The sequence below is a fragment of the Balaenoptera musculus genome, chromosome X (assembly GCF_009873245.2).
Source record: "Balaenoptera musculus isolate JJ_BM4_2016_0621 chromosome X, mBalMus1.pri.v3, whole genome shotgun sequence".
In the NCBI taxonomy this organism is placed as follows: Eukaryota; Metazoa; Chordata; class Mammalia; order Artiodactyla; family Balaenopteridae; genus Balaenoptera; species Balaenoptera musculus.
This window is the reverse complement of record NC_045806.1, coordinates 108,258,888-108,377,074: the sequence shown is the minus strand read 5'-3', so window position 1 is coordinate 108,377,074 and position 118,187 is coordinate 108,258,888. Positions and strand designations below refer to the sequence as shown.

At 37.2% G+C, this 118,187-nt stretch overlaps 1 protein-coding gene across 5 annotated transcripts; it reads left to right on the top strand.

Annotated features, from left to right (window-relative positions):
- The first annotated feature begins 15,710 nt into the window (after positions 1 to 15,710).
- SMARCA1 (SWI/SNF related, matrix associated, actin dependent regulator of chromatin, subfamily a, member 1) lies at positions 15,711 to 84,255 on the top strand. Of its 5 annotated transcripts, none has more exons than XM_036840539.1 (25): positions 15,711 to 16,006; positions 20,537 to 20,623; positions 22,657 to 22,823; positions 23,167 to 23,267; positions 23,375 to 23,475; positions 26,054 to 26,233; positions 29,885 to 30,040; positions 31,187 to 31,318; positions 32,286 to 32,354; positions 35,980 to 36,089; positions 37,346 to 37,572; positions 38,698 to 38,819; positions 41,613 to 41,648; positions 42,568 to 42,720; positions 45,002 to 45,134; positions 46,038 to 46,186; positions 48,368 to 48,487; positions 55,588 to 55,698; positions 55,960 to 56,073; positions 64,638 to 64,760; positions 66,777 to 66,909; positions 69,513 to 69,631; positions 69,753 to 69,965; positions 82,292 to 82,402; positions 83,522 to 84,252. In XM_036840539.1, the coding sequence occupies exons 1-25, from the start codon at positions 15,833 to 15,835 to the stop codon at positions 83,591 to 83,593; spliced, it is 3,213 nt and encodes a 1,070-aa protein (XP_036696434.1). In that variant the 5' UTR covers positions 15,711 to 15,832; the 3' UTR covers positions 83,594 to 84,252. The 5 variants fall into 5 exon arrangements, with proteins under 5 accessions (XP_036696434.1, XP_036696437.1, XP_036696436.1 ...); XM_036840542.1 differs by having other exon boundaries at positions 83,453 to 84,252; XM_036840541.1 differs by having other exon boundaries at positions 82,292 to 82,433.
- Positions 84,256 to 118,187: the final 33,932 nt, after the last annotated feature.

Genomic DNA, 118,187 nt, shown 5'->3' with positions numbered 1-118,187 from the left:
GCAACCAAATACAGAGTCCCAAAACAGATCTACACATATATGGAAAGTTGTTATGCAGCATATTTGACATTTTAAATCAGTGAGGGAAAATGGATTATCCACTAAATGGTGCTGGAACTATTGACAATCGACATGGAAAATTATAAAATTAGATCCCTATCTCACACCATAGGGAAAAAAAAATCAATATCTGGTGGAATAAAGATCTAAATGTGAAAAGCAAATCTTTACAACTTTCAGAAGAAAATAGGAGAATATCATTATAACCTTGGAATAGGGAATGAGAATGATTACTAAAAAGCACAAACAATAAGGGAATTGATTGACACATTTAACTACATTAAATTTCAAAATGTACACACTTCGAGATAACATAAACAACTTAAAAGACAAGCCACAGACTGGGAAAATATGTTTTCAATGCATATAACTAACAAAGGATAATCTATGAGGTTCTACACTCTAGCTGTCATCACCTCTCTGACTTCCTCTCCCACCACTCTCTCCAACTCACTCTGCTTCATGAAACACTGCTCCATGCTATTCCTAGGACTTGCCAGGCACACTCTTGCCTCAGGGCCTTTGCACTTGCTGTTCACTCTGCCTGCACTCTTACCTTCTTCAGGTCTTTGCTCAAAGCTCACTTTCTCAGTGAGGTCTTCCTAGAGAACTTTACTTAAAATTGCAGTTCAACAATTTCCTTTCCCACTCCCATACACACATGCTCCCTATCCCTCTTCCCTATTAATTTTTTCTCCAGAGGATTTATCATTATCCATTATTCTATCTATTTTACTTATCAATTGTGTTTATTGTTTACCTTCCCCTACTAGAATGTAAGTTCCATGAGGGCAGGGATTTTTATCTGTTTGGATCATTCCTGCATTCCCAGTGCCTAGAACCATTCCTGGAACAAAGTAGATGCTAGAAAAATATTGATTAAATGTTTTGGCTTTTTGGCCACAAGGCATGTGGGATCCTAGTTCCCTGACCAGGGATCGAACCCGCACCCCCTGCATTGGAAGGTGAAGTCTTAACCACTGGACCACCAGGGAAGTCCCATGATTAAATGAATGAATGAATTCGTATCTAGAATGTATAAGAACCCCTACAAATCAGTGAGAAAAAAAGGAAAGAAACCTAGTAGAAAAACTGACAAGATATATGAATAAGCAATTCATAGTCAAGGAAACCCAAATGGGCCAAAAGGACATGAAAGGGTGCTTCACCTCATTACTACTCAGGGAAATTAAAAATTCAAGCCATTGCAGCAACACGGATGGACCTAGAGATTCTCCTACTGAGTGAAGTAAGTCACACAGAGAAAGACAAATATCATATGATATCGCTTATATGTGGAATCTAAAAAAAAGGCTACAAATGAACTTATCTACAAAACCGAAATAGAGTTACGGATGTAGAAAATAAACTTGTGGTTACCAGTGGGTAAAGAGAGGAGGGATAAATTGGAAGATAGGGATTGACACATACACACTACTATATATGAAAGAGATAACTAAAAAGGACCTACTGTATAGCACAGGGAACTCTACTCAATACCCTGTAATGGCCTATATGGGAAAAGAATCTAAAAAAGAGTGGATTTATGTATTTGTATAATAGATTCACTTTGCTATACACCTGAAACTAACACAACATTGTAAATCAATTATACCCCAGTAAAAATTTTTAAAAATTCAAGCCATGAGATACTATGAAACAATCATTGCTTTGACAAAAATGTAAAAATTCAGACAATACCAAGTGCTGTTGAGAATGTAGAACACATAGAACTCTGATCACTGCTATAAGGAGTATAGGTTGGTAGAACTGCTATGAAGAGCCATTTGACATTGTATAATAAAGTTGTATAGGCAATACCCTTCAACCCAGAAATTCCATTTCTAGCTACAGACCTGGGCAAAATTCTAACCTTTGTGCACAAGGAGACATGTAAAAGAATGCTCATTGCAGCATGATTGGTAATCTCAAAAAAAAAAAAAAAAAGGAAGCAAATTAAATGTCCATCAGTAGGTGAATGAATAAATAAATCATGGTATTCATGAAGTTGAATACTATTTGGAAATTAAAATGAATAGCTCAAGCTACATGTATGAACAGAGTAAAATCTCAAAAATATAATGTTGAGCATAAAGAGAAAATTACAAAACATGTACAGTATATAAAGTCTGAAAATATTACCTGTTGCTTATGGCTACATACATACAATAGTAATAATATATAAAACATGAAAGGTCAGGATCATCACCAAATTCAAGAGAGGGAGAGGATTGAAACTGGGGAGGGGCATACAAGAAATATCAACTATATCTGAAATATTTATTTCTTTAAACACAATCTGAAAGTGGATCTGGCCAGATTTGATAGAACTGGGTGGAGGGTACATACACTGGTTATGTTATTCCATGTACTTTCCTACATTTGAAAATGTTCGCAATCAATGAAAATGAAAAATAAAGAATTAATATGGAGGTGAGAGTTAGCAGTGTCAAATGCTGAAAACAGGACACGGAAAATGAAGATTGAGAGACTTTCTTTGGATGTGTCAAGGAGTTCACTAGAGACCACAAAATAAGTGGTTTTGATAAGTGGTCAGTAAGAGGGTAGCAACAAGGTTACAGGGAATTGAGGAGAGATGATATCCTGAGGAAACGGAGACGAGAGACCACGTATTGAAGAAGTTTGGAAATAAAAAGGAACAAAATACAATTTTAATTAAATTAGTTAGAAGGGTTGAACAGAAATTCTTGACAAAACATGAAGCCTCTTTAAAGCAAAGGAGAAGGAGCCAACGAAGAGGGGGACATTTAAGATACTAGAAGAGGGAGGCAGAAAGGTTGCAAGAAAAATCCCTTGGTGATTGGGAGGGACAAGGATCCAAGGTGCAGATAGAGGGATTGACCTTAGAGAAGAGAGATTTCTTCCTCCAAGGCTCCAGTATCCCAGCACCTAAAACAATGCCCAGCAGACAGTGGTGTACTCAAATATTTATTGTAAAGAATAAGAGGTTGTCAGGAATTCCCTGGTGGTCCATGGTTGGGACTCCCCACTTTCGCTGCCGAGGGCATGGGTTCAATCCCTGGTTGGGGAAATAGGATCCCACAAGCCTCTCGGCCAAAAAAAAAAAAGACTTCCCTGGTGGTGCAGTGGTTAAGAATCCACCTGCCAATTCAGGGGACACGGGTTCGAGCCCTGGGCCAGGAAGATCCCACATGCCGCGGAGCAACTACTGAGCCTGTGCTCTAGAGCCCGCGAGCCACAACTACTGAGCCCACGCACCTAGAGCCGGTGCTCCGCAACAAGAGAAGCCACCGCAATGAGAAGACCACGCACTGCAGCGAAGAGTAGCCCCCGCTCACTGCAACTAGAGAAAGCCCGCGCGCAGCAACGAAGACCCAACGCAGCCAATAAAAAAATAAATAAATTAAATAAATCTTAAAAAAAAAAAGAATAAGAAGTTGTGAAGAAATGGAAATATACCGAGGAGGTGAGGACATTAAAAACTGTGGTCTCTCACAAGGGAGATGACGATTTTCTCAAAAAAAAAGAAAAAAAAGAGTAATAAGTGGATGTATTAACAGTAATAACAGCAATAATAATCCTGGTGGCTTAACACTGTACTCATGTGACAGATACTCTTCTCATGGTTTCACATAAGTACTTTTACTTAATTATCACTAAATCCCTTTAAAGTAGTAATATTATTGTTTCCATTTTCAAGATAAGAAAACCAAGACTCAGAGAGGTTTAGCAACTTGCTCATTAGCTAGTAGATGGCAGTATCAGGATTCAAACTTAGGTTTGTCTGACTCCAAAGCCCGAGCTTTTAATCCAACACATTATGGCATTCATTCAATATTAACAGTCATAACAGTACGTGTTTTATTTAGAACCCTCTATGTGCCAGGCACTGTGGTAACTGCTCTACCTGAATGACCACATTTAATCTGATGAAATTTCCAATGAAATTGAAGTTGAGAGTAGCGGGTTTAGGAACTTGAACAAGGCAGAGGAGGAGGGAACAGTTACTGGTGGAGAGTGATAGCGAATCCAGAAAAGTTAATAAAGGTTTTAGAGCGACAGAGAGAGCCCAGTTGGAGGCAGATGGTGTGGATTTCCATAGTGGTCCAAATCAGCATGAATCTGTAACTGTCTCTGGCAATGCTTGCCAGATGGAAAGCAGGAGTAGGGAAAATATCCCAAGATGGTACATTAAGTTTGGGAATTAGTATAGCAGGCAGAGCAGAAGGTCATGGGGTGAGGGAGTCTGAAGTGGTGTTTAGGATATATTGAAATAGCTGACCCTGGAGTCAAAGTTGAGTAAAGATTTGTATCTACTCAGCCTAGGGCCAGCAGAGGGGGATGAAGGCAAGCTTGACTAATTTCATCATTTCCCTAGGCCTGCTCCTGCAGCAAATTGTTGTATAAACTTCAGGTTTATCTGGGAACCCTGCTTCTCCTTCATCTCTAACATCCAATAACTCAAGTTTTGTCAATTCTATAGTAAATTCCTTAAGGTATAGCTCTGATCATTCTCACTTATCGTCATCAAATGGCATTTTGCCTAACTGAATAAAGATCTTATGTCCTATACTTGTATTTACACACAAGAGGCATCCAATGCAAAGAGTTAAATGGTCATTGAACAAAATTCAAATAAATGAAACTCTACCTTCGAGAAAGCCCAAGTCTCACCACTCACCATCACCACAACCACCCCCTCGAAACACACAAATGAGTAAATGGGTGTTCGGTGCCTGTCTTTTATCCATTAAACAACTATAACTAAGTGCTTAGGACTTACAGACTTTCTGGAGACAAAATTAAAAAGTGAGATCTTAAAAACAGACTATAAAATACTAAAAAAAATGAAAAACTCAAAAATAACAATTCAATTAAATGGACACAAAATATAACATTTTATCAAGTTTATTAATTGTAAATTTATTAAAAAATCTATTGCCTTTGAAAATAATTTTTAGGTTGGATCTTCTCACTTCCAATTTCCAAGTATGCATAATGATTATGGAGAAATCACAGCCATTATAAATTAAATTAGTTATGCACGGACAAATAATTTCAAGAGCGAAATTACAAAAGCCCTTTCAAAAATTTATAGCAAAAATATAAATTTTTAATGCAGGACAGGGATGCATTTTAATATGATGTTGGCTGAAGCCTTCACCAGTAAGAGAGCGTAGGGCCTGCAAAGGTAAAAACAGGCCTGCCTAACACAGATGAGGCTGGGGAGGAAGATTCGAGTAGGTGAGTCAGCAGCCAGAGGCTGGAAGGCAGGCCGAGCCGAGGCATAAATGATTCATTGATTTTTAAATCCCCAGTAGTTGAAAAGCCTTCCTTTTCATATACACAAATCCAACATAGATATTGCTTTCCATGCAGAGCAGCATAACGAAGAGCTCATTTGTATTTATATATTTCCATTTATACTTTTCATTCCTTATGGAATTTGGGGTGAGAAAGACTCATGTGAAGGGGACAGGCACAGCAGGCGGAGGAGGCCCTGAAGACCCTCCTCCTCCCCTCTACATCTCACCTTCCCTTAGCTACTTTATTCCTGCCCTGGTTAGTTTCTTTTTTTTCTTCTTTCTTTTGGCCACGCATCTCAGTTCCCTGACCAGGGACTGAACCCGGGCCATGGCAGTGAAAGTGCGGAATCCTAACCACTAGGCCACCAGGGATCTCCCATGCCCTGGTTAGTTTCTTAATTCCCTTCACCCTCCTCCCCTATTTCATTCTGCTTGACCAGGATCTCCTTTCTGCTTCACAAATCCCATAGCCAGGTCTGGCAGCACCCAGGCCTACTTTCCCTCAGAAATTGGAATTAAAAATTATTAAAAAGGATTCTGTCCTGAACAAATCTTTCCAGATTTACCTCCCAAGTCTACTCTTCACAAATGTTATGCTCTACCCAGCACTTCCCTTAGGAACTGAACAAGTGCAGTGGCTAGTGGCAGTCAGATGGGTGTGCTCATGACTCAGGTACTCTTTTGATCATCCAGCTGAATACTTCTAACTTGCCATCTCAGTCTTGACCTTTATAGAGTGTTAAATTATTTTTTTACTGGTCATAAGCTGTTTGACATATATCCGCAAAGAATCAAAGGGATGCTGATGTTGAAATACAGACCGTAAAAATGATTAAAATTCTACAAATTCTCAAGATGATACTCATCAGGCCCATAAGCTGCATTTATCTGATCAAAATTCTTACATAGCACATAAAGATTTCTCTAGTAATTTGAAAACCCTAAAAGAGAAAATAGAGTTATGACTGAATTCAACTCAGTTTTTCGTTTATCAGGAATAAAAATTAAACAAAAATTTACCTCTGCAAAGTAAAACCATCTCTCTAATATCATCATTTGGAGGTTAAACACAAAAATTATTAAAGTAATAAGCAAGCTGATATTTTTTTTAAAGCACAAAATTCAAGGATTCCAACCAAGTCTTGAATGCAGTTTTTATCTATTTGCGGCATTTAATCTATACTCTGATGGATCCAAGGGGTGATCTATAAAGATTACCCAAGCTCTCTTCTAACCTCAACCCTGTGACCTTTTGAGGCAGGACGTGACACATGAGGCTGGTCTCAATTCCAATGCAGATGTCACAAAAGAAGGGCAGAACATACTCTTGGTTTTTAGGTTATTGTTTTATGTCTCGGTCCAGGGTGTAAGAGAGAAAGATTTGGGAAGAATACTTGCTGGGCAAGACGTGTTATGTTACTCACTCTATCCCTCCATCCTAAGAGCCTCAGAACTGAGAAGAAGGAGGCAAGTAGGAAAAGAAAACTTAGAAGCTGGAGTCTTGTGGTTATGACAAGGGGAAGCAGCGCTGGGCGGCAGTAGGAACCGGGGCGATTAGAGCCCTGAGGCAGAGTTGGCCACCTTCACAGATGGCAGCAGGAATGGATGACAGGGTGACTGTACATCTCAGGGAAGGCCAGTGCAGAATATATCAAGAGCCTAAGAAGTGGACACCTTCTCCCCACCACTGCTATTTCAGTCTTACATAAACTCTGGAGTTCAAAGTCAACGTGAGGGTCATGAAGGAGGGAGGGAGGGTACTCCTAAATCTGACCGAGTTTAAATATGAAATGACACACATACAAAAACAACATCGAATCGACTGAGTTTACATGGATGAGTCTAGATTGTTTTCTGCTCTCAGGAAGAATGGTGCCTGTAGAAAGAAATTAAGTCCCGATATAGTCGGTGTAAACTCCATGACGGTGTCTGTCTTGCTATGGCTGTATACCTAGCACCTAGCACAGTAGTTATTCAATATAGGTATCTCTTGCAGAAAATAATGTATGATTCAGAATTTCCTAAATTTTCTAACATCGAAGGACGCTAAGCAGCAAAGCAAGTTGGGAAATGCTGCTCTCATCAATTTGACTAATTTCTTCATCACGTGCGATTCATTCTTCCTTACGTCTCATTAAAGCTGTCTTTCCCCCAAACCTACTTTGCAGCTGTACCTGCTGGAATCGTCACTATTTTTCAATGCTCACCTCAAATAATCCTTCTTCTTTGAAGCTTTCCTCCTGTTACCTCTCAGCTGGAAAAGAATGCTCCTTCTGAACAACAGTGGTTCTCTCTCTGTACCTCTTACAGAATGTCTTGGAATTTCTCAAGGTCTGTTTTGTATCATATTGTTACAGAACAAATAAGCACACAGTGAGCTAGCACACGATGAGCTCTGATCATTCTTTCATTCTTTTTTTTTTAAAATTAATTAATTAATTAATTAAAAAAAAATTTTTGGCTGTGTTGGGTCTTCGTTTCTGTGCGAGGGCTTTCTCTAGTTGCGGCAAGCGGGGGCCACTCTTCATCGCGGTGCGCGGGCCTCTCACTATCGCGGCCTCTCCCGTTGCCGAGCACAGGCTCCAGACGCGCAGGCTCAGTAGTTGTGGCTCACGGGCCTAGTCGCTCCGCGGCACGTGGGATCTTCCCAGACCAGGGCTCGAACCCGTGTCCCCTGCACTAGCAGGCAGATTCTCAACCACTGCGCCACCAGGGAAGCCCCATTTTTCATTCTTATCTTCACTCCCCCACCATCTCCTCAGTGCCTTACAGTTATACTTTTTAAAGTAAATGTTTATAAAGCATTTATATTTTCCTATAGTATGTCTATTTTTTCCTGCTTTTAATGTGCATAAAATACGTATGTACAGTTTAACAAATTACTACCAAGTGAATGCCCATGTAACCTCTAGCCAGGTCAAGAAACCAAACATTGTTAGCATTTTGGAAGACACCTCCAAACCAGGTGCCTCTCTCTCTGACCACCCCTTCTTCCACCACCCAGAATTAAATCAGTGTTGGTGTTGAGCCAGCATACTCTCATGAGGTATGAAAGCTTCTATCCGATTGGATTTGAGTCATACCAGTTATTAAAATTTTTGAAGATCATACTGGACATTACTATCTTGACTTCTGTGGTAATCATTTATTTACTTTTCTTTATAGTTTTGTCAATTATGAATGCAGCCGTAAATACTTCCGCCTATTTTTGAACTTTTAATGGATGGCATCATATAGTAGGCACTCTTTTATATCTTGCTTATTTCTCTCAATATTGTGTCATGCATGTAGATATATATTGCTGCCATTTTCATTGATGTATAATATTTCATCATGTGAATACATCACATTCATTCCCCTGCTGATGGACATTTGGGTGGTTTCCAGCATTTGGCTATTATAAACAAAAGTTGCTATGAATATTCTTGTACATAGATTTTGGTGTACATAAGAATGATTTTTCTCTAGGGTATATTATCCTAGTGGAATTACTGGGTCAAAGGTGTCATAGGTTGGGCTCTCCAGAAGCAAAACCTGAGATGGGGTATTGAGTACAAGATGTTTATTAGGACCAACACCCATGAAAGAAAGGCAGAGGAAGGAGGGTTGGGCCGAGGGAGAAGGTGAACTGTGACACAAGTCTGACAAAGCTTGAGCCAACTTGGTGTGGAGCTTCAGAACAAGTAGTGCCCATCAGTGTGCTCTGTGTCAGGCCTGGCTCATTGACACTCCTGCCTTGCTCATTCATCTTAGGAAGAGCATGACCCTGGGCAAAGCAACTCTCTGCAGCTAAGGCAGACCTTCAAGGAGCTGGCAGCTGGAAGCTATCTGTTGATGGCATTCCCCATATCTGCACAGAATGTCCTTTCTTGAAGGAGAATCTGGGTGGCACATCTCCATTTCTCTACCATGATAGGGTACATGTGTGTTCAGCGCTGGTAAATAATGCCAAACTGGTTTCCAAAGTGGTTATACAATTTACACTCTCACCCGCACTACATGAGAGTCCCCATTGCTTCTCATCCCAACTCTTGGTATTGTTAATCTTTAAAAAATTTTAGCCATTGTAGTGGATGTGTAGCAGTATCTTATTGTGGTTTTAATTTGCATTTCCCTGATTACTATCAAGGTTAAACACCTACTCACATGTTTATTGCTTTGTTATGCCTCTTTTTTCCACTTGTGTTTGTTTTATCTTCCTTAGATAATGAGTTCTCTTTCTGGTAGGGTTCAGCAAACACAGCTTGATGCCCATTTTTGTATGACCTCGACCTAAGAATTGTTTTTATATTTTTTAATTGTTGAAAAAGTCAAAAAAGGAATAATATGTCATCACATGAAATTCAAATTTCAGTGTCCATAAATAAAGTTTTATTGGACCCCAGCCATGCTCACGATTTACCTATCGTCTATGGCTGCTTTCATGCTATAGCAGCAGAGTTTAATGATTATAACAAAGACCTTTTGGCCCACAAAGCCTGAAATATTCACTATCTGGTCCTTTACAGAAAAAGTTTGCTGAGCTCTGTTCTAGGTCACTGGTTCTAAAGTGTGGTCCCTGTACCAGCAGCATCAGCATCACCTGGGAACTTGTTAGAAAGGCAAATTCCTAGCCACACCCCAAACCTATCGATTCTGAAAGTCTGGGAGTGGGTCCAGCCATCTGTGTTCAACAAGCCCTCCAGGTGATGCTGGTGTGTTAATGTTTGAGACCACTGGTCTAGGCTCTAGACAAGCCTAATCCATTTTCTCTGCAAGTCATCATAGTCCTTGATGTACTGTTTAACACAGAGTGGGTAAGCTGTAAAAGAGCCTTGAAAAGTGTTCTATAAATATATTATTATGAATATGAAATCTGTCCAAAATGGACACCTAGGGCAAAATTAAAAGAGGAAAAGTGGGAGAAACCACAGAGGGCAGCATAACACCTGAAGGGTGTATGTGGAGGGTGGAAGACACAATGCCACTGGGGAGCCAGCCCCTGGACCCCCTTCCCTCCACCTCATTTCATGTAGCCTTTAAACAAAGATGAATCAGATATGGTCCCTGTCCTCAAGGAGGTCATATTCTAAGCAGGGAGGTGTCCTGACCCTCTTCTCCCTCACTTACTGCCTTTTTCATAACTTACCTTCGAGGAAGTGTAATTGCACCAAATTGCTGACCCTAATAAATGATAACGAACAGAGAAAATCACTTGGCAAACAAGAATTCTGCCTTATCCCCAATTTAGTTTAGGACTTTAGTTCTGGACTTTCTCGTATCCTGGCTTTTTCCTTGGCTCAGTCTGAAGCTCAAAGCATCACCCTGCTTTTCTTTTTGTTAACTACCATCCATTGAATGCATATTACATGCCAAGACCATACTAAATGTTTTACGTATACTTTTACATTAAGTCCTCATAAAGCCACTTTGAGTTAGGTATTATATCCATTTTACAGCTGCAAATCTGAGGCTTAGAGAGGTTAAATAATTTGGTAGAATTCGAACTCCAAGTCTTTCCGACTCTAGAGCCCAAGCTGGTAATAATTGGCTATTCTGCCTCTAATAATATTCACCATTTGGTTTTAGCAAATCCAATTCAGATTACTTAGCATGTGTTTCATGTTTTAGGGCTTGCATGGTGTGTGTAGAATTTCAGGGTGGGAAGTATTTTAAAAATCCGGCTATAACTTTTTCCTGAGCTAGGTTTTGTGTGATAACTTTTAGAAGTAAAAAAAATTCTTTTACACGCAACTTAAAATGATTATGTCAAAAAAACCCACCAAAAAACAGTTCCTTAACCAGGTAACATTAATGTAAACAGCACAGTAATTTATATTTCTTCTGTTACATTACACATGAAATAACTGCATTGTCTCTTCAGTATGAAATAGTTCCTTTTTTTGACTTACCCTGTCTACTAGCTCCTACTCCTTCTGTTAGGGATTATTTCAACCTGTCCAGTTTTGAGCAATATTTTTTGATTCACTTGTGAAAATGTTATTTTTATCTGTATTTTTAATTGAAGTATAATTGATTTACAATATTGTGTTAGTTTCAGGTGTACAGCAAAGTGATTCGGTTTTATATATATATATGTTATTTATTATATAAGCATGAATACCTTCATGGAGGAAAATTAGGATTAGAAAAGCAAAAATAAGAAAAAAGTCACACATAATCCCACCACCTTGCTGTAACTACTGTTAACATTTAGAGTGGAACCTTCCAGACTTTTCCTTTGTGGAAATCTACTTATGTAAATAATTTCTTTCTTTTTGCAAAAGTGGGATCACTCTGTTTTCTTGCTTGCCTTTTTTTTCACTGAGCAATATATTAGAAGCATATTTCCATGTCATCAAATATATATTACATAATTGTTCATAATGACCGCTTAGTATTCCATTTATGAATGTACTATACAATATTCTGCCAAACACTTCTTCTCGGACATCTAAGTTGTTAGGTTTTCCCCCTTCCCTGACCTCTAACTGTCCTGAGTCCATTCCCGTTCCAAGAATTTACTTTGGGTACATGCAAGAATCCCAAGTTATTCTCCAGCTTCCACTTTACAACAACTTTTACGTGGAGCTAAAGAAATTATCTGGCTGTATATAAAACCAGAGCCTTAAGAGTGACAGTTTCTTCTAATAAACCCAGAGTGAACACCATGGAGACAATCGGCAGAAATATTTTTCAGTCATTTTCTCAACATAATTTCTACTGTCAAGGAGGAAGCCTTGTGAAGAACAGAGTACTTAATAAAGGTGAGGTTTGGAGCCAGACAGTCTGGGATTTGAATCTGGCTTCTGTCATTCACCAGCTGTGGGACCTTAGATGAGTTGTTTAGCCTCTCTAAGCCTCTGTTTTCTGATCTGTAAAATAGGGATAATAATATTCATTTCATAAAATTACCAGGAGGATTAGCAATATCATATGTAAAGAACCTAGCACAGTGCCTGATACAATAGTGGGTACTCAAGAAATGGTAGACATATACTAGCTATTACCATCCCATCACCTTTTCCTTAACATACAGAGGATCGAGGAAACAGCACATTTTCAAAAATGTCACTATTGGGACTTCCCTGGTGGTGCAGTGGTTAAGAATCCGCCTGCCAATGCAGGGGACATGGATTCGAGCCCTGGTCCAGGAAGATCCCACATGTCATGGAGCAACTAAGCCCGTGAGCCACAACTACTGAAGCCCATGCGCCTAGAGCCGGTGCTCTGCAACAAGAGAAGCCACCGCAATGAGAAGTACGGGCACCACAACAAAGAGTAGCCCCCGCTTGCCGCAACTAGAGAAAGCCCGTGTGCAGCAACGAAGACCCAATGCAGCCAAAAATAAATAAATAAAATAAATTTGTTAAAAAAAATTCTAAAACCAAAGTGTGCATGCATCACAAAATTTGTTTAAAAAAATGCCACTATCATAAATGCCTTTGACAAGAATGGTGAAGAAGCTCACTGATATGAACAGAATGGTCACTAGAGTGGTAAGCAAGATACTGTCACCAGAATCCTTTGTACCAGCTTCTGAAGAACACTGATCAGTGGGATCACAATGTGGTTTTTTGTCGTACTGTGGTTTCAGTGATAAATTTCAGATACTGGATAGAGAAGGAACGCCCTTGACCTTGCCTTTATGAACGCCCTTGACCTTGCCTTTATGAACTTTATAAAAGTATTTAATACCACCACTGGACATGCATTCTGGTATCTACTAAACAAGTTTGGCTATGTGAAAATGACTATTGGATAACTTCTACAATATTCACAATCTGCCAAATGGACGTATTGTCCTGTCCTATAGACTAGGATTTGTTTTGAGGTTCCCAAATATGACCCCATGGTTCTCTATAAAAAAAAATTTGCTTTGTTCTCCAACCTCAACGTTGCAGAGCAATTCAAGACCATTTCAAATGAAGAGACATAATTCGGGAAAGTAGTAGCAGACAGGGCAAGGTGTTGAGTAGGATCAGAAATGAGGTGACTCTTGCAGAACAAAGTCTACAGATCATGAATTTTAGGCAGATTTGCAAATAAGGATAGCACATGCTCTGTAAATAGCAGTTGTTGCCACAAGCCAAAGGGCAATATTTACATGAATCCAGTGGCAAGGTCTATGGACCAAGCATTGACCTTTCCAGCCAAACTTATACTTGGTAGCACTTTCAGCCGCATCATCTTGAAAAGGAAGATATGTTATATACATACAAGAAAAATTGCCAATGTATCCCCCAAATTAATTTCTAAATTCTTTTTTTGGAACTTGGAACACATGTTCCCACAGAAAAGGTGTTATGAAAGGATGTGAGTTTCCCAGATTTCCTCACAAAAGTGCATTTAGCCCATGATGTAACTGAAATACCACACATTGGCAATGAGAAATACAATAGGATAAAGTACCCTTGCAGGCAGGAACACATCAATACACAACGAATATTTCTTGAGTCTTTCTCCTTTGAAGCCCCAGGCAACGAAAGGGGACTTCTATCCTCCCATAGCTGCAGTTTGGTAATAAAGAACTCTTCCACTGCCCTCATCTGGAAGGGTCCTTCTCAAGTCAGGTGAATGCATGCATTGCAGCATCCTTCTCTTTCAGCGCTTCTTGAACTTTCCCACCAGACAACTCTGAATGACTGAGGAGACTGAACAGTTAGTGGGGAAGGGGTAGGATATCCAACTGGAAGTCTCAAGCTTTTATTTGGAGATACTTCAAACTCTGCAGTTCATTCCTTAATACATCTACACATTTTAATTTAAAAAAAATCGTGTTTCAAATGACCTGTTAAGTGACTTAATTCCATTCCACTTTTGGACTAAAGTTGACGCTTCAGAAATATGAACTATTTTTAATACTGAGACTCCGTATACCTGTTGGATAGTACACATGTGTACTTCAGGGTGAGAAACGTGGGCACTGGGGGCAAAATCTAAAGTAAATGCGAAAAATATAATGAAAGTAAAATCAGAGCAAAGCTAGAACCACCAGCCTCTCCTTTCCTCTCAGTGGCACACTCCTTCAATCTCCTGTCTTGCTCTTTGCCTCTTTTTCTCTGTTCAAAACCAGTCCCTGGACAGGATCTCACACTCATTCACACTAAGGTGTAAATGATCAAAAACAGCTAAAATCTCACAAGGTTTTTGCACATTAAGGAGTCACAGCTTTAAAACAAAAGGGAATTTAGGGTATTATCCCCAGGAAAAAGGGATATATTTGGGGGGCAATTGTGTGCCTTCCTGCTCTTTGCAGAAACCACACTTGATTTCAGATTGGGAATTTAGGAAGCTGTGTTAAGGGAAATTAATCATGATTTCTTTCCACTTTGGAAAATACTTGCTTCATTTTGGAAATCGTAGGTTTTGTGATTGTTGTTTGGTATACTGTGTTTTATATGTTTTGCTATCTTTTGTCCCTATTGACTGAAGTTTTAAGACTAAGATGTAAATCTTCCCGTTATTGATCAAAATAACTGGTGGGAAGAAATAGAAACAATAATATTTAATAACTGACATTTGCATACCCTTTACAAAGTGCTTTTATATCCGTGATCATGCATATTATTGGTGTTGAATTACTACTAAATAACAACGGGGATACGAATAAAACACACAAAAAATCACAATAACTCAACCCAATTATTAGTATTAGGCACCTACCATGAGTTGCCCGAGGTTCTGTGGGGACCTTGACCTTGCCCCCCAAGACTTTTAAAATTCAGTGGTAAAGGCAAAAGAAGGGCTCCTGCACGTTGGCCATGTGAGAGGTATCAGACTTGAAAACAGAGCGAATATACGTAAAACCCGGGTCACGCTTTGCCTTGTAAGTGAATGTTTGCAGCTGCAATCTAGAGATTGAAGGAGTGCTTGTCCTTCTGCAGAATTCACGAAGGTGGGAAGAGCACCACCAGTCCCCCTTTGGGGACCTGGGAAAGGGAAGTCCCCAGAGGGGTTCTGGGCTTTACAAATGGTGAGACAGACCTTCTACAGTACAGTTATAAGCAGAGGAAAAGTTCTTTGTGCAAGAAGGGGAGAGCGCCCCGAGGTACAAAGAGCAGATTTAAGGGGAAGAGGATTCTTTCTGCACACATCTGCGAGGGGAGCTGAGGCTGACTGCTGGGGGCGTGTGGGGAAGGAGATTTTTAGGGGGCTGCGGGCTGTGGGTTCCCGCCTGCACCCCTGTCCGCGCCCCACGCTCAGGCAACAGTTGGTCGTGCGGTGCCGGCCCGGGCTCCGGGTGGGGAGGGGGAGTCTCGCGATCGTTGGGGGGGGGGTGGAGGAAGGGGGGAGGGTGACGGGGGGAGGCCATGACGTAGGGTGGGTGGACGGAAGTGGGGCAGGGTTGAGGGTTATTTAAAGAAGGGGGGCCCGAGTGAAGGGGTTGGAAGCCAGTGATTCCCCACCCTTGCTCCATCTAGCTCTTTCCAGTGCAGCCACTGCCGCCGCCCAGGAGCCCTCGTCCCCTTGCTCGTCCCCCTCCTCGTTCCCGCTCCAACGCCATGGAGCCGGACACCGCCGCAGTGGCAGCCACCGTGGCAGCCTCTGATGCGACCGCCACGATTGTGGTCATAGAGGACGAGCAGCCGGGGCCGTCCACCTCTAAGGAGGAGGGAGCGGCCGCCGCGGCCACCGAAGCCACCGTGGCCAAGGAGAAGGGCGAGAAGAAGAAGGAGGTAAATAGGAAGGGGGTGTGTGTGCGGTGGACAAATCCTGCGCCGGGCCCCTCCGAGGGGCCCAGACCCTGACCTTTGGGCGCCGACAGGTACCGCGGAGCTCGGCTGGGCTGGGGGCGGCGGGCGCGCGGGGTGGGGGCGGCGGAACAGTCTAGCATTCGCTCCCCTCCCCCTTCCCTTTACGCCTCCTGGAGGCCGGGGGCGGGGCGCGGGCGCGGCGCGGGGCGGCGGGTGCCCGTTATCCCGGGACTTGGGGGCTGGGGAGCCCCTCCACAGCCCCCGGCCCGCCTCGCGTTCCCGGAACTGGGGTAACGGGGTGGGGGATGGGGCCGTGCAGGAAAAAGCCTCCGCCTCTCCCTCTCCTCTCGCTCGCTCCCTCTCCCCCCCCTTCCCGTCGGCCTCTGCCTGGGAAATCTGGGCCCTTCAATCCCACACTGGCGCAAAAGGGGTTTTGCTGGGGGCTTATTTTTTGAAATTTGAATTTCCAGGTGCCGGTGGTTGGAAGGCGGAGGACGATAGGAGAGACTTTTATTTCTTTGATTGGCAATGTCGGCCCCTTGGGTGGCAGGGAAAAAAAAAAATCATCCCTTGTTCGTTTGGTCCCCGCCTGCTGAGTTAGGCGGGGGTGTCACCCCGAGAAAATGAGCTCTCAGCGTTGTACCCCCGCCACCTCCCAGTCCAAACCCCAAACTGAGGCACGGTGGACGCTGGCTTAGGAAAATTTCCAACGTGTGCACCCTCACCCTCTCCTGCCCCGCCCCCGACGGTATAGTGTTTCACTCCAGGGCCACCCAAACGGTCCCCCAATCCGGCCCCAAGCCTTCCAGGCTTCCGCCTCCCTTTCCTAGTGGGCGCTGCTGGCTCCTGGACACACGCAGGTTTTTTTTTAAAATTTTTTTTTTAACTCAGCGTCGCCAGGATGAACTGCTGCTAATGTACATAAGGGGACGGCCCTGACACCTATTAAAGCCAGATCCAGAAAAAATATGTATTATCTCCATAAGGCATATTTCATATGGGCCGAGACGTGCAAATAAAACTATGAAACTCGTTGAAAAAATTGAGATAAAAAAATAGGATGGGGCATAAGGATTTTTGATGTATAATAAAATTGTGGAACGGATCGTTTATGGCTGGATTTTTTTCCGTTTACGAGTAGACATATCGCAATTAAAAAAAACGGTAGGTAATTAAAATTATGCTTTAGAGATCTCCAGTGGCTTTGTCTGGATCATTATATGATACTATACGACCAAATGAAAAGCTATTGAGGGAAATTAACACCTTTCGCCGCGAATTAGAGTAACTTTAAATTCAGCAGTTGCTTCAGTGACATATTTTACTGTTACAAGGTTGACTAAACAGAAAGACAATTGTAGTGCTAAGTGAAAACCATAGAAAACATACGCATATTAGGATCTATGTGGCACTTGGATCGGTAAGACAATATCGATGATTAAAGCTGGGCCAAATACCAAGCATCAATATAAATCAATGTTGGGAAATTCAGGAGTGCGTCTAGGTGCCTTTTATTCCCTAGATTGGGTAAATGTAAGTGCTCCGCCGTCTTTTGTATGGCAGTAAAGGTTGTCGAATTTCCAGGGTGTATAAATTTTTTGAATTGTGAAGAGACTGGGAATCAATAAAAAACCTGTATAATCACTGAGAGTTGATGCATATATATTGCTACAACTCTGTGGCCTGATCAGAAATTGCACTAATAGTATCTCATTTGTCCGCTCAGCGTAGGGAAATGAGGTGCTGCCTGGAAGGAACTTTCTGGATATCTGAAGTTTACTAATTTAGTCACTACATCTTTTTAAATTTTTCCTTAAAAATCTGAATAGTACCAAAACGTCTACTTAAGTGCTTTCATTTGTACCATTGCTTCAAATAAAGTAAATCGGTACCTCCCCCCAATCTAAATATTTACACACTGCCTTGATGCCTTAAATGGTGTCCTAAAAGTGCAGATTAAATACCTTTTTCTCATGTCCGCCAGTTATTGTACTCTGACAGTGATACAAAGGCATTTGAGACCTAGGAGGTTGTTTCCCCTCAATTAAATAACCACCTCCCAGACACTTCGGTATTGTGTTGACTTTTTCATAATTTTTCAGTCTCCTTCATCAATTGTCAGGCTAACTATCACTTTTTAGACACTTCATCTACTTTCATCAGAAAGAATGGGTTTATGATAAAGGACATGGATGTAACAAAACCTTTCATTTAAAACAATTGTAAAATACAAAAAGACAAGGGATCCAGCGGAGAGAGGGAGATAACCTGGACACCAAGCAGAAGGGCTGTTACTGCAATGGAAATTAAGTTTTAGTCCTGGGCTTCTGCCATCCTTTCTTGCTGTTGACAGTGTGCCTTCTTCTAGTGGTCGTTCCCAAGTCATTTGCTGCTGCTTTTATTCTCTGTAGAATGGGAAGCCAGATTATCAAACTTGCTGGAACTGCGTATCAAATAAAAGAAAGTAGGCTGTGAATGAGAGCATTTTCGTGATGCATAAAGTAGATGAGAGTGGATTATCTTGTGACATTTAGCTACAGAAGGGTATTTTTGCTTACCTTCTGGTTCTTGAACTTCCTTGGTTTAAGTGACAGTTGGATAACCTAACGCTGTGAAAATTAGAGTTGGTATTTTTGGTAATGAAAATGTCAAGAAAAAGGTCATGGTCTTTAAGACAGGGCATCTTGGTGACCTTGTGCTGCATTCTCATGGCATCTAGACTACCAGATGATAAAATCCATAAGGAATTCATTAGAATATCTTAGTCACCTTTTACCTTTTCTTGTATGAGAGGGTTTATTTGTGAAAACATATACAGACACAAATGGAAAGGTTTAGAAGGTAGGTATTTTAAAATTTGTTGTGGAAGATAGTGCCAATTAAGTAATTACCTACAGCTTTTAATGGCAATGCTCAAGGTTAGGAATTTTAATTAGCATATAATTAACATTTTATGGTATTCTACCACAAGGTAAGCAAAAAAGTAAAATGTTCTTCTAATGTTAAAGCTTTAATTTTCTATAAGTGAAATTTGTATCCCACATTATTAGATATGTACTTGTGTATATGAGGGAAAGTAATTTTGAAACTTGAAAACTAGATTTCATTTAGCTTTTCAGGGAATGATAAAGGTGTGGATTTTGTTATCCAGTTTTCCTTGTTGCTTTGAAAATAAAATAGGGTTTCTAGTATATGTGACAGTTTGGAAGTGTGGTATTGAGGGCATTTTAGTAGCTTCTATTCTCATCCATCCAGAATTACATTCAAAACATCCCACATACATACATATGAGATGCTGTAAATCAAGATGGCTGTTATTTGGGCTAAGAATAACTGAACAATATCTGATCAGTGCTCCAAAGGAGAACCCTGACCAGGGTCAGATTCCATAATCTTAGTCTGGATTTCCTCAAAATAGAAATTTTAGTAAATGTTAGAAAACATTTATTAACTACTGGAGCCATGTTTTTCTTATGTTTAAGTTCACATTCTTCTGTTGATTTTATGACCTAAGTTTTCAGGAACAGGCTGTCAAAAGCCATGCTCAAATGGACATAATTTCTTTAGTTTTCACAAACAGATTTGTGTTTTGACTTTGCAGTCTGTGTTAAAACTGCAATACTCTCCACTTTGGTACTAATGGGTAGATTTGTGTTTTTATTATTTTATTTCTTGATTTCTTACAGGGAAGGAGGTGTATTCTACATATCTATTTATATTTACAAGTACTAGCTTTGTCTTTATAAAGGATAGGATGTATGAGATAACCCCCTAGATAATTTCAGTATTTTAAGGTAGCTGATTTATATTACTTTTCACTAAATTACAATTTTTTAAAATATCAAAGGTTAATAGTTAATAGCCCTGAGAAAATGCTTCTACAAAATATTCGTGTTTATAAATAGTTTTGAAAGGTTTTCTTTCCAGTAGGAGAAAATTAACATAAACCAAAAGTTTGAAACTGTACTATTTCATTATTTTAAATATAAATGATTGCACTGCAGTACATAAAACAGTTTAAATGTTCTAATTAGAATATAAAACAATATTAAAAAATCATATCTTTTCAGGAACAGAAACCACAGTCTTTTCTTCTGAAAGTTTGGCTTGTTACATAAAGAAGTGTTTCTGAGAATTAATATTTACTTTCCTTGAATTCTTTGGTTTGTGGTTGATAATAGTCTAGATTTTAAATCTCCTATTTGGTGGTTATACACTTTCTTACACTTTAAATTAGACAGTAGGTGAAAAGGCTCATTTTCCCACCTTTTGGTTTTTATTTTAATTAATGTTATTTCTCTGGCTTTCACAATTCGGATTTTTTTTTAATTGGACCTCAGGTGCACAGAACTGGATTAATCATAAGCCCTGTTCATGGCATGCTCTCATCATTGGTCCAGGCATGGCCCATGTTGATTTATTTATTTAGTATTTAATTACTTTTTACTTTCTTCAAATGAGAATGTTGACCTTGCTTTGCAATTTGATGATTTATTTTCTTTGAAATTCTAGAAAAACCTTTCTCCATTTCAACTCAAACTTGCTGCTAAAGCTTCTAAATCTGAAAAGGAAATGGATCCAGAATATGAAGAGAAAATGGTAAATATGTTCTTGGCTAGGATAGTGAATACAGTAGTTGATTTGTATAGAGGACATGTGAAAGATTAAAAAATATATGTGTTTATATAATGAATACAGAATCATAGGTTTTAGAATTGAAAAGTAATTTCATATATCATCCACCATAATAGATTTTTGTTGGATAAATGAATCTCCTCATTTTCGGATGAGGAAGTAGAGTATCAGAGAAATGATACGGAATAGTTGGGGCTGGAAGGCACATCTCTTCACTTTTGTTTCACACTCTTTACCCCATAATAGGGTGTTTTATGCTAGAAATATTTTATCCACGAAGTGAAAATGTAAGTGGCAATATCAATATGGCTGAGAGAAAGCAGGTCACAGAACCAGCCTGGTATTTTCTTCTCCCTCTCACCTTGCTCTGGATATGTGAATGAATGCTACACATTATGAAACATGTAATATGGTAATACATTTTCCTGAGGGAAGGCTATTTGCCCAATGTATGAAAATATTACATGCTTAAGCAGTATAACCGTAATTACACCCACCTACGGCTTTGCTCTACATTTAATTATTTAATTTTTAGTCACTAAAACCCATATTTTAGCTTTAATTTAAACTAGACTTTTATGCCCTGGGATCATTCAAAACCAGTGAACTTGGTTAACTGAAAAGAGAAATTAATAGGCAGTTAGAACTGATTTTGTTTTTTGTCAAGGGGTTGTTTTTGAAGTAATATTATAAAAATTAGTAGAGATGAAGTACATTTTTTGGTTGTTCATGGTGATTTTACAGAACTCCATGCCTTAATGTTTAAGGCCACATCTAACGTAGACAGTTAATGTTTTAACAACTCTAAAAACAACATTCCAGTGAGGATAACGTAAAATGGAAAGGTTTTGGCCTCCTTCCAGCTACTGGTCTGAATGTATTTGTCTAATTCTTACATTTATGTTAATGAATTCTTGTAAGATTCTGATGTTATTAATTATGCATCCTTCATTGGTAATCAAATGTTCTCTACCCTGTGGTCAGAAAGTGACTGGGAATTAAAAAATCACCTTCGTTTTTTTCTTTATCTTGATCTTTTAAGATTTTTTTAGTGGAAAAAATGTTTTATTGCATTTATTGGTATAAGCTATATGACCTTTTAAGATTTATTGGGAAACTATATATCGATTTTTCTTTCTTTCTTTCTTTCTTTTTTTAATATCTTTATTGGAGTGTAATTGCTTTACAATGGTGTGTTAGTTTCTGCTTTATAACAAAGTGAATCAGCTATACATATACATACATCCCCATATCTCCTCCCTCTTGCGTCTCCCTCCCACCCTCCCTATCCCACCCCTCTAGGTGGTCACAAAGCACCGAGCTGATCTCCCTGTGCTATGTGACTGCTTCCCACTAGCTCTCTATTTTACATTTGGTCGATTTTTAATTGTTAACATATATCAACTATTTCACTTATATATGTGTGCGTGTATATTTTTTCTCCAAATCCTCACTTTCGGGAGAAACTTTATATACTCTTAGCATAAAACACAATTTTCCAGATCACTATACTTGAAGAGAGAAATGTATTGTACCATGACATTGAAAGTATTTTGAGACAAGATGACACTGTATTCTAAGATTTAAATTGTTTCTAGGTGAAGCTTGAAAATTCTTGGTTGGCTTTCCAAACCATTCAGGATTTGCCTTTTGACCCCAATTCTTTAAGCAGAGTACTTCTTATTGAGGCATTTCTTAAGTCTGTCGGATCACTTGGCTTCTACTCAAACCATCTGAAAATACCATTTTCAAATTCTGCTACTTACTAGCTGTGGGAACTTGGGCAAGTTACTTACCCTCTCTGTGCCTCAGTTTTATCATCAGTAAAATGGGGATAATACTAGTACCTACCTCATAGGTTTATTAAGAGAATTAAATGGGTTAGTATGTTTAAAGTGCTTAGAACATAGTACAAATTAAGTGCAATATAAGTATTTGTTAAATTTTGAATGAACACAAAAGGAAATCATTACTTTTTCTTTTGTCTTGTAAATTAGAAAGCAGATCGAGCAAAGAGATTTGAATTTTTACTGAAGCAGACAGAACTTTTTGCACATTTCATTCAACCTTCAGCACAGAAATCTCCAACATCTCCTCTGAACATGAAATTGGGACGCCCTCGAATAAAGAAAGATGACAAGCAGAGCTTAATTTCTGTTGGAGAGTATGTTGGCATCTGTCTCTCTACTTTCTTCCCTCTCTCCTTCCCTCCCTTCCTCCTGCCCCACTTCTACCTCCCTTCATACTTCCCTTCCTTCTTCACTTATTCAGTGTGATTTTATATTCAAAAAATATGGTTATTGTCAGTTTAAGTATGTTTTGGAGGCAACAATATTTCTTATCTCAGTAGAAGTCAATAAGTAAAAATGTAGGCTGGTTCTACCAACTTCTAAGCAAGACTCTAGATAACCCTTCTTTTTTCATAAAAGATATTAACAGTGTATACTGACTTAATTGACACCTTAGCATTTGGGTTGGATATGAAGGTATTTCTTTTTTCATTTCAGCTACCGTCACAGGCGCACAGAACAAGAAGAAGATGAAGAGCTGCTCTCGGAGAGTCGGAAAACATCTAACGTGTGTGTTAGATTTGAAGTGTCACCTTCATGTAAGTACTTCATCATGTTGGTGTTTTTTGTTTTCAGTTTAGTTTTAGAAAATTTTACTTGGTTGTATTAATGAAATTATGAGAGCCTTGATTTTTTTTTTTTTCAGATGTGAAAGGAGGACCACTGAGAGATTATCAGATTCGAGGACTGAACTGGTTGATCTCTTTGTATGAAAATGGAGTCAATGGTATTTTGGCTGATGAAATGGTAAGGAGTTGGTAGCTAAAACACACATTCTCAGTTATCAGTAATTTTATGTAAATTTGAAATACCTGAGCTGAACTTCCCCCCTGGGGTTTGGAGGCTAATTGTTTTATTTAGTTATAACATAAAAGGCATTTGTGAAGTCTAGAATTGTTTCTTTAAGTAACCTCTAGAACATATACTTTCACAGGCCACAAAATTCTTTTTGAAATTTTCTCAGATGGTATAAAAAAAACCTCCTTGTACTTTTGTTGATGTTTGCACTTTGGCCTCCAGGAAGCTCAGAGCCATAGTGAATACCAAAATGGAGCATCTGTGTAACTTTTAATGGTCTGCCCATTGTGTCCTTTGTGCCTTTTCCTATTCTTTAGCTTTTAGTCTTACTTTCCTTGGCCCCTCTTTATTTCTTTTTGACCATTAATTTATGTTCCATGTTTTCATTGTAGGCTACCTGAAATCCTTTTGGGAATGAGGTGGGGATAGAAACCAAACGCTAAATGAATGAATGTATGCATGAGTGAATGTAAATGCCTCCATGTGTGATCAAACAAAGTGTAAGGAACAAAAAAGTGAAGAGCATTGTTGAGTCTTGACAGTAGAGTGCCAGCTGGGAGTCAGGAAATGAGCTAAGGAATGATGGACATACAGTTATCCCTCCATATCCGAGGGAGATTGGTTCTGTGACTCCCGGGGATACCAAAATCCATGGAAGCTCAAGTCCTTATATGAAATGGCATAGTACAGTTGGGTGCTCTGTATCCGCGGTTCGCCATCCGCGGATTTTGATCTGTGGTTGGTTGAATACCCGGATGTGAAACCTGTGGATTTTGAGGGCAGACTGTGTAAGAAAATGACCAAAGAGAAAAAGTAAGGCCATTTAAGATGCTAATTCATCAGGTCAGAGGAGTATATGAAGACCTGGTTTGGCATTTTAAGACCAAATGAATAAGGTGGGATTTAAGAGAGGGCAGTGATACTCATATATGTTACTCTGGAGCCATATTTGCAATCACATATCCATATTGGCCACATGATTATTGATGCTCTATAGCTTGTAGTGTAGTAGTCAGTCCCGTAGGTACTCATCCCTGGCTAAGCAACTGTTAGGTGTGTGGCAAGTCCTTTAAATCAAAGGTTCTTATATTTAGTATTCTGGGTTGGAAACTACAGTCAGCTCAGACAGGGAGGAGCTTAGTTAATTGGACAACAGAAAGATCAGGATATATCTCAAGCTCCTCTTGACTGCAGCCTGTCTAAAGATCCTTCATATTGAATTTATGCTGACACCAGCTATGTTTTAATTACTAAAAAGGGGAAAGATACTTTGAGTATAGAAAATTTGGAAAAAAATTGAGAAAAAATTAAAAGTAAGTTATAATTTTGTTACCTCGAAATAACCATAGTTAACATTTTGGCATATTTCTTTTTAGTCTTTTTCCTCTGGTTGTATTTATTTTGCATAGTTGAGGTCATATTATATATGATTTGGTATTCTCATTTCTTCACATTCATACATATTTTCCACATAATTAAAACATTTTGGTAAAAATAATTGTTAATTACTGCATAATAATTAATCCTAGGGAGGTTCCATAATTTTATTCATTTCCTCCCTTATTGCTGGTCATATGGATTGGTTGATAGTATATATTATATATATGTATATAGTATATGTTGATTGATATATATGTATATTTTTGATATATAATAATACTGTTATGAGAACCCTTGTAATTTAGTTTTTCTGCACCTCTCAAATTATTTCCATAGGATTTCTAGAAGTGGACTTACTTGGTTAAGGAGTATAAACATTTTAAGATTTTAATGCATAACATCCATAAAACTCATCTCATAAGTGAAATATCAGATAGGATAAATGCTATAAAAATAGCTTTAAGCTTAGGTTTATAAAAGAAATGTATACCTTGTATAGAGATAAAGCCAGAAACTGTTTTGAAAGGTCATACAGCATAGGACATAGTTCCCTTTCCCATAGGTTAGGTAGTGGATTCATGGGTGTTCAGTATATTATTTTTTAAAAAGTCCACTGGACTAGGTGATCTCTAGGGTCCTTTCTGGCTGCAAAGTTCATTTATATTCTGTTCTTTTATGATTCCTTAGGTCTTCAAGGGTGTGAGATGCAAGTATAGAGCTACATGCCCCTTGAAATGCATAGTCTGAATATTTCATGTCTGGGCTGTAATAATGTTGGGGTCAATGGGAAAGAAAGAGCTGTATCTAAGCAGGCTGATAAAGGAAATGTGTCTTTGTGAAATACATGAAATTCCTAATTTTGCAAACTAGTAGAAAAAATAATATAGGTTGCTAGCTCCTTTAGGAGTAAAAGTCTCCTAAATAGAAAATTGCTTTGTTGAGCAACTTTGTAACTGCAAGTTCTTAGCTTCTTTTTGTGCTCAGGGTAAGTATTGAATTGGAATGGTTATTCATTAAAAAACAAAAGTCTTTTAACTTTTCCCTATGTGAGATAGTTGGCAAATATCTTTTGTGAAGTTGCTACTAACAAATGTTTCATTAAATAAAAAATGTTTATGGATTTTTTTTCCTTGTGATGATAATGCAGGGTCTTGGTAAGACTCTACAGACAATTGCTTTGCTTGGTTACCTGAAACATTACCGAAACATTCCTGGACCTCACATGGTTTTAGTTCCAAAGTCGACTTTACACAACTGGATGAATGAATTTAAGCGATGGGTCCCATCTCTTCGTGTTATTTGTTTCGTTGGAGACAAGGATGCGAGAGTAAGTGAGAAACAGGTTTAAAAAGGCAATCAAGGATAACATCATTTCTGGGGTTAAGTTTTATTGCTATAAAAGACATTCGAGTTGACTGCTACTACTAGATATCACTTAAGTTGTGCTTACTCTTTGTTAGGCTCTTTTGTAAGTTCGTTTTATGTATTAATTAAGCTAATTCTCACAACACTCCTGTGAGGTAGATGTGTTACCTATTCATAACAGAAAATCCATTATTATGCTTATTGGCATTTACTTTTAACTAGCTCATTAACCTAAGCATTTTGAATTGCACTTTTAAGTGATTCTTTATTTAAAAAAATCTTACTTTATTGACAGTATATCTTATCAGCGATTCTATCGTTTGTGCTGTTTTGATGCCAAAAATGTATCAATTTGCATTTCAATTTTTTTGTTTAAATTTTTTACTTTTGACTTTGACTTGTTTACATGCACACATGCACACACACATGAATGGAACTTTTTCTCTTTGTACAGAGAGCCTTGTGTTTTGTGTTTATGCATAGACAGAGCTTTCAGTTTTGATCTTTGAATAGAAAAATACATGTGTGCATACATTCTTAGATAATATCAGAAATTCTGTGCTCTTCTTTAAAGTAGCTATTTGTCAATCTAGTAGGCTACAATTATTTTAGGACTGTTGAATTAATCTAAAAATAATGAATTATGCAAAAATACCAAAATGAATAATCAGCTTAGAAAGCATATTATTAAACTTGGTCTTTATTTTGCCTCCAGAGAACATAGTTTAGAGTAAAGATTTATTCTATTTTACATATTTAGATAGGTTATCAAAAGATATCCTCGGAAGAATGGTAGCATAATGAATTATGTGATTTTATTCTTATCATTTTGCTTGAAGAAAAATTACTTAAAGTTATTTAAATTTAACTTATAAATAATTTAAATATTGAAATACTGAGCTCATAAATATAGAATTACAGGCTTGATTCTTCCTTATGCCTAATATTTCGCAGTAGCAAATTAGTCACTTAGAAATCTTTCTGATTGCTGCTATTATATAATGTAATACCATTTCTTATAAAATTTTGTATTTCTAAAGTATTGATTTGTTTTGCTGAAGTTATTCGTTTTATTTATTTATTTATTTATTTATTTATGTATGTATTTATTTCTTTTTGGCTGCGTTGGGTCTTCGTTGCTGTGTGCAGGCTTCCTCTAGTTTCAGCGAGCAGGGCTGCTCTTTGTTGCAGTGCAGGGGCTTCTCATTGCGGTGGCTTCTCTTGCTGCGGAGCACGGGCTCTAGGCGCGCGGACTTCAGTAGCTGTGGCTCGCAGGCTCTAGAGCACAGGCTCAGTAGTTGTAGCGCATGGGCTTAGTTGCTCTGCGGCATGTGGGATCTTCCCAGACCAGGGCTCGAACCCATGCCCCCTGCACTGGCAGGCAGATTCTTAACCACTGCGCCACCAGGGAAGTCCCTGAAATTATTCTTGAAGGTCATAGATATTGAGAAATATCTAGGCTTGTGTTGTCATCATGTCTCAGTAAAAATGTATGTCAGTGGTTTTCGACTATATTAGTGGAATCCAAGGGTTTCATGAAGTGTCTCTGGGAGTTTTCAAGAAAGGGTGGATGTATTTAATTGGTGACTGCCCTATCTCTACCCCATGGGAGGTTGAAATTCTTCTAGACACTTCAAAAACTTCTTAATCATGAAAACTAACCTTCAAAGTCAATGTCTTGCAAATTTCCACTCATTAATGGGTTGGGGTTCAGTTTAGTGGGTGGTGACAACAAGTTTTTAAAACATTGAGATAGAACAGAGTAGAAAGTAGCATTGAGGATATGTATTGCTTCTTTCTATATACACGCCCTCAAACATGTATGTGCATACTGGATTGCGACCTAAAATAAAATTTTACTGTGGGCCATGGTCAAAGAGTTTGAGAACCAGTAATTGTTAATTACATAAATAATTAATGTGCCATATGCAACACTTAAAGATTGATGTCGTTATGTGTAGAGAAAATCCAGATCATTATTTATAGACAGATTTGAACCTTTGTACCACATAGGATAGATATATTGGATCTTTCTATTTTCCTGGCCTTCTGTAAACACTTTATGAGGTCAGTATTTTGGTAATAAAGTATTTGATGTAGGCTACAGTAGGTATTTAATTGAGGTAGGAAATTATTAGAGAAAATCCTGATCCTGTTTGAAGCTAATGTAGTCCTGAAGTATTTAGAGGTATGATTCCTAACCATAGTTTTTGACCCCTTCCTTTCACACTCCAGAGGCATCAAAGGTCATGGACATGGAAACAGGAGATCTGGTTTTAATTCTGTCTTTGCTACTGACTGTGATGTTGAATGAATCTCAAAGGGCCTTAATTTTTGTCACCTATAATATGAGAGCTTTTGGATTATGTGATCTTTAATATTCTGTCAAGGTATTTAACTCTGAAACTATCAAGTAGTTACACAAATTTCAAAGAAGAGCTAATTTAAATTAAAATATGTGTATGTTCTATGAAACTGTACGAGGAACCATTAAACTGAGTATTTCACAAAATCAAATAAGGGTAAGGTATATGCAGGACTAAATAGGGTCTGGCACCCTGGTTCTTTTTATTTTGCCTCTAACTCCCTAATGTCTTAATTAACTTTTTGAATACCACTTCCCAGGGAGCAGCTGAGATCTACAAAGGCCTTTTATCTGTCCTCTACTTCAGTCCAGGCAATTCTTTTATACATAGTGGGCACTCATTGAATATTTGTTGAAAGAGTCCCTGGCGTGTTTGATGCATAACTGAATTTATGAAATAATGACTTTGCAGTGAACAGTCAATTTTGTTTATGCACTGTACTTTCAGATTTACAGTACTAACCAGTCCCTTCTCAATGTAGATTTTGCTGCTCCCTGTTAACCTTTGTGGTTTTATTTTGACCCGTAATAAAAAATAATCTGGAATTCAGTTAATACAAGTTAAAAATGCTTTCAATCAACTTGGCTACCACATTGGCCACTGCCTATGAAGATTTAAAAATAGTTTTAAATAATCTCACTGTTTTAAATAGACTCATGTACTAGATAAAGCAAGTCCCCTTTATAAAATCACATTTGTAGCCTCATAACATCAGGAATTTCACAAAAACATTAGTGGGCTTTCATGACCCCTTAACAAAATTTATGACTCATCCCTGCTAGAAAGTGAAGGAGACATACAAGAGATCTCAAAAGTTTGGAATCACTCATGTATGTTGAGCTTTTTCCATTTATCGAAATGCTATCATGTTGGTAATGCTGGGATCTTGGTAAGAGTATGGTATTCAGAAAGTAGTTCCTTTGCCCATGTCCTTTTGATCCTTTGTGGTATGAAGAGAGAGCCTAGTAATTGTCATCTTCTGGTGATATGAACTTCTCCGGTTCATCGAATATGCTGTACTCGTTTAAATGGAAGCCTTTGCTTCTCTTTTGTTGATGAAAAATATTAGCATGTCATACAGATAATTGACTACAAAAGTATCTTTGGGCCTCAGATTTCCTATCTCTAAAATGGATAAGACCGAATGATTCCAAGGGTCTCTTAGAATTCTTAATAGTCTGTTGATGCTTTAATTCTGTGACATCTTGTCAACATATTCTAATATAAGGAACTTTATTTTGCATCAGGCTGCTTTTATTCGTGATGAAATGATGCCAGGAGAGTGGGATGTTTGTGTTACTTCTTATGAGATGGTAATTAAAGAAAAATCTGTATTCAAAAAGTTTCACTGGCGATACCTAGTCATCGATGAGGCTCACAGAATAAAGAATGAAAAATCTAAGGTAAGCTAGTTCTCAACATCTTTATTAAAGTTTTCTTTTAACTACCATTTCTGTTTGTTTACTTCTCTGTATTCAGAATTTAAAAAGTGATAGAAGATTGTGATTTTATTCACAGAATGTGAATGAAAATCAGTTTTTAAAATGATTTTGAAGTTTAAATGATTGAATATAAGACAAAGGAAAATTGAGCCCAGTTTTTATGTAAAGAAAATTAGGTGTTCATTTGCTATAACTGTTGCAGCCTAAGTAACTCTGTTATGCTACAGTATTTTAATATTTTGGCAATATTTGGTGTATAAATGTCATTTGCATTGGTTTATTTTTTGAGGAGCTACCTTACGTGTATTCATATGGATTAGAAAAAATCATTTCCTAGAATTATCTGACTTGTGTGAATTAGAGTGTGGTGTTAACATTGAAAAATACCAACATTTCTTGCCATTCAACTCCATCAACAGTAGGAAAAGCGTCAATTATTATGATGAACCTCTCTTTGGATCACTGGGCTGCTTTGGGAGAACCAGGGACACAACTGAAGCAAAATCACCAGGTGGTGCTTTTCAAATTAGAGTTAATACCCGATAAGAGGACGCATGTTAGAGAATAATTGTTAATTTAAGAGCACTATAAAAATGTGCATTTTATTGATAAGATTACTGTTCTTTTATACTTTTTGTGCTTTAGTTTTTGTGGTTTTATATTTAGAAAGTTAATATAAGATATTCGGGGAAAATGGGCTCAAGTGTGGTGCTTAAAAATTGTGACCAGGCCAAGTTAGAAGTTGGCTAGGCATGGTGGATGAACATGATTGGCAGGGAGAAGGCGATACTGTTGTATAAAGTGACTAGCCTGAATTCCATAGAGTTCTGACTGTTTCTGTGGACCCAAAGTGGAAAAAATACATTTTTTAAAGTGGGGGAACGGTCTCAGGTGTGACTGTGATCTGCATTCTTGTAAGTGTAGAAATGCCTAGAATATTTTGTTCAGTTGTGCTTCACTGTGGCAATGTCACCTGAACCAGGATATTTTGCCACAGAAAATTAATTTTCAAGTTTTATTTTATTCAAAAAATGTATTGGGTTGGATGAAGAACTGATGAACATTCTAATAAATAAAACAATGTTGACATAACTATTCTTTTTCTAGCTTTCAGAGATTGTTCGTGAGTTCAAGTCAACTAACCGCTTGCTCCTAACTGGAACACCTTTGCAGAATAACCTGCATGAACTCTGGGCACTACTCAACTTTTTATTGCCTGATGTCTTTAATTCTGCAGATGTAAGTTTGTCATATGTTTTAAGTGTAATTTTCTTGTGTTCACAGACATCTGTTTTCAAAGCATAGAATGTAGATTGAAATTGATAGTTCTTTTTCACTTGTAATTCTTTATTTGTGTTTTGATTTTCTCAGAAAGGTGCTCTTAACTAGAAATTTTTTCAAACAGGGATATTTAGAGAAATAATGTTTCTTTTCTTTGAGATTATCCTGCCTGTTAAACTTTGCCTATATAATAACATGGCTACCACAACTTATGACATAAGGTAGACTGAGTTCAGAATAGTGCTTTCTAAATTTTCTTTTAATTAAATTGGAAGGGTTTTCTGCATACTAGTTTGGCAGGTGGAGTCATTGAAATAATCTTTAATTATTGCAGGTATTAACATTTGGTGAGTACTAAAGAGTTTATAATATGTGATGTGAAAAGCAACATATTTTGTAAATGTATGATTTATACTGTTTTTATCATTAACACAAGGTTATGCTAGTGCAGCAAACAGAATTGAATGATTTAAGGAGTTTGGAGCTTGATTTTCCTCATTACTGATATTAATTGATAATAAAAAGTACCAAGTTCAGCTATCTATTGGTTTGTATACCTTATCTTGCTTTTGTTCATTTTTACTGTTTGATTAACATTTTCATTAGCATGTTTTCGATTTTTTATTCTTATTCCTACTCCTTTTAACTGGATATAATGTTACTATGGTATGGGGAAGCCTAATAAAAGCTTTTTAAGGAAAAACTGCTGATGGAGTGCCTCTATAATGCGGTTCAAATTTTGTTAACTGCTCCAGTATTTTATCTGTTTTCAAAGTAAATAATATTGGCCATCACAGTTAACATATTTTTGACAGTGCTTTTAAAATGAATTATTGCTATATGAGTTGTATAAGAATTTATAGAATACTGAATTTATTAAAAAAAACAACTGTGCACTTACTGCAGAATTTTCACCCCTCCACAGGACTTTGATTCTTGGTTTGACACTAAAAATTGCCTTGGTGATCAAAAACTTGTGGAAAGACTTCACGCAGTAAGTAATAGCAGACAGGAAAATTTAGTAATTATATATATATAACTGAGTCAGAAAACAAGCTGCTATAGAATCTGTTTGAACTTGTGGATTTGCTTCTGGGCTCAGTCTCAGTGTTTTTCCCTCTCAACTTTTTTAATAGCCTCTTTGGGAGGCAAACTCCTACTATATCCTCAGCTTCTCTATGGAACAGCTCTTTTGCTTTGGCTCTCTCCCCTGGATAATGTGCTTCTCTCCCATAGAGGCTGTTCACTCTCCCGTACCCCACAGTTCCTTGAGATTGCATCAGTATTCTCCTAGTTCCTCAATGCCATTTCAAAACCATTGCTTCTCCACTGTCATGTGTAAAACTCTTCCTTTGAGGCTCAAGTTATCTTGCAAGTCCATCCTCCGTCCATTCTTTTATCTGTCATCTATTCATTACCAGGTGACCCCCTCACATTCATTGAACACCAGTTTTCCCTTCTTTGTTAACAGCTTCTTGTATCCTTCTCTTTCACTCATATTACTCCATTTGTACCTGTCCTGTTATCTCACAGAGATATCCAGTGCCTGGACCCCTGCTTTACCCCCATCTGTCAGACCATTTCTGTTACATTTTCTGTATCCAGCAATGAGCCCATTTTCTATCACTTGAACCACTTTTTTTTTGCCAATATCTCAAACTCCCTTGCTCTCTTGATCTGCCATTTCTGCCCTAAAAGCCCTAAACTGGAATTATGTAACTGTGTCTCTGTCCTATGGGTTTGAATTCTGCTTCTACCACTTACTAGCAGAGTGACCTGCTCTGTACTGGGGCTGCTCAACACTGATAAAGAAGATTACACCCACTGTACAGGTTGGAGCCACTACAGTTTCATGTTCCCTAACATAAGCTGGGATTTGATGATGTTGGTGATCCTTCAACATGGCCTTCTTCAGCGTTCTTTCTCATTTCCTAGAACAGCTATTTCAGACTTTCCCCAGTCTCCCCAAGACCTCTAACCCAGGTGTTCCCTGCCCTCCTCCTTTCTCAGCAAGTACCAAGTACCATCATTCCTTTCTCAAAGAGAAAATAGAAGACATTAGGTAGGAACTCCTTCAAGGATATCCATCTTCCAAGGATATCTGCATCTGTGTTACCCCTGTTTGAGTGGAAGAGGTCTTCTTTCTCCCAGCAATGGCTAATTGTTCCAATGTGAACCCTGGATCTCATCTTTTCCTGTTTCCTTATGGACTTTTCCCCTTGATTTATCCTTTTTATTGACTGAATTTTCTACCTCTCCTTCCATGTTGGCTCTTTTCCTTCAACATGTAAATATGCTTAATTATCTCCCTTATTAAATCCTAACTCACACTTAGATGCCCCCACCTCACATACACAGAACAGTACTCCCTCAACACTTTGTCCTTCTCGAGCTCTGATTCTGGTTTATTACCTTGATGGCTAAGCTATTTGAAAGTTTAGTTTATCCCCTCTATCTCCACCACCAAATCTCCTATTTGCTCTTTTTTTTTTTTTTTTGGCCACACCATGCGGCATGTGGGATATTAGTTCTCGACCAGTGATCAAACCCCTGCCCCCTGCACTGGCAGCGTGGAGTCTCAACCACTGGACCTCCAGGGAAGTCCCTATTCACTCTTTTTTAAAATATACACCTATAATTTTAATTGGCTTAGTGGAGTTTTGTGAGGAAGTGGGTATAGATGCATTTGCTATTTCTTGTCTGCTGTTTTTAACGAGAGTCTCAATCTCTCTTTACAAATAATACTAAAAAAAAAAACCCATGTATTGTCCACTTCTCCCTCTCTCCCCCTACCCTGGAAAAATGTAAACTTGATGTGGCAGAGACCCTGTCTATTTTCCACCACATTGTGCCCTGTGTGCCTGGTCCAGAGTAACTGCTCATTAAACATTTATTGACTTGAAGCCCCAACAGTCATCATACTTTATGTAAATATTTATTTAGAGTTAAACAGAACAAGTCCAGAAACAAATGACCTTATGTAATAGGGAATTTATTGTAAGAATGCAGAGGAGTAGAAGACAAATCTTCCAAGAATCTTGTAACACAAGTTGTAGTACAGCTGGGCCTCTGATAGCACGAACTTGGTCAACTCTGGGGAATGTTTACTCTGTCTCTGGTGGGTCCTATTCACTCCTGAATCCATTGACCACTAGCTTTTATCCATTAAATACAATTGAAACTTACCTCACAAGTGTTTGTGATTTTTCAGTTACTTAGTTCAGGGTATACCTTTTGGTCAGTGCCCTAGCATCTCTGTAATATTTAGTACCGCTAACCACTCCTGCTTTAAGAGCTTTCTGTTTAGTGTCTGGGGTATGGGATGGATTTTCTCTTACCTCTTTGGCTATTCTTTTCAGTCCCCATCATGGGCTTTTCTTTCTCTGTCCCTGAAAGTTTAGTGTTTTGTAGGGCTTTGTCTTTGTCTTCCTTTTTCATTTGTGCTCTCCCTGGGGGTTCACTCCCATAGTTTCAGCTACCACCTCTATACTTGTAACTCCCAAATTTCTCTCTCCTTGTCTCTCTCCTAAGCTCTAAACTTAGATATCCCACTGCCTTCTGAGTCTTCTGCCTAAATGTCTCACAGGCAGTTGAAACTCTTAAAAATGCCACTTAGACAAATTTAAGAGGCCCAAGCAGGAAACCAGAAGTCTTCTTTTACACTTCCCTTTTCCTTACCTCCCATGGATCTCTAGTAATAATAGCCACAGTTTACTGATGTCTACTGTGGTTAAGCTCTACACATGTACTACCACAAATTGTCACAGCAGCCTTGAAAATAGGTATCTTTATCCCCATTTAAAAATGCTTGGCATACATATATACCATAAATCTATATGTTTTGGATGAATGGATGAGGAAACAGGTTTGGAAAAGTTAAAGAACTTGCCCAGCTCACAACAGCTAATCAGGGACTGAGCTGGATGCAGAATCAGCCTGATCTGGGTTTGATTTCTGCTTCTACCACTTACTAGCAAGGTGACTTTGGTGACGTTACTAAAATTGAAATAATTGCCTTTCCCTCAAAGATTTATTGTAAGGATTTAATACTCTATCAAGTTCATGGCGTAGTATTTGGCACATTGCAGGTCCTCTAGAGATTTTTTTTTTCTTGTGATAGAATTTGCCTTGCAGGTATATACTGATTATTTCATGTTTTTTTCTCTTTTCATTCGTATCTTCCTTAACATTGAACCATTTTTTCCTCATTCATATATTTAACCATTTTTAAATGGCTTGAATTTTTGTTTCACTTTTAGAGACTCTTGGATCCATACTCTGACCTCAGATTTCCTCTCAGGTTTAAAAATATTGTATGACAGCAGATTTTTAAAAAAAGGATATTTTGTACTTTTTCAATAGTCAATAATCTTATTGTCTTAATTTTTAATGTCTTTTCTGCCATCAAATCATGAATATCTAATTTAGGTCCCCTATTCTGAGTCTCTAATGGGCCATTACTTGGTTCTTTTTTACCAAGAAAGTTGGCAACTGGTGTTGGTAGTGTTTTTCAGATTATACAGTGGGAAGTAAATTTCACATTAGGGTGTTGTCAATGAAATAAATGGTTTATAATATTGAATGTTTTATAAACTTTTATAAAAACTCTCACTTTTTAGGTTTTAAAACCATTTTTGTTACGACGTATAAAAACTGATGTAGAGAAGAGCCTGCCTCCTAAAAAGGAAATCAAGATTTACTTGGGATTGAGTAAAATGCAGCGAGAATGGTGAGCTATTTTATTTCCATTAGAATTTATTTATTAAAAATTAGCTTTGTAGTGGTTCAGTTGCGCCTTTAGTTCAAAAATTACATTTTTATGTTTAAATGCCAAGTTAAGTAGTTCAGATATTTTAATAGAAAATTGATGAGTATTTTATTTAACCTTTAGGAAAGGGCATGGGTCTTCGAGTCTATAGACCTGTGTTTGAGTCAGTGCTTTGCCTCTTAATAGCTATTTAGCTTGGACAAGTTATGTAATCTCAGTTTCCCTTCTGTAAAATGGGGATAATAATACTTACTTATAAGGATGTTAGGGTTAAAGGGGATAATGTCACTGGCACATTTGTTAGTTATTCTTGCTTTTTCCATCAATGAAAAAAGCAAGCTTGTATTGATAAATACAAGCAGAGCAGGAAATTGACAAGAGGAGTCACAAGGAATCATAAATTAGATAAAATTAAACATGTTAATAATGTAATAATGCTACTAAGAGAAGCAAAATGTTGCTTATATAAATAAAATTAGATAATTTATAATATACAGTGACTTCTCTATTATTGAAGCCAGTATAGAGTACTTGTAAAGAGTATATTTCTCTGGACTCAGACGTTAAGATCAAACCCTCGCTTTGTCCCTTTCTGTGGCTCTGAATAAATTGTTTCACTTCTTTTAGCTGCCTGAATTTCCATCTGTAAAATGGCAGTGACCCTAGTACTTATCTTGGAGTTGTGAAGATTTAACAAGATGATTCATATACCTGGCACTTGCACTCAGTACAAGTTGGCTGTCGTTATAATTAAATATTATTACTGTCCAGGTGGATACGTAGGTCTGTTTTCTCCTGGGTGAAGGTCTAGAAAAGATAATAAAAATGTTTATAGGATCAGAAAAAAATGACCTATGAAGACAGGTATAAGAAATTGCAATTGTTTTTAGCTCAAACAAGTAAAAGCCAGATACCAACTTTCAGCAAATATTCAGATGTAGTTGTCTGAATTGTTATCAGCTGATGGCAATTTTTAGCAATGGATAAAGCAGGAGGAAATAGGTTTACAGGCAACATACAAGTTAAAATATTCAGATCTTCACTATTTTTTGGTTTTGCTGATCAAATTTAGTCTCAAATCAAATCTTTTTGTTTTTCTTTAAATAGGAATCTAAGCAGATCACCAAAGGGACATTAATTTTTTTTCCAAAGGGACATTTCTTGATGGCATTAAGCCTTTATAATAGTCGATGATTAATTATAGTTTAAAATTTTAGGTATACAAAAATCCTGATGAAAGATATTGATGTTCTAAACTCTGCTGGCAAAATGGACAAGATGCGGCTCTTAAACATTCTGATGCAGCTTCGAAAGTGCTGTAATCATCCTTACCTGTTTGATGGTGCTGAACCTGGTCCACCGTATACCACAGATGAGCACATTGTTAGCAACAGTGGTAAAATGGTAGTTCTTGATAAACTGTTGGCCAAACTCAAAGAACAGGGTGAGTTACAAATCTTCAAATTAATATGAAGTAACTTAATATTGTATATGAATAACATTTTGCATAATCATTTGTCATTCATTCATTCACTTGTTCAGCACACATTGTTGAGTATTTACTGTTTGTCAGGAATTGTCCTATGGGCTGGGTATGCAAAGATGCACAAGACAACAGTCCTTGCCTTGTAGATGCTCACAGTACAGCGAGGGGGAATAGTTGCAGGTCATTGTGATAGTGCTGTGATATGCTGAGAGATTGGGAGTTGGGGAAGTCTTCACAAAGATGACGTTTGAGGTGAGCACGGGAGAATGTGTAGGAGTAAACCATGAGGAAAAGGAAGGGAAGGGTGTTCCGCATCTTCAGTGAAGCAGAGATGTGAAAGAAGGGAATGTGGAGCTTGTGGTATCTGGGTAGAGTGGCAGTGGATGAGTCTGGGAAGATGGATGGGGCCATTACAAAAGGCCTTTTACACTATGATTTAAGGAGTTTGGACTATTTTGAAGGTGATGGGGGTGGTCATAGAAAATTTGGCTGTGGAGAGTGATGTGATCAGACTTGTATGTTAGGAAGAGAAGCTTGGAAGCAGTATGGGGATGTATCTACTGAGGATGAGAGACTAGAAACATCCTCAGGATGGAGTAAAGGCAGATTTTATTTTATTTATTTATTATTTTTAAAATTTATTTTTTTATCATTTAAATTTTATTTTATTTATTTTTTTATACAGAAGGTTCTTATTAGTTATCTGTTTTATACATATTAGTGTATATATGTCAATCCCAATCTCCCAATTCAACCCACCACTTGCCCCCTCTTGGTGTCCGTATGTTTGTTCTCTACATCTGTGTCTCTATTTCTAGTAAGGGCAGATTTTAAATCATCTCAATATGCATGGAGGATTTTGAAGACCTTAAAAATGTGTAACTCAACAAATGCATACTTCTGTATAGTATCGTTGAAGGTGTGTGTTTGTGTTTGTGTGTGTGTGTGTGTGTGTGTGTGGTTAGTGGACTGTTCATGTGCTATATATTTATATTGCATATGATGTTTACTTTTATTTTTGTAACTTTCAAGTTAGTTTTACACAAGATGAATAACTTGGTTTTTTTTGGTGAAATGTTTTAGGTTCAAGGGTTCTCATTTTTAGCCAGATGACTCGCTTGCTGGACATTTTGGAGGATTATTGTATGTGGCGTGGTTACGAGTATTGTCGACTGGATGGACAAACCCCACATGAAGAAAGAGAGGTGAGGAAGAGAAAATAAAACAAGACTTGAAAAATCAGAGTTCAATTAAGCCATGTTTTTAATCATTAGGTAGTTTTGAACTTTGGCCTTTTCTTTAGCTAGGTGCATTGAATTTCTCACTACCATCTCTCTCTCTTTGAGATCTTTAGCTGGACTTCCATTACACTGGCTCTTTACAAATCATTCTTTCCAAGGTTTTCAAAGACATCCTAAGTTATCTATTACATCCTTACCTCCTCTAATCACTGCTGTCTCTGGCCTTTTGACTACTTGTTTCTCAGTTTACTCTTTGACCCCTGATTCTATGTCATTTTCTTTTCTTGATTTGCCTCCTACATTAGACCCTCGCCATTCATGGAGTTTAACAGTTGAGATTGTTTCAATTTATGAACAACCGTAGACTCATGAGACAGTAATTTGTAAAGGGAATGATCTCAGTCTTATAGAAATTTTGTACAACTGAAATGGACAACATAGGTGTAGGAGCTTATCATGCACTTGGATTTTGGAGTACTAAAAGGTTGGTGTGCAGGAATGAGTCACTTAGCTAATGAGGAAGCCTGCCTAGCACCCAGTATTTTTCTCTAATTTGGAAATTCTTAAAGAATTTTAGATGATTTCTCATGAATGTCAGGGGTCTAATGTATTTTAAGCCCTTTAAAGCACTTATTTTTTGAGGGAGAGGGCTTTGCTAATTTATCTTCTCTTTTCTGTGATCCTTCAGGGCTCTGTCTTTGGCCTCTGTTTTAAGTCTATACTCATGCTCTGGGCAGAGATCGTGATTTCATGGTATAGTGGAAAATGCATTGAACTTGGTTTCAGAAGACCTGAACTTAACACCAACTCCACCACTATGCGTGCAAGCTATTTAATCCTCTGAGCCTCAGTATCTTTGACTCTTTATTATAAGGGTAATATTAATGCTTAGGCTTCTGTTTTCCTGACAGTGTTGTGAGGATCACTGCATATAATATGTATGAACAGAGTTTTTGTACTATGTAGTGCAGTATAGCCCACAGGTCATGAAAGTGCACACAGGCCTTTTCACCTCTCAGCTCTAGGACCCCTTCTCAGGCCACAAAGGCTCTCAGCCTGTGTCCCTCTCCTTCCATAGCTGCAGTGGGCACTCTGTCCCTTGTGTGCCTCCTTAGTGAAACCTGGCATAGTGTACGATAGTGTCCACAGCAGGAGCACAGGCCCTTTTCACATTATGAGTTTTCCTGCTACCCACTGTGGGAAAACAGTTGTGGTAATATTTAAAAATGAGGACGTTTCAAAGCTTATACTGTTCCCTGCTCTTTAGTCTTTTACCCTCTCTGAAATGATAACTTGAAGCTTTATTGGGCTTTTGCTGATTTATTCCTGGGAATGGATTTCTCCAAATCCACATTAAGCATAGTACCATTCAAGATGGCCCTTCTTCCCGGAATGAAGATGTTACTAAGGCAGAAGAGTAGGTGCTTTCTGATCTCAAATAGCCAATTTGCATTTCTGTCTAATCTCTCTGCTCATGAATAATGTGGACTTTACCTAATTATGCTCCAATTATCTGGTTTCTTAAAATGTTAGATAATGTTCTCCCTTCAGAGACTTTGAGTCACATGCTTTGACTTTAGATATAGCAAAGTGAGGGACTTCCCTGGTGGTCCAGTGGTTGAGACTTTGCCTTCCAATGCAGGGGCTGCGGGTTCGATCCCTGGCTAGGGAGCTAAGATCCCACATGCCTTGCAGCCAAAAATCCAAAACATAAAATAGAAGCAATATTGTAACAAATTCAATGAAGACTTTAAAAACGGTCCACATCAAAAACAAATCTTTAAAAAAAAAAAGATAGAGCAAAGTGAGAGCTGTTAATTTTGTTTTGGAAATGTCCTGCCTTCCCATTATGTTGCTGTTCAGATAAGCATTTCATCTATTTCCTAGTAAGAAGGGGAAGACTACCTTTAATTCCTTACTCGATTTGTTTGCGAGCTGTTAATAAGCAATTCTTTCTCAATAGCAGCCGGATTTGCCCTTTCTCCGTTGCTACAGCTAAATTCAGCTAGCTTCTGTAACCTTTACGTATTGGCCTCCTCACTTTTATAGCGAAAGGAACTAACATTTGTCAAGCAACGATTATGAGCTAGGCAACTTAGAGTTCCAGCTGAATTCTCCCAGCAGCCCAGTAAAGTATTGGCATAATTTTCTCCACTTGAAACTGTGTCTCAGAGAGGTTAAATGCTTGCTGAGAACCACATGTGTAATAAATGGTAGAGTTATGATTCATGCCCAGGTTTTTGCTATTTCCTCTACACCAAATTGCCTCTCACTACACCATGCTGCTTCTGTACTGCCCCCTCTACATGCTGTATGGACTGCGGCAGAGTCACCTTCTCTGTCTGCAACTTTTGACCATGCCATTCCATTCCTTAAAAATAGAACTTCCTGTATTTTGTTATTATGAAAGTAATATATGATTGCCAAGGAAATCTTGAGAAGAAAAGTATTTCTGGCCAATCTTTTTATGCATATATAATATATAAATAATTAATATTATACTCTATACACTACATATGAAGTTCAGTATCCTGATACTTTTTACTCAACATTATGTTTTACTTTCCTACATCAGTAAAAAATATCATTGTAAAAATAATTTTAGTGTAATATTTCATCCTGTGGACATACAATAAATAATTTATCCCCCTATTGTTGATCATTCAGTTTGTTTCCAATTTTTCACTATTATAAATAATGCTTAAGTAAAAGTCCTTATACATAAATCTTTGTGCCCATCTCTGATTATTTCCTTAGGATAAATTCCTAGAAGTGGAATTACTGGGTCAAAGGGTATGAACACTTTTAAGACTCTTGATGCATATTGCCAAATTGCTTTCCAGAAAGGTTGTACCAATTTACACTCCCAGCAGCAATGTATGAGAGTGCCCGTCTCACCGCCCCCTCGTCAACATTGAGTATATCATTTTTTTAATCTTTAAAAAATGGTATTATGTTGTTTTAATTTGCATTTATTTGATTACTAGTGAGATTGAACATTATTCTTGTGTTTATTAGCCATTCGTACTTGTTCTTTTGTGTACTGTCCTTTTTTTTCTCATTTTTCTATTGGGGTCTTAGTGTTTCTTTCTAATTAATTTGTATGAGATCTTTATATAGTAAGGATATTAACATCCTATTAATTTTTAAGACTCTTCACTGAATATCCCTGGATTACTTTCCTGATTTTCCTCATTACTTCCCTGTTTGCTCCTTTTCACCATATGGAAATAAATCTACTTACCTTCCCCTCTATCTGTTGCTCTCATTCCCATTTCTAAACTTTTATCTCTCTTGGTTGGTCTTCTATACCTTCTTTATTAATTCTTCATAAATTAATGGGAATGAAGTTGAGATATATGACATTTTACCCCCTAGATATATTTTAGCTCCCACTCAATTAAAACATTTTCACTATTATTATTTTAAAATAATTTAAATGATTGATTACTTGCTTAGTTAAATTTGTCTTTGTGATTGTTCTTTTTATTGATGTAAGCTTCTAAAGATTAGGAACGTTATGTAATACACTTTTTACTGTACACATAGTACAGTTTATAGATAGATGCTTAAATATTTTTGAAGGTGGAAGAATATTACAAAGTGGGGTTTTGAGCATGCATGTTAAAATGTTTATTTCTTTCTTAAGGACTCTGATAATATAATTTGATTTTTCTCTCTTTTTCTTCCATCTCCTGTCAATTAAATAAAGGAAGCAATAGAGGCCTTTAATGTTCCTAATAGTAGCAAATTCATCTTTATGCTGAGTACCAGGGCTGGAGGTCTTGGAATTAACTTGGCAAGTGCTGATGTGGTTATACTATATGACTCAGACTGGAATCCACAGGTTGATCTACAAGCTATGGTTAGTAATCTTTAATGATATCAGAAATTTACCTTAGCTCAGAAAACTATTGTTATTTATACAGCACAAAGGTAATTTATGATAAAAGGGTAACAACAATCTTTGGGGGGTTTTGTAGATGTTAAAATAGATTTTTCTGGAAAACAAAGTTGCTGTGCTAATTGCAAAAACAAACAAAACAAAAACAAATACACCCCAAGCCCAACTATAGCATTTGTGTGTTGATTTTGGCTTTTATCATGAAACAGAAATGTCATTTTTTCCCACTCCTAAATATTGAAGAGGGCACATACATATGTTTTAATGAAAAGGGTTTAAAAATTAGTCTTTCAGTATTATTTTCCTTAACAACTAAATATATTAAAATCCTTAGCACTGAAATTGGGAGAGATAGGATTTTAATTTCTGTTATAAAACAATTGGGGCAAGAAGGTAAAAAGGTAACAAAGGAATATATTCCAGGAAAACATTTGCTGCCTAAGGACACCATCAGAAACTACTCTATGTTTAAAAAAGATTCAGGGAGCTTTTTTTACCTTTCATCATGGTATCATTTATTGAACTAGAGCTACAACTTGAGTCACTGTGACTCAAGTTTTGAGATATATATAATTTCAGAAGTAAAAAGATACAACATAGCTATGCATTCAAAATCCCCGGAATTTATGGGACAACTGACTGTCTTTGAAAACGATTAAAGTCATATGCCAGTGAGGCAGAGCTTAGAAGTCATCCCTTTTCTTTTATAATAGAGAATTGAAAATATTGACCATTGGGACATTTTAAAATCCACATGCTTTGGCATAATTGTTACTGCTTTAGGTACCTAACTGCATGTTTGATGTGACTAAGTAGGAGTAAGCCCCAGTAAGTTACAGTGTTACTGAACTGGAAAACTTACTGGTAGCACTTTATTTCCTTAAAAGTGTTAGAGGATAGCTGATCTTTCACGATTTACTGATTTGAGTTTGAAATGTAAATATGTGTGGGGTGTTGCTTTCTCTCTCAGTGTGCTGTGTTGAAACTGTTACTGGCTCTAGTGTTTTTATATTTAGTACAAGGGCTGTTTTGAACCCTGTTTCTTTGATTTTTTTTTCTCGACCAGCCTCCTCCCTTCACCTATTTGCCCTGGCCGCTTCTTGTGTTTTAAAAACACTCCCCCTGCAATGAACATTGTGGTACATGACTCTTTTTGAATTATGGTTTTCTCAGGGTATATGTCCAGTAGTGGGATTGCTGGGTCGTATGGTAGTTCTCTTTTTAGTTTTTTAAGGAACCTCCATACTGTTCTCCATAGTGGCTGCTAAAAAAAAAAAAAAAAAAAAAAAAAAAAAGTCATGAAGAACCTAGGGGCAAGGCGGGAATAAAGATGCAGACCTACTAGAGAATGGACTTGAGGATATGGGGAGGGGGAAGGGTAAGCTGTGACAAAGTAAGAGAGTGGCACGGACATACATACACTACCAGACGTTAAATAGATAGCTAGTGGGAAGCAGCCGCATAGCACAGGGAGATCAGCTCGGTGCTTTGTGACCACCTAGAGGGGTGGGGTAGGGAGGGTGGGAGGGAGGGAGACGCAAGAGGGAAGAGATATGGGGACATATGTATATGTATAACTGATTCACTTTGTTATAAAGCAGAAACTAACACACCATTGTAAAGCAATTATACTCCAAAAAAGATGTTTAAAAAAAAAAACAACAAAAAACAAAAACACTCCCTCTAGCTGTTTATATGTTATCAGAACTTGCCACCTGTAACACCTTTACCAACTGTAAACCATAGGACCAGTTCAAGACCATACAGTAAGGGTATTAATAGCCCATTAATTTTTATGACCCTTTACTACAGATCCCTGAATTGCCTCAGTAAACAGAAAGAACTGCTTGCTGATGAGAGAAAGCTGACTTTTGCCACCAAAGCAACCCTTATTAACTACTTTGCCCCTCACTTAAAAAACTCCTTGCTAGTGTGGAAGATGTTTGTATTTAATGGCTTAAAGTTACTTAGTAACTTAATCCAGAAGCTTTCAGCTCTCTTTAGTCCTCATCTTAAAGGGATTTTGTCTGTTGTCCTTCTGGAAATTTCCATTAATGGTACGGCAGAATATTTGCAGATTTCTGTGTTCCCAGGGGTCTCTAGATATTCTTAATATTCTTTACCCTCGTTTCAAAGGTGGCAGGAACTAATTTTTATTTTCAGAATTTTATAGCATAAGCTGGCTATACCATACATTTTATCCAGAATACCCAATGTCTTATATTAGGATTTTTTCTACTAGGATCGGGCACATCGTATCGGTCAGAAGAAGCCAGTACGTGTATTTCGTCTCATCACCGACAACACCGTTGAAGAAAGGATTGTTGAAAGAGCTGAGATAAAACTGAGACTTGACTCAATTGTCATACAACAAGGTATTTATACGTGTAAACTGAATTAGGTGTTTTTTTTTTTGAAAAACACCGGCAATTTTCTTCAGAGGAGATTACTTTTATTTATTTATTTATTTATTTATTTTTGGCTGTGTTGGGTCTTCGTTTCTGTGCAAGGGCTTTCTACAGTTGCGGCGAGCGGGGGCCACTCTTCATCGCGGTCCGCGGGCCTCTCACTATCGCGGCCTCTCTTGTTGCGGAGCACAGGTTCCAAACGTGCAGGCTCAGTAGTTGTGGCTCACGGGCCCAGTTGCTCCGCGGCATGTGGGATCTTCCCAGACCAGGGCTCGAACCCGTGTCCCCTGCATTGGCAGGCGGACTCTCAACCACTGCACCACCAGGGAAGCCCGGAGATTACTTTTAATGAAAGTTGACCAAAATCTGCAAACTTAGTAAAAGAAAAAAGTCAAATTAAAAAAACAATGCTAATTTAAATCTGCCTATTTTGAAACCTGGCATTCAGTATATGGAGTAGGTACTTGAACATCACTAGCTTATAGTTGAATGTCAGTGGCATGTCTTTTCAAGTACTTGGTATTATTTAGCAGATAAAATGTTTGGTTTAAAAATTTTAAAACATGTATTAGAGGGTGCCTTTTCATACAGAACAATTTGATCTGAGAAGTGAAGTTTGAACATGAAAAAATGTTTCTGTCCTTCTATGTTTTAACTGAATTTTATAGAAGGAAATTCATATTGAAATAGAAGGTATGGTAGAAGAAAAACTTGCAGGGTTGTTCATTTAAAAAATTACTTTAAAGCTCACTAATTTTCCGTTATAAAGTTTTACTTATGTTTAAATGTACTAGTTTCTGATTAGAACTAATATGCTATGCTTTCTCTGGAATATCATTGAATATATACAACTTTTATTTTTATTATCAGGAAGACTTATTGACCAGCAGTCTAACAAGATGGCAAAAGAGGAAATGTTACAAATGATACGTCATGGAGCCACCCATGTTTTTGCTTCTAAAGAAAGTGAGCTGACAGATGAAGACATTACAACTCTTCTGGAAAGAGGGGAAAAGAAGGTTAGTTAAAATGGCATTTTGTTTTCATGATGGATTGCTTTAACATCAGTTTATTTCAGCATGATTATTGTAGTGAGTTGTTTCAAATGCATGTTTCAAACTGCATGTTTCAAATGATTCATGTTCTAAGAATTTGTAGATTTATATCCGGGGATAATTTAGGTTTTTTTTTTAGTTTAAATTTTGGTGAGAAGAGTAAGAACCAGAGTTTAAAACTGAGTAACCTTGTATCTCATGCTTATAATATTGGTATTTACTCTACTTAAAAGCCCAGAAAATTTTGTGTTTAATCACTTGTATCAGGACTGCATTTTTGCGACTTTTTTGCATGGGATTAGAAATTATCTACTGATACATTGTGTCAACTGAAACTTTTGTGAACATTTTGTAAAATATTAAAGCATTATTTGTTAAAGTATAATAAGCTGTTTCAGAATATTGCAATTTTGTGTTGAATTTACCTTTTTTCACAAATTATTATGGATAATTTCAAACATAAGCAAAAGTAGACAGAATAGTGTAATGAACCCCCATGTACTTATCACCCGTTTCCAACAACCATCAACCAGTCCTGCCCCATTCACACCCCCAGTTCATCTTCCCCCTTCCTGGTTTATTTGGGAGCAAATCTCAGCCATATCATTTCAGCTATAAATATTTCACTATGTATTTCTAAAATATAAGAACTCTTTAAAAACATAATCATGATGGCATTGTCCCACCTGAAAAACCCCAATAATTCTTTAACATCAAAAATCCAGTTATAATTCAAATTTCCAATTATCTCAGAAGTAGCTAAGCTTTTTTAAAACTTTTTTTAAAAATCAGAATGCATATAAGGTCTATACATTGTCACTGGTTGATACGTCATGTGTATCTTTTTTAACCTGTAGGTTCTCCCTCTATTTATGTATTATTTCCCTTGTAATTTATTTGGTGAAGAAACTGGATTGTTTGCCTTTTGAGTTGCTCACAGTCTAGACTTTGCTGATTCCATCCCCACGGGGTATTTTACCATGTTCACTTATTTACTGTATTTCCTGCAAATTGGTCGAATTTACTTTTCAGACTATTTTTTGTTTCTGAGGCTATATCTCCATACATTTATATTATAGCCCCAGGACTTATTTATTTTATAACTGACTTCCCACCCCCCCACCTCTGGCAACCAACCAATCTGTTCTCTGGGTCTATGAGTTAGGTTTTCTTTTTTTTTAGATTCCACATATCAGTGAGATCATATGGTATTTTTCTTTCTCTGTCTGACTTATTTCATTTAGCATAATAGCCTCAAGGTCCATCCACGCTGTCGCAAATGGCAGGATTTCCTTCTCTTTAATGGCTGAGTAATATTCCATTGTATACATTTACACCACATTTTCTTTATCCATTCATCCATCGATGGACACTTAGGTTGTTTCCATGTCTTGACTATTGTAAATAGTGCTGTAACGAACATGGGGGTGCAGGTAGGTATCTTTTCAAGTTAGTGTCTTCATTTCCTTCAAATAAATTCCCAGGAGTGGAATTTGGAATTGCTGGATCATATGGTAGCTCTATTTTTAATTTTTTGAGGAACCTCCATACTGTTTTCTACATTGCCTTAACCAATTTACATTCCCACCAACAGTGTAGGAGGGTTCCCTTTTCTCCACATCCTCTCCAGCATTTATTATTTGTAGACTTTTTGATGATGGCCATTCTAACAGGTGTGAGGTGATATCTCATTGTAGCTTTGATTTGCATTTCCCTGACGATTAGTTATATTTAGTACCTTTTCATGTATCTGAGGTCATATGTTGGAATTTGAACAATCTTGTGTTACTGTGTTTCATGTTAGTGTGCAAATGTGTTGTTTAATCCAAGTTTGCCTTTGTTTTAGCATTAGCCATGTGTCCCATTAAAATTATGCAGCAGAAATTATAATATGGCTACATTTTCAATGACAAAAGATTTTAAAGAAAGCCTAAGTGAGAACACTTAAGAACCATTTAAGTATTTAAAATACTTGGGGCAAATTAAACTTATATTCAAGTTTGATGTTAACGTTGCATTATTACTTTGTAAATTAACAGATTGCATATTTCATATCAAAACCTGACTTGTAAAAAGATAGAAAATCCACAGATTTTTATAAGTAATTCAGGGATAATTTTCTAATTTCAATGCATTCAACTTTAGACTGCAGAGATGAATGAACGCTTGCAGAAAATGGGAGAGTCTTCTCTGAGAAATTTTAGAATGGACACTGAACAAAGTTTGTACAAGTTTGAAGGAGAAGATTATAGAGAAAAACAGAAGGTAACTTTTTACCCTCAACCATTAGATTCTCTCAAATTAGCATTTCTTCCCGTAACAGTTATATATTTAACAAAACACTGGCACTTACCTATCACAATACTGTGCTGTAGAGTGAAAGTGATGTATGTCAAAATGATCTTATCTAAGGGCTGGTTTATTATTATTATTATTACCACCACCATCAACATCATTTTTGTTGTTGCTGCTACTACTACTACCACCGCTTTTGTTTTTGAGAAGCAGTATAGGATGTGGTTGAGTTCCTGGATTCTGAAGCTGAAATCACAACTCTATCACTAATTAAGTGACTTAAAATATTTTTTATTGAAGTATAGTTGATTTACAATGTTGTGTTACTTTCAGGTATACAGCAAAGCGATTCAGTTATACATACATATGTATTTTTTTCAGATTCTTTTCCCTTATAGGTTATTACAAAATATTGAGTATAGTTCCCTGTGCTGTACAGTAGGTCTTTGTTGGTTATCTATTTTATATGTAGTAGTGTGTATATGTTAATCCCAAACTCCTAATTTATCCTCCCCCTCCTTTCCCCTTTGGTAACCATAATTAAGTGACTTTGGATAATCAGTTTTTTCACCTATCAAATGGAGGTTGGAGTAATTACATTATAGAGTAATTAGAACAAAATATGTAGCACTTAGTATTAATTATATTAGTAATAATATTATTGTTTACATATAGTTACTTAAATGCCAGAAGGACTTTGTTACAGGTGGTCTCATTTATAAAAGAATGCCTTGTAATATACTTCATGGACAACAAAGGTCTCTTGAAGAAATGGGAATTTTATTTATTTTGTCTGTTTAAACTGAAATTATGGCTGTAATTTTAAAAACTTTTAATTTTGAAATGACTTTAGACTTTATTGCAAAAAATAGTAAAGAGTTCACATATATCCTTCACTCAGCTTCCCCTAATGTTAACAATTTACTTAATCATATTACAGTGATCAAGTCCAGGAAATTAACATGTTTTCCCCCTAATGTCCTTTCCCTGTTCCGGGGTTTATAATCCAGGATCCCACATTGCAGTTTTTAAAAACAGAGTTTTATTTTTAAGAGCAGTTTTAGGTTCACAGCAAAATCGCGTGGAAAATACAAAGACTTCCCATATTCCATCTGCTTCCCCCCAACAGCTTCCTCTACTGTCAACATCCCACACCAGTCGAACCTACACTGACACATCATTATCATTCAAAGTCCATTGTTTACATTAGGATTCACTTTTGGTGTTGTACAGTCTGTGGGTTTGGATAAATGTATAAATGACTGGTATCCACCATTATGATATCCAGAATAGTTTTACTGCCCTAAAAACCCTCTGTGTGCTGCCTGTTAATCCCACCCTCCCGTCAACCTCTAGCAACAACTGATCTTTGCACTTTCTCCATAGTCTTGCCCTTTCCAGAATATTATATAGCTGGAATCATACAGTATGTAGCCTTTTCCGATTGGCTTCTTTCACTTAGTAATATGCATTTAAAGTTCCTTCATGTCTTTTCATGGCTTGATAGCTCACTTCTTTGTAGTGCTGAGTTATATTCCATTTTCTGGATGTACTACAGCTTATTTATGCATTTATCTACTGAAGGACATCTTGGTTGCTTCCAAGTTTTGATAATTATGAATAAAGCTGCCATAAACATTTATGTGCAGGTTTTTGTGTGAACATAGATTTTCAACTCCTTTGGGTAAATCCCAAGGAGCACGATTGTTGGATTGTATGGTAAGAGTATGTTTAATTTTGTAAGAAACTGCCAACCTGTCTTCCAAAGTGGCCATACTATTCTACATTCTCGTGGGCAGTGAATGAGAGTTCCTGTTGCGCCACATTCTCACCAGCATTTGGTGTTGTCAGTGTTCTGGATTTTTGCCATTTTAGTAGGTGTGTAGTAGTATGTCTTTGTTTTAGTTTGCATTTCACTGATGACATGATGGGGAGCATCTTTTCATTTGCTTATTTGCCATCTGTATATTTCATTGGGGAAGTGTCTCTTCAGATCTTTTGCCCATTTAAAAATCAGAATGGTTGTTTTCTTATTGTTGAGTTTTAAGAGTTCTTTGTATATTTTGGATAATAGTCTCTTAACAGATATGTCTTTTGCAAACACTTTCTCCCAGTCTGTGGCTTGTCTTCTCATTCTCTTGACCCACATTGCATTTTGTTGCTGTGTCTCCTTGGTCTCTTCTAATCTGTGATAGTTCTCAGTCTTTCTTTGTTTTTCATGACCTTGACCCTCTTGAAGAGTATTGTTCAGTTGTCTTGTAGTTTGAATCTCACTTTGGGGTTGTTCGACATTTTTTTCATGATTTGACTGACATTATGCATTTTTAGCAAGAGTGTGTTGGAAGGGATGTTACGTCTTTCTCAGTACATCATACCAGGGAACATATGACGTCACTATGTCATGTTACTGGGGACAGTAACCTTAATCACTTTGTTGAGGTGATGTCTGCTGGGTTTTTCCACTGTAGAGTTCCCATTTTTCCCTTTGTAATTGATAAGTATCTTGGTGGGGGGAGATACTCCTCACATTTTTGCCCACTGGTTTTAGCATCTCTTGGTGGAGCTTGCCTGCAATAGTTATGGTGGTGTTTACTTAACGGTCATTTTGTATTTCCTTCATTCCATCTACATTTATTAATTGGGATTTTTCTGTAAGGAAGAGCTGTCCCTTCTCCCCATTTATTTATGTACTCATTTATTTATATCAACATGGACTCAAGGATAGTTATTTTTTGAGTTATAATACAATTCTATCATTTTTATTTTGTCACTCAAATTGTTCTATAAAGCTGTTATATTTTTTAACTGACAGAATGAATTTTTTAAAATAAAAAAGCTTATTCTTAGGTATTGATTTTACTGAAAAATCAGAGGTGAGCCATTTTAATTTGCTTTGCAACTAGTATGTTGATAATGCTTTGTTGCTATCATTATTTCTGGTTAGTTTTTAGTATCTTGACCGAAATCTATGTGGTTATTCTATCTATAACCTTAATTCAGACTACTATGGCTTACTCTGAGGAGATGGAGGTGATAGCCTGCATACACAGAGTGGAAACTGCCTTCCTAATATGCTTTTTAGATCTCATTATGTGATACGAATTTTATTAATTTTACAATTATTCCCGTGAGCTTATTGTTATTATGAGTGTTTTATAAAGTAACAGTGAAAAGTCTAAATATCAGTGGTGCTTCCTACCTACATTCTTAGAGGAAAATTAGGCTTAGTAAAATATTTGTCCATTTCTAATATAACAAGTTTTCCTGTGTTTCTAATTCTAGCAAAATAATGATGTACAGATATAAAGAAATTTTAATGATAACAATTATGATGACTTTTATAATTGACTAAATCAGATTTTTTTCTGAATATTCTGAGTTGAAATTATATTTTATTATGTCTTTCCATATTTTCTAGATAGGTTCATAAAATAGGTTCATACTATCCTTTGAAGAGAATTGAAAACCTGCAAGAATGTTGTTCATACATATGGAAATTGCACAGTGAGGTAGATTTTCATATAAGATTTGTCGAACCAGTTGCATTAGTTTATAACCATACCTGGTGAATTAAGTCATAATGACTGACATTGATTCTGAATAAATTAACCTGAATAAGTTTGTATTAATGTAGTCTTATCTAAAACAAACTAATTCAGCATGATTTATTCTGTTTTTGAAAGTTCAGGAATTGGCCTTTAATACTTATTTCAAATTTGAATATCTAAACCTTCAAACAAGTATAGGTTAAATGGCCAAATACATTACTTTCAGAAAGTTAAGCTATTATTGATTTTTCATCCCAATTGAGACAAATAAATATTGGTTATTAAAAAATATCTTTTCTATTACTGTCATCTCACATTAACCCATCTGAGGGGGAAAACAAAACAAAACTCATCATCTTACATAACTCACATTATCCATCTCGTGAACTTTTAGAGGTAAAAGAGACATTTAGTCTAACCTTGTTTGTGATTAAGAAATCCCATCTATAGCATCTAGGACAGTTATCTAGCCTCTATTTTTTTTTTCTTCCCCCCATCCAGCCTCTGGTTGAACTCGGTCATGTTGGGATTCTTACTCTTCTCAGGATATTTCATTTCACTGTGTTATATTCTGTGGTTCTCAGAATACTTCTGTTTTTTAAAAATATTTATTTGGTTGCACCGGGTCTTAGTTGTGGCAGACAGGCTCCTTAGATGAGGCAGGTGGGCACCTTAGTTGTGGCACGTGGGTTCCTTAGTTGAGGGAGGTGGGTTTCTTAGTTGTAGCAGGCAAAAAACTCTTAGTTGTGGCTTGCAAACTCTTAGTTGCAGCATGCATGTGGGATCTAGTTCCCTGACCAGGGATCGAACCTGGGCCCCTGGCATTGGGAGCACAGAGTCTTATCCACTGTGCCACCAGGGAAGTCCCTCAAAATACTTCTTATTTGGCTTATAAGCTCCTTGGTGGAAGAGATTGTTTTATTCATTTTTGTATCCTTGACACTTGCAAGTAGGCACTTAAGACATATTTGTTAAATTATATTGAGTAGCAATCTACTTTCTTGTGACTTTCCATGTTGGTTTTAATCTTATGGATCAACAAAGAACTGTTTTCTTCTATCTGATAGACTTTTCCATATGTGGATGCCACCATTTTGTCTTTAGTCTTTACTTCTCTAGACACAGAGTTTATGATTTCTAACCATTCTAGTCATCTTAGTTTATCATCCACTCTTAAAATGTGATAAGAAGGTTAGGACTCAGCCTGTAGATGAGGTCAAATAGAGTGGGACCATTAATTGTATTGGATTGGCCAAAAAGTGCCTTCGGTTTTTAAGTAAAAATAAAAGACACATTTTTCATTTTCACCAAGAACTTCATTGAACAACGTATTCACCCTGTTGTTTCACTACCTTCTGGCATTTTTCAGGCAACTTCATAATTCCATCTTCCCAAAACTTTTTATCTTTTTGAGCAGAGAACTGTTCAAGGTTCCTTTTACAGTCTTCCAGGGAATTGAAATTTTTTCCATTAAGAGAATTTTGTAAAGACCAAAATAATTGGAAATCTGAAGGTGCAATGTCTGGTGAATATGGCAGATGAATCAGAACTTCCCAGCCAAGCTGTAACAGTTTTTGTCTGGTCCTCAAAGAAACATGCAGTCTTGTGTTACCCTGATGGAAGATTATGCATTTTCCGTTGACTAATCATCAAGTGCTGCTTTCAGTTGGTCTAATTGGGAGCAGTACTTGTTGGAATTAATCGTTTGGATTTCCAGAAGGAGCTCATAACAGAGGACTCCCTTCCAATCCCACCATATACACAACATCACCTTCTTTGGATGAAGACTGACCTTTGGTGTGGTTGGTGGTGGTTCATTTCACTTGCCCCACGATCTCTTCTGTTCCACATAACTGTACAGTACCCATTTTTCATCACCCGTCACAATTTATTTCAAAAATGGAACATTTTCATTATGTTTAAGTAGAGACTTGCATGTGGAAATATGGTCAAGAAGGTTTTTTTCGCTTAACTTATGTGGAACCCAAACATCAAAGCGATTCACATAACCAAGCTGGTGCAGATGATTTTCAGTGCTTGATTTGGATATTTTGAGTATGTCGGCTACCTCCCGCGTGGTATCACGTTGATTGTTCTCAATAACTTGGTTTGATCGCTATCAACTTCAACTGGTCTACCTGACTGTGGAGCATCGTCCAGTGAGAAATCTCCAGCACGAAACTTCGCAAACCACTTGTGAACACGTTCGATCAGTCACAGCACCTTCTCCATACACTGCACAAATCTTTTTTTTGCGTTTCAGTTGCATTTTTACCTTTCTTGAAAAATAACGCATAATATGCTGGAAATGTTGCTTTTTTTTCTTCCATCTTCAATGTTAAAATGGCTACACAAAAATTCACCAATTTTGATTAAGTCTTTTTTTAAAATGCATGCTGATATGACAGCTGTCACATACAATCTAACAGAATTGTTTCAAATGAAGTTAAAGACAACTAAGTGCTACTAGAGCCATCTTACAGAAAAAACCAAACAAAACTTTTAGCCAACCCAATAGATTAATGGCCTCTTTTGTGTAGAAGTACTAGGCTAGGCACTGTGAAATCAAGAAAAATATCTGAACTAGAAAAGCATACCTACAGACTCCAGAACTTTATATTGTCACTTTTGTATATTGACTTTTAAATTGCATTTTTTAGCTGATATTGGGGTAAAGTTTTGTAAGGCTACCAAATCATTGTTCACCCCACTTTGGATATTTAATAATAACTTACATTTAACTCTTGGCAGTTTACCTAATGCTTTCACGTATATGGTCACATTTAATCCTCAGAGTAGGTTTTATTATTATTCCCATTTTACAGATGGAGAAAATAATTTCTTCAAAGTTATACAGTTGGTAAAGTGGCAGAACCTGGTTTCAAATTCAGGTCTTTCTGATTCCACTGGCTTTTCCCACAGCTACCTTACCAAGAGGTCTTATTTTAAAATTTATCTTGATTTGAAGGGATATATGGCTGTCATGTTGATATTCATTATTTATGCCTTTCAGCTATTTTCTAATTCATACACTTAACACAGTTACCAGAATCAATATTAGTCTTCCGCCTATATTAGACGCTATTTATTTATTTTGACATAAAATATTAACCAGATTATGCAAATTCTTCTCAATTACTAAGGAAGAGCTAAGTTTCAAACTTACTTAAAAAAAAAAGAAAACCATCCTTGCACTTGCACCTAAACTTGGTATACAGTATGAGGTTTTGGAACTTGGGATGTATAACTGTGACTTATAAAGCGAGTTTTTTTTTTTTTTAAATTGAAGTATAGTTGATTTACAATATCGTGTTAGTTTCAAGTGTACAGCAAAGTGATTTAGTTATTTTTTTTTCAGATTCTTTTGGGGTGCATGTATCTTTTCCAATTAGAGTTTTACAAAGCAAGTTTTGATTCTTCCTAATGGCTTTGGTTTTCTCACACTTCTACAACCTTGATGTGCTTGATATTTATAAACCAAATTGGAATTATTAAACTCCTCTTTCTTGTTTTCGTGTATAGCTTGGAATGGTGGAATGGATTGAACCTCCCAAACGAGAACGCAAAGCCAACTATGCGGTGGATGCCTACTTCAGAGAGGCTTTACGTGTTAGTGAGCCAAAGATTCCAAAGGTAAAGCAGTATGAGGCCAGGTTTTATGTCCTACAGTAGAATTCTCTTGTAACGTGGTCTCTGATTCAGATTTACTTATATTAGTGCTAAATCTTAGTCCCTAAAATATAACAATACAGAAAAGTACTTGATATGCTCCAGCCATATAAATGGATTCCATTGTATTTATTTTTCTATATATAAAAGAAATAATAAAAGATAAGTATGTTCACTTCATGTACTGAAAACAAATATATATGTAATGCATTTTCTCCCCCGCAGGCTCCACGACCTCCAAAACAGCCAAATGTTCAGGATTTTCAGTTTTTCCCACCACGCTTATTTGAGCTCCTCGAAAAGGAAATTCTTTATTATAGAAAGACCATAGGCTATAAGGTAATTTTTCAGTTTTTTGGATTAGCATAATACAATCTTTTAAGCTAATATAATGTATTAAGCTAGACTAGAAAGTGTTCCATTTTAATGTGAGAGAACTTAAGAGTAAGTCAAAATAGTGGTGTTTTTAAAACCAAAGTGGAGGTTTAACTAGAAGCAAAGCATCAAGCTACCCAATCACCAGTAAGATCATCACTAAATGAGATTAGTGGAGAATTATCCAATATTTCAAAATAGTAATAACATTTAAATAATGCTCGTGTTCAAGTGCTCAAAGAATATGTAGAATAAACAATAGGTATGTGTTTAAATAGAAGTGAATGTATGATAGATGATAGGAAATTTTTGATTATTTTCCTCAAAATGACCAAGAAATAGTATTTTTGTGTTTATTACTCATAGATTGATAGAAGCCCTGTTGGTGGTTAGTAGATTGTGTTCACTTAGGTGTTAAAATAATGATAAACACGATAATGAATTATGGAACTTAAAAATGATCTTTTGGAATTCAAATTTCTTACTTATATAGGTAGATAAGAACCCGTTTATAGTGAGTGAAATATAATGTTTGTCATACTTACAGCTATCACATTGAGAGATTAAGCATATGAGGTTATTTCTGTATGTTGAAATTGGCTTCCTAGTGAGTGGAAAGGGATGACCAAATAATAATCAATAGTATGAACAAAATTATAAAAGTATTAACACTGTTATAATTTTATGAAGATTTCTGTTTTATGAATTGGAAGCTGTGTTTTAAAATTCATATTGTGAACCTTTATCACAAGTGGAACTGTGACCAGTTATTTTGATTAGTAACTGTAATATGCCTAGAAAAGCTCCATATATATATATAAGATATTTAGTTAGTTAATATTTTGGAACTGAGGGAGGAGATATGGGGATATACGTATATGTACAACTGATTCACTTTGTTATAAAGCAGAAACTGACACACCATTGTAAAGCAGTTATGCTCTAATAAAGATGTTAAAAAAATATTTTGAACTGAGTGAATCTCTAGAGTGTTTCTACTATTTGTCCAAAGTGGGAGCACTGTCATTTGAAATGGAGCAAAAAAGTTTTGCTTGCTATTTATGTACCAAAGTTTAGATATCTATAAATAGGGACAAGAAACTTAAGGTGAATATAAGTGGAAATATATAAAAATAGGAACAAGAAAGTTAGGGTGAATATAAGTATAAAAATATATAAATGAAGTGGTTAGTTATAATCTGGTTAGGGAAATATGATTAAATTTGAATGTATTTAACCAACAGGACTGGATAAAATCCTTCTTAGGAAGTTGTAGAAGAGTACAGTAATCATGGTTGAACATCGGATCAGGCATAAAACCAGTTTCAAAGAAAGTGAAAACAGCGATGTTAGAAGAAACAGGCAAGTTATAGGTTTACAATGTAAAATAAAAATAGTAAAATTAATAAAGTAGTGAATAAGATTTCACGAGGTAAACAAATATATACATGATCCCACTAAGAATTATTAAACCTTTTAGGTTTAGATCATTATTTTCTGTTAACTTTTATTGACTATTATTAGTGAGACTTAAAAGGAGAATTAAGTTGAAATGTTAGACCTCAGTAATCAACCAAATATCTGTGTAGAGCATCTTATAATTGAATAAATGCTTTACCACATACTTCATTTGATTTCTTAGAAACCCTGTGAGATAGGTGTTATTATCACCTCTATATAATAGGTGAGGAAACAAGTTCAGTGAGGTTAAATGACTTGTTCAAGGTCAGGTAGCTAACAGAGTTGCCAAGGGTGCTGGTCTCAAACACAGGTTCTGAGCATTCAAATGCTATGCTCTTTCCACTCAGACATTCTGGGCTATTTCTGCATGTGACATAACTCTGCTTCTTTCTGCAGCCCTAAATAAGGACTGTGTTTACAGTGGTTTGACATGTTGTTTGGGAGGTGAGCCAAGTGGTAGTCAAGTAGCAGCAATAAAAAAATCACCTCTGCTAATATAACTGTTTATGCTCCTTCTTTGGAGATACTGAAATTCTGTTCCCTGTGATAATACAGTGCCCACCACATTCTCGCCACAGCTCTGGTTTTAATGTAAATAGTGCCTTTCATTACAGGCAGTTTGTGGTTAAGGGTCAGGGTCTTACATGACAGTTGGGTGGTGGCCAGCTGGAAGGAGATGGAGGAGAGAGGAAACCTTAGAAGAGGGAGGAATGAAGGGACAGCTGCGAAGGGTGATAGGAAGGAGGAAGGTGTGAGCAGATAGGAAAGGGATGAGCGAGCAGAGGGAAGATGGCACGGCACCCATGCTATGGCGCCTTACTGTTCTCTGTTCCTCACCTCCCGGAGAGAAGTGACTGGAGAGGGAGTGTGAGTGAAAGGAGGACTGTTTTTCATTTAATACATATTTATCGAGTGCCCCCCTATGCCAGGTCCTATGTCAAGGTCTGAGGATAAAGTGACGAATAAGACAGAGGGGGTTCCTCAGTGCACAGTACTTACGTTCTAATGGAGGAGACAGACATTAAGCTGAAAGCACAGCGTAGTGACGTTATTTGTTTTCAGTACTTACAAAGGGTGCTATGAGGGATCATAACGTGGGTACCTAGCGTGGAGTGGGAGATCAGGGAGGTGGTCCCTAAGGACCACCATTTAAGTTGAGATCAGAGAGATGCACAGGAATTAGCCAAGTGAAGTGTGGGACAGAAGCGTTCAGGTGGGGGAGCCACAGGTATAAAGGTGTTGTGGTAGGAAGGAGGATTGCCCCTTCAGAAACTGAAAGAAGGCCAGTGTTGCTAGGGAGTGGTGAGAAGGAGAATGACTTGAGATGAAACTGGTGAGTTGGTTGAGTTGGACCATGTGGAGCACTGAACATTAATTATAGGTCATATTAATTAGGTTGAACTTTAGAGCAAAGAAAGCCTTTGAGATGTTTTTAAGGCAGAGGGGTAGGTGGGTGGTGGAATAATAACAGCAGATAGTTATTTAGTCCTTACTTGTGTAGCTTACTCTTCTTAGTTGTTCAAAATGATTAGCTCAGTATTCTCAGAAGAGCCCTGGAACTACATACCCATTTTACAGGTGGGGAAACTGAGGCATACAGAGGTTGAGTAATTTGCCCTGAGTAATTTGCTCAAGGTCAAACCACTTATAAGGGGTAGAATATGATCAGACTTACATTTTTAAAAATCACTCTGGCTGCAACACAGAGAATGGTGAGTTTCTCCAGGGAAACCAGCCAGGAGGCTGCTGCAGTGTGAAGATGAAAAGATGGTGGTGGCTGGGAGTGTGATGGTGGCAGTGGGGGTGGAAGGGGAATCGACCCCCTACCACTCCACTCCTAGCCCCAGGCTCTCCTCAGCCCCATCCTGGATTGCCTTTGTATTGTCTTAAGACTTGCCTTGATCCTCTGTATGCATACTTAGCTGGGGATTTACAAGACAAAGAAGAATACATTCTGGATGTTGGTTCTTTCTGAACCTTGTCTCTTCCATTCTTTACCAGGGGCTACAGACCTGAGCTAAGGTGGGTGCTTTAATTGGGTGGGTCTCATGTTTGAGTACAGTTGTCCCTCGGTATCTGCGGGACATTGGTTCCAGAAGCCCACAAAGATACCACGATCCGTGAATGCTCAAGTCTCTTATATAAAATGGCGTAGTATTTGCATGTAACCTATGCAGATTCGCCCATATATTTTACATCATCTCTATATTACTTATAATACCTAATACAATGTGATTGGTATGTAAATAGGTATAAATACAATGTGAATGCTATGTAAATAGGTTTAAATACAATGTGAATGCTATGTAAATAGTTGCCAGCATGCAGCAGATTCAAGTTTTGCTTTTTGGAACTTTGCAATTTTTTCCTCAAATATTTTTGATCTGAGGTTGCTTGAATCCACAGATGCAGAACCCGCGGATACGGAGGGCCGACTGTATAGACAGATGAGCATGGCATGTTAATCACCTGCAAAAGCTTCCTATAAAGGACGATATGATATTGATAAGTGTTGGGCATATCTTCTCAAGGATTCCTAGCATTGATTATTTTCCCCCTACTAAACCTCCAGAAAACTAACCCAAGCCACAATATGAATGGAACAATAGTTTGTTCTCAGATGAACAGGACTGCTGTAGTGGAGTTTCCTGATATTCTCTACGTAGTTAGGTTCTCAAAAAGGGACTCCTTTCCCTCTTTCTGCTTAAATGATTGTTAGCTCAGGGGAGAGAGGTTTTGTCTGAAGCTGGGGGCATTGTGGTGTATGGTTCCATTTGGTCCATTTTGAGTCCCCACTGTCACATTCTGTAGTGACTTGGAGTGTGGTTAGTGAAGGGCTCAGTAGGCTTGAAGCAGTTGGTAAACAGCATTTGTCTTCAGGGCCTGCTTATTTGCATTTTTATTTTCTGTTTTGTTTTTTCCCCTCAATACTCAGCACAACAAGGTCACGGCAGTATTCCTGATAATAAGATCTGGAATTAAAGAGTTCTGTCTTATTTGAGGCTGAGAGAAGTAGTTGTTTGTTTTGCCCTAACCACTTGGTAGATAGCTGTGCATTATGTGCCAATTTTCCCTGCTGTCTAAGCTCTGACCTTGTTGCAGGTTAGACGTATTCAGAAGCTTCATTGCTCTTGTGACTTAAAGGAGTTACTTAATGCTTTTAATCACTTGCTCACTAAAACCCTTCCATTGGAAGAAGGTGACTGAATTGAAATTTCAATTGCAGAATTTTAAAACTCCGGAGTATCCAAAAGTCCCATTGAGTCTAAGACCTGGAGTGAAAGAGTTTTGCCATATTAGAAGCTGAAGAAAGCTGTAGAACATTCTAATATATATCTTCAATAAAGACTCTTTGGGGGGGGTATAAACATTTGACAAGTGCAGGAAGTTCTATAATCTTTGTGAGTTTCCGTAATGTGTCATTGTGAGCTGATTTCAGGTTACTACTTTTATTTTGTGTGTTGTCACATTTAATTCAGTATTCCATATTTCTATGAAATGCTTGCTGAAGCTCCTAAGAAACAAGACCCCCCCAAAAAGTTTTTCACTTTTCCACGGAACATAGCTCTTAATCACAAATTCCTTACTATCTGACTAGAAATCCAAATAATAATTGAGCTGTTTCCTTGAAAGATAACTTCTTGTATATTAAGTGTTACTGGGGGTCATCAGTAATATATACAGTATGAGTACTTGAGATACCACCTAGGTATCTGTTTAGTACTATTGGCCTATAATTCGTCTACTTAATTCTTTTACAGCACTTTGAAATCACTTTAGGAAGCTAAATGCCGATAAAACCTCATGAGGTAAAAAATGAATACCTTTTAAAAATAATAAATATTAAGAAGGAGATTATTTGTAGGAAGAGATACAGGAATTTAGGAATTTTGAGTCATTTCTAATTCTAAAACTTTTAGCAGCTGTTTATTTGAGTAATTTTTAGAACTAAAATTGTAAATGTAACATTGATGAAGTCATTCTAAAGTTTTGCTGTATTAAAAATATGGGCAGTAGATCCTAAAATCTAATGGTATGATATAATATTCTGATTTTGCCTTTATTAAAGTTCAGGTGGAAAATTTTTAGTATTGAAGATATCTACATAGGAATAAAAAGTTTATTTTGTGTGGGTATATTATCCATTTTCTGTCATAAAATTAGATGTTTATGAAATATTCTGTTAAAGTATGGTTTGTGAGATATGGAAAGTTTGAAGCATTTTGGTAGAGAAATATCTTAAGATTAAAGACGTTTTCCTCAATGAAAGTTAAAATTTGAGGCCAAAGTAATTTCACCAGCGACTGAAGGGGTCTGTTAAACTTTTAAAGCTATGTCTGTAATTTTTTTCAACATTTTATTATGAAAAATTTCCAAACAGAAAAATGCCAAAATAATTATACAGTGAACACCCATATACACATCACATATATTTTCCAATTTACATTTTACTGTATTTGCTTTATCACCTATTTGTCCATTTCTCCAGCTTTCTATCAAATGGATATCCTTCTTATTTCTTTATTCATTTCAAAGTTGCAGACATAAGTATATTTCAGCCGGAAACACTTCAACATGCATATCATTAGCCAGAGTTCAATATTTATTTGATTCTTTTTAAGATAAAAGTTATATACATTGAAATATATAAATCTTGTGTGTCATTTGATGAATTTTGACAAATGCATACGCCTACATAACTGAAGCCCCTATAAAGATATAGAAAGTGCCCCTTCCCAGTCAATCCTCATATTCATTCCCCAGACACAACCACTGTTCTGATATTATTTTCATCTATAGATTAGTTTTTTTGTTCTAGAGTTTCACATAAATGGAATCATATATTATGTGTAAGGCTTCTTTCACTTAGCATAGTGTTTTTGAGATTCATCCATGTTGTCCCATTATCAATGGTGCATTCCTTTTTATTGCCGAGTACTATTCCATTGTAAGGATATACCACAGTTTGCTTATCCAGTCTCTTGTTGATGGACATCTGGACTGTTTTCTGGGTTTTGGCTCTTGTGAGTAAAGCTGCTATAAACATTCTCCTAAAAGTCTTTGTATAGATATGTTAGGAATGGAATTGCTGGTGTGCCTGTGATTTAAAAGTGGAATTTAGCTATTGAAAAAAGTTATTTTAAATCATGCGTATCACTGGACTACATTTCATTTTTTATTTTTTTTTTTACATTTCATTTTTAATTTACACCTTCTTTTCCATTTCCATTTGCTACCATCCTAGGCCAGGTGATCATACCTCATTTCTAGATTACAACAGTTTAGCTGGTTCTCTTGCCTCTAGTCGCTTCCCCACTTCAATCCATCCAGCACAAGGCTTGCAGGTGAAAACAGTACTCCTTTGTTGAAAGATCTCCAATGGCTTGCTGTTGCCTACTGTGTAGTTTCAGAAGGCCCTCTAATTCTGTTTCCACCTGGCCTTGTTTCTTATCCCGTCTCAACATAAACCTTATATGCTCCTTCCTGTTTTTGCTTCACCGATTTTGCTTTACTGCTCCAGCCTAGAATATTCTTTCTCTCTTCTCCATCTCCCCAAATTCTTATAGTTCTTAGAGTATAGCTCAGAATTCCACAACTAGGTTGTGAGCTCCTTGTGGGCAAGGACCATGTCCACTATTTTTTATATTCCAGTGAACACCTATCATAGTGCTATGGACAAAATAGACATTTAGTCAATACTTATTAATTTGATTGTCTTGTACTGATGATTATGTACAAATGAATCTGTTTTTCAGTATGTCTTTTTAATGCCCAGTTAGTAGGTTTTATATTTAAACAACTATTGGATACAATAGTTTTAAAAATACTTATTTTTAAATTACAGTGCTATGGTTCAAACTCTATGAAATATGTATAATAATTAGAGAAATGTACTCTAGTATGTATTATAATCATGTTTTAGTAAAACCGTGACTATTTGATACCTCTAGAGGATGAGTCATTTATGATAGGTGTGCCTTCCAAACAGTGGAAGGCTTACTGCCAACCCTGTTCTTGCCATGTTTGATGGATGCTATAAAATGTACTATACATGTTATATACCTGCCCTCGTAAATCAATGTGCTGCACTGTCACTGCAGATGCACATAAAAATGATGTGAGGCTTTGCGCTGAGTGACTTAGTTTATCACTCCATACAATGAATGCTGCTTTATACTGCTGAGCTGTATGGGTTGTCTAAGTTCATGGTGACACACTGAGGCCCCTGGGGCTACAGTTTTGAGATACAGATGACTGGCTGACTGCTTGCTTCCTTGTAGAGCTGAGCTTCTGTCCTCAGTCTTTTGAACTTGAGCTCTCTTCTTCTCAGTTGTCAGTGTATTGCAGCTCTGTATACTATGCAGAGCTGTAGAGTATACACTATACCTTCTGTTGCTTACTGCTACTGTAGTTTTTTCCCCTTGACTGCAGGTCCCATTGCAGCTGTTTGTGTGCTTTGCTTACCCCTTCCCTCTTATATATAGTCTCTTTTTTTTTTTTTTTGCTTCTTCATTATCCTGTCACTCTTTCAGTCTTTGCATTTTATGTGAAGATGCTGTCTCTTTCCATATCCTGGAAGGCAATAAAAGTACTCCTTTCTTTTAGCACGTTGAACTGATTAGAGCATTGGATACAATCTTCAGGTGCATTGCCACTTCTATACCCTGGTCTGTATTGCCAGGTGAATATGGACTCTTTTTGTACTACCCAACTTTTTGTTTCTGGGCTTGAGATTTTATTGTATAATGTTGGTGTTGGGGATAATGATATTATTACCATGTATTACAATATCATAAGGATTTTTTTGTTCCACAGTGTAATTAAATCTAGAATATAATGTGGCATTTAGCTGTAACTGGTTTTTAACTGTAAAATACCACGTGGCACATTTAAGAACAGTTTTACTTTGGTAATATGGTAGTAGAAATGTGGAGAGGATCATGTGTCATTCTGGTATGACTTTATTTTGTTTACTGCTGAAATAACTCTAAATATTGATATAAGTATGTATACCCTTAATTAATTTTTCTCAACAGTTTATTCATAACACACCTCTTGATTCTTAGGTCCCAAGGAATCCTGATATCCCAAATCCAGCTGTGGCTCAAAGAGAGGAGCAAAAAAAGATTGATGGAGCTGAACCTCTTACACCAGAAGAGACTGAAGAAAAGGAAAAACTTCTCACACAAGTAACATATTTTAAGTGATTGAAATACTTCTAGTCAACCAATGGAAAAAAAGATATAAATTACACTTACTTTTTATTGTATGGGCCTGGTACCCTGATTGGACACACCAACACAACTCAGGACTATTTTATAAACATACATTTAGACCAAATATCCCTATTTTTTTTATCCCTTTTATAGAATACACTCTTTTAGAAATACTAAAAAATATATAAATGCAAAATATAGGTGTCAATTATAAGAAATCAGACATGCATTTTATCAATTATAATAAAGTCAGTTAATCCACATATGAATCCTGATAGACAGTAATTACTACATATTCTTGAAAATTTAAATTTATTTTATTGATTGTGAACTGTCCTCTGAAATTATACTCTACTAATCTTTTATTTATGGAATGATTTCATAATTCTCAAAATGCCTTATATTCTTTCTTGAAAAGAACTTTAATACAATGATGAGAAATTTCTGAAACTATAAAAGGTGCTCATTGTATAGTTAAAAGCTAATAGTTAATAAGTAGGGAACATTTCGATTTGAACAACATATTAATGCTTTCTGGTCATTGTTGCTTTAATGAGTTTTACAAGTGTCATACTTCCAAAATAATCTGTAGAAGATAAAAAGAATTACAGTGCAAAAGATCCTTGGAAAATAATAAACAAACATGTGTACTGTATGATACCACCTTAGTATAGAAAGTAGCCAGCAAGATTTATTTATTCAACAAATTCTTTTGAACAATATGCAAAGCACAGTGCTAGGGAATTTCCCACATTAATTATTGAAAGATAGCTTTTATATTTATATCTTATTTATTATATAGGTATTTTCTTTGTTATAACATGTAATTTTATTGAATGAAGTTTTACAAATTACATTCATAATTTTTGAGCCAAATGCCTGGAAGTCATAAAGTTTAGTTTGAAAATGTAATTGCAACTGGTTGAATATTAGGACTTACCACAGAATAAAATAAAACATTTAAATATTCATGATTTTTTTTCAAAATTTATTTCCTGAACACAAAAATAAAGTTACGGTCTTAGAATGTTACTTGGCTTGCAGTATATTGTGAATGTACAATATATTGTGAATATACAGTCTCAACTGAGAAATTGCTTTAGTTTATAATTAGAAACAAAATCAATTTTTTGCCCCTCCTAGTACTTGAAGTCATCTTCAATCACCTTTCTCTACTGCCCTAAATAATTAATCTTTTAAAAAATCATGGGAGTACAAAGGAACAAAATGTGGAATAATCTAAAATCTTTATCAACTGAAGCCTAGGGATAGAGTTTTGCTCTGTCAAGGGTATCACATTTATGTGGGTTGGGACATGAGGAGTGGAAGACAAAAATTTGATCTTGTGACTTCAGAGATATGCTAATAAATACCAAAGAGACTTAAAACACTGATTGGTCGAACTGTTCTATCTTTTAGGAAAGACATTGAGCAAGCCTAATAACATTCTGTTTATCGAATCCTATTTATGAATATAATTTTGAACAGAAATTATTTGTTCACAGTAGTTTGGAATGATGTAAAAACCTACAAAAATTTTTCTTCAGTCTTTTTTTTTCCTTCATGTAGTTTTTTGATTTAATGCATCCACATTTTTTCTTAATTCACATGGGAATAAGTGTGAAAAAAATGAAGTACTGGAATATCCAGGACTTCAGCATTTACATTAGTATTTTAATTTTAATGCATTTGTATTTTAATGTAGTAGGCATCTATAAAATACGGAGTTAAAAACTACACAATATCTTGGAACTATAAATCAGTTTTTAGTACTTGGAGGGAAGTATATTCTCTTCATGATAGAAAAGCAGTTATTAATAACACTAACTCAACTTTTGATTCCAACATAAAAAACCTGGGATTTTATAAGGAGGAAAATTTTAAGCCTTTTGAACTGTTTTTAATGTATCATTGTATAGAACTAAATAGAACAATATTTGGATTTGTTGATTTAACCTCGATTGATGATGCTTAATTTTTTGTTCACAGGGATTCACAAACTGGACTAAGCGAGATTTTAATCAGTTTATTAAAGCTAATGAGAAGTATGGAAGAGATGACATTGATAATATAGCTCGAGAGGTGGAGGGCAAATCTCCTGAGGAGGTCATGGAGTATTCAGGTTTGTATACAACTACAAAAATGGTGTTTAATTGTAACCTTATGCATTTCTTTAGTGTCAGTTTAATTTTACCTTTGTTCAGAGACCTTTAGACTTTTATGAATAAACTGTAAGTGAAAGTATAAAATATAATTGTATTTCTATGAAAAGATTATAAGATTTATCAAAACAAATTGCTGTTGTCCCTACTAGTTAGCTAATAGAGCCAAGTATAGCACTGATAAAACAAGGGCAGCTATTGGATGAGCATTGGCAAAATGCCTACTTTCCCACCTCTGGAATTTGATCATCTTCTGGGCAAGTCAAGTCTAAGGCTTCAGTTTCAGTGGATGGAATTATTGTCTTTCTAGGTTGTCCTTGAAGTAGAGAATTCCTATAATTAGATCCTCAAACACTCTCAGGGTTCTAGTTTGCTCCAGGCAAGTTATGTGTGGATTCCGTTAACTCCAGGCAAGCTGGAGTAGATCTGAAAAGACTGCTTGAATACATCTGTTGATTGGTCCTAGAATCAGCTCCTTCTCTTACTTAGCTGTGTCTTTGGTCTTGACCAGAAGTAGATTAGGTGCTGAAGCATATGGAGTTAATACTGATTTCCATGTCACAGTGCATCCAACCTCAGGCTTCTGAAAAGAAATCTTATTAAAATAGGTAAATATGTCTAGTAAATTTTCTTTATGTAGAAGAACATAGGAAGTTTCTAAAATCCAATTAGGTTGAGCTCTCAAATTTAGTCTGAATATCAGCTGTATAGAATCTAGGGCATTTTTTCCCCCATGTTTTGGGAAAAATGTTTTGAAACAATGTTACAAAGTAGGTTTTTGAAACAACAAAAATGTTTTTGAAACAATGTTACAAAGTAGGTTTAGGTTTCTCAGCTAGCCTCTCAAAGCCTATTTAGCCTAACAACTGAAATTCTGCATTTTTGCCATGAAAAATAGTAGGGAGGAAACATTGAAATACTACTAAATATACCAAAGATTAATATAGATTAGGCACAATTTTTCATTTATTTATGGTGCTAATGCTTGAATAAATCCATGTTTAATTAGAGAACAGATACTTTTTTTTTCTTTTGGAAATCTGAAAGGGTCTTCTGGTGATTGCCAGGGACTTGAGAGATGGATTATATTTGAGTTTTTATTTCGTGTAGTATAACATCAAGTCTATGAACGTCCTTTACTTTGATAACAGTATAACATTACTACTACCCTTAAAATTTATCACATAAGTTTAGGACATTTGGGGACTTAAAGAGGGGAAAAATAGAGGAGAGAGAGAAATTTTAGCAGCAAGAGTTGAATGAAAGGAGTATAAAAGGATATGTGCAGAGAGATTTTCTGAAGTAGAATTTTCTTCAAAAGTTAGGAAGGGGGATAGCATCAGTGTGTATGAAATTGCAAGAAAAAAATGATTTAAAAAGATATCATGTCGGGACTTCCCTGGTGGTCCAGTGGCTAAGGCTCCGTGCTCACAATGCAGGGGGCCTGGGTTCGATCCCTGGTCAGGGAACTGGATCCCACGTGCTGCAACTAAGACCTGGCGCAGCCAAATGAATAAATAAATATTTTAAAAAAGAGCTTATTTAAAAAAAAAATACCATGTCAGATGTTCCCTCAAATTGACAGCAAGCCAGGTAGCATGACTAGCTCAGGGCAGCTTAATTGGGGCCAAGTCAGAGCATGGGGAGATTTGAATGAATTTATGTAGTTGGTTGCAATAAAAGACGAAATGTTTACAGTTGGCTGTTCGTGGTATCTTATACATAGTAGGCGTTTAAATTGTGTTGAATGAATAAGTGAGAGAATGAATAAATGAATACAGGTGCTTATAAAAATCAGAGTACTGACATTCCTTTCTTGATAGACTCTAAAAATGAAAACATTTGAGAATGTAGAATATGTCATTAGAGGGCCTCTCACTGAAGTCATAAGATGTGACATATTAATGCAGCCAGATCATTTAGCTCATTTATAAAATTTGGGTGACTTGGTTTTCCTTTTTTTTTTTTTAAAAGAAGAGGCTATTCCAAGTAAGTTTAAAAAACAAGCTGTGTGTCACTGGAAATACTGTAAGAATAGTGAGTGGTTCCAAAAGCGAAGTAACAGTTTCAGTAGAAATTGCTGCTTTATAGGAAGTTTGATTGACCTGTTGATAATAGTTTCATTTTTATTTTTGCTTGCTAGGAAACTATGTTCTCTAAGTTTATATGACCACCCTCTCTTCTGTTTCACTTTATGTGTTTGGTGCCTTCTATATAATGTTTGAATAAAAGCATAGCTTAAATCAGTATCTGTAGTATCTTTTGAAATTCTAGTCATCTGGGATGGATAATGAAAAACTTCATAATATTTCATGAAAGGAAAATCACTAACCTAAAACCTCCTTGTTGAGGTCTTTTAAATGGAAGGAGGTATTTAATACCCCTCATTTATTACACCTTAGGAGTATTTAATAATTGAACGTATATATACAGATGAATTTGAATCTTAATTATAAACAGTGTAAGTTCACTGTATCCTTTCCTGCTAATTCTTCATTCTACAGTTCCTTGGATTCATTTACTTAAGATGATAGAATTGTAAAGTAATAACTCTGTTTTTCAGCTGTATTTTGGGAACGTTGCAATGAATTACAGGACATTGAGAAAATTATGGCTCAAATTGAACGTGGAGAAGCAAGAATTCAACGAAGGATCAGTATCAAGAAAGCCCTGGATGCCAAAGTAGTATATTTCATAATTGTCAAATTACCAATAGATTGTTTTAATTGATTAAATGGTGATTAGCTTTGACTTATTATTATTGCACATTTAGTCAAAAGCACTATTTTGTTTAAATTTACAGATTGCAAGATACAAGGCTCCATTTCATCAGTTACGTATTCAGTATGGAACCAGCAAAGGAAAGAACTATACTGAGGAAGAAGATCGATTCTTGATTTGTATGTTACACAAAATGGGCTTTGATAGAGAAAACGTGTATGAAGAATTAAGACAGTGTGTTCGGAATGCTCCTCAGTTTAGATTTGACTGGTTTATCAAGTCTAGAACCGCCATGGTACGTATTCCTTTCTTACTTATTTCCTCCAACTTTTTCTTTTGAAAAATGTCAAATATCATACATCCTTTACTTAGATTCTCTAATTCTTAACATTTTGCCACGTTGGCTTTCTCCTCTCACTAGTATATGTGTGTATATACTTATACATACATACATGGCATCTGTCTATACATATAGAATCTATATATTGTACTCAGAAATACAGAAACATATCTATATTCAGAAATACAGATCTGTGTTTTATATTTATTAATCTAAATACAGATCTATATTTCTGAACCATTTGAAAGTAAGTCACAGACATCATGAGTGTTCACCTCTAAATACTTCAGCATTTATCTCCTAAATAAAACTGATATTTTCCTACATGAGCACAGTACCATCATCCTACCTGAAAATGTTAACGTTGATTCAGTAATGTCATCTAGTATACGGTCCATGTACAAAATTTTCCAGTTGTCCCGAAAGTGTCTCTCATAGCTGTTTTTTTAAATTGATGAGCCAGTCAGGGTTCATATATTGCATTTGGTTGAGTCTCTTCAGTCTCTTCAGTCTACAACTTTTTGTTTTTCATGACAATGACTTTTTTAAGGTACCCAGACTCATTTTGTAGAATGCCCAACATGTATCTCATTGTTTGCTCACTGTTAGATTTAGGTTAAGCATTTTCAGCAGGAATGCTGCCTAAGTGATGTGTATTTCTCATTGCATCACATCAGGAGGCTTATTATGTCAGGTTGTCACATTCTTGGTGATGCTGAGTTTGATTACTTGGTTAATATGGTGACCATCAGAGCTCTTCATTTTAAAGGTAGTTTCCCCTTTGTAATGAGGCAGGTGATACTTGAGACTGTGTGAATAACTTAAGGATTTATTTTTAATGAGAAGGAATTGTTGCCTAAGTAGAGTTTTTATAAGAATATTATGAGACAGAATAATTAAGAAGAGATTTTCTTTTAGCTTCATGCAATTTACTGTTACTTTCTAACATGAATTGTGTTCCTGTTAAATCCTAGTGCTGCTTAGCAGTGTTCTTGCTGATATTGAAATAAATGCCACATGTTTTTAATGTTGGCATCGTCAGTCTTTTGTTAGCCGAGGTAATTAAGACAAAAGGAGATTCATACAGCCTAAACATTAAAAGTAACCAGAAACTAACAATCTAAACAGTGAACATTTCTCTTTAGTTTCTGTCTATCATAAATGTTTTCTTGGCCAAAAGTTCATAGGGGTGTGAAGCAATGCTGAACATTTTGTTTGACCCATTTTGTATTTTCAGTTCAAGTTGAAGAAAAGAAAACTCTGAGTTGCTATATTGAAGATGCTAATTTTGGTGGATGCTTTATAAGATCAGATATTTCTTAAAATTTTAACACTAATTTAGAGGGTTCCTGGATTGTTATTAGAATGTGTCTATCAAGTTTATGGAATACATAATGCTGGGAGAGGTAGCAAATACTTTGGATCAAGCCAGAATCCAAAAGGAACTAGAGAAATTGGAATGATGAATTGATTGAATCTCCCTTGCAACATGACAATTGTAGGGATGAATGTAAAGTGCTATACTTGTACAAAAGAATAGGAAGAGGTGTATATGTTAATAAGATACAGTAGGAAGAATTGAGAAAAGAATAAAAAAATAGGAATTAATCTGTAGCATGAAGGGCTGAGGTTGGATGTAGGGAAGAGTTGTTTGACAGGGTTCTTTGGATGGTTGAAATAGATTATTGAAGAACAGTGTTAAATAGCTTTCTATTAGCTTTGAAAATGAGATTCTATTTTGACAGTCTGAAGACTTTGGCAGTGAGCTAGTTGGCCTTTTAAGGTGCCTTCTAGCTCGGTGCATCTATGACCATGTTTAGCAGAGAACTCCTTTCAAAAGCCATGCATTTAAAATTTTTAGCCATTTGGGGTTTTATGCATATAATGATCTAATTTAGAGCGGCATCAGCAGCTTGTAAAAGACAAATGCCCACCTGCATTTGTTGATGAATCATGTTTTCGATCATACATGCCCTTTCATGTGATGGAACATTTGCTGAATTTTGAGTATTATTTCAGTGATAGTTCACTAATTTTTTAAAAGGTTGAGTTTAATGCTGTTTTCAGTTTCTGGAAACATTAAACTAAAGCAGTAGGATGAAACAGATTCAAAAGAGCAAGGAAAATCTTATATTATTTGTAATACGAACATGACTGTAGAACTACATACATAACCTTATTTCATTTTCCGGGAAGAAATCCGGTGTATTATTAACAACCACTAGATGTCTCTGAACTCCCTTGTAAAGAATCTTTTCTTCCATCTTTCAACAAAACATTTACCTCTTTCTTTACCAAGAGGTTTAAATCTCTAATGTATGTTTTCCAAAGAGTGGATATTAACTACATATGTGATTGAAAAATGAAACTTTTATTTTGTCTGTTAAAAATGAAGACAATTCTGTCCTTAATTATGTTCTGGAAGGTGGAATTTATGATTTCTAAAGAATCTTTCAAAACATATAGTAGTTTATTTCATATTAAATATTTTAGTCCAGAGTTTTTGTTAACTTTTCTACTATATTATTTCCCTCCTAGTTGATGGACAATTTTTGCGTATATTTCTGGATTTAGAATATAAGTAATATATTTTAAAATATGCATGAATATATTTAGACCATCTTTTTGGAACGTTTCATGATAATAAAAATCATTAGGGAATTAAAGAAATAGATTACTATTATTTCTAGATGATCTCTTTTCCCCTCATTTTAAATAATTGGTCTTGTATAGTGAATCACATTCACAATCTAGGAAGTGAAACTTCCCCCTTGAAAGAGGCATTTGTGATTTCCAAAATTAAAATAATTTGCTTCATTGAAAAACCCCATCTTAGAAATAAAAGAGGATGTAATTTGATTCATTATGTGAGTGTGTCACTGTGTTCAAATTAAAATTTTATTAATGATTAAACTTTCAACTTAGCTTACTAAAGAAGCTATCTTTAAAAACATAATCTTGCTTAAAGATGACTCTTTCCCAGAGACACCAATAAATAGTGTGAAATACTTAGGGAAAAAAAAAGAAACCTTGGTAGTTATATTTTATTCAGAGATCTCAAAGTACTGAATTCATGGCTTCTGACTTAACAGTCTTAAAGTACTTAAAGGCATGAACCTCCACTTCTAAATATGCCGCATTTTGAAAGCCTTCAGCTAAAGGTTGAAAATTTCTTTGAGGCTCTTCTCCATTTAAAAATGCTGGCTATACAAAAGAGAAAATGAGTTTTAGTTCTGTTTCTCTGTGCTAAAAAGACTGTGATTTCTTTCTCTGAGAACTTGTGTGGTCTTTAAGTAAGTAATCAGTCTCTATTGAACTACATAAACGAGTAGGAAGGATATGATCAATTTAGATTTTTAAGCTCAGAGTACATGAATTGCCCTACCATTTTCCTTCTAAGAAAAAAATGTATTATAATGAGGTCTTAGTCTTAGGACATTTAAAAACTATCAGAATTAAAAGGACCTTTGCCAGATGACTGTAAGAGGAAAAGATAATACTTTGTATTTATATACTACCTTTTATACTATAAGGTTGCCAATCCCTTTACCAACATTAGCTCATTAATTCCTTTTAGGGAATGAATGTCAGGGCATTATCTCTGTTCATTTAGTGACAGACTAACGTGACTGGGAGATTTGAAAAGAATCTGAGAAGTCTAAAATACCTAGCACATAAGTTTACTGGAAAGGACATATTGAAAGTATCCAAAGTTTAATCAGTAATTCTTTGGACCTGCTTAGGTTCTTTTAAGTACTTAAAGGAGAAAAAGCAGAATTTGGCTCTCTGAAATAAAGAACATTTCTTGATATAGCCACTATGCTTCCTTTGCAGGGTTGCTTTGACTCTTAATTTTAGTTAAAAAATATTCTTACTTTTTAGCCTCTAGGAAGCTTTTTTCTTTCCTCTCCTAGCCTCGCAAGAAGCTCCGTGTACATAGCCTGTGGCCATGGACTTTAGAGTTGAATGAGGGTATTGGTAATTAGTTATTACAATTACCCTGCCTTTTGTAGTAGTTTAAATGAATTTTTTGGGTAGTATCTCAGAGAGAGAATCACACACTGTTGTATACAATGTAATAAAAGTTTCATGTTATTGCTGTTTGTTTTCAAATCACAGCTTTATTATTAATGAAAATGTTCCTTATTTAAAATTAAGAACATGATATTCCTCATCAGAATTGTAGGAGAACAAATACTATTTAGAAAATATTGCTATAGCTCTTTATTAGCTTGCTTCCCTTTTTATAGGTTTTATCATTGATAGTAAACATTAACTAAATTATTAGTTCAGCACAGGATATTTGATAAATTATCTGTCCAGTCAGAGAAGGATTTTCTTTATAGATACTTTAGAAAAACAAAAGTCAAATTAAAAATTTTCCAACCTGTTTTATAGTCACAATAGCACTTTTGTTTGTTGCTTATGCAGCATAGCCTAGGAAATTTTATAAAGAAGGCCACTCATGATTTTTTATTTTGTGTATTAGTACTTAATTGTGTGATAACAGCTAATATTGATTTCTTAGAGCATTACATTCTTAGTGAAGTGTGAGGATATGAATTAATACATTATTCACAAAATTGGTAAAATGTAAAATTAATGATGGGTTCTTCTTGACTGTAGAATTATGAAAATATTAAAATATATTTATGCTTATAGGGATATATTGTTTCCTAATGTGCTTGAAAGACTAAAATGTCCCTTTCAGCCTTAATTTTCAGAAAGGTCCTATATAGAGGTATGTACAGAAGGGGTTGTGTTTAACTTTGCCTTGAGGGTTAGGTCAGAGGAATGGCTTCATAGAAGAGGTCCTTCTTGGAACTGAGTCTTGAATGACCAGGAAGGAGTTGGCCCTGGGACTGTGGAAACAGCATGTGCAAAGGTAGAAACAAGCACAGCACGTGCAAAAACTGCAAGTAGGTTGTGCTGGAGTGTGAGTAGGGAAGTCCTGGAAGATGAGGAAGGAGCTGGCAGCCAAATTACGAAGAGCCCTGTCCTTGGTATTGAACTTTGGTCATTATTCTATAGGAAATGGGGAGTCATTGAAAGATTTTAACAGGCCAGTGACATGGTCAGATTTACATTTTAGAAATACTGTTCTGTGGAAGTTGGCAAATGTTTACCTCAACTACCATATAGGCTGACAATTCCCAAATTTATATCTCTGTCTTTTCTCTGTTCCTCCTCTTCTTTTACTTCCCTTGGCTAATATAGCACTATCTGCCCCAGAGTCATTTTTTACTACTGCTCTCTTAACTTTCAGGTGCAAATGGTTCCACCTAAAAGTACCAGCATAACCCTTGCACAAAGTAGGCATTCAGTGAATAAATGAGCATGGAACTTTCGTACTTCAGTATGCTTCTATCTCATAGACCCCTACAGTTGGATCAGATTTGGATAGAATGTGAAGAAATGTAGCAACGGGTTTGAGTTCTTTTTTCTTTTCCTTTCCTTTCTTTTCTTTTCATCTACCTTTTTCTAATGATAGACTTTACTTGGCTGTAATCCCTGCAGCTTTTGTTTGAGTAGCCAGTTGTAAATATCATGTGTTTTATTAGTAAATACAGTGTTTGATTTAAGACTGAATTGTTCTAACAATCTGAAATATGATACATGCACTAACAGGAGTTTGTTTTATGTATTTATGTATTGTGAAGAGGTATGTGACATTTTACAAATAACGATGTTTAAGTAGCAGCAGTTAGGTAAAACTATCATAACATTTGATACTTGTTTAAGAAATATAGGATATATTTCTTAATTATTATTATTAGAATATATAACTCCCATCTAACTACCAGTGTGCGTGGGCCCTGAGATTTTAGTATAGAATGCCATTGCTTTTTGTTAGTATGATAGAGGTTCCAAAGTGACAAAGAACCTAGGAAATATACCACAGAATGTATAGTTGAAGGTATCAATTCCCAAAGGTAAAGTATAGGGAGTTTATAAAAGAGCAAAGGAGAAAAAAACACCCATTTTGTTTTACTAAGAACTGTAGAAGAAGATTCTGACTTTATGGAACCACCTACCAATTTAGATGTGCAGATGTGGAGTGCAATTTATTTATTTATTTTTTTGCTCTTGCTCATTCACCTGCTTTTGACTTTCAACCATAATGGACAGCAACCTTCTGTCATTCAGACTTAGGCAGGCTTAGTGTCTAGGATTTTAGTACATAGGAAATGTAATGTGGAGTCTCTTTAATCTCTTTCAGTAAGTCACTTCAAGTCTACTGATGCTTTCTGTGCCTTTTGAATTGATGCTTTGAAGCTGAGTATTGGGGCAGAGGATGTTTGAACTTGATGCCTGGCGTGATTGATATTCACCACACAGTACAGGACAGCGCCACTTACTGCAAACATCCCATTATTTATTAAATAAAGGTAGAGATACATATCCTAGTATTCAAAAGTTGAAACTTGGGTTGAATGGAATTATAAACCATTAAAAAGATACGGAAAACCAAGGCAGACAGTTTGTTTAAAGTCAATCTAAAGACTGCAGTTTAAAACAGGGCTTGGCAAACTGCAGCCCTTTACCTGTTTTTGTATGGCCTGCAAGCCAAGAATGATTTTTACATTTTCAAATGGTTGAAAGAAAATCAGAAGAAGACTATTTTGTGACGTGTGAAAATTATACAAAATTCAGATTTTAGTATCTGTAAAGTTTTATGGGAACCCAGCCACACGCATTCACTTATGCCTCGTTTATGGCTGCTTTCATGCTGCAGTGGCAGAGCTGAGCAGTCGTGACAGAGACCATGTGGTCTACCAAGCTGACAGTATTTACTGTTTGGCTCTTCACAGAAAGGATGTGCTGACCCCTGGTTTAAAAGAATGTGTAAGAAAGGTGGAAGGAAAGAAATAATATAACCAAGGGTAGGCATAAGTGTTATACAGTCCTTCAAGAAAAGTGTTAAATGAAGGATGGGTAAAGGGGGAGGCTATTTGGCCTAAAAAAGGGATGTCTGGCAGGTCTGGTGGTAATTGCAGTGATTGTGATGGAGCCATGAGAGCTGCCTTGTAATATTTGAAAGATTGTCATACAGAAGAGGGAATCAGCTTGTTCAATTTGACTACAAAAGTTAGACCTAGAACTGATTGTTGGAAACTATAAGGTAGTACATTGTAGCTTTGCATGAGGGAACATTTTTAACTTGTCCGAACGTGGGATAGACAGCCTTGGGAGGTAGTGAGTACCCCGTCATTGGAAGAATTCAGACAAGCTGAATAGCTAATTAGTAAGGACCTAGTAGAAGGGATTCAGCATCAACTTGAATAATTTTTAAAGGTCCTTTCCAATCTTGAGAGTCTGTAATTTTATGAGCTCCCACTATTGAGACTCTGTATCAAGGGAAGATTTCAGAGTGCAAAATACACCTTTGATTACATGACTCCTCCTGCTTAACAATCATCAGTGAGATCCTTTTGTCAACTGAATTAAGTAAAATTGCTTAGTTCTTTGTTTTTAGCTTCTAGGTTCTTTGTATTTTGATTCAAACTTAGTCTTATCTATCACTCTTACCCTGCACAGCATTTCCCAAGTTGGTTTCTACCAAACATTGTTCCAGGATTTGCAAATACAGTAAGTCCCTTACATACGAACGAGTTCCATTCCGAGAGTGCGTTCGTAAGTCCAGTTTCTTCGTAAGTCCAACAAAGTTAGCCTAGGTACCCAACTAACACAATCGGCTATATAGTACTACTGTAATAGTTTTATAATACTTTTCACACAAATAATACATAAAAAATACAAAAAATCAAACATTTAAAATCTTACAGTATAGTACCTTGAAAAGTACAGTAGTACAGTATAATAGCTGGCATATAGGGGCTGGCATTGAGTGAACAGGCAAGAAGAGTTACTGACTGGAGGAGGGAGAGGAGGTGGGAGATGGTAGAGCTGAAGGATCGTCAGCAGTAGGAGACAGAGGGCAAGCTGCAAGATGGAACGCACGTTCGCATCTTTGAAAGTTCTCGGTTTGTGTGGAGGGGCCTTACTGTATACAATATGCAGAACAGGGTTCTGTGTTCAAATAAATTTGGGAAATGCTGATACTGAATCCTGCCCTTGACCCTTCCAATCTACATTAGAATGCTAAAAGCTCTGAGAAGTCCTGCCATGAAGAAATTTGTTTAACCTTTTAAAAATCTAGCATTTCCTGCACATGTGTGAACACAAAGTACTTTTTTTTCCTTTGGCCACAGCTATTAACTCTGCAGAACAGTTTTCCATTTGTCATTTTCCTACTCTCTTCTGTTGTCTTTATTGTTTTTGTATCTCCTCTCTTCCTCTTGTGTGCTATTTTTCTCCCTCCAATTTCATTCCTAAATCCAGCATGGGGAAATCGTGAGAGAAAGAGATAATTAGACTACAGAATTGTGGAAACAGTTTGAGAGCACATGAACCACTCCCTGTAATCCGAGGAAAATAGGAAGATTAAAAAGGTACAAGAATCTAGGGGAATATGTATGTGAAAGGCAAAATTATGTAAGATAAAAGTGCTTTTGACATCATGAAATTTCTCATAGTCATTTCATAGTCACTTAGTTATTCAAAAAGTGAATCACTATTTTGTTGGTAATCTGGCCTCCTTGTAATTTCTGGTGTTAGCTAGTGTTCTGTTTATGATACCATCTGTTTAGTTAGGCAGTCTTCAAGCATGTGAATAAAAGATGGGGTTGGTATCTTTAGAGAAAGTGGCATTACCTATGCTAGGAAGGTAACATCCAGAGTCACTCATTCCTTGGTGCCTTTCTCCAGAGAGTTAGATTATTTTTCTGTCTGTAGTTAGTGACAGGTTAAAAGGAATGAAGGTAAGAACTTATTATACAGTCTATTTATAATCATTTTGAAATATTCTGTTTCACTGCATATGAGACTGTCTCAAAAGTATTAGTTTTTTTCTGAATCACCCATTATGAACCATGAATATGTATCTAAAGATATCTGCAGTCACAGGCAACTATTACTTATTGAGAATAATAATAGCCAGAGGGTATAGCTTAATGATTCAAGAATCAGCTTCACATAAAGACTCTATCTAGTCTCCCTAGAAACCAACAATCAAATCTCATCGGGGTCAACTTAGCCCTTTCTATAATAGATAAATTGAATAACATGCTGTTTAATTTGTATGTGTGTTACTGAATGAAGCTGTGAAGGGTGCTTGGTCTGCATATTAAAGATACCACTATTGTTTTGGTAAGTAAGGAAAATTCCAGTGTTATTTTTCCTAAATTATTTAACCTTGGGTAATTGAGGATGCACAAGAAACATGAATGTACCAGTGTTTTGTAAGGTTATTTTTAATAGTCAAACAATAATTTGTTAATGAAGAATTTTTTTCTGGCTAGACTATCTTTGGTTTTCTGCCTTCTTTTGGGCTTGAATTTTACAGAGTAGAAAATGCTTGAATAGTTGATAATATTTCTGTGTGCCATTTTTCTGGCTTTTATTTGGAAAGATAAAATGTATTTAAAAAATTTGCCATTTCTTAAAAATGTTAGATTGCCTAAGACCTAAATGTTCATTGCAGAAAATTTAGAAAATACATGCTAGTATAAAGAAGAAAATTAAAGTTACCATTGCTCCTACTTTCAGAAATAGCTGCTGTTAACCACTAGTAACACTGTATGTAGTTAGTACTCTCTCAGGTATTTCTGCTGTGTATATGCATATATAGTAAGATGTGTATGTATGTATATGGTAATTGACAAAGTACCCAAAATTTAGTTCCCAGTACTTCTCTGCTAAAAATGGCGCTGCTCTAAATATTGTTCTGTAAATCTTCATATACATCTCTTATTGCCTTACATTAAGTATCTAGGAGTGGAATTGTTCATTCAAAGAGTATGAAATTTTTAAGATGTATCATTGATATTCCCAAATTGCTTTCTAGAAAGATAGTATTTTAGTCTGCTTGGGCTGCCATAACACAGTACTGTAGATGGGGTGGCTTAAACAAATTTCTCATGGCTTTGAAGACTGGAAGTCCAAGATCAGGGTGCCAGGAGGGTTGGTTTCTGGTGAGGCCTTTCTCCCTGGCTTGTAGATGGTGTCCTCTTGCTGTGTCCTCACATGACCCTTTCTGTGTGAGTGGAGAGAGAGAGAGAGAGAGAAGAGGGATCTCTGGGTGTCTCTTCCTCTTGGAATACCAGACCTATCGGATTAGGGCCCCACCCTTATGACTTCATTTAACCTTAATTACCTCCTTAAAGGCCCTCTCTCCAAACACAGTCACATTGTGGGGGTGTTAAGACTTCAACTTACAGATTTTGTGGGGGGCACAATTTTTAACATTGGTATCCCATCATCAGTGAATGAAAGCTCCCATTTCATCTTATTGCCAACACCGGATACACATACCACACACACACACACTTGCATGAACGTGTCATTGCTAATTTAATAAATACATCATTGTTTTACTTTGCATTTCTTTGAAAAAGAATTTTTAATATATGGACATTTTAAATTTTTATGAATTTTAAAAAATATTTATTTTATTTATTTATTTTTATTAATTTTTTTGGGTGCATCGGGTCTTAGTCGCAGCACACAGGATCTTCGTTGAGGTATGCAGGATCTTTCGTTATGGCACGCAGTCTCTTCGTTGCGGTGCTCGGGCTTCTATCTGGTTGCAGCTTGCAGGTTTTCTCTCTCTAGTTGTGGTGCGTGGGCTCTGTGGTTTGCGGCACACAGGCTCTCTTGTTGAGGCGCGCAAGCTCAGTAGTTGTGGCACGCAGGCTTAGTTGCCCCGCCGCACGTGGTATCTTAGTTCCCCCGCGGCACGTGGTATCTTAGTTCCCCGACCAGGGATGGAACCCGAGTCTCCTGCATTGGAAGGCGATTCTTTACCACTGGACCACCAGGGGAGTCCCATGAGTTTTCTATTCTTGTACTTGGACCATTTTTTGGTTGGAGTTCTTAATTGCCAATAAATCTACATTTTTATTTGAGGGTTTAGCTGTTTTATATTTTATCAGATATTTTTGCTTATACAAAAAAGAAATCATTTTTAAATGTTACTTATCCTTTGATATTAAACTTATTTACCTTTAAAATACAGCAAAGTGTACAGGGTTAATATATATGAGCATCCATATTAATCATATGTTTAATGCTCACCATATGTTCATAAAAACTGTTTACAGTTTGGATGCATTGATTTGCTGGCAGTGAAATATAGGTAGTGGCAAGGTTAATGCGGAATCTTTTCAGCTATTGTTCGCTCTGAATTAACAAATGCATCAGTGTTTCCTGAGACGCCCTCCTCAGAACTCTGATCCCACAAGATGTCCTTTGAGAAGAGAGTTCTGCTGTTTGAATAGCTTGGGGAATTGCTTGCTTCTTACATCGCCTACCCTAGTGGTTGGCAGTGCTCATGAGGAACTTAAAGGCTCTGAGCAGCCCTGTAGAAAAGAAATCTGTTTGACTTTTGTAAACTGAGTACTTCCAAAATGTGCTTTGACAATAGGACATCCTCTTATTTTTTTGTTTATGTGATTTTTGTTAACTTTTTGTTTCAAAATACTTAAGATTCACAGGAATTTGTAAAGATATGTACAGGGAGGGCCCATGCACCCTTCACCAAGTTTTCCCAGATGGTAACATATTCCATAAATACAGTACAGTGTCACAACCAGGAAATTGACATTAGTACCATCCACAGAGCTTATTCAGATTTCATTGGTTATAGATGCACTAGTGTGTGTGTGTGTGGGTGTGTGGGAGGGGGTGTGCATGCGCACGTGTGTGTAGTTCAGTGCAATTTTATCACACATAGATACGTGTAACTAGCACCACCACAAGACTTCCTTGTGCTAGCTCTTTATAGTCACACCCACTCTCCCCCCCTTTCCCTAGCCCCTGGCAACCATTGATATGTTCTCCATTTCTAAACTTCTGTCATTTAAGAATGCTATATAAATGGAACAATACGGTATGTAACCTTTTGAGATTGGCTTTTTTCACTCAGCGTCATTCCATTGAGGTTCATCCAGGTTGTTGCATGTACCAATACTTCTTTCCTTTTTATTGCTGAGTAGTATTTCAAGGTATGGATGTACCACAGTTTGTTTACCCATTTACCCACTGAATGATATTTATTCACTTCTCATATTTTTGGTGGAATATACTCTGTATGAATATTGTTCTGAAGAATACCAACTTAGAAATTCTGTATCACAAAAATGATACAGTTAAAGAATTACCACTTTTTAAAGATTGTGCCGGGGTTGAAGAAATTAAAAGTCTTGTATTAATTGGTTTAGGAATTCCAGAGACGCTGTAATACTCTGATTTCATTGATTGAGAAAGAAAATATGGAAATTGAGGAAAGAGAGAGAGCAGAAAAGAAGAAACGGGCAACTAAAACTCCAATGGTAAAATTTTCAGCATTTTCCTAACTTTTAGGTAGATCCCATTTTTTTTACATAATTAAAATGCCTATATTATGTTTAATGCCATAGTGATACCTATTATAAACACTGGTTTTATGAAATGCTGATTTGTTTTTGACAGAAAAAGAATTACACTACAACCACATGCTTCCTATTTGTTTGTAGAACATATGGTTAGGAACTCCCGTAGTAACAGGGCTCAGTATTTTAAAAAAATTCCTCATGACTTTTAAGCAGAAGTATAATGCAAGTAAAATCCTTTGAATTGAGACTAGAGTTGTCATGGGGAGTAGGAGAGGGGTGGGGTGGGGTGGGACTGAGGTTGAAACTGGGAGTTCTGATTTGATCAAATAAGTTTTCTGATCTTTGTGGAACTATGAGTGCAAATAAGAACTCTGAGGAGACAGCAAAGCTTTACTTGGTTTACTTGGTAATAAGTTAACTGTTGAATAATAAGATGACTTAATTTTAATTCAGTCAGGTTGCCTTGTATAGTTACAATTTCAAATACTCTTTAATAGATCATATTATTTGAGTGTGGTTAAGTAAGCTACCATATTTCATCAAGTCTAAGATGCCTTCCATTGTAAGACACAGCATTATTTTATGTGCCACTAGGAAAAACTGCTGCCAAGTAACTATGATTTGTCATCAATTATAGGATGCATCCCGATTTCAGAGATGCTAAAGTGGGAAACAAATGTGCATCATAGAATATATGAAATATGGTATGTTAACATCTGTCATAAGATTTAAAAAATAAAACACTCATAAATAACATTTTTTCCCAGAAAACTCTAAGTATTAAGTAGTTCTTTAAGATAAGCATACATTTATAGTACCATGTGTAAGTAGAAACTTGATGACTATTTTTGATGGGTATTTTATGTCTTTTCTTAAAAAGAAACATGCTTGGAGGTTATTTTACATTGGGTTACATAGTTTGTTGGGCTATATAGAACATTAAATGTGAGTATAACATTTAAGTGAATATTCATGTTAAAATTTTTTTTTAATGCATTTACATCCTAGATTTAACATTGTTGGGCCATTTAAAAATGTGCATATTGGAGCAGAACATTAAATCTGTTTCCATTTTAGTCACAGAAAAGAAAAGCAGAGTCAGCTACTGAGAGCTCTGGAAAGAAGGATGTCAAGAAGGTGAAATCCTAAAGCCTAGAAATAAAGTTTTAAATGGGAAACTGCTATTTTCTTGTTCCCATCTTCAAATGCTAATTGCCAGTTCCAGTGTATTCATGGTACTCTAAGAAAAATCTCTTTGGTTTTGATTTCTTGCATATTTTATATATTTTACAATGCTTTCTACCTGAAATGTGTAGCTTTATATTTTATGCATTCTAGTATTTTTGTGTACTGTATTTTGTGCATTTCATGTCTTCATCAAAACCCTCTCAGTCCTTGTTCTTTTGAAGCTTGTGCTGAGGTTTTAGCTTTTCTATGTTTTATATGCCGCTGCTTTGAAAGAGAACCTAGATTCTATAGCTGTATTATTGTTGTTTCATACTTTAAATTTATATGGCTGTGGAAAATTGAATTAAAATGATTTGAGGAGAAAGACTTTTTCACTTCTTTGTTGCTTTCTTTTCTATTGAGTATGGGCTTGTACGTGTTACTGCATACTGTGATTAGCATAATAATTGTTTCTTTGAGGTCATCTAAATATTTTTTTCCTAAAGGAATAAAGGGTGAGAACAGAAAAAAATTTTAAAAACTAATATTTGATACTGTGCTTGCTGTCAGTATGCATTACATTTAAATTATTCTCTAAATATTCAAGTGGGAAAGTATAATAAAGAAACGTCTATAAGAAATTTAATTATTTCCTGTTTTTTGTGCAGTAGAAAATAGTTGTGTTTACTGAATTGAATTGCTCACAACTATGTATTTGGTTGAAAGTCAAAGCTTTGCTTGCTGACTTGTGCCTGATCTTTTGTCCCATAGAGCCAGTCCAGGGGAGTCTGGGTATAACACGTAGATTTATTAACAACTAAGTTAAGAGTATGAAGTAAGTGCTATGCATGCAGAAGCAAGGGGGAGGGTCTTCCATAGGAATACAAGTATGGTCAGATAACAGATGATCTCAGAGTGTCAGAGGTTTTGCACACCAAGAGCTTCTATCTTTCCCACACCGCAGACCCCACGCTGGGAGGCGATCTGCTCCACACAGTCCCTCAAGGCTCCAGGCTGACTGAGGCTCCACTGTTTTACAGCCGTACCATCTGGAACATGTGGCCCATTCAGCTGCCGCTGTAGGAGAAAAAGAGGCTGGAGAATCGCATATAGGCTCTTTATTGCCTCAGCCCAGAAGTGACAAATGTCACATGCATTTATATTTCATTGTCCAAAACTAGTCACATGGTCCTGTGTATGTGCAAGAGGACTGGCAAATGTAGGGGAACAAATGGAATGTTTTTACATTACTGCCTCTGCCACAGGGGCTGTCACACGAAACTGTTAGTGTGTGTTTAATCAGAGTCAAGGTCAGGTTATAAGGGAACAGAGAAAATGGATCAGAACCTAGTATGAAACACATAGCAAATAAGCAAAGCTGGGAATGCAGGACAGTGGTGTTTGTTATCAAAACAAAATTTGGACCACTAAAGAGTTGCTCTCTCCCCCTCCCAAGATCTTTTGCATTTCCTATCGGGCTCTATTTAGTGTGCCACTGGCAAACCTTGGGTAGCCCTGAGTGCAAGTCAGCATCTTTCACATCCTCATTCTCATTGGGGTTCTGCAACATAGGACTAGATCTTCTAGAATGACAACCCACTGTCTGCTGGACTCTTCCAAGTCTTTTTTCATTGTCCAGACTTCATATTTCTTACTGCCATGCTCCTGATAGGATTCTTTTTACTGTTTCCACTATTAGGACTTAGACTCTTGTACTCTGTTGGAGGTTGGATGAAATTAGGGTGCTATTAAGAGATGAGTTTACAATGATATTAGGTCAGGGGACCCAGAGATATCCAAATCTGTCCTTGGCCTAACTGCCCTTTCTATAAGGTCCACAAAAGAGGCAAAGGTAAGCAAAGTAATACTTCACTAGCTGGTGCTTTGGCTCCAAACTTCAATCCAGAACTATTAAGCCCAAAATGAAATCTTGGAATTTTCCACTCCAATGAGATTAAAAGTTCCAGTCATCTGAGATGGAGAAAATTATACCTTAGAGGGGCTTATTAATACCCCCAAGTTCTGTGTGCTGAAAAATAGCCCAGTGAGGGTACTGGATTCTGATCAATCAGTTCAGCATTTCTTGGGGAGGAATGAAGATGGAGGGCGGGAGCAGGTACAATTAGGCTCTTTGAACTTCTTTCATGGAAACTTAACAATCTCTACTTCTTGTTCTTTCTCTGTTAACCCAAAGGGGTTAATGGCTAAGCTGTATGTGACCATCTACTTTAAGAGAGAAAATCTGCAGGTAAGTTCTGTCAGTCTTTTCATGGGGCCATTTCCCTGCCTATATCATGGCTCTTTCTTGGACCAAAGAGATGTGAAGTCTAGCTCTCCTAGATTACATACAGCGTCATTGTTGAACATAGCCTACCAAGGAGGTCCATACAGTGAACACCTGATGATAGCACAGTCCAAACAATACAATGTTGGGGATGCAGAATGCCCCAAGTCTCTATTTGAAACCCCTCTTATGGTCAGTTTTCCACAGAGAAAGTGTCAAAGAAGATTTAAAACTCCCAACAAATAAATCCCATTTCACACAAGAGGCCTAGACTGATAGGATAGTAACCCTAGACCTGGCTGCCGTGTTGGATTGAGGGAGCAGGATAGTCAGTTTACTGAGTCAGCTGCTCAGAGACCAGAAGCAGCAGAAGCGAGTGCTGTATCTATGAATACAATTTGACAAATGTGCAGTGATCCAGCCCACCAGTAAAAGCGGTCTACAGATTGTACTGGAATCTGACCCAACCTGCTTCTTTGTTTGGAGAATGAGAAGGAGGGAAGTGAATAGAAGTACAGAGACTCTGAGTGGTTTCCTTTACTCAGGGCCTCTCTGTAGAAGACAAGAGGTGAATAGGTTTCCCAGTAACCCTCAGGCTCCCACAGAGGCCCTAGTAAAGCATCTGTTTTGATCCATTGGATACTCGGGCCCTAATTTCCTTAGAATCAAAAGAAGGCAGAGACCTCAGAAATCTCTCATTTTCATCATAGCTGCTTGTCTCTCAGTCTTTATCCCACAGTTCCTTCTGGCTCCCTGGCCTACTAGCGCTTATGCTGTCTGGAAAACCCGGATTCTTATCAGATTACACATTCTCCCATGAAATATGCCCCCAAATTTGGTCCATTATATGAGACCTCCTAGTTAAGAGGAGTTGTTGGACTAGAATCTTTGCAGCTATCTTAGTTGCTGGGTGTTTGGTTTGAAAAGCCTCTACCTAACTCGTGAAACTATCTACTGTCACCAAAATGAAATGCTATTTTTTCCCAGTTATTGGCAAAGGTCCCCGGTGTGGTCTGTTGTTTCTCCTCTATGGTGCAGTAGCCAAGGCAGCTAGTACAGATTCCCGGGCCAGTTTCAGTGATGATGCTGGTGTCCGCATGCTTTCTCTCCAGGTGTTTTTTCGAAATCCTCCACTTGCCATCAAATTTCCAAGTTCTATCAGTATTCTACCCCGTGTCTCCTTCATTTAGTCTGCCTAAGCTACCCTCCCCAATAGACAAGGGGTAAGATTTTCCTGTGGTTCAGGTACACGTAGTTGTTCCTTATCCCTCCGCCGTATTATTTCTGTGTGCTCCAGCTGATTTCTAACTGCCAGTATCTTTTTATCTGAGGGCTTTATCAGAGGCCTTGAAGGCTTTTCTACCCTTTGCACAGTAGGCTGGAATAGGGTTAACACCTCAGAGTGGCTCTTGACCAAAAGCTGATTGGAGTTGGTGTGTAAGTGCAAGAGCTCTCGCACCCCTTAAGCAAGGTCACTCTAAGGTATGTCATCTGTATGGTTCCCCAGAGTTTACTCATGGGATGAAGCGCCAGTCTCCCGCAGTAGTGGCTGTGTTGATAACACGCTCCTTACTGACTGCTTTCATTTCCCTGTCTCACTTCCTCACTCCTGTCTTGAGTGTTTTCTGGGGCCAACTCCTAAATAAACTACTTGCATTAGAATCTTTGTCTCAGGGTCTGCTTCTGAGGAAACCCAAATTAATACACTCACCTTGTATGCATAGCTCTTCTTAGCCCTTAGTTATTTCATAAAAAGGTGTGGGGTGTTTAAGGAGAATAATGACTGGATAGTATATCATTGATCTGTTCTTAGAAGATCTACCCCTGTGTGGACAGCGTGTGATGTGACTGGCCCAGGATATTTTGCACTGGTACAAAGTACTGGGTTCTCATTTCTCTCCATTAACAAACCAGACTTTCTTGTATCACCGATAGCTATGGTACTGGGAATTATTATCAGGCAGAAGTTAAAGGTTCCCAAGTTTTTGGTAAGGCCAAAGCTAGTACCCGGGCTATTGTCTCTTTAAGTGTTCTCCATGCTGGTTGGTGCCCCTTTGCTGTAGCAGTTGTTCATTTAGGTAACTGGACCACGTGTTGGCCTTTCTCATCGTACTGTGCCATGTAACCATTACAGAAGCCTGGTGATAGCAGGCTTTTTTTTCATCTGTTGGTCTAGTGACCTGATTATTTGTCCCTTTCCTGATACATTGCTTTCCCACTGGGGAAACTTTCGTCTAGGCCACTGTAGTCAGATTCAAGCTATATCTTTCCCTTGACTTTCAACCTTGCCTTCCATATTGCCCCCAAGGTATGCTTGGCTAATTTCTGATCTTCCTTCTGTGACATGATACTAGATTTGTCTATATGTAGGACTATCAAATAATGTGGCCTATTTTTTAGGGTCTCCATATATCTATGGGAGGTTGATGGTGAGTACTATTTATGTCCAACTGTCTACCTCCCATCATGAATACAGTTTTGAACTAACATATCTCCTTCAGTGGTAGACACTAAAGCCTATTTGCTATATCCAAGACAGAAAAGATCTTTGAATAAGGTCCCATCTTTGCTAGAGTATTTGGTATGTGACCATCATCATCAATTGGGATTGATACCTCATTTACCTCTGTGCTAGAATCAACTGTAAGTCTCCAAATGCCGTTTAGTTTTTGTACTGGCCATATGAGAGCATTGCCAAAATATGGTAATTTACCCATTTTCTACTAAGATTGGCATGGTATTCCATCTACTCTTTCCCAGTGTGTGTTGGATAGATGGCCTCCCTTACGTTCGTGATAGCTGATTACAATTAGGCCTGGTTATATCTTTGTATGCCCTTTTTTCCTTTCATATATGTCCATCATGGTTTCCGAGACCTCAGTGTTTCTTCTTTTCCTTAATTTCCTAATTCTTTCCTAGTTTGCCTTCCACCACTCCTAGAGCTCAAATTATCTCCTGGACAAGAGTTTTTAGTTCATTTAAAATATCCTGTAATCATGTTACCTGGTAAAGGCCTTCCACTGTGTCTGGGCCAATCCAATTCTCACAGCCAGGGCATTCTAGGTATAGGCATTATTTAAAGTCTTTTTGACTTTTGGACTTGTTTTTTCTTTCCTGAAATTTTCCTCTCCAACTCAGTCCACGAGGCTACCTTCCCCAGGCAGTAAAGGCCTCAGTCTTTTTTACCAGTGAACTCTACCTCCCTGAAGTGATTGCATCCCACTGTGGAAGTCTCTGAAATCCACAACCACGATTGGAACTTGGCCAATGCTCACTGAAGATACGTGATCAGAACAGCCATCGCAAGGAATGTATTGTCTCCTGATTAAACCTTGCAAATCACTAACAGTTATTTTTTGTTACTCTATCCCTTTATCTTCTTTCTACAAATTCGTAGATTAGGATTTAGATAATGCCCAAATCAGAGTCAGCATGAGAACATGTGGTGGAGAAGGGACTCAGAAAACTTCAGAGAAGGCACACGATACCCCAGAATTTTATCTCATCATCATTTTCTCTTTATCCCTGGATGCAGGTTAAAACAAGATTAAGAGGAACAATCTGGACCTGCCATCTAGGTGGCCATATGACTGTTTGGATCTAACCATCCAATAGGCCAAAAATGTCACACTGCTTCGTTTAGGGAGACCTAGGTCGTGTTGCAGACCTTGCTGCTTCTGCACTTTGAAGTCAGGAACAAGGCTAGCTCCTAAAATGATTATTTGCACCAATACCAACACCCGCCTGTTACTCATGGGAGATTATAGTCTGTGCCTGCAGAATAGTGCTTCAAGTCTGGAAACTGAACCTCAATCTCTTTTGTGGGACTTTGCTCTCTAAATGTCCGTTTCTGGGACATAGTTCTGCTCTGTCTACTGAGACCATGTCAGTGTTAGGAGTGGAGATAAGGTCCAGGTACTACTAAGGGATGGAATTATGGTGGTATTAGGCCAGGGAACTCAGGAATACTTAAATTGTGCCTTGGCCCTACCACTCTTGGTGTTCCACAAGGGATGCATATGCATGAAAGAGTGTCAAAAGAATGCAAAGTAACATTTTATTAACTTGCACATAGGCTCCAAACGCTAGTTCAGGACTCTACTGAGCTGGGCTTGATCACAAGGCAGCTTAGGGTAGAGGCAGCCTGGAACTCAGAACCAAAGCAGGATGAATAGCGTAGCATTTCCCTTAGGCCAAAATCAAATCTCAGAATTTGCCACTCCTATGAGAAAAAAACTCACAGCTACCAGCTCCAGAGGGAAATCCAGAAAGAGGCATTCCATCCATATGGGGTTGTTTATATTCTCAAGGCTCCACCCACAAGAAACTGTGATACAACAAGTGTTTGGGAATCTTACCCATCACTCCGGCATTCCTCCACGACTCCTGTAAGAGATAGGAAGAGGACCAGAGAGGAGCTCTGAACCCCTTCCCCTGGAGGCCAATATGGACACTATGCTACACTGCCTAGATGCTCAGCTTCTGTAGCCAGGTCAGTTCCTATGGCCTGTGGTTGATTCCATGTTGGTATATGGCTGGAACACTGATGAGCATAAAAGGTATCACAAGAAGTGCCATTATAATAAGAATGCAAACTTGATAACTTCTCATGAGAATCGTATCATCTATGTGGGATTTCTTATTTACCATATTTTGTCATTATTGGTGAGACAGTTTGTCAGTGAACATGAGTCCTTGAGAACAGTGGTTAATTGTATGACAGTGTCACAGTATTTTGAGTCTTCTGGGAGGTGGCAACTGTTGCTGGTCACGATAGTAGGAGAAAAAGTGATTCTTTCATATGCTGTATTATAAATGCACATCTACTGCTAAAATTTGAATATGGATGGACTATGTCTTTAAAAGATTCACTTTTATTTTATAGTTAAGAAAAGCAATATAAACCATGTGTGAATAATTTACATGCCATAATTTTCTTCATGTGGAGCTCTTCCACAGTGCTAGGTGCTGGAGCATGGCAAGATGCACTGCCCAAGCCTCATGGAACTGTTAACTAGTGGTTGTATGTCCCAGGGTGCAGGGCTTTGGACTTAATATGCTAAGGAGTATATTCAGAATTGTCAGCTTCAGGCTTTGAAGATAACTGAGCTTGGTTTGGCTTTATTTTAGTTAGGCTCTGCATCAGTTAGCTTTTGCTACAAGCCACTCTAAAACTTAGTGGCTTAAAACAACCATTTATTTAACTCACAATTCTGTGGGTTGGGCTCAGGTGGGTGGTTCTTTTGGTCTTGGCCGGGCTCACTCACATGTCTACTACGGTCAGTTAGGTGACCCTGGTTGTGGGGAGTCACTCATTGTTGGCTTGGGCAATGGGGGTAACTTGACCACATGTCTCTTTATCATCCTTCAGGTTAGCTGGGGCTTGTTCACACAGCAGCTTGGCAGGGATCCAAAAGAAAGAGCAAGAGCTTGCAAGGCCTTCTTGAGGCCCAGGCTTGGATTTCATTCTAGATTCTACTGGTCAAAGTGAATCACAAGGCCAGACCAGATTCAAGGGATAGGGAAATTGACTCCACTTCTCGAGGGGAGATGCTGCAAAGTTACATTGCAAAAGGTCTGGATACAAGATGGGGGTGAAGGGGACTCTACCACGAGCTTCTGCTGTTGAGGTGTCCTGTTTTATAGTTAGTGTGCAAATAACAGTCCTCTAGTAGTACCCCAAATTATAACATTGAGTGTCCTTGTACACAGCTCAATGGAAAGTCCAGAGTCAGTCACTTAGAACCTTCCTTCCTGATGTGTCCGTGAAGGGCACAAAGATATTTTGTACCTGCCTTTTTGACTCTACCATTTGAACTAGTAGTGTTTTTGAGCCAACAATTTGGATCCCCCATCTATTTAGCTACAAGAACATTTGGATGCCCTGTTTCTGAGTACAAGCATGTATATCACAATTATGCTAAAAGAGACAGAGACTGCTAATTGCCTCCCAATATACATCTTTTACTTCTTGCTTAGTAATATGAATATCTATTTTCAGATGTTCACATTGCCACTTGGCTAAAAGACTATATTACCCAGTTCCCTTTGTGGCTAGGTATGGTTGCATACTAAATTTCGACCAATGAGATGTAAACAGAAGTGACATTGCAACTTCTGGACAGTGTCCTTAAAAGGAGAGGTTTTCTTCGTCCTTTCCTCTTTCCTGCTAGTTGGAATGTGGCTATTATGGCTGGAGTTTGAGCAACCATCTTGAGTGGATGCACGTCAAGGATGGTGTAGCAGCTGGATAGAAGGAGCCTGGGTCCCTGATGACCATGGTACTGCCTGACCAGCCCTTGGGTGCTCCCACTTCCAGACTTTATCTTGAGAGAGAAATAGTTTTCCATCTGTTTAAGCCACTGTTTTTGATTTTTGTTGTCATTGGTATATGGAGCTATATCCTAACTAATACCCCAACATTGATGATTTTTCTTATTGAGCAAATTTTTATTGAAACAAATTCCCTTAAGTCAACTAAAGTCCTTGATCGATTTTCTAAACTGTACAGATTTTTTCCATTTGTATTTTTATTCTACTGAGAGTATTTTCATTGGGATTCATTAGTTTCATTTTAAGTTTACAGTAAGGATTTGCTTTATCAATAAACTATTTTACATAGTAAAATTTACTTTGCATTGTAAATTGTAACTTGTGGACATTATTTTTATCAAAGTCTGTTTCCTTTGGTCAAATTTTACATGTCTAAATTTTTTAAGAATGTGTGATTTTTCTGTAAAATTATAGTCAGTAAAAAATTTTATCTTGTGCAATTTCACAACTTGCCATGTTTTTCTATGGTGGTTATTTCCACCACGTCTAAATTTTCTCAGGTCAGTTTTCAGTTTCCAGTGTTACAAATGACATGTCTTTTTTTCAGTTTTTTGTTTCTAATAAATTTTACCCTGTGCTGTTTTAGACATTGACCATTTTATTTTGTGTTGATTAGGTCTACCAGTTATATTTATTATGACTTGGAAATTGATATTAATTTCTTGGTGATTCCATGAGGAAATTGTGAGCACCTCCCCTCAGGTGTTCCAGAAATTTCCCATTCTTCAGGGTGGATCTATGCTATTGCACATCCAATGCTTATGAGTATAATCTTTCCCCTTGTGATTTGTTCCTGGCAATTTCCCTTGGTGCAAATCCTCCTGAATCAAAGTTGCAATTACCATTACCATTACTTTAAATGGGAAAAAATGTTATGCATCCCTGAGCCCCCCAACTGACACCCATTTTGTTAAAATATCACCAAATTTCCACTAAAAGACTCAGGTGGTTTAATAATTAACATTACTTATCATAGTACCACCTAAACAGGCAGTTTCTCCTAATATAATTATGGCTGGTTACCTGTTCTTCTTAAACTGTTTGTAGATATTTTACACTCAACATGTAAAACTGTATTACCCCTCCAAAATCATAAATATGATATTGAAAGTTTATGTCTTTCCACCTTCCATGCAAAACGCACACATACACACAAACATACAATAAAGACAAAATAAATCAATTAAAAGAATGAATTATAGGGGCATGCCAATGCCCTTCAGCTAAAGCCCACTGGGAACACACCTGAGTTGATCAAGTTGGGGTTATTACTTGTTACAGGGAGAGTGAGTACACACCTTGGGGAGCCATGGGGTGTCTCAGTGAGAGGATAGTAGAAAGAGCCTATTATAGGATTTGGGCTTTAGAGGGAGGGTCTAAGGAAATGAGGGTTCATTCTAGATTGATTCTTTCAGAAATCAGGGACAATTCTATGACTGAGTATCTCAATAAAATCTTTTTTATAGGGAGGGCCAGCTGGAGAGAGAATAAAGCTGTAACTGGTAAAGAAATAGCAGTTCCTCATTTTAGCCAAGAGGGGGCGGTGTTTGGTAGTTGGTTTGGGACACAGTGACCTTGACTTTTGCTTAAAATTATGAAGTGTCCTTGTTTTGTCTCACGTTCTGAGGATAACCTTGTTTGAAGTTAGTTTTATGCAAACTTATTAATGTCCAATAGAAGAATCACATGGCCTAGCTGTGAGCACCAGACTACCAGCTTTCAGATTTCAGAGGCTGCCTTTTTTTTTTTTTTTCCTTTCTCAGGCACCGTGCTGGAGGTTATCATTGCTATAAACTGGTAAAGCAGGAGGACTCTATAACTGGGAAGATTAGCACATGGTGTCTTTCCTCTCCTGGGCTCAGCTGCTTTCAAGGCGTCAAATCCCTAGTTACATTCCAAGAAATGTCTTATAAGTTGAAACAGAGGTATTAAACGCCTAGTAAAATTAAATTCCTCTAACCTGAATGGTCCATACTCTGGGTGGAGGTAAGAGCAAAATTCAGAACAAAAATGTCCTGGGGGTCAAAATGGCAGGGTCAGAATAGAGGCCATAAGAGCAAATGTCTTGTGTTGTCTTGGAATGCCCTAAGGCCCCACGTGTTTACCAAGGCCTAGGGCTGGTCCTGCTACTCCTCTCTTGGCACTGGGCCAGAATTCAGATAAACCCTTTTGAGGCTGGAAACCTCCACTTTTGCTACCCTAAGTTGTTTACTTCAGAACAGGCTTCCCATGCCACTTTTTTTTTTTTCTTTTGGCCACACCGTGCAGGTATGCGGAATCTTAGTTCTCCGGCCAGGGATCAAACCCTGGCCCCCTGAAGTGGAAGCACAAAGTCTTAACCGTGGGACCACCAGGGAAGTCCCTCCATGCCACTTTTGCTGCCACTGAAATTGGCAAGGTTTGTGATTCCTTGATTGCCACTGAGGCCATTGCTGGTGTTGGACTGTGCATTGCCACGTATGATGACTGAACTGATAAGTCTGGGGCAGAACACTCCCACTCCCATCACTTCCCAGGCGCCTGCGTGAGATCCTCACCCAGGCCACCACTGAGTTAAGGTGCTCTATCAAAAACTGGTTTGGGGAATTCCCTGGTGGTCCAGTGGTTAGGGTTCCGCTCTTCCACCACAGGGGGCACGGGTTCAATCCCTGGTCGGGGAACTAAGATCCCACATGCTGTGCAGCATGGCCAAAAAAACAAAACTGGTCTGAAATTCGAACACTTGAGCTCTTTAGAAGCATTAACTAACTTTTCTTCAGGACACCCACCGGAAGAGCTGGGCTGAGATTGGTTGCTGGGTTTGCCACCCCACAGACCCCGTCCTTCTGTTCCTCTTTGACTATACTGGGCAAGGTCTGGCCCACTAGTGCCATCTCTTTCTACTCTTATACTGATTTGATCTCAGAAGCTTTGTTGCTCTTTCTGCCACTGGGCCTTGGCCAGCGTCACCTGTGTCCATCCTGACAAAGGTCATTAGCTTTGCATATTCCTTTTAAAATTTATTAATTTATTATTTATTCATTTGTGCATGCATTCATTCATTCTTCATTTAATTGGACTTCGGTTTAAACTCCTGGGAGAAGGGGTTGTGGCCATGACCCTGTCTCTGACAGAATGCCCTTCAACTTTGCATCCATAGGCACTGTCTTTTCTCTGTCTCTGTTGGTCTGTGTGTATTTCTCTGTTTCTTTCTCTCATTGTCTTTGTCTTTCTAATGGACTCTGGCTCTCCCTCATCCTGTTAATCGCCCTCACATGCTCTTACACTCAAACTAATTTAAATAGCCCCCTCCTCAGGCATTTCAGTCACTCTGACCATCTAAACACGGAAAGGTGGCTCTCCTAAGGACACCAGCCAACAGCAATCCAGGTAGTTACGCTGTCCGTCTCTCTCCAGGATTCCATGACGTCTCTCTTACTGTCCCTGTCACTGTCGTTCTCTCTCAGTATCTCTGCTTCTCTCTGTGATTAGCCTTAATGGATAGATGGCCTACCGATTTTATTTCCTGGAAGCCCATGCTGTGCAATGCATTCTGTTTTTGTTGTTACTTTGCCTTGCTATGACCCTTCATAGATCCTTCTCCTCCTCAGGGCAATTTTGGTAAGCTTCAGCTGTCATTTCTAACTGCTTCAGCCTTCACCTTTTTTACTGGGAGACTCATAGGGGTACAGATCACCTTCTACATCAGGTCACGTCGTAGGTAAGTGTTTTGATTGATTTGATTGCGCCTGGGTCGGGGGTACACCCTATGGCTAGAGGACAAGGTCATGTGATATAAAAGTTGGCAGCATGAGCAGCAGAGGGTGCAGGCAGGAAGTAGACTAATAGGCAGTAACTGACGTGTCCCTACAGTCTGTTTCTTGCCCGTTGGTGCACCAACCTTTCTCCTCCATGCAGGACCAAAGTTGCCTCTGCCTAAAACGGTCTATTACAACTCAGCCACAAACACCTGCTCCCCCCGCTTCCAGGAGGAAGGCAACCCGATTTTATCTAGAAGTAATACGAAAAGAGCACATGAAAAGCTGCTCATCAGACTCAGTGTCTATAACTTTTAGGTGGCATCTTCAAATCTTCAATTCCTGGGCCTGTCTATGATTCCTGGTTCAGAGTATATACTGCATCCTGCAGCTGCTTGGGGATGGTGGATTTTATACTGGAACTGGTAGGCGTACACATACTGCAGAGAAGTGAGTTCCTTGATCAGCAAATCTGACCAACTGGAGAATCTGCCTCTGGGAGGATTACCCCTGAGATGCCCTAAGGGCAGCAGCAGTACATTTCCAGGTAATGCTGGCAGTCTCGGCAAAGCCAGCTTGAGGGGGTTGGTTCTCAAACTGGAGCTTGGATTGGAATTACCTGGAAGGCTTATTAAACCACAGACTGCTGAGCTCCACCCTGAGTTTCTGCTTCTGTGGGAATGTGCGTTCTAACAAGTTGCCAGGTGATATCAATGCTGCTGGTCCAGGAATCACACTTTTTTCTTTTTTTTTTTGCAGCAAGAATTTCCTTACATAGTTTTATTTATTTATTTTTAAATTTATTTTTGAATTTTTTTTTACTTTTCTTTATGCAGCAGGTTATTAGTTATCTATTTTATACATACACATATTAGTGTATATATGTCAATCCCAATCTCCCAATTCATCCCACCCCCCACCCCCACCCCCACCCCCGCTTTCCCCCCTTGGTGTCCATATGTTTGTTCTCTATGTCTGTGTCTCTATTTCTGCCTTGCAAACTGGTTCATCTGTACCATTTTTCTAGATTCCACATATATGCATTAATATACGATATTTGTTTTTCTCTTTCTGACTTGCTTCACTCTGTATGACAGTCTCTAGGTCCATCCACGTCTCTACAAATGACTCAGTTTCGTTCCTTTTTATGGCTAATATTCCACTGTATATGTACCACATCTTCTTTATCCATTTGTCTGTCGATGGACATTTAGGTTGCTTCCATGTCTTGGCTATTGTAAATAGTGCTGCAATGAACATTCGGGCGCGTGTGTCTTTTTGAATTATGGTTTTCTCTGGGTATATGCGCAATAAGGGGATTGCTGGGTCATATGGTAATTCTATTTTTAGTTTTTTAAGGACCCTCCATACTGTTCTCCATAGTGGCTGTATCAATTTACATTCCCACCAACAGTGCAAGAGGGTTCCCTTTTCTCCACACCCTCTCCAGCATTTCTTGTTTGTAGATTTTCTGATGATGCCCATTCTAACTGGTGTGAGGTGATACCTCATTGTAGTTTTGATTTGCATTTCTCTAATAATTAGTGATGTTGAGCAGCTTTTCATGTGCCTCTTGGCCATCTGTATATCTTCTTTGGGGAAATATCTATTTAGGTCTTCTGCCCATTTTCAGATTGGATTGTTTGTTTTTTTAATATTGAGCTACATGAGCTGTTCATATACTTTGGAGATTAATCCTTTGTCCGATGATTCGTTTGCAAATATTTCTCCCATTCTGAGGGTTGTCTTTTCATCTTGTTTATAGTTTCCTTTGCTGTGCAAAAGCTTTTAAGTTTCATTAGGTCCCATTTGTTTATTTTTGTTTGTATTTCCATTACTCTAGGAGGTGGGTCAAAAAAGATCTTGCTGTGATTTATGTCAAAGAGTGTTCTTCCTACGTTTTCCTCTAAGAGTTTTATAGTGTCCGGTCTTACATTTAGGTCTTCAATCCATTTTGAGTTTATTTCTGCGTATGTGTTAGGGAGTGTTCTAATTTCATTCTTTTACATGTAGCTGTCCAGTTTTCCCAGCACCACTTATTGAAGAGGCTGTCTTTTCTCCATTGTATATCCTTGCCTCCTTTGTCATAGATTAGTTGACCATAGGTGTGTGGATTTATCTCTGGGCTTTCTATCCTGTTCCATTGATCTATCTTTCTGTTTTTGTGCCAGTACCATATTGTCTTGATTACTGTAGCTTTGTAGTATAGTCTGAAGTCAGGGAGTCTGATTCCTCCAGCTCCTTTTTTTTCCCTCAAGACTGCTTTGGCTATTCGGGGTCTTCTGTGTCTCCAAACAAATTTTAAGACTTTTTGTTCTAGTTCCATGAAAAATGCCATTGGTAGTTTGATAGGGATTGCACTGAATCTGTAGATTGCTTTGGGTAGTGTAGTCATTTTCACAATACTGATTCTTCCAATCCAAGAACATGCTATATCTCTCCATCTGTTTGTGTCATCTTTGATTTCTTTCTCAGTGTCTTATAGTTTTCTGAGTACAGGTCTTTTACCTCCTTAATTACGTTTATTCCTAGGTATTTTATTCTTTTTGTTGCAATGGTGAATGAGATTGTTTCCTTAATTTCTCTTTCTGATCTTTCATTTTGAGTGTATAGGAATGCAAGAGATTTCTGTGCGTTAATTTTTTACCCTGCAACTTTACCAAATTCATTGATTAGCTCTAGTAGTTTTCTGGTGGCATCTCTAGGATTATCTATGTACAGTATCATGTCATCTGCAAACAGTGACAGTTTTACTTCTTTTCCAATTTGTATTCCTTTTATTTCTTTTTCTTCTCTCATTGCCGTGGCTAGAACTTCCAAAACTATGTTGAATAATAGTGGCAAGAGTGAACATCCTTGTCTTGTTCCTGATCTTAGAGGAAATGCTTTCAGTTTTTCACCACTGAGAATGATATTTGTTGTGGGTTTGTCATATATGACCTTTATTATGTTGAGGAAGGTTCCCTCTATGCCCACTTTCTGGAGAGTTTTTATCATAAATGGGTGTTGAGTTTTGTCAAAAAGCTTTTTCTAATGAGATGTATCTAATGAGATGATCATATGGTTTTTATTCTTCAATTTGTTAAGATGGTGTATCACATTGATTGATTTGTGTATATTGAAGAATCCTTGCGTCCCTGGGATAAATCCCACTTGATCATGGTGTATGATCCTTTTAATGTGTTGTTGGATTCTGTTTGCTAGTATTTTGTTGAGGATTTTTGTATCTATATTAATCAGTGATATTGATCGATAATTTTCTTTTTTTGTAGTATCTTTGTCTGGTTTTGATATCAGGGTGATGGTGGCCTCATAGAATGAGTTTGGGAGTGTCCCTTCCTCTGCAATATTTTGGAAGAGTTTGAGAAGGATGTGTTTTAGCTCTTCTCTAAATGTTTGATAGAATTCAATTGTGAAGCCATCTGGTCCTGGACTTTTGTTTGTTGGAAGATTTTTAATCACAGTTTCAGTTTCATTATTTGTGATTGGTCTGTTCATATTTTCTGTTTCTTCCTGGTTCAGTCTTGGAAGGTTATACCTTTCTAAGAATTTGTCCACGTCTTCCAGGTTGTCCATTTTATTGGCATAGAGTTGCTTGTAGTAGTTTCTTATGTTGCTGTGTATTTCTTCAGTGTCCATTGTAACTTCTCCTTTTTTATTTCTAATTTTATTTATTTGAGTCCTCTCCCTCTTTCTTGATGAGTCTGGCTAAAGGTTTATCAATTTTGTTTATCATCTCAAAGAACCAGCTTTTAGTTTTATTGATCTTTGCTATTGTTTTCTTTGTTTCCATTTTATTTATTTCTGCTCTGATCTTTATAATTTTTTTCCTTCTACTAACTTTGTGTTTTATTTGTTCTTTTTTCTCTAGTTCCTTTAGGTGCAAGGGTAGATTGTTTATTTGAGATTTTTTTTTTTCTTGAGGTAGGCTTGTATAGCTATAAACTTCTCTCTTAGAACGGCTTTTGCTGCATCCCATAGGTTTTGGATCGTCGTGTTTTCGTTGTCATTTGTCTCTAGGTATTTTTTGATTTCCTCTTTGATTTCTTCAGTGATCTCTTGGTTATTTAGTAACATATTGTTTAGCCTCCATGTGTTTGTGTTTTTTACGTTTTTTACCCTGTAATTTATTTCTAATCTCATAGTGTTGTGGTCGGAAAAAATGCTTGATATGATTTCAGTTTTCTTAAATTTACCAAGGCTTGTTTTGTGACCCAGGATGTGATCTATCCTGGAGAATGTTCCGTGTGCACCTGAGAAGAAAGTGTAATCTGCTGTTTTTGGATGGAATGTGCTATAAATATCAATTAAATCTATCTGGTCTATTGTGTCATTTAAAGCTTGTGTTTCCTTATTAATTTTCTGTTTGGATGATCTGTCCATTGGTGTAAGTGAGGTGTTAAATTCCCCCACTATTATTGTTTTACTGTTGATTTCCTCTTTTATAGCTGTTAGCATTTGCCTTATGTATTGAGGTGCTCCTATGTTGGGTGCATATATATTTATAATTGTTATATCTTCTTCTTGGATTGATCCCTTGATCATTATGTAGTGTCCTTCCTTGTCTCTTGTAACATTCTTTATTTTAAAATCTATTTTATCTGATATGAGAATTGCTATTCCAGCTTTCTTTTGATTTCCATTTGCATGGAACATCTTTTTCCATCCCCTCAGTTTCAGTCTGTATGTGTCCCTAGGTCTGAAGTGGGTCTCTTGTAGACAGCATACATATGGGTCTTGTTTTTGTATCCCTTCATCGAGCCTGTGTCTTTTGGTTGGAGCATTTAATCCATTCACATTTAAGGTAATTATCGATATGTATGTTCCTATGACCATTTTCTTAATTGTTTTGGGTTTGTTTTTGTAGGTCCTTTTCTTCTCTTGTGTTTCCCACTTAGAGAAGTTCCTTTAGCATTTGTTGTGTAGCTGGTTTGGTGGTGCTGAGTTCTCTTAGCTTTTGCTTGTCTGTAAAGCTTTTGATTTCTCCATCGAATCTGAATGAGATCCTTGCTGGATAGAGTAATCTTGGTTGTAGGTTCTTCCTTTTCATCACTTTAAATATATCTTGCCATTCCCTTCTGGCTTGTAGAGTTTCTGCTGAGAAATCAGCTATTAACCTTATGGGAGTTCCCTTGTATGTTATTTGTCATTTTTCCCTTGTTGCTTTTAATAATTTTTCTTTCTCTTTAATTTTTGTCAATTTGATTACTATGTGTCTCGGCATGTTTCGCCTTGGGTTTATCTTGCCTGAGACTCTCTGTGCTTCCTGGACTTGGGTGTCTATTTCCTTTCCCATGTTAGGGAAGTTTTCAACTCTAATCTTTTCAAATATTTTCTCGGTTCCTTTCTCTCTCTCTTCTCCTTCTGGGACCCCTATACTGCTAATGTTGTTGTGTTTAATGTTGTCCCAGAGGTCTCTTAGGCTGTCTTCATTTCTTTTCATTCGTTTTCCTTTATTCTGTTTTGTGGCAGTGAATTCCACCATTGTGTCTTCCAGGTCACTTATCCGTTCTTCTGCCTCAGTTATTCTGCTGTTGATTCCTTCTAGTGTATTTTTCATTTCCGCTATTGTATTGTTCATCTCTGTTTGTTTGTTCTCTAATTCTTCTAGGTGTTTGTTCTTTAATTCTTCTAGGTCTTTGTTAAACATTTCTTGCATCTTCTTGATCTTTGCCTCCATTCTTTTCCTGTGGTCCTGAATCATCTTCACTATCATTATTCTGAATTCTTTTTCTGGAAGGTTGCCTATCTCCACTTCATTTAATTGTTTTTCTGGGGTTTTATATTGTTCCTTCATCTGGTACATAGTCCTCTGCCTTTTCATTTTGTCTGACTTTCTGTGAATGTGGTTTTCGTTCCACAGGCTGCAGGACTGTAGTTCTTCTTGCTTCTGCTGTCTGCCCTCTGGTGGATGAGGCTATCTAAGAGGCTTGTGCAAGCTTCCTGATGGGAGGGACTGGTGGTGGGTAGAGCTGGTTGTTGCTCTTTTGAGCAGAGCTCAGTAAAATTTTAATCCACTTGACTGCTGATGGGTGGGGCTGCGTTCCCTCCCTGTTGGTTGTTTGGCCTCAGGTGACCCAGCACTGGAGGCTACAGGCTCTTTGGTGGGTTAGTGATGGACTCCAGGGGGGCTCATGCCAAGGAGTACTTCCCAGAACTTCTGCTGCCAGTGTCCTTGTCCTGATGGTGAGACACAGCCACCCCCCGCCTCTGCAGGGGACCCTCCAACACTAGCAGTTAGGTCTGGTTCAGTCTCCCCTGGGGTCACTGCTCCTTCCCCTGGGTCCTGATGCGCACACTACTTTGTGTGTGCCCTCCAAGAGCAGAGTCTCTGTTTTCCCCAGTCCTGTCGAAGTCCTGCTGTCAAATCCCGCTAGCCTTCAAAGTCTGGTTCTCTGGGAATTCCTCCTCCCATTGCCGGACCCCCAGGTTGGGAAGCCTGATGTGGTGCTCAGAACCTTCACTCCAGTGGGTGGACTTCTGTGATATAATTGTTCTCCAGTTTGTGAGTCACCCACCCAGTGTTTATGGGTTTTGATTGTATTGTGATTGTGCCCCTCCTACTGTCTCATTGCAGCTTCTCCTTTGTCTTCGGATGTGGGTTATCTTTTTTGGTGAGTTCCAATGTCTTCCTGTCGATGATTGTTCAGCAGTTAGTTGTGATTCTGTTGCTCTCGCAAGAGGGAGTGAGCACACATCCTTTTATTCTGCCATCTTGAACCAATCCCTAAATTTTTTATTGCTAAATTTTTTAAAATTAATTTTTATTGGAGTATAGTTCTTTACAATGTAGTGTTAGTTTCTGCTGTACAGCCAAGTAAATCAGTTATACATATACATATATCCACTCTTTTTTAGATTCTTTTCCCATATAGGCCATTACAGAGTATTGAGTATAGTTCCCTGTGCTATACAGTAGGTTCTCATTAGTTATCTATGTTATACATAGTAGTGTGTCTATCCAAAGCAGGAATCACACTTTAAAAACTGCCGTTTTAGGGTACTTGAATCAGGCCTCTGGTGATCAAGTTGAAGTGGGGTTTTGTTGGTAGCTTCAATCCAGGAGAATTTCTCTAGGTCTTCTGTCACTTGTGTGCCTGGGAGCCCCTCTATTTGTAAACCCCAAACAGAGTTTTCCCTGTGTCCCATCCCTCCTGGCACCTGGCTTGCCACCCTTCCTCGGGTGCCAGTTGGGATGTCCACACACAGTTCCATGATTAACTGCTGCCACTGTGTCCAACCCAAGCTCCTCCTATCCTTTGTGTATTTTGTGATATCTTTGTTATCACCTTTCGCATTCTCATTTCCTGCCAGGAAAGTACTAACTGCTACTTGTATTTCCTAACTCAAATTTCTAAGACTAGGAATCGGATTGGTTGACCAGGTTATTTTTTTGTGTCAGGCCAAAAAGGGTTGCTGGCTGGCCTAGGGATTTTCAGCCTTTGGATTGTGAGTCCCTGAGTCCTGTTGGCTGTGGCCAGTGAAGGGCAGAGTAATATGGCATAGAACATGGCTGCCTGGGCAGCAGGGCTAAGGGTAGGGGAGTTGGACAAAGGGCCTGGGGCCTGGCAGGCACTGATGAACATTTTGAGTATAGTGTATTGACTGGCAAAGTTGATTTTCAGATGGTACCCACCATACTGGTTATTTTGATTAATATGGTAATATCTAATATAATATTAAAATATAAATCAAACTGTACTACTTGTAATTGTTTAATAACCAGCTGTACTGGTTATTAAAATATTGAATACCTCTTAGTGATCGGTAAATAGTTCCTTCCCTGAGCCCCTCAAGTGCCCCCCAACCCCAGATGACCTGACCCCTCCCAGGGAACCCCAAGATCTTCTTACTACCCAGCAATTAAAAAGTTAATCTGTAGTCTAGCAGAGGAGTTTGGGCTTCTATTTCAGAGCTAGAATGGCCTCCATTTTGATTGGCTGATGTCCGTGCTACACTGTTTCTTAAATATTTTGAATGCCATTCCCATGACTTGCTTGGAAAGAAGATCCAAAACCTGTATTACAAAATGCATATGTGCAATATTTTCTATGCATACTTGCATTAGTGTAGTTGTAAATTATGTATTTCATACTTTGGTTGATTTCTTTTAAAGCAATTTCAACATGTCTTTCTACAAATTTTGCATTTTAAAAACGTTCACCATTTATTTCTGTAAAAAGAGGAGAAATCGGATCTTTAGAAAAGCATTTTTTTTTTTTTTAAATATTTTATTTATTTATTTATGGCTGTGTCGGGTCTTAGTTGCGGCGCGCAGGATCTTTCGTTGCAGCGTGCGGGCTTCTCTCTAGTGTGGCGTGCAGACTCCAGAGCGTGTGGGCGCTGTAATTGGCAGCACGTGGGCCCAGTTGCCCCACGGCATGTGGGATCTTAGTTCCCCGACCAGGGATCGAACCCACGTCCCCCGCACCGGAAGGCGGACTCTCCACCGCTGGACCACCAGGAAAGTCCCTAGAAAAGCATTTTTAAGCGATAATCTTTCCTTAGGTTCACTCTTTTATTGCAAGAAAAATAAATTTTGGTCACAAATCAGAATGAGTCAATTACCTGTAGGTTAGTATTATATTGTAGTAAAACTGACCTAAGGAAGAAATCCCCTTTTCTTTACAGAAAAGAACTGATTTCATGGGAGAAACAAATTTGTTAGAGTCTCCTACAGGGCTGTAATGGAAAACAACCTTGGAAGAAACCAAACATTGTTGAGTGTTTTCATTCCCAGTAGGGTTGTGCCATGATGTATAGTGTCTGGCCATAGTGCTGTGCAGTGGCTGATGCAAGGATTGGGTAAATAACAGGATCCCAAAATGAAACTATGTTCAGAGAACATATGAGGTCTTGAAAAAAGCTAGTATTCATCAACCGATAATAAAATGTCTAGGATGCAAAGTATTGCCCTGAACTTTCACAGAACAAAATTACATTTGGTATATTCTTCAACAGTTGAAGTGTATTTGCTGAAAGGAACTGCATTATGTAGTTCAGATTTAAAGAATACAGACTTTAAAAACTGCATAGGGAGCTAGGAGCATTATTCAAGGATTGTCTCCTTTTGCTAACCTCTTCAATGTATAAAGTGATAGAAATGTCTCGTTCAGAATTACTAAGATATGAGGTGTGACTCTAAAGCAACAGGACTATTTGTTGTGTGTGACTTATGGAATGAGGGTCATTATTTTAGAGTCATAAACAATGTTATCCCTCTTTGGGGAAGTGAAGTAGTCTAGTGAATAGACATTGGACTAGACATCAGGAAACTTAAGCCCAACTTGTTACACTTCTGCTGGGCTTTAGAGACCAGGGAGAAGCATCATGGTATGGGGGAAAGAGCACTGGTTTTGGGACTCAGACTTATCAGGGTCTAGTCCTAGCTTCTCCACTTACTAGCTATGCGAGCTTGGCACATTACCTAACCTCTCTGAGCATTCATTTGCCCATCTGTAATGTGGGGATGAAATACTCAGGGCTGACTTTCAGCTGAACCTTACCAGCACGGGTGGATCAGTTGTTTGCCGCTGGGCTCTGTTCTGATTGGGCCAGTGTCCACTCTGACTGGTAGGTACCCATGCTGTACTGGTTGTTAAGTATTTTGACTATCCCTCCTAGTAAGACTTAATAGGTAGGGTTATTTGGAACATAAAATGAGATAATATATGTGAAGTTCCTGACATTGAGTTGCTACTCATGAAATAATAGTTTTATTTTCTTCTGTACAACTTTATGAGAAATGTTTTTCAACCTAAATAAGGGGAGAGAAAGATGCCTGACACTTGTTTTCACTCTGATGTTAAGAGATTAAGGGAACTGTTTATATCTTATCTTTGTTCAGGATCCATTAAACAAACATTAAGTGCCTACTCTATGCTAGGTCCTTGAGGAGTGCACACTCTAGGAGGGGCAATAGATGAGTAAACTCTGACTTCAATCCAAACAACTCTAAAAGTCAGTGTGAATCTATAAGATACCTTTGTTCAAATTTAATAAAGAGACTTCCTCTAGGCAGGTACAACCTGGCTTGGCCGCTAAGCTCAGGATAGATTTGCACTTACTCCCTCATCTGGGTGCCTTTGTGCAGTGCACAACCTGCACAATTACACACAGTGGCCCTGAGAACTGTTATAACAGAGGTATATGCCAAGTGCTATGGGCCTGTAGTTGTAGGAGGGACTGAGTTTCACCAGGTGAATGGCATTTGTCCAAATTATAGATGAGGGAGAAAGCATTAGGATGTGTCCAAAGATACAGAGGTCTGAAGGACCTGGGAGGTTAGGGGAATAGTGGATGTTCCTACTGGATAATATATTTGGACTGCTTGTTTTGAAGAAAAGTATGCCAATGTAAGATATATTTACAACCTCTCTAAGTAGACAGTTTACAGTCATTACAATTAAATATTAAAACTATTTTATGTGTAAGTTGATGTTTCTTTATTGTTCTTAGATTAGATAGTTTGCTTCCTGTTTTAAAATTTTTGTTTGTATTTAAAAAATTGCTTTTGGTTGATGAGAACACAGTGTCCTCTAAGGTTAATTATTTGAGGTCATTTAGTGTTTTTCCAATAGACCTTGAGCCTAGGCAAAGATCAGTGATCAAAGAGGCTAGAAGTTTCAGTGAAATATTATTTAAAAAAAAGAATGTGGAGACATCACTGAATTACGAATCTCTGTTTGCTTCATAGACTATTAAATCATAGACTTTTAGAGCTTAGAGATTTTTGGAGACCTTTGAGTCTAATCCTCTCATTTCAACATGACTTTATTGTTCTTCTAAAAATGATACATGCTCGTTATAAATAGTTCAAACAATTCAAAGTAAAAAGTTGAGAACTAAAACCACCCCAATTCCCATCACCCTGGTGCAATCACCATTAACATGAGATTAACAGCATTCTAGACTATCTGATTGCACACATATAGACAGATCAGTGATAGATGTACAGAACCAATTTTATTTATTTATTTTTATTGAAGTATAGTTGATTTACAATATTGTGTTAATTTCAGGTGTACAGCAAAGTGATTTGGTTATACATATATACGTATATATCTATATTCTTTTTTTGAGTCTTTTCCATTATAGTCTATTACAAGATACTGAATATAGTTCCCTGTGCTATACAGTAAATCCTTGTTGTTTATCTATTTTATATATAGTGGTGTGCATCTGTTAATCCCATACTCCCAATTTATCCCTCCCCTGCTTCCCATTTGGTAACCATAAGTTTATTTTCTATGTCTGTGAGTCTGTTTCTGTTTTGTAAATAAGTTCATTTAGTGTCATATTTTAGATTCCACACATAAGTGATGTCATATGGTATTTGTCTTTCTCTTTCTGACTTACTTCAGTTAATATGATAATCTCTAGGTCTATCCATGTTGCTGCAAATGGCATTATTTCATTCATTTTTTTATGGCTGAGTAGTATTCCACTGTATATATGTACCACATCTACTTTATCCATACATCTCTTGATGGGCACATAGGCTACTATGTACAAACCAATTTTTGATAAAATTTGGATCATATAATACATATTTTTAATCAAAATTATTCAATTTACTTTTGCTAGAATTTAACGGAGTAAGGAGAAAATGAGGTCAAACTGAAGAAACTATATACTTTGGAAAAATATTTATTCACTGAAAGGTAAATCAGTTTGTAATAAATCCCTCTAAGTTTGAGGAAAAAAATTGATGAAAAAAAGCATCAAGAAGTCGCTCCATTCTGCCCGGATTGTTCCCCAGTTCTAAGGAGCAGCAATCATCCTAGGACTTCTCTTCACTGCAGTTCTTGGATGGAGCCACTGGTTCTTGGGTCTCAATGTCTGTTTTTTTTTTTTTTTGGTTAACTACTTTTTCTTCCAGGGATAGATCCTCAAGTAACTTCCCAGGAAAGAATGTGTGAGAAATAAACTTTTTGAGTTTTAAATGTTTGAAAATGTTTTGATTCTATTCTCACACTTGATAAGTTCGTAGTTGGAGGATTGTCATTGGAAAGTACTTTTCTTTCAGAATTTGAAGGTGTGGCTCAGTTGTCTTCTAGCATCTGGTGTTGCTGATGAAAAATATGATGCCAGTCTGATTCTTGTACCTTTGTAGATGACCAGTTTTGTTCTCTTTGGAAGTTTTAGCACCTTGTCTTGATATTTGGTGTTCTGGGGTTTCACAATGATGTGGCTTGTTGTGGAGTGTTTTTTGTTTTGTTTTGTTTTGTTTTCTTCAATTATTAGCACCTTTTATTATTATTTATTTATTTATTTATTTATTTATTTGGCTGTGTTGGGTCTTCGTTTCTGTGCGAGGGCTTTCTCTAGCTGCGGCAAGCGGGGGCCACTCTTCATCGCGGTGCGCGGGCCTCTCACTATCGTGGCCTCTCCCGTTGCAGAGCACAGGCTCCAGATGCGCAGGCTCAGCAGTTGTGGCTCACGGGCCTAGTTGCTCCGCGGCATGTGGGTTCCTCCCAGACCAGGGCTCGAACCCGTGTCCCCTGCATTAGCAGGCAGATTCTCAACCACTGCACCACCAGGGAAGCCCGTGGAGTGTTTTTGATTCATTGCACTGGACACTGAGGAGGCCTCTTTGGTATAGAAACTCTATTCTTCAGGGAGCTCTATAAAATGCTCTTATATTCTTTGTTATGATAATTTCTTGATCTTTCCTCTCTAAATTCTCTTTTCTGAAACTCCTGTTCATCAGATTTAGAATTTCTGAGTTGATCCTCTGTGTCTTATATTTTTTGCTCAGATTTCCCACCTTTTTGTGCCTTCATTCTGTTTTCTGGGAAATTTCCTCAGCTTTATGCTCAACCTTGTCACTAAATTTTATTTTGGAAATTACATTTTAAATTGACACAATCTCTTTCTTTTTTTCTCATTGGTCCCTTGTCTTAGCATTTTGTCCTTGTTTTAGGAATACAATATCATGAATCTCTATGAGGATGTTATTTTTAAATTGTTTTTCTTTCTCAAAATTGCTTTGGCTACTAGGGCCTTTTGTGGTTCCATATGAATTTTAGGATTTTTTTTTTCTATTTTGGTAAAAATATGCCATTGAGATTTTGATAGGAATCACATTGAATCTGTAGATTGCTTTGGGTAGGTTGCACATTTTAACAATATTAAGTCTTCCAATCCATGAACACTGGATGTCTTTCCATTTATTTGTGACTTCTTTAATTTCTTTCATCAATGTTTTGTAATTTTCAATGTAAAAGTCTTTCACTTCCTTGGTTAAATTTATTCCTAAGTATTTTATTCTTTTTGATGCTATTGTAAATAAATGGGATCCAAAAGAATGAAACTGGACATCTTACATCTTACACCATACATAAAAATCAACTCAAAATGGATTAAATATTTAAATGTAAGACCTGAAACTATAAAATTCCTAGAAGAAAACATAGGGAAAAAGCATCATGACCTTGGTATAGGTAATAATTTCTTGGACATGGCACCAAAAGCACAGCAATAAAAGCAAACACAGACAGGTGGGACTACATCAAACTAAAAAGCTTCTGCACAGTAAAGCAAACAATCAACAGAGTGAAAAGGCAACCTACAGAGTAGAGAAAATATTTGCAAACCATATATCTGATAAGGGGTTAATATTCAAAATACGCAAGGAACTCCTACAACTCAATTAGCAGAAAAACACAACCTGATTAAAAAATGGGCAAAGGACTTGAACAGACATTTCTCCAAAGAACACTTACAAATGGCCAAGAGGTATATGAAAAGGTGTTCAACATCACTAATCATCAGGGAAATACAAGTCAAAACCATAATGAATTTGATTCACTGTTTTTTAATATCTAGGGAGCATTGTAGCACACAGAGTGCAGAAGTAGAAAAAAACCCAAAAAAACCATAATGAGTTATCTCTTCACAACCTTTATTATCAAAAAACAAAAGACAAGAAATGTTGGCCAGGATTTAGAGAAATTTGAACCCTTGTACACTGTTGTTGAGAATGTAAAATGGTGCAGATGCTATAGAAAACAGTATGGAGTTTCCTAAAAAAAAACAAACAAAAAAACCCCAAAAAGAACTACCACATGATCCAGCAATCCCACTTCTCGGTGTATATCCAAAAGAATTGAAATTAGTATCATGAAGAGATATGTGCACACCCATGTTCACTGGAGCATTATTCACAATAGCCAAGACACAGAAGCAACCTAACTGTCCATTGATGGATGAATGAATAAAGAATATGTGGTATATAAGTACAATGGAATATTATTCAACTTTAAAAAGAAAGGAAATCCTTTCATATCCTAAAACATGGATGAACCTAGAGGACATTATGCTAAGTGAAATAAGCCAGTCAGGTAAGGATAAATACTGCAAGATTTGACTTCTCTAAGGCATCTAAAATAGTCAAACTTAAAGAAGCAGAGAGTTTAAAGGTGGTTGCCAAGGACTAGGGGGAGGGAGAAAATGAGGAGTTGTTCAGCAGGTATGAAGTTTCAGTTATGCAAGATGAGTGAATTCTAGAGATCTGCTGTACAACATAATGCCTATATTTAACAATACTGTATTGTGCACTCAAAATTTTGTTAAAAGAGTAGATCTCATGTTAAGTGCTCTTAACACAATAAAAAATTATTTTATTTTTATTGCTTTTTTACTTTTCTTTATTCCCTGAACTATTGCTGTTTCCCTTGGGGCCATTTTCCTGTTTATTATTGATCTCTTCTCCATTGAAAAATTTCTTCAAATGCCTGATGATCCTTGGGTTCATGTATAAGAATAATGAAATAAAATATAAACAACTGCTTGGGAACTCTGTGCTTGGATAAAGCTGGTCAACTGGTATGTTTCACATTAGAGTCATCTGATAGGGAACTCCCAAAGATCAGAAAGCAGAGGCCTTTGCTGTAGGACTGTTTAATTTCTCCAGAGAAGAAGCCCCCTTTTCCTCACCTGGGAAAAAATCTGGTGGTTAATATTTCTGTGCATGGGCATTTGGACATTGGGGAGAGTCAACTGTTCCACATACAGACTTTTAATTAATTCCTGTGTTGTCAGTTCCACACCTCACTCCTACTTTTTGTTGTCTCTGGTGCTTCTGAACAATAAGCTTTTGTGGGATGATAGAGGGCATACTGCCTCCTTTCTTGGCTGTATTCCTCTATGCATTTTCTAGCTATTGCTTCTTCTACCTCACTTCATCAATTACCACTTCTACATCTGCTTTCTGTGTTCAGAAATTTACTGATATTTCTTGTCCAGTGACACTTCATCAATTACCACTTCTACATCTGCTTTCTGTGTTCAGAAATTTACTGATATTTCTTGTCCAGTGTTAGTCTCTTTACTTTTGCCTCTGTTTTAGAGTTTATACATTTTTAAAAATTCCATTGCTGCCAGCGAAAGTCAGCCATCTCTGACCTGCTACCTGGCCAATGAGTCAGCCAACACTCCCAGCTCCTCTATAGAGCTGAAGCAACAGGGAGATTATCCATGATTTGGTGGACTTGGAACCTTCCTAAAAAAGACAATCTGAAAAACTCTGGCAAAGATATCTGAATTCTTTGGAACCCTTGGTGTCAAAATTACCTAAAATCATTGGTTGAACTGGAAACAAAGTTTTAATCTGACAGCACTGACAAGAGTTTAGGACAACACTCCTTCCACCAGACCCTGTGGTTAATTTTATAACATGGCTCTGGGTAGTTAGACTTTTGATAGGAGCAGCTAGAGTAGAGACACTTGCCTTCAGATCCTCACTAGCTGTAAATTACTCAACTTCTCCGAGACTTCTTTTTTTCCTCTGAAAAATGGTGCTAAATAACAATATTTACTTCAAGGGTTATTGTGAAGATTGATAGGCTTGACGCTTAGCAAGTCCTCAATAGATGTTAGCTGGTCAAACTCCAGAGCTTATTCTTTTAACCACTGTGTTAAATAATTAGTCAGAAAAAATGGACTAGTTGTTATGCATGTTATGCCTATAGGTATAACTTATTGCCTGGGAACATTTTTTTACTAGAGAGAGCATCATATATGTATATTTGAAATGCTGTATCTTATGCTACTATTCAGAAGTGAAAATGATGTGCTTTGGAAAATTGTGTTAGATGATGCAGAAAGTGATCCAGGAAGATGCAAACATTGATTTGGCTTCACAGAATGAGAGAATATAATCAACATCCCTAACTTAAAATTTAAATATGCATGTATCTAAATTAATACATCAAATATATAAAGTAGCTATTATTATCACTGTTATTATGTCAGCAACACTATCTTTAAGTCCCACATTCTTTTCTTTCCAAAAAGCAATTGACTTGAGCTATCAGACCTATAGGCAGAAACCAACTACTATGCCCCGTCATTTAAAAAAAGCTTTTAATAGCATAAACAAACAGATTTGTTTTTTATGTCAATAGTCATACATTATAATGTTTTGCTAAATATATTACAGATAGTTTTAAAAGTACAGCTTTATTGACATATAATTTAAATACCATAAAATTTACCATTTTAAGAGTAGAATTCAGTGATTTACAGAACTGTGTAACCATCACCACAATTCAATTTTTGAAGACTTCCAACACCCCCAAAAGATCCCTCATGTCCATGGTAGTCACTCCCCATTCCCGACGTCAGCCTCAGGCAACCACTAATCAACTTTCTTTTTCTATAAATTTGCCTTTGCAGACAATTTTTAAAAAGAAACAAAATGGTACATCATACCATTGAAGACTCACTCCCCTTCTATCCATTGTGTCATACCCTTCCCTCCTTTCCTCTTCAGACGTGAGCATTATCTAGAGGTTGGTGCTTATCCCTCCTATCCATGTTTTTATTAATCCTGCTTAAGACTCAATGTGCTTCTTTAATCTGAGAACTCATGTCTTTCTTCAGTTCTATAAAATTTCCAGCCATTATCTCCTCAAATATTGCCTCTTCCCCATTCTCTTTCTTCATTTCTTCTGTAACTCATTTTCTATCTATTGTAAACGAGACCTTTAAAATAATAGTATTTCTTTAATACTATTCTGCTTGTTATATCTTTAGGTATTTTAATCACTCACGTTCTCCATCCATTTTTATCTCTCTAAGTTAATTTCTCAGCTAACTTCTGCTCTTTACAAAGTCTCTCTTCAGCTGTGTTTAGTCTTCAGTTCTTTTCTATTCAGTTTTTAATTTCAATGACTATGTTTTATTTTGAGAAGTTCTTTTTGTTTCTCCTTTAAATTCATCTTTTTTCTTCAAAGTCCTATGCTCTTCTTTTGTCTTTTTAATTATTTTAAACATGCCTATTTTTTTTTAAACATCTTTATTGAAGTATAATTGCCTTACAATGGTGTGTTAGCTTCTGCTTTATAACAAAGTTAATCAGTTATACATATACAATATGTTCCCATATCTCTTCCCTCTTGCATCTCCCTCCCTCCCACCCTTCCCATCCCACCCCTCTAGGTGGTCACAAAGCACCAAGCTGATCTCCCTGTGCTATGCGGCTGCTTCCCACTAGCTATCTATTTTACATTTGGTAGTGTATATATGTCCATGACACTCTCTCACCCTGTCACATCTCACCCCACCCCCTCCCCATATCCTCAAGTCCATTCTCTAGTAGGTCTGTGTCTTTATTCCCGTCTTGCCACTAGGTTCTTCATGGCCTTTTTTTTTTTTCTTAGATTCCGTATATATGTGTTAGCATACTGTATTTGTTTTTCTCTTTCTGACTTACTTCACTCTGTATGACAGACTCTAACTCCATCCACCTCATTACAAATACCTCCATTTCATTTCTTTTTATGGCTGAGTAATATTCCATTGTATATATGTGCCACATCTTCTTTATCCATTCATCTGTCGATGGACATTTAGGTTGCTTCCAGGTCCTGGCTATTGTAAATAGAGCTGCAATGAACATTTTGGTACATGACACTTTTTGACCTATGGTTTTCTCAGGGTATATGCCCAGTAGTGGGATTGCTGGGTCGTATGGTAGTTCTATTTGTAGTTTTTTAAGGAACCTCCATACTGTTCTCCATAGTGGCTGTATCAATTTACATTCCCACCAACAGTGCAAGAGTGTTCCCTTTCCTCCACACCCTCTCCAGCATTTATTGTTTCTAGATTTTTTGATGATGGCCATTCTGACCGGTGTGAGATGATATCTCATTGTAGTTTTGATTTGCATTTCTCTAATGATTAATGATGTTGAGCATTCTTTCATGTGTCTGTAGGCCATCTGTATATCTTCTTTGGAGAAATGTCTATTTAGGTCTTCTGCCCATTTTTGGATTGGGTTGTTCGTTTTTTTGTTATTGAGCTGCATGAGCTGCTTGTAAATCTTGGAGATCAATCCTTTGTCAGTTGCTTCATTTGCAAATATTTTCTCCCATTCTGAGGGTTGTCTTTTGGTCTTGTTTATGGTTTCCTTTGCTGTGCAAAAGCTTTTCAGTTTCATTAGGTCCCATTTGTTTATTTGTGTTCTTATTTCCATTTCTCTGGGAGCTGGGTCCAAAAGAATCTTGCTGTGATGTATGTCATAGAGTGTTCTGCCTATGTTTTCCTCTAAGAGTTTGATAGTGTCTGGTCTTACACTTAGGTCTTTAATCCATTTTGAGTTTATTTTTGTGCATGGTGTCAGGGAGTGTTCTAATTTCATACTTTTACATGTATCTGTCCAATTTTCCCAGCACCACTTATTGAAGAGGCTGTCTTTTCTCCACTGTATATGCTTGCCTCCTTTATCAAAGATAAGGTGACCATATGTGCGTGGGTTTATCTCTGGGCTTTCTATCCTGTTCCATTGATCTATATTTCTGTTTTTGTGCCAGTACCAAACTGTCTTGATTACTGTAGCTTTGTAATATAGTCTGAAGTCAGGGAGCCTGATTCCCCCAGCTCCATTTTTCGTTCTCAAGATTGCTTTGGCTATTCGGGGTCTTTTGTGTTTCCATACAAATTGGGAAACTTTTTGTTCTAGTTCTGTGAAAAATGCCAGTGGTAGTTTGATAGGGATTGCATTGAATCTGTAGATTGCTTTGGGTAGTAGAGTCATTTTCACAATGTTGATTCTTCCAATCCAGGAACATGGTATATCTTTCCATCTATTTGTATCATCTTTAATTTCTTTCATCAGTGTCTTATAATTTTCTGCATACAGGTCTTTTGTCTCCTTAGGTAGGTTTATTCCTAGATATTTTATTCTTTTTGTTGCAATGGTAAACGGGAGTGTTTTCTTAATTTCACTTTCAGATTTTTCGTCATTAGTGTATAGAAATGCAAGAGATTTCTGTGCATTAATTTTGTATCCTGCTACTTTACCAAATTCATTGATTAGCTCTAGGAGTTTTCTGGTAGCATCTTTAGGATTCTCTATGTATAGTATCATGTCATCTGCAAATAGTGACAGCTTTACTTCTTCTTTTCCGATTTGGATTCCTTTTATTTCTTTGTCTTCTCTGATTGCTGTGGCTAACACTTCCAAAACTATGTTGAATAATAGTGGTGAGAGTGGGCAACCTTGTCTTGTTCCTGATCTTAGTGGAAATGGTTTCAGTTTTTCACCATTGAGGACAATGTTGGCTGTGGGTTTGTCATAGATGGCCTTTATTATGTTGAGGAATGTTCCCTCTATGCCTACTTTCTGCAGGGCTTTTATCATAAATGGGTGTTGAATTTTGTCGAAAGCTTTCTCTGCATCTATTGAGATGATCATATGGTTTTTCTCCTTCAGTTTGTTAATATGGTGTATCACATTGATTGATTTGCGTATATTGAAGAATCCTTGCATTCCTGGGATAAACCCCACTTGATCATGGTGTATGATCCTTTTAATGTGCTGTTGGATTCTGTTTGCTAGTATTTTGTTGAGGATTTTTGCATCTATGTTCATCAGTGATATTGGCCTGTAGTTTTCTTTCTTTGTGACATCTTTGTCTGGTTTTGGTATCAGGGTGATGGTGGCCTCGTAGAATGAGTTTGGGAGTGTTCCTCCCTCTGCAATATTTTGGAAGAGTTTGAGAAGGATAGGTGTTAGCTCTTCTCTAAATGTTTGATAGAATTCACCTGTGAAGCCATCTGGTCCTGGGCTTTTGTTTGTTGGAAGGTTTTTAATCACAGTTTCAATTTCAGTGCTTGTGATTGGTCTGTTCATATTTTCTATTTCTTCCTGGTTCAGTCTCGGCAGTTTGTGCATTTCTAAGAATCTGTCCATTTCTTCCAGGTTGTCCATTTTATTGGCGTAGAGTTGCTTGTAGTAATCTCTCATGATCTTTTGTATTTCTGCAGTGTCAGTGGTTACTTCTCCTTTTTCATTTCTAATTCTATTGATTTGAGTCTTCTCCCTTTTTCTCTTGATGAGTCTGGCTAATGGTTTATCAATTTTGTTTATCTTCTCAAAGAACCAGCTTTTAGTTTTATTGATTTTTGCTATTGTTTCCTTCATTTCTTTTTCATTTATTTCTGACCTGATCTTTATGATTTCTTTCCTTCTGCTAGCTTTGGGGTTTTTTTGTTCTTCTTTCTCTAATTGCTTTAGGTGCAAGGTTAGGTTGTTTATTCGAGATGTTTCCTGTTTCTTGAGGTAGGCTTGTATTGCTATAAACTTCCCTCTTAGCACTGCTTTTGCTGCGTCCCATAGGTTTTGGGTCGTCGTATCTCCATTGTCATTTGTTTCTAGGTATTTTTTGATTTCCCCTTTGATTTCTTCAGTGATCACTTCGTTATTAAGTAGTGTATTGTGTAGCCTCCAACATGCCTATTTTATAATCTCCTTCAACTATTTATTTTGTGCGCTTCTTGGATGGTAATCCTGCTGTTTATTGTGACAGCTGACTCTTCCTCATGGTGGTTAATTTCCTCAAGTGGTTTCTACCTTTTTATTATAAACTCAAGATTGTCTTTTCTATGGGTGTTCCATGCACCCTAGGATGTGGAGGTGTCTCTAAAAATTGGTTTTGATTCTGCAGGAACCGTGGGAGTTTTAACCAATTTCAGACCAAGTTTTATGTTAATTTATTGTCCTATTCCATGTAATATATAAGTGAGCACCCCCACCCAGAAATATGTCACAGACTTAGAATATGACTTCTTATGGAAGACTTTATTTTCAATCCATAGCTGCCAGGAGCCCATAAGTGTCCTTGATGTTTCCCTGAGATATGGGTAAAATCGTTCTAGTCTCCTTTACACAGAATGGGTAGATTTTTTAGGATCCTAATTTTATTTTGTTTTACTTTATTTTATTTTAATTGAAGTATAGTTGACATACAATATTGGCTTCAGGTATACAACATAGTGGTTCAACATTTATGTATGTATATTATGAAACAGTCTCCACAGTAAGTCTAGTAACCATCTGTCACCACACAAAGTTATTACAATATTGTTGACTATATTCCTTATGCTGTACATCACATCCCCATGAATTATTTATTTTATGACTGGAAGTTTGTACCTCTTAATCCTCTTCACCTATTTCTCCATTTCCCCACCCTCCACCCCTCTGGCAACCACAAATTTGTTTTTTGTACGTATGGGTCTGTTTCTGTTCTGTTTTGTTTGTTCATTTGTGTTGTTTTTTAGATTCCACATATAAGTGAAATCATACAGTAGTTGTCTTTCTCTGTCTGGCTTATTTCACTTAGCATAATACCCTCTAGGTCCATCCATGTTGTTGCAAATGGCAAGATTTCATTCTGTTTTTTATGGCTGAGTAATATTCCATTATATATATACACACATACACATTATATATACATATATATATACATGCATACACACATCACATACATACACACACATCACATCTTCTTTAGCCACTCATCTATTGTTGGAAACTTAGGTTGCTTCCATGTCTTGGCTATTGTAAATAATTCTGTGATGAACATAAGAGTGCATGTATCTTTTTGAGTTAGAGTTTTCCTCTTTTCTGGGTATATGCCCAGAAGTGGGATTGCTGGATCATATGGTAACTCTATTTTTAGTTTTTTAAGGAACCTCCATACTGTTCTCCATAGTGGCTGTATCAATTTACATTCCCACCAACAGTGTAGGAGGGTTCCCTTTTCTCCACATCCTCTCCAGCATTTATTACTTGTAGACTTTTTGATGATGGCCATTCTGACCAGTGAGGTGATATCTCATCGTAGTTTTGATTTGCATTTCCCTGATGCTTAATGATGTTGAACATTTTTCATATGTCTGTTGGCCATCTGTATGTCTTCTTTGGAGAAAT

Coding starts and splice junctions, on each gene's coding strand:
- SMARCA1 (XM_036840539.1), top strand. CDS start 15,833: ATGGAGCCGGACACCGCCGCAGTGGCAGCCACCGTGGCAGCCTCTGAT. Junction 20,624..22,656: donor CAGAATATGAAGAGAAAATG/GTAAATATGTTC, acceptor CTTGTAAATTAG/AAAGCAGATCGAGCAAAGAG. Junction 64,761..66,776: donor AGGAAAAACTTCTCACACAA/GTAACATATTTT, acceptor TTTTGTTCACAG/GGATTCACAAACTGGACTAA.